The sequence below is a fragment of the Lagopus muta genome, chromosome 12 (genome assembly GCF_023343835.1).
Source record: "Lagopus muta isolate bLagMut1 chromosome 12, bLagMut1 primary, whole genome shotgun sequence".
Lineage (NCBI taxonomy): Eukaryota > Metazoa > Chordata > Aves > Galliformes > Phasianidae > Lagopus > Lagopus muta.
The window spans coordinates 2,075,345-2,195,314 of NC_064444.1; the positions used below are offsets into that span (position 1 = coordinate 2,075,345).

At 50.3% G+C, this 119,970-nt stretch overlaps 4 protein-coding genes, 1 long non-coding RNA gene and 1 other non-coding gene across 10 annotated transcripts; 4 read left to right on the forward strand and 2 right to left on the reverse strand.

Moving 5' to 3' along the window:
- Positions 1-11,747: 11,747 nt before the first annotated feature.
- On the reverse strand, positions 11,748-15,399 carry LOC125699496 (uncharacterized). The gene is made up of 3 exons (XR_007379584.1): positions 15,311-15,399; positions 15,122-15,229; positions 11,748-14,806 (listed from the first exon to the last, which is right to left on the reverse strand). It is a non-coding gene; the product is annotated as an uncharacterized LOC125699496 (long non-coding RNA).
- ZCCHC14 (zinc finger CCHC-type containing 14) lies at positions 14,928-60,482 on the forward strand. Its single transcript, XM_048959058.1, has 13 exons — positions 14,928-15,640; positions 26,687-26,810; positions 43,554-43,627; positions 46,407-46,478; positions 46,660-46,769; positions 47,698-47,792; positions 47,894-47,948; positions 48,973-49,243; positions 50,574-50,665; positions 51,989-52,116; positions 52,463-52,603; positions 52,690-54,165; positions 55,236-60,482. The coding sequence occupies exons 1-13, from the start codon at positions 15,077-15,079 to the stop codon at positions 55,289-55,291; spliced, it is 3,258 nt and encodes a 1,085-aa protein (XP_048815015.1). The 5' UTR covers positions 14,928-15,076; the 3' UTR covers positions 55,292-60,482.
- On the reverse strand, positions 59,237-67,983 carry MAP1LC3B (microtubule associated protein 1 light chain 3 beta). Its single transcript, XM_048959069.1, has 4 exons — positions 67,850-67,983; positions 65,935-65,990; positions 63,327-63,433; positions 59,237-60,990 (listed from the first exon to the last, which is right to left on the reverse strand). The coding sequence occupies exons 1-4, from the start codon at positions 67,887-67,889 to the stop codon at positions 60,816-60,818; spliced, it is 378 nt and encodes a 125-aa protein (XP_048815026.1). The 5' UTR covers positions 67,890-67,983; the 3' UTR covers positions 59,237-60,815.
- Positions 67,984-75,058: 7,075 nt separating this feature from the next.
- TRNAM-CAU (transfer RNA methionine (anticodon CAU)) lies at positions 75,059-75,131 on the forward strand. The gene has a single exon. It is a non-coding gene; the product is annotated as a tRNA-Met (tRNA).
- Positions 75,132-75,479: 348 nt separating this feature from the next.
- Positions 75,480-97,362, forward strand: FBXO31 (F-box protein 31). Of its 2 annotated transcripts, XM_048958567.1 has the most exons (10): positions 75,480-75,876; positions 81,009-81,080; positions 83,094-83,180; positions 86,143-86,219; positions 87,470-87,637; positions 88,168-88,242; positions 89,821-89,930; positions 90,600-90,753; positions 91,337-91,701; positions 92,853-97,362. In XM_048958567.1, the coding sequence occupies exons 1-10, from the start codon at positions 75,489-75,491 to the stop codon at positions 93,073-93,075; spliced, it is 1,719 nt and encodes a 572-aa protein (XP_048814524.1). In that variant the 5' UTR covers positions 75,480-75,488; the 3' UTR covers positions 93,076-97,362. The 2 variants fall into 2 exon arrangements, with proteins under 2 accessions (XP_048814524.1, XP_048814525.1); XM_048958568.1 differs by lacking the exon at positions 83,094-83,180.
- Positions 97,363-100,304: 2,942 nt separating this feature from the next.
- KIAA0513 (KIAA0513 ortholog) lies at positions 100,305-114,352 on the forward strand. Of its 4 annotated transcripts, none has more exons than XM_048958864.1 (13): positions 100,305-100,404; positions 108,180-108,638; positions 108,903-109,002; positions 109,175-109,248; positions 109,335-109,405; positions 109,872-110,079; positions 110,475-110,515; positions 110,675-110,753; positions 110,973-111,050; positions 111,470-111,499; positions 113,023-113,103; positions 113,365-113,459; positions 113,573-114,352. In XM_048958864.1, exons 2-13 carry the CDS (start codon positions 108,313-108,315, stop codon positions 113,620-113,622), a joined length of 1,233 nt encoding a protein of 410 aa, XP_048814821.1. In that variant the 5' UTR covers positions 100,305-100,404; positions 108,180-108,312; the 3' UTR covers positions 113,623-114,352. The 4 variants fall into 4 exon arrangements, with proteins under 4 accessions (XP_048814821.1, XP_048814819.1, XP_048814822.1 ...); XM_048958862.1 differs by lacking the exon at positions 100,305-100,404 and adding an exon at positions 105,519-105,651; XM_048958863.1 differs by lacking the exon at positions 100,305-100,404 and adding an exon at positions 106,119-106,269.
- Positions 114,353-119,970: the final 5,618 nt, after the last annotated feature.

Below are 119,970 nucleotides of genomic sequence, written 5' to 3' on the forward strand. Positions count from 1 at the left end.
CCTTCCAACCATGGGATTTCAGTCCTGACATCTCAGCTGCGTCCCCCCGAGTCCCTCCTGCCTCCATGCCCACCCAATGCGAGCTATGGGGCTGTGCTCCCCACTCTCCTTCTCTCTCGATGCATTTTCTGGTGTACAAAACCACCCTCATCTGGAGGAAGTCTTCCTCCTCGCAGGAGCTGGAGGGAAGAGGAGCAACCACAGTGGGTGGGAACTCTCCCACTTCAGCTTTTTTTCAGTGGAAAATGTGTTTTCAAACCACTCTGAGTCCTTAATGTGATAACTGCACTCTATGCTTTCTTCTCCCCCAAAATTCCACGCTTCAGGTACTGCAGATTTTGGCAGCTGCCAACTCCCCCCTCTTTTTTTTCATGAAAGAGAAAGCCTGTGAGTGGAAACCTCCAAACTTGCCAAGGAAAACACTACCAATAAAGTGTTTAAATACAAGATCGGCTTCTAGGGTACTGCAGGCCTATCAGAATGGTTCCTGGTTTTTATCCAGGTTGGATATTAGGAATGATTTCTTCTCCCAAGAGCAGTCAGGCACTCAAAGTGCACAGGGAGGTGGTGAAGATGCTCCAGAACCATGAAGATGTGGCACTGAGGGACCTAATGGGCACGGTGGGATGGGTTGGGGTTGGATTTGATGGCCTTCGAGGTCTTTTCCTACCTTAGTGATTCTGTGATTCTAAAACCAGCCTTCATTTAGGAACTGCACATCTGTGTCTGAAGCGTGGGCAGTTTCTATGCTAAAAATACAGCCAGGTATTGCATCTTTTTCTGTCCATGAGTGGGTTCTGGTTTTGCAGTGTGCCTGTTGTGCGTCCCACTGCCCTATGGCAGGAGGGGGAGTTTGCTGGGGAGGAGTGTGGTTGTTATCAAAGAATTTGTGATGAGCTTCGGGATGCTCAAGTAATGGCCAATGGCACGTTGGCAGTCTGGTTGGGTGATTGGGAATGCTGGGGCCATCATGGTGGGGAGGCCAAGTGCAACACAGCCACTCTGCTGCCTCCAACTCTTCCTACACCCCGGATAAATCTGTTTTTCCCAGACTTTACCCAAAGGCCAGGGTTTAGAATCGTCAAACTGTAGCATCATAGAATCACCAAGGTTGGAAAATACCTCTATGATCATCCTGCAGTGCCATTCCATGGTTCTGGATCCATCGCTTCCATGGGCAGCCTGTGCCAATGCATCCCCATTCCATCATCCACAGTTTTCCAGCCCTGGGAACTCCTTTCCAGACCAGTTAGGATCTCTTGGTTGGTGCTGAGTGGAAATTCAAGAGGCCAGGCTGCAGAAGGAATCCTCCAGCACCTCTGCTGAACTTTGCAGACATTTCCCCGAAGGGCACAGACAGCATGAAGTAGAACTGCCAAGCTTTTTTAAATAACCGAGTGCATTTGTGCACGAGGAGAAGTGATTCGATGTTTGGAATAAAAGAAGAAAGTTGGGAAAAAAAAAATACAAGGAAAAGCAAATCAGCTTGTGGTAGTGGTAAGAACCCATCAGATCAAGGAACGGAGCGTAGAGGAGGGAGAAGAGAAAATGGGCCTTGAGAAGGATCAAAAATGCAGAGAATGAAATCAGCAGCTGCAGCTGCTGCGGACAAGATGCTGGTGGGAAGGTGGAGCTCTGGGTGGAGCTCAGGACCAGCTCTGTCCTGCAATGAAGGAAAAGCATTTTGGCTTATAAATCAAATACAGAACATCAGCGAGACTCAGCCTTCTCAGGAATGCCATCTCAGCAGGTCTGTGCTTTCATGGAGTGGTAGAATCATGATGGTTGGAAAAAAACACTCAGATCATTGAGTCCAACCCCAACCCATCACTGCCATCCTCACTGAGGATGCATCCAGCCATGGAGCTGAGCTGAGCTGCTCAAAGGGAAAGAAAACTCATAGGGGCCGAGCTGGGAGCACGGCAGCCTGATAGCACGTAGGGGAGGAACAAAATGGTTCACATCCACTGGAAATCAATTCAATTTCAAAAATGAGTTGGGAAATGGAAGGTTGTGAAGATCTCTGAGGATATCTCCATGCCTTGCCATCCTGTGAGCTGGGAGAGATGCTCCATGCCAGACCCAGAAGCAGCACCCAAAGGTGGCTTCAACTCATTGGTAACACAGGAAAAAACAAAATGATGTGGAGTGTTTCTGGGTGAATATCCCAGCAGATAAAACATGAGATCTCCCTGCTGCTGCAGGGCCTCAGCACCACCTGCTTCTTTCAGCAGTCACATCTATGATATGTAATAAAGTCCCTGTGACCACCAGGGGCCGAGCGATGCACACCGGGGGTCTTAAGCTGCCAGCATTAAAATGCCCTCAGGATTTCTGGAAAAACAAAAAGAAAGAAAGGAATTTCCTAATGATAAAATATTGCCTCCAACGTGAGGGAATTCCCTGCTATACCTCGCCCCGACAGGTGAAGATGGATTTCTCCCTGAATGAGGCATGAGCAATCATGGCTTGATTACATTTGTTACGTGCAAATGAAGTAAAGCTTCAAAGCAGTTTTATATACATATACATAGATATATATAGTTGGCACTTTAAAAGGTCCTGTTTCACAAAGCAGAAAATAATTACAAGTGAAATCAATCTGGGGAAAGAATTTAGATGAAAAGTGTGCTGGAAAGGGAGAGGCCTTTAAGAATGTTTAACCCCCAAAGCAGTAATGCAGGCAGAAACCTTTGTTAGGAAACACAGCATGGCTTGGAAAGGAGCTGCCAAGACCAAGACATAAAATATAAACAGAGAAAAAGAAGGAAAGGGAAACTGTTAGTAATTAATAGACCTCAGATGCAGCGGGAAATTAAAGGCAGAAGGAAAATTTCCAAGATTTTCAAGAATCTCACATCAACGTTGGGCCAATACTACAGAAATGGGGGATTTATCAGCGACGCTGAAATGCTCAGTGCAAGTTTCCTCCTGGTGTCTGGTTGAGAACAGACAAAGTGCTGACGAATCGCTTTCCAAGGGCACAGAGGAGGCACGATGAGATCTGTGGACCTGTGGGTCTGAATAACCTGTGTGAGTTGTGTGGGAGGTGGGCAAGGAGAGCCGTCTAGAGAACGAATGGGGATTTTGTTCCAAGCAGGTCTTGGAACAGTCACCAAAAGCAGCAGAGTGTTGGGAGGAGGTCAGCACTGCGCCCACCAAGGATGGTGTCACAATGGGCACCAAAGATCCCCAGGCTTTTATCGTGGCAGGGATCCCTGACAAGTGATGGGAGCCAGCACCCAACCTGACGGGTCAAGAATGAACGGAGGGCAATGCAATGAAAGGTGAGCAGCAGCTCAGGGCGAAACAAGGGTGGTAAAGTCACTGAGGAGTCTCAGGTTTGTCAGGGGGAGACTGTGTTACTGGTGCAATACTTTCAGCTTGGCGGTCACACGGATGGCTCCTTGCCGACACCGAGCAGTGCCCTCGTGCCCCCAGTTCCATTGGCTTGGAATACACAGCCTTGGATACCTGCTTGATTTTCGTTTTTGCTTCCTGCTCGTTTCCTCCTCCTGTTAATTGAACTCCAGGAGTAAACCCTCACTTGGTGTTGTCCCCAAGTTTTCTCCTGTCTGCTTGGTCTCTAGCTAAATTACCCCCGAACCAATTAAAGACCAGAAAGATGTTGCAGCAAGCAGGACTGCTGCTAATCTTCCGGTACATTGCAGCTGATGAAAGTGATTGAAACGGTTGGAAATTACATTACTTGAAGGAGGTCAGCCTTCGAGTTGTAAGTAGCATTTTTCTTTTTTAGTATGTGGCTGCTTCAGTGCTAATAATCTCTCGCAGGTCAACAAAAGTCAAGACCTGGGTGAACCAGAAAGAGAAACTCCTGAGTGTCCTTGGGTTTAATACCGGTTCGCAAAGAGCTTAGGAGAAAATGACGGAAGGTTTTGCGTCCTGCAATAACTGTGCTGACTGTCTCACAGGGGAAATTGGTTTGCAGAGAGAGGAAGGACAGAGATGGCTAATGGGCATGTTACAGGCATGTGGGCAATAAATTACCTTGATTGTCTTCTTTGTGCTGGCCACGGCCTAAGTGCATTTACTGGTCACCGAATGTATCGCATTAACCTGCTGCATACAGTATATGGCTGTTTATCCTGCCAATTACTGCAAATCTAATCAGCTTTAGCCGGGTAAAAATAGAGCCAGTTTCCGTGTGGAAATCAAGAGGCACAAAAACAGCAGCAAAGAAGCTGATCCTGATCAATGAGCACATGTGAGGAGAGAAGCTGAGTGCCGGCAGCACGGAGCGCGGCGTGATGCCTTCTCCCTGGGTGTCAGATGCGTTCTTCCCAGGGCTGATATCCTCCTGCATCACCCACAGAAGGAACTGGGGAGTGAAGGGAAATGTGGCCACAGCTTCTCCTCATGCTGGTGCTTTGCTTGCAGGAGCAGATCCCTGATTTGAGTGCAACGCCGTGGTGAAGGATGGAGATGGCTCTTGCCATCTCGGATGGCAAGTGGATGGCACTGCAATCTTGGAAGCTGAAAATAAACCCAACGGTAGACACTGTGGTTTGTCTTTAAACCTCAAAGTCTCACTTGCTCTTTTGTTTTACCAGATCACTATAAATGCGTGTGAGCTGCTCGCTCACCATCAAACCCAGCCCTTTGCCTTGCCCTTCTCATCCCAGAGGGCAAACCTCTGCCATCGGTGTCACAGCAGCAGCATCTACCCAAAGGGACTCAGCATCCCAGCCACTCACATCCCTCCCTATTTTCACAGATTGCAAGAGACCGAGGAGGCTCACTGGGGCCAGCCCCCAGCTCCATACAGCATCACCCCAAATTCAAACCCCTGTTTTAGATTTCCATCCCAGTATTCCACCTGGTGTCCACCTTGGCACAGTGCAAAACCCAGGCTGACCAAAACCCAGGCTGACCAATTTTGTGTAGCTGAAAGCTCCTTGTAAACACAACCAAAGCAGCCAGCCTTAACCCAACGAAGCCCAGCCGTTTGTTTCAAACCTTTGAATTCTCTGTCTGAGAGCAAGGAGTGGGAACGCTGCTGATAATTATGGGACATCTGTCACCCGTGTGTTCCTGCTGGTTTTGTCAGGAAATGCAGCTGACATAATGTGATGAGAAGAAACCTGCTTTGGGAAGCCATTCAGAATGCTGGTTTCCATCTCCATCACCACCCTGTGCCCTGGCTGCTCTGTGGAAAGGCGGGGGAACCTGAATCTGATGGGAAAACCATACCCACCAGTCCTGAGATGGGCTTTGACCAGCATGAGATATTAAAAAAATACACAATTTGGGGAATTTCTGCAGTTGTTTGGGGACTGTTTGCTAGAAAGAATGGACACAAAAAGTTGTTGTTGTTGTTGTTTTTAATTTCTATTTCAATTCTGGCAGCTCTCATAAACTCCATGACGTTTTGCTCTCCATCACCTGCGCTGCCCCTTCAGCATCTATCAGCACACGGATTGCCTGATTTTGGGGCAGGTTCTCCTCCCTTGCCACTTGCCATCCTCAGCAAAGCCCAGCATGAACCAAACCGTGGACACCTAGCAACCAACTCAGCTCTGAGGTAGTTTGGCACCAGATTAGACAGATGGGATTATGTTTTCAGTTTAATGGAGATGCTGATGTACTTATTTCTATGTGAATAATGAATGTTTGGAAACACTTTGAGCGCTGCAAATTGTAAGGACAGTGTATTTTACTGTGCTCAGAAAGCCAGTGGCAGTAGTTTCCCAGAATTGTTTGGACTGTAGCAATAGAGATTTATAATTCATAACAAAGAAGAAATGTCTTTCACTGAAGCAAGAAGACACAGCAATGTAAAAGAGTTGACATTACTTTTACTCTATTCTTATGAAATACAGTCATGCAACAGTGAGGATCATTTTTTTTCTGAGCAGACAAACAGCGACATTGGGATTTAGCCCATATTTGTGTAGGTTTTCAAAAAAGATTTCTTTTTCAAGTCCCTTTTTTTAGGGCATTTAAGCACTTTGCAATCTGGAGTAGCATATCTAGAGTGCCTGAACTCACAGAACTCCTTTGCTGCCCAAAAGCTGGAGTGGAAAGCTATCCTACGCGCTTGGTGCAAAACAATGAACCTCCAGGAAACTCAAAACTGGATTCATGGGGTTTCGAGATCTGCTTAAGGAACCAGTGAGCAGCACTCAGGAGTGGTTAACAAGCAGTATTACACCTACTAACATGGGATAATCCAGGAATGAAAGGGTGAGGGATAAAGGGACGCTGCCCTAGGATGGTGAGACACACAGAAATGAAGGCTCGAGAACCTGAAAGCACCAGATTAGCCCATCCATCACTGTCATGGTGCAAAGGAGGCAGCAGGGTTGGAGCAGAAAAGGATGTTTCAGTTTTCACTGTGATGGAACCTTGGTCCTGCCAACACAGCGTCCCATCACTACTGGCACTGGAAAATCCTCTGGCATGGGGGAAAACATGGCTTTGCTCATTGCAGACACCAGGGGAGGTGGGGAGCTCCCTGAAAGCTGTGGAGCTGAGGATTCACAGAATTACATCACCAAATAAATATCAGCTTCAGTTTCTTTCTTATCTCCAGTGTCCCAACCAGGCACCTTCCACAGTGAGCTGAGCAGCACATTGAGGACTGGATTTTGAAAGTAAAAGTGTAGTGGCAATGCTAAGTCACAGCTTGAAGCAGTGATTGAGCACCTGGTGGGAAGGCAGGGCCAGCCCAGGGGAGCTCAGGTGTGTGCAATGAACCTGAGTGATGGAAGGGCTGGAGCCAGGATCCAACCCATCCCAGCCCTCATTTAAGGGCTGGCAGTGGAGGTGAGGGCAACTTGTTGGAGATCCCTGTGAACCTGAGGCCTTCTGAAGGTAAGTGATTTCTTTCCTTTATTTCTGTGCCCATAGCTCTTGCATTCTCAGCAGCTGCAGCCTGGATCTTTGCTACTCTGCTGCGACTGCTGTGTTTCTGTAGCACTACAGAAGGGCTGAAGTCTAACTCTGGAGAGAAAGCCTCCAGGTTTTTCTTTAAGGTCAGCTGCAGGCACTCAGTTGATTACCAGTGCTACTGAGCCTTCAGTTTGAATCTTCAGCTCTGGGTTTACTGCCCCATCGTTCCACCCCTCGCACTGAACACAGTGGAGCATCGTCTGCTCCCCCTGCTGTGCTAACAGGACTCATCCCTACATCCATGCATGAATCTCCCATGCTGCAATAACATCCAAGGAGGGTAGCAGTGGGACGTGTCCCAAACAACAGGAAAAATCACACCTGGGAATAACTGGAACCATCTGGAATGATGGGTTTGCACTGGGATCTCACTCTTGCTGTGCCTGTGATGGGTCCCAGTGTCCCAAAAAGCCTTCTGCAAAGCAGATCAGGCAGCTGTGCATTGCCCAGGTTTACTTCTACCTTAAGTATTTCCTATGTTTGCTTTCCTGACCAAGCCCCAGATTTGCATTGCTATGCAGCATGTGCTCCCCTTCCACTGCTGTGGGGATTTTCCTTTCCTGCCCCAAAATGCTGCACTGAGCCGTGCACCCTACGCTCTTCCCTAAATACCCCTGGTTTATATTTACTCCACAAAATGCTTTGGGAAGGAAGATGTCCCTACAGCATAAGATGACACTATCCTAGTGTGCTTATTTCCACGAGTGGCCATTCCTATGAATTGCAGCCCAGCAATTTGCTATTCCAGTCCCATGAAATAGGAGAATTGCAGGGGTGTGGAAGGGGCCCTCGGCACAGCAGGAAGAGAGCAGTGAGAGCTCCCCATGGGCCCCAGCCAAATGGTTCTCATCCTTGTAATGCTGTGACCAGAATGATGGCCTCAGTGAAATGCAGCCTTTGGCCAAGTGTGCTTTTATTGCAGGATTGCTGTCCCAGACTGTCTCAGTTGCTCTTCTGTGACCTATTGCATCATGTGTCAAACAGACATGATTCTTGGCACGGGATGCACCAGGAGGACCAGATCAGCCTGCTCCTGGAGCTCAGCCTTATGGTCAGTGCTAATAATTTAGCAACATCTTTGTTGAGAGGAGAAGACCGTGTTCTCTCAGTTATTTGGGAGTCACTCGACCCAAACATAACCACTGATAGCCATTCAACAGTTCTCCTGGAGCATCACCTACTAAGACTGCACCCATCTATTTTTTTCCACTTTTTGTGCTTAATGCTATATTTTTCTTAATGATTATTTTCCCTTGATGTTCAAACAGCGCTCAGAATCCTAGACAGGGTGGGAAGCCCATGCCTGCTTGAGTTGCTTCAAAGCACATCTTTACATGGGATGCATGAGAGACCCCTGGTACTTGCCAGCAGCTGGGCTGGGCTGGAATCCTCCTTTCCTGGAGATCAATGATCCAAATCACAGCTGCCACATCAGCCTTTCCCCACCTGCGTTTCACTGCAGCCATCAGGTCGGTGTGGTTGGGCAGCCTGAGAACTGGGTCCCAATAAGGATATGGATTTGGCCTGTCCCAAAATGTACAGGATAGAGTCACATTTCCCATAATTTCTGGGGTCTGCAGCAACAGTAGGTTCCTGGCACCCTCTAATGGAAAAGACAAGTCACTGACTTGCTGTTCTGCCAGCCTGCCTTTCTATTTTGAATTTAATATCCCAGTAATCGCTCCCAGCTGGGCAAGATACAGCTCACACCAGTGCAGACCCACAGCATGAGCTGAGCAAATGTCAGGGCTGTGCAGGGAAGGAGTGACAGCCCTGAGCCCGGAATTGCTGCTTTACTTATGGAAATGAGAGGCAAGAGCTAATCAGCTCTGACATTTGTGCCTTGGTTGTGAATTTAAGACGTGCTGCTGGGCTAGCAGTGTTGTATGGCCTGTCCTTCCCTTGGTGGCATTTTTGGGGGTTATTTTTCCAAGCTTGGCAGCTGAATCTTTGCCAATGGGCTCTGGAGCTGAACAGAATTACTGCTTGGATCATATGTTGCTTATTTTATTTATTTATCTTTTAAAGCTTTGTGACACAGTCCCACGTGCAGCCCTATGGCAGAAGTCTTGCTGGCCATTTAGAGGCATGGAAAAAGCCACATAGATGGTATTCCTGCATCCTCTGTAGAAGAACTTTGGGGTTTTGGGATCAGGATTATGCCTTCAGAATGCAAGTTGGGCCCTGTAGGGGTGGCAGTTCCTGGGGCTCTGTCCCACACGCTGCCCTGACACAGACACTGCCTTGCTAGGAGAGGGTGCAGGCTGTAGGTGGGAGCTGAGTGCCAGTCCCAAAGCTCTGGGTTTGCTGCTGTATGTGAGCTGAGCAAAGGTGTTGTTTCCCTTTGGCAAAAAGCTCCAGGAAAACAACGACAGCAGAAGAAAACAGCAAAGTGCCCTGAGTTTGGCCAACGTGCCATTGCTGAGAGAGCAAAACTGGGGCTGCCGAGTGACCAGAAACCCATGGAGGACTGCTGTCCCTTGGGATTGCTGAGCACAGGGGATGCATTTTGTTGGGAAGTTTAAGGTAGAGCTCTGGAAGCGAAGGCTGCTGCCGGAATTGGGCAGCTTGCTTCTAAAATCCCGTTAAAATTCTTTTACTTTTAGACTCAGGGTTTCCACAGCAACAAGGCACACAGCTCTCTGCGGAGTTTGGGGCTATAAATAAACCCTGGATCTATAGTTGTGATATTAGCTATGAGGGCTTTGAGGAATCGCATGCGGTGACGAAGTGAAAGGCTCAGTGCTGAAAGGAAATGTGTTTAATGAGGAAATGATGGTTCCCAGCTTGGTTTGGATTGTGGCTTTGCTTTGTTCGAAGCCACCAAGCACAGCACCTGGTAAGGACCTGCCTTATCAGGCTGGCACTGATGTCTGTAGGATGGTTGGAAATGGTGCCCCACAGTCTCTGCTTGACACAGCTGTGCCTTTCAATGGATTGCTGACAAACCAGAGGTAGCCTTCAGCTGCTGTTTCACAGCCCCAATCCTTCTGGGGAAGCAGTGAAGCAGCCAAGGCTGGGGCAGACCCTCACAACCCCGTTCTCATAGCACACTGCTGCCATATGGTGACTCCATGGCTCTGCCGTGTGTGCCATCCCTTATTTAGGGAAGGACTTTACATGTGCTAGCTTGGAGCACGGCTCTCAATCCTAATTGCTTCCTTGGAATGGGATTGAAGGAATTCAAAGGGCAGGAATTTGGTGTGCAGGACCTAAAGGAGGGCTGCCCTCACCTCTCCACATCATCTCATAAACAGAGCTGCAGTCCCTGAAGGAAGGGTAAATAGGAGCTGTGTCAGGAGCAGGGAGGAAATTAAATAGCTATCACATGGCATACAAACAAGCTTGTCAGGGAGAGGGAATTGTAGGCTTGGAGCTCGCAGAACAGATTTGTATACAGTAGTGAGGAGGAGGAGATGAGGAAGGAGAAGAAAGGAAACACAAATCAAAGAGTTATTTGGAGTTTCCTCTGTTGCAGACAGAAGGTCCGTGTTATTCAAACAGATGTACTGCGTGTCACCAGTTTTCTTCTGTTTGTTATTTTAAGGATGGTCTTAAGAAAATAAATTCCTCTGGAAGGCTCTTTTATACCCATTTTAGGCAGTCTGTGGAGAGAAGCCCAAGGAGTGGGGCTGGGGAGATTCCTCCATGCTGAGCAGTGATGGAACCCACTGGCAGCAACCACTGCTGCTGCTCCCCTGGCAGAGATACGGGAAGATGAGGTCTGTTGGTACAGAGGTGGGCTTTGGTAAAACCCATGTAATGCTGACATGGGGCTGCTGATCTGTCAGCCTCTCCTCTGTGCCTGGGAAGATCATGGAGCAGATCTCCCACGTGGAAGAGAGGGGGGGTGATATGGGATAACCAAGCCAATGTCATTCTGCAATGGCTTGACTGCATCAGTGGACAAGGAGGAGCCACCAATGATGACTATCTGGACTTCAATGGGGCCTTTGACACAATCCCCTGCAACATCCTTCTCTCCAAATGGGAAAGATATGGATCTGATGAGTAGAATTGTTTGGTGGATGAGGAAATGGTTGTGAGACTGTGCCCAACGAGTGGGGGTCAAGTAGGTTGGGGCTCTGGGCATCTGATAGAGCTGTAGGTGTCCTTGTTCAGTGCTGGGGAGTTGGATCAGGTGGCCTTTAAAGGTTCCTTCCAAGGCACAAGCTGTGGGTCAGCTGGTGCTTCTCTTTTCCTGCTGTTAACTGACCATCATACAGTGTAGAAGTAGCCCTTCTAATGTAAGACACAGACGAGTTGGAACCAATAAGTAACAGTGAAAAACAAGAGGCATTTGCAGGGGAAGCAGGCATCATGCCCATTCTCTGAGGGCTCTGTCCTGCTCCCTCTGAAATCAAAAGGAGTTTTGGAGTTGGCTGCAGTGGGAACAAGATCAGTCCTTAAGGCACTAATTAGTACAGCTGGCTGAATAATGCATAATGAGTAGTTCATTCAGCTAATTTCATCTCCTTTTTTCTATTTTTTTTTTTTCCTATTCATGAATTGCCTGTGAAGCAACCTCAGTTTTCTCATTCTGGTTGTGGTTCAGAAGTTATTTGTGGGCTTCTTCAGGGAATAACCCCCAGTGTGCCATTGCAGCAGGCATCTCTGTGTCAGGATTTGGTGTCTGCACAGAGGTGTTGGAAGCGCAGGGCAGGTAGCAGGGAGGGCACGTGGCCTTATCTCTCACCGAGCTGATAGTTGTGGAGCTAGCAAGTGTAGCATGGGTTCTAAACATGGCAAAGAAAAACTGATTTATTTTATAAGTATTTGTGCTTGTTTCTTTCCTCTTTGTGCTTTCTCGTTGAACAAATCGAGCTGGTAAGTGCAATTCCAACCCGAAGCCAAGAGGGGAGGGATGTGATATGAAAACACCCCAAGGAATGTCACTGGAATATTCAAGTAAACACTTCCAGACTTTATTTTCCAGATGTGGCCGCAGCAAAGACCAAATTAATGCTGTAGAAGGGCTGATTCCAACATCAGATGTGGGACACCAACTGCAGCCTGGGAGCTGCGCACCCATCCTGGGCTGTTGGGAGGGCACCCATGGGGGGTTGGATCCATGCAAGGAGCTGTGCCAGCTCTGGGACAAGGAAATGGAATTGCCCAAATGAGACTTTCCTGGATTGGGGGAGGAGAGGAATGTAGCAGGAGTCAAAGGGGAATAGCAGGGCTGCGATTGAGGTGGTGGGAAGGGGGAGGCAGGGAAAACCAAGGATGTTTGTTTTGCAGCGGTTTCAGGGATGAATGCAAGGAGGAAGGAAGCCGGGGGCAGCGTTTTGGCAGCCTGGGGCTGTGGGTTTTCGTGCTGAGACAAAACCCTGTGGGGAACCAGGCGAAGCCAGAAAGCTGTGAGCATCTCCCGGGGCCGAGCAACCGCAACCCAAGGGGCAGCTTTACTTGGGGGGTGTGCAGCCCTATCGGTGATGCCTCCAGCAGGAAAAACACCCCGACAAACCCCAATGCCGGGTTGTGTGTGCCCGGCAGAGGGCAGTGCCACCCACCCGGCACATCGCTGCCATCTGCAGCCACCTCCGAGCCCCATCCCAGCCGCACACGCTCCTTTTATGAGGTGAAAGATAAGAGATGCTGCCGGCCGGACATCTGGCTTTTTTTCATTACTTTTTCCTCACGTGATGTTTTTCTGTGCTCTTCAAAGCCGGGGTTTGTTTGTTTGTTTTTCAAAAGCAAGAGTTCCAATCCCAGCATCTGTGAGAAACCTTAAAGGAAATAACGTGTGTGCACAGAAGTACTTGAGTGCTCATGCCGTGGCAATATTTATCCTTCCCCTCTGTATAACCACACCGATGGCACGCAAGCCTGTTGCTTGCTTGTGTGTCCTGCCAGCAAAGATTGCTTTGGGATCAGAAATCTGCAGCCCTGTGGGGTTGGGGAATGCGAGAAGTGGGCAATGGGCTGTTCAGGAGTGAGCAGTTTTGGGAAGGGGGAGTGAGGTTTTGGAAAGGGGCAGCACTGAACCGTGCTTAGGATGCCCAGAAATGCTAAACTGGTAAGTAATTCTGCCTGTTTAATGACAAATGTTGAAGAGCTTCTGAAAGCAAGCAGAGAACTATGGAGAGCTCTGGGAAGAACCCCTGTGAGGAGACCTGCAGGCTGGGAGCTCTGGGCTGAGGGTAGAGCTGGACAATTCAACAGCCAGCAACTTACATGGAGGTCTCCCTCTCATTTCAACAGAGATTCCCATCTTCTTTTCACCCTGTGGATGGATTATAATCTGAAATATCTCCCCTTCTGTAGGGCTACCCAATTCACACAGACCAATTTTCATATGCTTTTGGACATCCTAGCAACGTTGCATTGAGTCCAATGCACACAAAGATGAAATTATAGTGGTGGATGTGGCTGAGGTTGCTTTGTTGTGCTGCTGAAGGAAGAAGAAGCACTTCAGCTGTGCTCCTTGTGATGCAGCATCAAGGCAATGTGAGAACAGCCCAAACCTTTCAGCTGATGGGTGAGAACTGAAGTGGATGTGTCCAGCATTGGAAAAAAATGGGTCAGCACATTCAGTAACAGCTTCTCCATGTGCTGAAAGTATGAAAAGAGGAAAATAACTGCACTCTCAGTTAGTATTTACCAATTATTCCAGCAAGGAATGTTCCTCAGCTGTTTGTCTCAAGTGTGCAGAAGGGGAATTTATACAGAGAGACGATGGAGGGAACGGGGTGGTTTTGGTGTCCAAAAAGCTGCTCTTCTTCAGGCATGTGGCTGCACCCCAGCACGACCTTCACTCCTGGAGCAAGGAGTAACATGAGCTGCCATAAAGCTGATATATTTTGCTGAGGGTGGTTCCTTGCTTTGGTTTGCAAGGGCTTCACGCAGAGCTATTTTTGATCAAAGGCTCCCAGTTCACGCACTGGGCTTCAGGTTAGAGATTGCCTTGCTCAGCACGGTGCTTTCAGCATGGATTAACGCTGAGTAAAAAACACCAACATGGGCAATGAAGCCCCCAGAACTCGGTGTCTTCCTGCAGGCTGCTTGGCCCCCAACTCAACGCAATGTAAGCCTCTCCTAAGGGGCTGAGAGAGCTTCCTCTGCATCTCCCCTCCTCCCAGGGACAATACTGGGCACGGCAGGAAAAGGAAGTCCATCTGGTTTCCATTGCACGACGGATTGCTTGCAAGCAAAGCATGCTGAGGGGCTTCGGGCTTTTCAAGGACCCTCTCGCAGCAGGAGCCCTGCAGAAGCAGAGCTGTGCAGCTGCACAATGTGGGACATCGTGCATCCCCAGCTCCTGTCGGATGCTCGCTCTTGCGTTTGAACGGGACCTCAAGGAACGTAGTTAGATAGGCTGCGATATTCCAGAGGGAAACGAAAAAAAGGGATAAACGAGCAATGTTTGGAATTTTTGACCATCTGAAGTCACCTGCCAAAGCAACTCCGGTTGCAGACAACCCCGTTGCCGCCACCACGGCCCCTCAGGGCACACAGAAACCCATCCCCAACCTGCCCGCCCGCCCGCGGCCCCACACAAAAGCCGCCCGCTCCCGCCCCTCCCCTATTCAATCAGCGGAAGGGGGCGGAGCTAAGCGGGCGCTTAACGGTAGCGATTGACAGAGGGAGGGAGGCGGGTGTAGCTCGCTAGCAGCCAATCTCCAGCCGCGAGTAGCCGGCCGGGCCAATGGGGAGGGCGGTGGGCGGGGCTTCGCCGCGGGGTCAGGCCGGGAGTGGAGGCGCTCGGTCGCTCCTTCTTTTCTCTCTCTCCCCCTCCCCGCTCCGCGCCGGCTGGGACGCCTCACTGCGGGATCCCTCCGCCGCGGGCCGTCCGCCTCCGCGCCGCCTTCAGCGAGGGATTCTTTCCCTCGGTCGCGTACGTCGGAACCGCTCCGGAGGAAGGCCCGGCTCTCCGGGACGGAGGATGGAAAGGCTGAAAGAAAGAACCGACCCGTGAGGGAGCGCCCGGGCCTGCTCGGGGCCTGCCGGGCGGGGACCCCGCGGCCAGGCCGCGCCTCAGCGCTCGGGCCTGCGCCCCCGGCGGCCGCCCTCGGGGGGCCTCGGCCGGGCCCTGCCCGCCGCGGGGGGCCGCTCCGTAACGCCGGTTCCCCTCGGCCCCCGGGGGAGCGGCCGGCAGCGCGGAGGGGGCGGTGCGAGGGGTCCGCGGGCGCGTTCCCTGAGGGCCGGGGGTCGGCGGAGCACCATGGTGGAGAAGCGCTGCCCGCGGTTGCAGCGGGACGGGGTGTACCGGTGGTTTTCGGAGCTGCCCTCGCCTCAGAGAGTGGAGTTTTTGTGCGGCCTGCTGGATCTGTGCATCCCGCTGGAGCTGCGTTTCCTGGGAGCCTGTTTGGAAGATCTGGCTCGGAAGGATTATCATTCGTTGAGAGATTCCGAGATCAAAGCCAACAACCCCGCCGATCTGGGCAGCCTCACCAACCTGACGGACGAAGTGGTACGCAGCAAACTGCTGGTTTCTCTCGCCTTGCTGGGTTCTGCCCACCGCGAGGCCGCCGGGGTCCTTTTCCGGACCCTCACCCACATCGATTCTGTCATCAACAACTACGGGCTGCAGCTCAACGAGGGCCGCACCGGGGATGAATTCCTGTTGCTTTTCACCATGGCGTCCAACCACCCCGCTTTCAGCTTCCACCAGAAGCAGGTGTTGAGGCAGGAGCTCACCCAGATCCAGAACATCATGGCCAGCACCAGCAAGAATCCCAGCAGCTCTGCCCTCAACTCCATGGCGACCTATCCGGGCTGCCATAAGGTGGGTCACTGCGGGGCACCGTGCTTGGACTTTCAACCTAGGATCATAGAATGGCTTAGGTTGGGAGGGAGCTTAAAGATCATTGAGCTCCAACCTCCTGCGGTGGGTTGGCTGCCACCCATCAGATCAGGCTGTCCAGGTCCACGTCCGTCCTGTCCTTGGGCACCTCCAGGGATGAGGCACCCCCAGCTTGTCTGGACAGCCTGGTTGAGTTCCTCACCGCCCTCTGAGTAACCTGTATTTCCCCCTTTTTAGTTCAAAGCTATTCACGCTTGTTTTATCACTATTAGACCGTGCAAAAAGTTGCTCCCCCATAAGCTTCCTGCCAGTACCTCTCTTCGTTCAACCCCTTCTTTCTCTTACTGCAGGTTTTCTAGAAGTAAATGGCAGCCTGAGGGCTTGACGGGTCATTCCCCTGGTTGATGCTGGGGGTGAAAGGAGGGGGTGTGAGGAGTTCTTGTCTCACTCCATGAGAAGGAGTTCACAAGCTGATTAAGAGGCATCACTGTGAACTTCAGCTGGTTGTTCCTGGGGGTGCTTCTGCTTCCCTGCATCTGCCTGGTGCACAGAAGCCCTGTGATTTGGTAGGGGAGCATGTGTGATATCTTTAGATGTGGGGACAAACATCTGTCTGAAAGTGTTTTCCTGGAAGAGACATTGGAAGGGAAGATCAGCTTGGGGAGTAGCTGCTCAGTGGCAAAGGCATTGTGGTGAGTTTGGGTTTGGGGCAGGCAGACGTTTGGAGTTGCTGATGTTAAAGAAATGTGTTTGTGCATCAACCCTGAACCACCTGGGCGTCGATCCTGGTGTCAGAGGTTCACCATCGTTAACTTGCTATGCGGCTTGGCAGCAATTAAGCTAAGCAGCGTCGTTTGAAAGCGTGCTGTTGGTAATGAGATCTAACGGTGAGCAGCAAAGCGCTCCCGGCTGCCTTCAGCTCGGGAGTCAGGCTGCCCCACTGACTGCCTGTAACCTGCTTGGAAGTTCAACCCCAGGAGCAGGGAAGTGGGTGTGTGAGCAGTTAACAGCCTGCAGCTCCCGAGGCTGCACTGACTCAGCCAGCAAATAACCACCTTACCTTTCTGCTGGGAGAGACGGTGTATACCTGAGGGCTACAGAAATCTCTGCATTGGAATAGTATCCAGAATAAAGCTGTTGCTGAGGGCTCAGCACGGATTCCATTGAAGTTAAGCACTGAATCTCAATCTGAGACAGAAGTGTGTGCTTACTCTTCTGCTCAGTTCTAATTTTGTGTTGGTTTGGGACACTGCTGCTTTTTTTGTTTTCTTTTTCAACTTCTGTTGAGAGTTCTGAAACTGATTTCTCTTTATCTTCCCTTTCTGTGTCTAAGCAGTGCTTATCCTTAATGTTTTATTTGCAGGGGAAGGAGCAGAGTAAGGCATTGCCTCCATTAACTTTGAACCTGTATGTGAATAAAACAGACGTGGAAAGAGTATTTCATATAGGAGGTGTAACAGCAACCAGGATGAGCTTCCTGACAGACACTGAGCTGCTCACACCTTCCCTTATTCAAAAGATGTGTGGACCCTGAGATTGAAAGATTGCAGTGAGTTTTGCCCAGAAGATGAGCAAAAAAGGATGTAATTACGTAGGCAGGGGTGTTTTTCTTGGGCTGTGCTTTCAAAGCTTCAGGAATAGTGCATATTTTATGTAGGGGAGAAGCTCTGCTGCTACTGAAGTTGATTTAAGATGGACGGAGGATCCATCCCGTTCTTCCTGCCAGCACTGAGGTGCTGCCACTTCTGCAGGCTCTGAAATGTGTGTTTTGCTTGACCAGATTTCCTTTTTTAAGATCCTTGAGCTCTTTGGATGTTGATAGCTCGGTCATTTTGCTACTTTTAGAGTGAGTAGTTGGCTTGGAACAGCAGTTGGATGAAGTAAGTGGAAAAAAAATGCCTTTCTTCATTCAGCCCCGTTTAAATATGCACAAATAAATTCCAGCACTGTGGACTTGAATCTTGTGATGTTACCAGGCTGTGTTGTGACAATGCTTGTGTTGTAACATCACCTAGGAAAAAAGAAAAACAGCAAGAGAAAGTGAGCCTGGCTGCTGCTCCTCATCCTCTTCAGACCTGGAGGAGAATTCCTTCTCCAGAGCCAGCACTTCTCATCACTGCTGCTTTACTGCAGCCCGAGTGACACTAAGCTGGTGCTTGGAGACACTGCTGTGTGATCAGCTTTCCCTGTGCAGTGAGAGATCTGTTCAGATCCCTGCTGATCTGCACGCCGCTTTTTCAGGGGGACGTGAGAAGGTGAGGCTGTTGGGCAGCACTTTTTGCAGCCAGTTCTGTTAAAATATGGCCCAGCTTGGTACTAACTGCAACCATTTCTCCAAAGGCTTGGAGCTTGCAATCCATCTCCCATCTCTTTCAACTCTCACAATGAAATAGCTCCAAAATGGTTGCATGCGATACGGTCAAAAATCTGTTCTGTGTGAACAGATGATACAAAGTTACAGTAGAAATCGTGATTCTTGGAGCTGCTTTGGGGTGGGCAATCCCACATAAGCCTGGCTAGCCATGCAAGTCACTGCTTTTGTAGTTTGCTACAGTTGCTGGCTGCAAGGAGGCACCGAACTGCTGCTGCTAACTTCTTGCTTCAAAAGTTGTGCTTCAGGATTACTGGTTTATATCCATCTTAACAAGATGCAGAGAATCACAGAATTGTAGGGGTTGGAAGAGACCTCCAGAGATCATCGAGTCCAACCCCGAGAATCATAGACCCATAGAATGGCCTGGCTTGAAAAGGACCTCAAAGATCATCCAGTTTCAGCCTCCCTGCCACAGGCAGGATCTCCAACCACCTAACCAGGCTGCCCAGAGCCACATCCAGCCTGAGAAGGTGGCTGTGGCTGGCTCTAAGTAGGTCAGTGATTATCAGATACGTTGTTTCTGCTTGATAGTACAAAGTGAACGTTGAGTTTTCGTGCCCAGAGTAGGGAAGACCGTCCTCTTCTGTGGAGCAGGCTGTAGTTTTAGTCTGTAAGTAATTTCTGCTGTCCTGTCCTGCTTTCTCTGTTGCTTCGGAGCAGCGTTAATGCTTGCAGGACTAGAAGTGTGGGTTCTACAAACTTCTTGTTTGTAGGTGTGCAATCAAAGGTTGGGTGGCTCCTAGAAGTTGGAACAGCATAAATTGTCTTCAGCTGAAGCCCAGGCATCTACTTAGAGCCTCGCCTTCTAAAACTTCTGTTCCTACAGGGCTTGTATTTTTAGATGGAAGTGATGCACCAGAGTTTTCTGTCTTTTTCTGTACCTTGGGATGCCTTTATTCTGCTGTCTTTTTTCACCTTTGCCATGAAGGAAGCAGGATGGTACCTGGAGGCTCGTTGCTGTGCTGAGAGCTGAGGCTGTGGCTGTGGCTCTCCTCATAGCACAGCAGATAGAAGCATCAAGACACAGCAAAACCATGGCTGAATGTGTCACCCCCAGGGAAAGAAGCATCTCAAAGCTGTCTCCAGGTGCCATGCAGATGTCTAACCTGTGTAACTTGCATCAGTGAGCATCACTTTTTACTGCAGGTGAAAATGGAGTGCTTTTCATTCATTCTTGGTTGTTTTAGGGGGGCTTTGGGAATGCTGTCCTTACAGAACCCCTTATACTTATGTCTTGTACTTAATGAGTACAGGGGCTTACTCAGACACCAGCACTGCTCTAGGTGTAATGTCAGTCTCTGCACAGACTAATGTTTTCTATGAAGTCTTGTATCATCAGCACTGAGGATGTAACTCCTAGAACAAGAAGGGAAGTTGCCTGTGCTTCTGCCACCTTGTATTTCTGAAAGTTGCTGAATTAACTCACCAGGACCTTGCTGTGAATCAAGGGAAGTAAGTTGATGCTTTGGCTGCTTAGCACCTACTCTGCCTGCTGGCTGTGATGAGAGCTCTCCAGGGCAGCAATCTGGCTGGAGCTTCAGCTGCAGAAGCAGGGTCAGAAATAGGTGTGAGCACTGTTTGTTTGCAGCTGAATGGAAATAAGTTGGTGACAGTGCAGTTCTGTGGCTGTTCCAAGTTGATAGCTTGTGAATGGGGAAAGAGCTGCTGCCCAGTCAGCTTCCAAATAGAGCACTAATGTCTATTTCTAGTTTATAGCATAAGGTGCTATTTTTCAGCTGTGCTAATTCCATGGGCTTATCTAAAACTTAGAAATGACTGAAGGCTACTGGACTTGTGTAGAGCTGATATCCTGAGGGGTCTCCTTCAGAGCCTTCTGTGTTAGTTTCTGCAGCATTTGCTGCAGGTGGCTCAAAGTGCATACCCTGTCTTCAGCAATGCTCATGTTTTATATTCCAGCTGTGGAATGATGAGCTGGAGAAGTCACCTGCTTGGTAGGTTGAAACAGAGCCCCAGGGTAAGCAACCTAGCTGTGATCTGTCAAGTGTTGCTGTGGCTTTTGCTAGCTTTGTAGGAATAGAACAGAAAATTGTGTGGGGAAAATTAAGTTTTGACTTCCCATACAGCGTAATAAAAGGTATTTTATAGCTTCAGTAGTTTGTTAATAGCAATTGCTGGCTGGAATCAGGTGCTTATTCATGGATATCAGTAGATCAGTAATTGCTATCTCAGGAATGATCTCATTTCCAAAACCACACCATGCTGAGCAGTGGGGCAGAGCTTTGGCTCCCAGCTGGGGCTGTGTGCCAGTCCTCAGGTGTGCATTGATTCCTCTGGGTGCCTGAGGCAGTGTGGCTTGCACACACCTGCTGGAGTTCTGGTTAAAAAGTGTTGAGCTTCCAATTCTGGTGAATTTCTTGCCAGCACTCTTGTTTGGAAACTTTTGTCCAGCTGTAATAAAGTGGTTCAGTGTTGAACCCGTGATGTTCTCAGAAATGAGCCTGAAATACAAAGGAATCCTTGGAAGGCAGTGGGTTTGTGCAGTAACAGGGTTCATCACCACCAAATTCACCTCTGCCTATTGGATGCTGCTACACAATGAACTTGAGCTTAAGAACTGAAATCAGGAGGCTGCACCTCCAAACAGGGGGGGGAGAGCAGCCAAAAAGACATGTGTTGAACTTGTTTGTTCCATGAGCTGTCTTCCCTTTGTTTTTGTGCAGGCTGATTGAAGCTTCATTTTAGGGACACGTTCCACTTTATTTACTCTTTTATCTGATGATGATTGATTAAGCATAAGGTATTGAAGACCTCATCTCTTTTGGAGTGGAATGCCTATCATGAGGTGCTGTGCATCGTGATCTGTACCAGGTTTGTGTGCAGAGCCCACTTGAAGAGCAGAGCCAGCAGTAGGTAACCACACCTAACAGGATTCCAGTGTCTGACTTCAAAGGTACTGAACAGCATCCTTGTTTGGAAGCATTTAGCCGTTTGATTTGGTGTTGGTGTGTTTGAATTGCTAAAACTGAGATCCTGTCATTCTTCTGTGATTAGGTGTAGGCACTGCTTGCTGGCAGGCTGGAGCACTGATTTCCTCTTTGGTCTTCTCTTAAATAAGCAGTGGTACAGAAGAGCCATTAGGGAAATGCTTAGGGTCTCATGGCTTGAATTACAGCAGCAGGCTTCAGAACTGGGTCCGTCCATTCTTTTACCTCCCAAACACATACATGTGGTTTCTTATGCCTACAGTGGCAATGTAAATACTGTAGCTCTAAAGTCAGTGTAGTGTTGGCATTTTAAAGACAGATGCTATTAAGGACAGAAGGCTTCTGGAGCAGAGTGGGTCATGGCTGTGCTTTGAATGCTTGAGAAGCTGAAGGTCCTCTTCCCTTCTGATGTCTGTGTGGTTGGGAGCATTCCAAAGCACAAACAGGGACACAGACCTCAGAGCTGGGATGGAGAGCAGGAATGATCCCAAGAGCTGGTTATAAGGAGTTGTGTTTTGGTGATGAGGGCTCTTTTTTTTTTTGGGGGGGGGGGCTTGTTTGGGTTATAGGATAAGGGCACATCTTTGCACTGAATGGTCACCAGGTCTGGCAGTTGGCATTCATACCCAGCACAAAGCAGTGAAAGCCCTCTTACTGAGCAGTTGCTGTATATTCCTAGTATTAATGAGGTATCTGCAGTTCTTTAAAAGATTTTTAGTGGAACTCAGTAAGATCCAGATTTCTTTGGTCTGTCCCAGTGAATTTGTGGTGGAGCCTTGTAGCAAGTGGGTGATTATCCTGAAGTATTTAAGTACTGCATGCCTCATTTCATCCCAGTAATGGCCTCACAGGACAAAAGCAACCGATTATCTATTATCCTGCTTTACTGTGAATTGCTTTCTCACCATCTTCTGCAAGAGTTGCTGTTGAAAAACACGGACACATCCCACTTGTCTGGTGCTGCTTTTTTGATGGGCATCAAGTGTTGGAATTACGAGTTTCTGGCACGTGGCACCTTCAGCTGTGGTTAGGTCCAACAAAGCCTCCAGGTGCGTGTAAGTGTGGAGCAGTGGCTATGGGAGAAGTTGGATGTGTCTGTGGGTGTTCCTTTTTTTGTGGGGGGGAAGATCAGTAAAACCCTTAATCTGCCAAAGGAGTGATGTTAGGCATTGGGAGTTAGAGGGATTTGCATCTGTAAGTGAAAGCAGGCTGGTTCTGAGGCTGTGGTTCTGGTGGTGGCTTGCTGCTGCCCCATCTTGCTCCTTCTGGGTTTCCAGCCCTACGAGCTTTTGGGCTTTCCTTGCTGTTCTTTCTGGCTCACACTTAACCTACTGAGCAGTGTTGTGCATCAGCAGGCTGACACTGGAGTGTTAGCAATGCATTTCTGCTAAAAGATTTGGGAACCTGAGCTAGCTATCTGTTGGCAAATAGCAGCTTATCTGCCTAAGCATGCAGGGGCTGTATCAGTGCCATCAAGCTGCAGCACTTCTGCAAACAGGATTGCACCATGTTAAAGACCTTGGTGTTAACCTCAAAATAAGCTGCTGTTAATGCTCACTAATATGAAACTGGCAGGAGCGAATGGAGTTGACTGGTTTTTTTTCCCCTAGACTTCAGTGTTTTGATTCCTGAGTGCTCTGTTATGTGTTATCTGCATTGGCCTTAAGACAGGTCAGCTTAAAACTGTGGAAAACCTTTTGGAAGGGGGACTTCTGAAAGCAAGTAACAGCAGAAGTGCTTCTGTTGGGCTTTCCTGCAATATCAGCTCCTTTCAGCTGCAGCCATGGTGTCTCACTTAGCTGACTCCATTCTTAGATTGTGCTCACTTTTTTCCTGTGTAATTCATGCCTTAATAGGGATAGAAAACAATATTTTATCCCTCTTGATATGTATTTTCTTGAGCAGGTTCTTCCCTTAGATCTTACATCATTGTTTCCTTAAATTATAGGTCGTGCTACATTTTAGGTAGCAAGCATGTTGATTTGTTAGCATTGGCTCCATTTCAAGCTAAATCAGCAAATACTTTGTTATTAAGCCATATATTTTCCCTGTTCTGTTTAGTTATTCTTAAGGGAATGCATGATTGTTGTTTTCACTTATAAAAGGAAAATAACAATTCTTACCACATTGTTTGACCTCTATCAGTCCTGTTATTTTTCTGAAGGGGCTTTCCTGCATGAAATTGATGCTGTCCCTGTGGAGTGCAGCAAACACTTCCTGCATCTGGCACCATGGATTTGCCACCTTTTGCTCTGCCTTCAGCTGTCCTGCCTGGTGGCAGAGCTGTGTTGGGCAGCAGCTGTTGGGGTGCACTGCTCCTGGTGAGTTTGTGGTGTGCTCTGTGATGGATGAAGTCCAGAAAGCACTGCAAAATCCTAAACGAAGTAAAATAAAATCTGTGCCTGTTGGTACAGCTGATACTGAGAAGGAAATAATTGTGTTCTGCTGAACAAAAAGATGCTTGCTGGCAGTTAAAGAGGGAAAGATGTGATGGCTGACGTTCTGGCAGTGGCTGCATGGTTCACCTTGGTGCATTTGACGCCTGCAGTCAGCAGCAGGGCTTTTTCTCAGCCAGCTGCAGGGCTGGGGGCTGCAGGCTGGTGTCACCCAGGGATCCCTTGGGAAGGATGGAGTGGCTTTGCTACCATGGAGAACAGGCATAGGAGGATTCAAGCAGAATCTCAACCTGCCACTAGTTATGGTGAACGTTTTGCTCTTGATTGTGGCAACTGCTTTAATTTGAAGGTTCAGGAGGCAAGCCTGCTTTTCATTTGGAAAACCCAAAGTGTAGCTGTGAGCCAGCTGCTTCGGTATGGAGGGGAGCAGGCATGAATTTAAAGGAAAAACAATTTGACCATCTCTTCTGCACCCATGTGAGTGTGCATCTTCTGGTGTCACACTGCCAGTATCTGAATGCAGCTCTGGGCGGTGCATCACAGGGCTCTCCTGCTCTCCGGCCCTCAACGGAATGCTGTGCCAAGGATGGAGCGAGGCACAACAAAGAATCTTGTAGTGCTCTATCTCTCTAGGGTTGCTGTTGTATTAGTTAGTTTCCATGAACTCTTTCTGCTGGTGATCTCAAAAATAACGTTACTTGGAAATCCAGCCCCTCAGTCTCATTCTGTGCCCTCTTAGGCCTTGAACGATCTGTGATTTTCTTTCTGCGTGCGTAAAGCACACATAAAATGACACTTCTGCAGCTTGTTGTGGTACATAGCCTGACTATTCCTGTTGTCTTTGTAAGGTTATCACCTTTGCTGCAGACTCTTACAGCTTTAGAGAGCCAACCTTTGCCAGTTGTTCCTGCAGTTTGCTTCAGCCAAGTCCTCGCTGAGCGGCTACAGTTCATCTCTTCCCAGCGCTTCTCCCTGCCCTCCAAGGACAGTATCCTCTGCAGCTCAGAGCTGATGGATTATTGCTCTGGTTTTTGCTCAGCCTCAAATAATTTTGGGAAAAATGCTGCTACATCTTTGGAAATAAAACCCATCCGTGAAATAGTTTCCCTTTTTCTACTTTTTGGAACCACATCCAAGCCTTTGCGATATCGGTATGTTCAAATGAGTGGAAAAACTGATCTGAAGTTTGGGACAAAAGTTTTGAGCAGGCAGAGATTCAGTGGTTTTACACCAATCAGCTCACTAATGAAGAGCCCCATTTGGAACTCTTCAGGGCTCTGTGGTTGTTCTGGGCCCATCTGAAGCTGCTTTGCTTTGAAGTGTGGCTGAATCGGGTTGTGTGTGAGCTCAGGCAGTCAGGACTAAGGGCTAGGTTATTCTTTACTGAGCCTATAAAAAGGAAATCTTTATGGAAAGGGCTGGAGGTTATTTATAAACAAAATGCAGATTTTAAATTGCACGTCACGCTTATAGTAGGAATGCTGGACAGAAGGGAGGACGAGATAGGAGCAAACACATTGTGGTGCAGGCTGCTTGCTTGGGGATTTTTTTGAATCCGTGTGACTGTGCTCTTATTCACTTTCAAGTATGATTTTTATTTGCTGATCTCAGTCTTTGGAACCTGGCTGTTTTGGGTAAGGTGGTTTTGCCCTGAATGTAATGCTGTAGCTGACTGTTATTTAGCTGCCCTTGGGAGTCCTTCCCCTGGCATCAGGCTGCTGGGGCTGCTCAGCCCAGAGCGGCGAGAGCTTAATGAGCTCCAGGAGAGGCACAGCGCGAGGGAAGCTCACTGGGGAAGGCTGCCATTGGCAGGGGGATCTGAATCATCTCCTCCTTCCTTCAGGCTTCATTTAATGGCTCGTATTGACAGCACGGAGCTTGATGCTACGTTTTTCTTATTGGTGAAAAGCTGTGCTGGGGAGGTAGGGAAGTAAACTTTTCAATCTGGAGGCAGAGCGCTGGTCTTGGGAGGAAGGCAGGGACTTGCAATCCTGCTTTCTTGTGACATTCCTCTGCCTTTCTCAGTTGGTTTCTTCGCACATGTAAGTTTTTCTGTGTCTGCAGCCATAGCAAATCTTCTGCTTGTGTTACTGCCTTAAAATGTGTGTAAGTGTCAGTAGTAGATGGGATCTGCAAGAGCTAACTGTGCAGCCAGGGAGGTGCTGGCTTTGACTTGTGTTGTCTGGATCTCAGTGCAGGTTGTCCCAGCTTGTGGGGCTCTGATGCAAGCGGGGTGTGAGGGAGCCTTGCTGCAGGGAGCTGCTCTGTGCTACTGGTTATCCTGAGCAGAGGGAAGCTAATGTTGAGAGGAGCATCTTCTGCTTTGATTCATCAAAGCCTAAAATTGATGCTCAGTTCTAATTCCAGCTCTGCAGGATTTCATGTGAACTCGAGATGTGGAATTGAAATGGAAGCAGTGCATTATTAGGAGTGCTTTTGTTAGCCTTCACTACCTCTTCAAAACACATTTTCCTCTTTGAGATACTTACATCTTTGTGTTCAGTGCTGCTAATGTGACTGTTCATCCACTTCTGCTTCTCATTACCTACAGAACAAGAGAGTAATTGCCTTGCTTGGGAGGCAGGCGTTGACTGTGTTGCCCCAAGTAATAGATTGTGTTGCTGCATACTTGTGAGTGGTCCTGTGGGCAGCAACTGAAGTGGGCAGTGTTTGGTTCTGCTTTTGCTAATAACTTATGTTTGCTTCTGTAATGTGAAGTGATGGTGGAAATTGGTTTCTTATGCTAAATGTAGTAGAGGAGGCACACGTGAAGCCACGCAGTCGGTTCTGATGGTGATGCAGCCTTTTGCTTAGGTGTTCTCAGCGTGTTGTTTTTCACTGAATTGGGCTTCCAAACAGCAGAGACAAGGATTAGTTTTTCCCTAATGTGGATTCTGTTCCTTGTAGTCCATGTGGAAGTACTTGGAAATGCCTTCAAGTCTGCCTCTGCATAGGTAGGTGAAGTAGCATGAAGTGACTGATGCTTTCCAGGAGCCCTTTCTCTCTGTGTTCTCTCACTGAAAAGTGAAGGGCTGCAGTGTGGAGAGCTTAATATCTCTACAATTGACTGCTGTGTGACTATTCTTTAAAAAAGAATTATATCTAAGTAGCTTTGTAGATTATCTTGGCTAATCTAGATTTATGAATAGCTGCTGACTACAACAACTTCCCTGGGCTGTTGCTTGTGGAATATTGATGGCATTGCTGCTGGGTTTTGGAAGCATCCACCTCCTACCTGCCTTCGAAGCTGGAGCAAGGTGTGGTGTTTGAGCACCCGAGTTTATTACATCCATTTTTGTGTTTTTCTTTCCAGGTCACTGCAAGGTCCGAGACCCCCATAAACAGTGTCAGTAACAGTTTGGAAAATGTCCTACATACATCAACACATTCCATTGAGGAGTCATTACCCAAGAGGCCTTCAGGGAAACACTCCAAAGGTGTGTCCTTTTACTGCATGCCTACTTCCAGTGGGGGAAAGAACACTTGTATCTCTGTGGCAATTGGCATTGTTTTCATCCATTGGAAACTGGAGTTGTGCTGCTTCAGTTCAGGGTTGGGATGAGCACAGGACGTCGTAGAGGTTATTGGTTGTAATGCTTCTTTTAGGAGTATTATTTTATCAGTGAGATGTGGTCAGCAAGAGATGACCAGAGATGATGAGTGTGATCAGCATGGTTATTCTGCTGGGAAGTGAGAATGTTTCCTAGGGATTGAAAGACAGAGCTCTCACCAAATGTTCTAGTGAGTGAATCTGATACTCTGCCTCTCATTCTCGTAATAGAGATGATGTAGATTCATCGTATCTATGGTCAGAATCATCATAGAGATTCATATCATTTGAGATTCATATCTTGAATGAAGTGTATGGTGATGAGTGTTACTTCACTGAGGAGAACACATCTGTAAGAGCAGCTGGGCTGCTGCTTGCTTCCACTTTCATTTCCCAGGAATGCTTGAGCAGGTGGAAGAAGAGGGGAGCAGAGGAGAAGGAGCTGCAACTTTGTTAGCACTTGAACACCTTAGCTGCAACCTCAAAACACCAAATGTTGCTACAAAACAAGTGTTACTGTGTGCTGACCTGGCTGAAAACTGGGCTTGATGAATTGCAGTTAGTGTTTTCAGTTTGCGCTCAGGGCTGTGATTACAAGCATTAAAACATCTAGGTTAAAGTGTGACTGAGGGTATTCTTGTTTAATGCACACAAAAGGCACTGTTAAGTGAGGAAGATCTTTGAACCACGAGCTGCTGTTCACGTAGAACAGCTTTTGTGAACTCTTTATGGGGCTCCTAACTATACTTCAGTACAACATAAGTTGAGATCAAGGGTTTCCAAGCAAGTCTTCCACTTTGCATGGAGGGAAGGGATCTGATGCAGCCTGGAAGTAGTTAATCATCCCCAGGATGGTCCCCAGGATCCACTGGCCCTCCTTTTCTGTGACATACCCAACTATAATCCCAATAGCTGTAAGTAGCAATCATTTTGTACAGCAGAATCGTGCTGTAAGGAGCTGTTTCTCCAGCTGTAAAAGCTATCAGGGTAGGAAGAAAAATGCAGCACTAAGCAGAAGCGTGGCTGGGTTTGTGGCTTTCACCTGATATAAATAGGCCAGGGTTCAATGCTGCTTTCAGTTGTTCCTGGTGATTGCTGCTCCAGTGCCATATATGCCAAGATTAGTCATGGTACACTGTGTAAATTGTCTTCCTCTGATCTGTTCTTCTTTATAGGGTACCTGCTTAGTTTTCAGAGACCATAACTTTTTAATTTAGAGCTTTCCTTACAAATACAATACAAAAGTAAAAATCCTTTACTAACTGATTCTCTGCTTTCTGGTTCACCAGCAGCAAAAATTACATGGAGTTCTCCTTTCCCTGTGATACCCTGTATGGTAGGGAGTTCTTCCTTCTAAGGTTGGAGTACAATTGGTTATTGGCCAGCCTCAGACCAATACCACACTGCATATTTCTGTCTCTCTTAGCAAACACTCCTCTCAGTTCAGGAAGATCTGGTAATTTTTTAATGTAGAGTGCAGGAAATTCAGTTTCAGGAGCAGAGGATGGATGAGTTGCTTGACCCATTGCGTAATTCTAGTCTGACACAAGACTTGCTAGAGACAATCAGCACATCTTGAGAGGACAACTTCTTGTTTGTGGTCAGAAGTATTGAGCTGCTCCAGTCTGCGTGTTTCTCTTGGCAAAAGACTGGAGCTGGAAGGGCCTCAGTTCAAAAAGACTAGCTGAAATGGAGGAAAAATGAGAGGACTCAGTGAAGATGTGGGATCCATTGTGTTTAGTTGGATTAGAGGCAGTGTGTCTCAATCTGATGAGAGTTTTACTTCTGACTTGTAGAAATGTCAGGAGGAGTGCATGATGTGTGGTGGAACAGTGGCTGGATTTGTAGTGGGCTGGGCTGTGAGAGCCCTTTGTGGCTGTATTTCCCCTGATCCACAGTTTGGAACCGCCTGTTATCTTCACATATTTCATGTTTTGGTATGAGAGAGAGCTGAAAAGAGTAGACTTGGTATTCCAGTGAGCTGTTGTAGGCCTGTGTACAAGCTTAGGAAAAATGCAGATGGCCTTTGGCATGCAGATCTGGTAGCAAGTCCAATAGCTGTGACATGCAGAAGTAAAATCGTGCTTTTCTTACCCTTGCTTTGTCAGTTATTTCACATCTGTTTTCACAGACGTGGAGGTTGTCTTAAATGGAGGTAAACTTTGGGAAGTGGATCCTGCCCTCTCAGGGGCTTGCAGGGAGGCTGACTCACAGGCTTCAAGGTGTTGACAGATCTCAGTGATGAAGGAGAAGGGAGACAAATAGGCCAGATTCTTGTGTTCTGTGTAACTGAAATTTCAGCAGAGATGTGCTGCTAGATCTTGGTTTCTTTTCTGCTGTTTCTAGAGTGCAGTATGGTTTTTAATGTGCCTTTAGCACCGATCCAAACAAAGCAATCCAATTCAAATGCAAGTTGAGCTTTTTTCAGCTTACTAGCTGAGCATTGCAGTGCTGTCCTTCCTCCTTGTGTTGCTCTGGGCTTTTTTCTACTAGAAAAAGAATTGAAGCACTGCAAATGTAATTGCAGTAGGTGTCGATGTCTGGTTGATTCCAGTTTTGAAGGTGCAATTTTGTGCCTGGAATGGCATGCCTGGTAGGGAAATACTTCCAGCAGCAGCGTGGGGATGGTTCCTGCTACAGGCAGGTCTGTGTTTGTGAGCACAGTGCCTGTGCAGGAAGCAATGTCACTTGGAGGAGCTCTGATGAAGGTACCAAAACTCGATTTAAGAAGCTCACTGGTTAAATACAGTATATTAACCAGCAGCTGTTGTTTGGAGCCAATCCTGCTGTGGTAGCTTAGGGAATTTCAGTCCTTATGCCAAAGTCCTGTTTGACCTATGGGAAGTCCCATTCACAAAGCTAATTAGTAACAAGCTGACGGAGCTTGAGTTGCTCTGACTTTCTGTGGCCATTCCCACAAGAGAGCAGTTACTGTAATCAAATCTGAATGGAAAATTCAACTCGGGGCGGGGGGAAAAAAAGCCAAAGCAACCAACAGACACAAGATAGTGATTTCCTGTGCACCAGAGATGTTATTAATTACTTACTGTAACGTTCCAAGGAGGATGATTTGGCCATTGTATGGATAGCACTGTAGGCAAGCAATACTTGGTGCATGTGACATTTCAGCCATGTATTAAACGTGGTCAGTGACCACAGCATATTTTCCAAAAGCACAGTGGAATAAAGTACATTATGCCAGATGCTGAAGTGCAGAACAAAAGAATCTTTATAATAAGGCAGCGGAGACTGCAAACCATTGCAGTATGATGACTGCTATCTAGGGATGCAGTTTCTCCTAACGCTGGGTGAAATTCTGTTTGGTCACAGCCTGTTCTAAATTTTCTGCAGTGAAAGTTCAGTGTTGGTGTCTGTAAGATGCTCGTTGCTATTGTGAGGCTTTGCAGGTGGCAGTTAGCAGTGTTTTCTTCCACAAAGCAGTCTGGAAGATGGTCCAACTTCCTGCAAAGTGACAAAAATTCCCCTAGCCTTGCTTCCTGTGTACTTAAATCATCTTTCCTTTCTGCTATTGCTGCACAAAACCTCAGAGCTGCCTCCAAGCCAGGCTGTTTTCAGATGAAGCAACTGTTGAAATGTGATCCTCATGCAGGGAAGCTGAATCAAAATTCCTGCAACACATGCATCTAATGATAGGCACAAACTGTCTTCTGTGGACAGAGGAACAGAGCTTTTAGATGTCAGATGAGTACAGTAGGCCTCGTTCTACCATCTGGACTCCATTTAGTAGTTCTGCTGAGCACTGTAAAAAACAACTTGTGGCTTAATTGAAGTTACACTCTCAGTCCCCATCAGGGATCCTGTGGATCCTCAGCGTGACCCAGGCTGGAATAATCACAGAGCAGCACATGACTGTAAGGACAAAAGGAGCCACAGTCTGTGGGCGTGAGGGAAAGCTTGAGGGAAGGCTTATCTCAGTAATGTATTGATTTAATTTTGGGCAAGCTCTAGGATGTGAAGGACACCCTTGTTGACTGTAGGCCCGCCAACCTCAGGTAAGGTTCAGGTTGCAGGGAGGTAAAGCTGAAAGTTGGCAGAGGTGCGTGGTGCAAGCAACCCTCAACTTCTAACCTCTGATTTGCCTCCCAATGAGCTTTCCTCAGACTCACCCTTGAGATCCTTCATGCCCAGGTCCAGACTTCACAGCACCCTGTTCTGCAGCTGGGTTGTTCTATTTTTGGGTGAATGCATCACCTCCCACAATATTGGGTCAACCACTGTTCGGGTAGGGCTTAAAGAAACATTTAGGCTATGGTAATCCTATAGTAAAAAAATCTCCCTGTACCAACTGTATGGGATTTTTCAGCTGTTTGTGTATGTCTCTGCTCTAGGATCTCTGAAGCAGAACAAACTCTATTTCTAAAGCACAGCAGTGTTGTTGAAGTGTTAAATTTAAAGTGTTCAATCACACAAGGCGTTGCATACCCGACTTACTGTCTCTAATACACAAGTTTGTGAGCATCAGCTATTTGGAGTTAATTCCAGCAATCAAATCTGAGGATTAGTGTACTAAAAAAAATAAAATAAAAAAGCAAGATGTTTTGATGTTGCATATTTTCCTCATTGCCTGAAGATGACTGCATCTTAAGAAGGTCTTGAAGCCTGGGTGCTGCATAAATCAGGGAGCCTGCGCTTCTGCTGCTGGCGTTCAGTTAAGGTTAGAGGTCTGGCTTTGGAATAAAGCAAACACTGATGTTTGAATTTTGAATAGCAGTACTCTAGGTTATGCTGGTTGTATTCTGCCTCGTGTGGGCAGGCACACAGAGCCACGCTGTGTCCTCAAAGCAGGGGCTGAGTTGCAGAGCTCCCTCCATGGCAGCTCCTGGGGACGGCCTGCTGTGCTTCCTGGGTGCATCAGCACAGAGCACCCCTGTGGCACTGGTCTGCTTTGAAAATGAGGAGGCAGGTGGAGGGGAAGGACAAGAAGATCTCACAAAGCAGTTTACCTTGCCAGCAACCTTCTCTGCTTCCCTGCTATTACCACAAATATTTCTCTGCTCTGCTTCCCTTCTTTCTAATACGAAAGTGACCTTATTTTGTAAATGACAACACTTGATTTCCGTGGAAGCGACGATGATTTCTCACGCTCAGTGCTTGGCTTGAAGGGAACAGATGGGCTACAGAAAAGAAACAGCAAATGGAATAATACTTAAACTGGTGAGAGACCTTTTGCAAATAGTAGCTCATTATTCTGACTGAAGGGCATCCATGTGCAGTGAGGGGGAGGAAATTAGCAGTATTTTTTTATTTTTTTTTTTTAAAGAGTGTTCTGCACTTTGCCTACCAGCTGATGCCAGCCCTGATTCATAGGTCAGAAGGCAGTGGGGGGCTCTCAGACTGGAGATAGGCTGGTGGTTTGGGGCTTTGGGGAATCCTGTGCAAGAGCTGTGAGTCCTTGTGCTGCAGATAGGGCTTCGCTGGTGATTTGCCTTGGTCTTGTTGTACCTACCTATCAAGCTGGGGTGAACCTTGTTTCACATCAGGGCTGGCTTAGTGCTTAGTGCTTACAGCTCTCTGGGAGGTGCTGCTTGGCTTTGTCACAATGTTCAGGGTTTTCCTGATCCAAAAAGTTCTCTGGGATGTGTTTTACCGGCAGAAACAAGTTCTCCCCTTTGTTTTACTTGAGTACTTCAAGATTCCTTTCTTAAATGTGCCTCCAACTCTTATCTTCCTTTGCTGATAACCAAATGAGAAAACTGTGACGTTAACATTTGGGTGGTTGTCCATAGAAACAGAGCTGAGAATAATCAAAGGGAAATCAAGTGGGGCTGTCTAAAGAAAGCCGAGCTCTTCAGTTTAATGCAGTCACAATTCTTAAAGCTCATCTGTTGAAAAGTGCCAGGACAGAGCCAGATGTTGAGGCCTGGGTTAAGAGATTTGGCAGCTGAATGGGTGAGAGCAGCATCTAGAGACATTTGGGGGTGGATGCTGAGAGAATAACATCTTGTGTAGGGATTGTAGGTGGTGGAAACTGGGGCAACTTCCAGGAGCCCCAGCATCCTGCGCCTGTGTCCTGCACTTCCCTTGGACACCAAGCAGTGCTGGCACTGCAAGCTGCGTTCCTGCAATGGGAGGAGCTGTGGCTCCCATCCCTATGATGTGTCTGTTTCTGTGCCATGTGAGGAGTGAAGGAGACAAATGGTCAGCATTGGCATTGTTGGGATGCTTTGTCAGGCTTCGCTTCTGATTTCATCTTTCTTGTTGCATGCAGGGAAATCACAGGCTGTAATTACTCCAAACAGTGATTTTTGCTTAAAGTCAGTGTGCTTTCTCAGATATGAGGGAACACAGAGCTAAAAGGTCGATGCTTCATTTTCTTCCTGATTTATTCTTTTATCTCCCTGGAAGAAAAGCAGTGGACTTGGTGCGTTTCTTCAGTGCCTGGAGTGGATGCATTTCATCAGCGGATGGTGCAGATGCTGTTTTTAACAGTAACTCAGAGGGGGTAACCCTGCTAAAATTACATCATTAATATACACAGCTGAAAGGAAGTGGCACAACAGTGCCTTGGAAAGCTCTCTATTGTGTTTTCCACTCCTGTGGATGAATTATTCAATGGGCATCATTCAAGCAGAGATGCAGTTGGGCTGCCGTGCTTGCAAAGCGAGCAGAGTTCTTCTTATAAACAGTCTATGGAAGAGTAGCAAGTAAATTACCTGCAAAAACATGGGTATGATGCAGGTATGAATGGCTTGGGTTGCTGCAAGTTTGTGCTGCTTCCTTTTTCTGCTATGAAATAATTGAGGAGCTTGGTAAATAACCTGCTGTCGCAAAGGACGACAAGCAGCTGTACAGAAGGAGACAAAACCCACTGTGCTGCACATGGGAGAATGCAGTGACCAGTGTGGAGAATCAGAGCTTCAAGATGTTGAGGTTTTAGTGGTTGAGAGCTTTGGGTTTTCTTGTTCTTTCAGTTCCTGTGTGTTCTCCCTGGCTTGGCAAACGCTAATGAAATCTGCTTTGGTCTTCTCTTCCCTTTTGTGTTTGCTTCATAGATGTGTTACAGAAACAATTGTGTAATAGTTGTATGGTATCTCAAAATAAGCTTAAGCCCTGAATGAGAACTTTATTCTGTTTCTTTGAATTCCTGGTCAAATCTTGTCCGGGCTCCAAAGCAAAGGAACAATGTTTCATACAGAAGCGTGGAAGGGAAGCAGAATATTAAAGCCTAAGAGCAGAGACCTGAAAACGTACAAGGATGTAATTGCCAACAAAAGGAGCCCCTCACAAAGGTGGCTGTGCAGGGGAGAGTTTGTTTCTCACTGAGCTGAGCACTTGAATGCATTTGTGGCTCTTGGCAAGACTGTTTGTACTGAAGGCTTTGCCTATTCCAGATTAGTCCCTGGGTCTGATGTTTGTACATAGCATGCTTGTGGTATTTCTTTTGCCATTAAGCTTTCATACTATAATTCATTGGAAAAAATTGAAGCTGATACCAAATGCTGCTCGCGCTTTTTTCTCATTGCAGCCTTAGTCAGGAGCTTCAGATGCTGATACTGCCTTCAGAAATGCAGAAAAGAGCACGTGCTGATGAGCCTGAGCACTGAGCCATGCAGTGTGGAACAGCTGTTTCACATAAGATATGCTGCATCTATTTGCCTGGGTTTGAAATGCACATTTATGCAGTGCGCACGCAGCCCAAATCTCTGGGCAGAGTTGGAGCAGCAGCCATCTGATCTTGGTGCTGTTTTATCACCACGCTGCCCTTCAAGGCAGAGCAGCTGGGATCTCACTGACTGCCCTCCATCTATGTTGGATATATGGTTACATGCTGCAGCCCACGAAAGCTGTGTTCAGCTGTTGTGCAGGGAGGAACAAAACCATTTATATATACCGCGTAATTTTCTTCAATAACGGTTTATTCCCATTCTCCCCGTCCCCAAAAAAAGATTTGTCATTAGCTCAGTTGCACTCAGCTGGCATCTTGGGTTGGTTCAGTGGCTGAGCTATGGGCCCACTCCATATGTCTATCTGTATTTTAGGGCATTGCTCCACACTTGAAAGCAAATGCCAGCTCTGAGAGCCGTCAGCTTTTAACTGTCGGCTACCTGAAAGTGCCGTGCTTCTCCCCATCTGCTTTCCTTTCTCTCCCTAAGCTGGGTCTGTATCTGTTCCATGCAGGCACAGGGACTTTGCAGGCTTTGGCTGTGTTGGTGCTGTTTCCCCGGTGATGTCTGGGATCTGCTGAAGCATGGATTTTGGTACTTGGGTACAAAGCTGTGCAGGGAAAGGGGTCTGCATTACCAAAGATGTTTTGCACGGGGGAAAAAAAGGACTTTGCACCCTCAGTTTGATGGGTGAATATAACATTCAGATTCAAAATGCTACCTGAAGAAAATCCTTTCTAGGGGAGACCAAACCAGCACCATGACTGTCTAGGATGGATGAAACTCCTCCTAAAAACTACAAAACAAAGCCAAGATTTTGTTTAAAAGCCATCTATTGGGAACAGTAAGGAAAATAATCACTCAGTCAGATAAAACTAGACTAAATATACAAGTGCAGATTATTTATCCAGTAAGTAAAAATATTTAGATACCAAGCTGAACGTGTCTTTTGATTACAGAGATATTTTTACTAGGGTGGATGACATAATTAGATCTGGACAGCTTGTTTATTTTAATTGCTTATGGTAGGATGTATGCTAGTGGTTACCGAAGCTGCCTTCAGTGTTTGTGCTTATGGTCATTTTTGCAGATGTTCTTCTCAGAATGAGCTGCACGTTCCTCTGTCTGCTCCCAGTAAATCACAGAAGGAAGACGAGTCAGGGGGCCAGGCTTTAAGCAACTGAAGTGCAAAGCTGCATCAATCGGGAGACGCAGCTTCGCTTTTGGAGCTGCTCATTAAAACTGAGTTATGGTGTATGTTTTACCTGTTGCAAAATTGCCCTTAATTAACATTGCTTTTACAGCCTACCTTGGCATTGCATCGTAGCTCTCTTCCTGCCCTGAGCATCATGATGTATAATTCAACAGCAGATCCCTGGTAAGTGTGTGCTTCAAGGAACAGCTCCTGCTTGGTGCTGTGCGTTGGTGTTCAGGCTTAGCACGACAGCAGAGCTGTTACACAAGTATGTCCAGCACAGCAGCCCTTCCTGAGTCATTCTATAGAAGCTTTATCTGGCATTAGAAAAGAAGAAAGGCCACTTGTAAGGCAGTGGTGCCTGTTCAGTGCTGTGGAAGGCAGTTCAGCGGCGTGAAGGCGAAAGTGAGTACATCTGGCTTGAAGTACTTGGTAAGAAAAGCCTTCAGATTGGTGTTTGAGGCTGTATCTTGCTTGTGAAAGCAGCTGGCTGATTCTTCTGGGCTTTGTGTCTTCCTGTCCAGATGGAAGTCCTCTTCAGGCTGTGGTGCAGACAGCGTTTTGTTTTGTTTAGCCCTTTGAACGCAGTGAAGTTACGAAAGTGTTCTGTAGGTTGATAGGCTTTTGTGGTTGGCTGAAGTGCTGACGGTGCCGTTCAGCACTACCCAAAACAATGCAAAATTGAGCTAAAATTCTACAAGCTAAGATGCACAGACTTATTTTTCTCTCTCCCTTTTTTGGAGGACATAAGGTCGCTTAGTTGGTAAGTTGGATAAGCCCAGCTGAGGAAATAGCAGGCAGATGAAAACTACTGGTCAGGGGTGAGCTATGCAGTCCCAGTGCAGTGCGTTTCCACGGTGCTGCCAAGTGTAAGCTCATGTTCTTGATTTCTAAAAAGGCTGTGTGATTATTTCCTGTGGAACACTGCAGCTCCCAGTCATCAGCCTGCAAAGTAACTCCTCGCCTAAACTCAGTGCGTTGCTTTTGATTTCAGATGTTCTCTGTGCTGGAAGATCCCTTGTTTCTTACAGTTCTAAGGGTACTTCTTCTGCTGGGCTTCCCTGTGTGTCGAGGGTGCTGCTGACAAAGTTTGTTAGGCTCAATTCCAATCTTTTCCTGCCTATTTTGGTATGGTTCCGAGTTTCCTTTGCAGCGGGGACCGTGATCAGAGCAAAGTCTGCCCAGTGCTGAGGACTCTCTTTGGAGCCCTTAAACTCAGGTCGTCCCAACCAGGCTTGTTCCTGCTGCTCTGGGGGGAGTGGGGTCCTTATATCTGCTTGTCCTGATAAGAAATGAGCACAGGTTCACAAGACATCATCAGATAAAGTGAGCTAGGGATGTCTGTTGCCACTTCATGCTCATCAGCTTACTGTGAGGTGGCTTAGATAAAATGCTCTTGATGAAACTGTTTATTCTAAATCCCACTTGAAGGAAGTATTGTATTTATCTGCTCAAGTAGTTCTCCCAGTTAACGATAACCAGGAAAAGCCTTCAAATAGAGTTCTCAGGTAAATGTGTCACTCTCAAGAGGGTTTCAGCAGTGTTTGTGTTGCTGTGGTGGTTGCTAAGTGTCAGTGATGCTGTAAATGTGCAAATCTTCTGCTGGAACAGTGTGATTTCCTGCACAGCTCAGAGTGATTTACACATACCTGACACAGGGAGAACACAGAAAGATCTTACTGCATTTGGTACCAGCTACAACTCTGTGCTTCTGGGGGGGGAATACAGAAATTCTATGGAACTCAGTTTATACATTTCTTGGCAAAAAGCAGCTTTATATTTGCACAAAGGCTTTGGGATCACTGAAGCGATTATCTCTTGACACATTTACTTAGTCTGTAACCACTGGACTATGCAAGAACAGGTTGACCTCTCCCTAAATCGCCCTCTGATGTGTTCAGAGGATGAGATGCCCTGTTTCCCTCCCTGCTTACACAATAACGACAGGTCCATCATACATGACAAACCAATGTAGTTAACTGCAGCTGCTGCATCCCCTTCCAGATTTGATTTATTTTTTTTTTTTTCCCTAGAAATAATAAAACAAGCAACTAGAAGGAGTAAAACAAGACCATTCTTCAGAAAGAAGCCCTCATTTCCTTATCCATCCTCCCTCTCTTCTAAAGAATCCTCACCCCAGCTCTCATTCCTCTCGAATGGAGCAGTTTTCCCCTCTGGAACAGCTATAAATAGATGAGTTTGTAGCTGTGTGTGTGCTTGTCACTTAGGCTAAACTCAACTCTGACACTTCTTAATTGCTTAATGCATTTGCACGTTGCATGTGACGTTTGCTACACAGCAGGCCTCTGTGTGTGCAGAAAGCAGAGCGTCTGTAAGGACAAGCACTCCTAGAGCATCTCTAGTTATTGTTTATACTCTGCCCTGTCAATATTTGGACGTGCCTTGGATACCTTACAAGGGTTAGTTAATGTGTCATGAATGACTCCACGGTGTGCTGTTTTGCTGGCTGTTGGGCAGAGGGAAATGCAAGCAGAATGCTTTCTGGGTTGTCCTGTTAGTGCCTGCTGGTTCGGCGCCTGCTGGGCCCGGGCTGCAAGTTCAGCTCAGGTTTGTGGGTGTGAGGCCTCAGGGATGCCAGCTTGTTCTTGGCCTTCATGGCAAAGCTGTCACAAGTATTGTGGTGCTGCGACTTGCTGGAAGGAGCTGTAGGAAACACATGAGTCTGATCCTGCCTGAGGTCCTCAGGTGTACTGATGTGAAGCTCTCAGCATCCTGAAGGATGCTGATCAATACCAGAGATACTGAGCTCTGTTCCCACTGCTTCCAGGTGAATGGGCAACCATTTCTCATTGTGCTGTGAGAATCTGGTGCTTCACTCTGCAGGTTCCCTCCGGGCCTCCAGCATTGCATTTAATGAATAAGTGCTGAGAGGTGGGAGGCTGGTGAGATGGAATGAGAGAGGTGGTCAGGAAACACATTCTTGTATGCTTGTGGCAGAAGAGGATATATTGCTTATGAGAGGGAGAATGCATCTTGCTTCCTTCATTCTCCATCACAGCTTAGATGAAAAGCTTTGCAAAAGATGAGATATGCCAAAGCACAACGCTGACAGAACTCCCTCAAAGTTTCTCAGCTCAATTGAGCAGTTGCTATTTGTCACCTTGTAATTTCCTGTGCTTTGCTGCTGTAATTGTTTTGAAACTACCAGATAAATTGTTTTTCTCCTGTGATTTTTTTTTTCCTCTTTGCCTGTGTTTCAGTGTAAATCCAGATGGGTTTGGGTTGGGTGGGGAAGCTTTGTGGTTCAGGTTTCGTGGAGTCACTCGAGATTACCTTATGTCTAATGGACAGCAGTAATTGAGTAACTCTGGCTTTTGAGACATTGCTTTCCTTTAGAAAAACAAGAGATGGAATGAGAGCGCTGCGTTTTTGGTTACTGCTTCTGTCCAAACAAGGATGTGGAAGTATTTCACCAGTTGCTTTTTGATGGATGTCTTCAGCAAAAATCCAATTGCTGTTTGTTTGCTTCTTTCCGTAGATCTTCATTAATAAGTCTGTAGAAGTAGAAGCATCCGCTGGGGCTCTGCACTTGCCCACCTATAGAACACAACATAGTTTTTTGTAGGCTTTTTTTTTTCCCCCTTGTTTAAATTGTAGCCCTTCTCCTTTCTGTCAGGAGCTGCCTGGATTCAGCCCAATCTCTTGACAGTCACATTCTTACCACCTGAATTCCAAAGAAAATACTGATCTTCACACCCACAAGAGCTGAACCACGCTCAGTGGTCTAAGAGAAGGAAAACAGCTGCTCACATATGGAGCAGCCCTTTCAGACGTCGTGGTAGGCTTGCTGGAAGTTGCAATGCCTTCCACTTGAACCCAGTTATGCAGCTCTGTGTTGTGCTGCTGCCCTGCAGCGCCTGTGCTGTCATCCCTTGGTACAAAACAACCTGCAGACCTGTGCATGTTTCTTTCTGGCGAGGGAAGCTGCTGGAGGGAGCAATCTGTGAAACCAGAGGGAAACCAGTGGCAGAAATGATGTTGACACACAGTGTTGAAGGATGGAGGTGTTTGGTTCAGTTCAGTGCAGTTGGTGTTAGCGCTGAAGTCCTGGGTAGCATTAAAAGTAAATCAACACCTGGTTCTCCTGATTGTGTTTTTCTTCTGGTTCTTTGGAGAGGAACACAACTTCTTAATGCAGGCTGAGACATTCATCCCTTTAGTCCTCCTGCCAGTTCACAGTAGCTCTCTCCAGAAGTTGAAGAGGAGTTACAGATCAACCACCTGCAGGGCCGTATGAAGGTGCCTTCTGAAATGAATCTCTTCCTCTGTTGCCCACATAGCTGCGTGCTGCACCCTGCCCTTGACCCACGAGGAGCGGCTGGCTCATCCTGAGGCATGAATCACTTGGTGTGGCTGCGGATGTCAGGGAGGAGAAGGTCCAAGATCCCTTGGTGCAGAGGCTGGTGGGGGACCTGTCACAAAGGCCAGAGGGTTTCACAGCTTGTCTGGAGCAGGAAGGAGCTGTCTGGCTTTCTACCTTTGCAGGAACGATGAACCAATCAGATGACAAATGAACTGAACAGCAGCCCAATGGGTAAAGATTTTGGGCTAGAACAGAGGTAATAAAGGGCTTCAACTTGCTGAATCTGTCTCACCTGGAGCATTTGAAATAGAAGGAAAAAGGCACCATGCAGGAAGGAGGGAAGATGGCTTTGAAACCATGCCGTTAGAGAAGCTTCCACTAAGATCCAATTGAGCCTAGTTTGTAGAGTGGTCTCTAATCAAACTCCATTTGTCTCTTTTCTTACATCAGCCTTCTATACAGATGCACATATACCTACACTAAGAGCCTGAGAACTGGTGGAGTATGGAGACCCAAAGCTGCAAGTTGTCCTGGAACATAATGGGAAGGAAAGGAGGAGACTGTATGGGCAGAGAAAGCCTCCAGCTAGCAGATCTGGGCTCATTGAGCAAAGCTGGTGGGGGAGGAGGACAGTGTACTTACCTTGGAGGCTGCTTTGGGATGTAAAGCAAAACATGCCAAAATGCTGAGTTCCAGGATTCCAGTGTGCTGCTGCTGTGACCTGCTCTGTTAGCCCTGATGCTCAGTGTCATACAGCATTGAGCAAATGCGCAGGATTCTGGAAACATCGCTGTTAATGTGAGATAGTGGCAGAGAGGGCTTTGTCTTAGAGGGTGTATTGGGGTAGAAACTGGAGGATGGAGATGGAACTTCTCCTTGTGTCTTGTGTTTCAAGTTCTGTGACTGCTGTACAAAGCCTCATGACCTGAGAAGCTGCTGCCTGATCTTACTGCCTGCTAAAGCTACACTGGCAGGACATCTTGGAATGTGATCCCTATTGTATTGTAACAAACAGTAAAGGATGTGGATTTCATCATGTAGCAACATTCGCTTTGACCTCTGTCTGACAGTGCCTCAAATGTGAGCTTCCATACTTGATGCAGACACACAGAGTCAATAACTGCATGAAGACTTCAAGACTTCAGCAAGTAAAGTAAAGCAAACATTTCCCCCAGTAAACATCTTGGAAAGCTTGATTGCAGAAGTGGGGTCACTTTATGTATCATTAGGAATTATCTGGATAATTGTGGAGCTGTATGATGTTTCTAGGGCCAATGGAGTTCATTTGTGCTGTAGAGCAGACTTGATCTTAAAAGATTCGGAGCAGGGTCGCTGTGGTCAGTGCAGAGCTGTATAGCTAATGCTTCACTTGCCTCATGGCAATCATTTTCCAGAGGATAAACCCCTTGCAGCAGGTTATATTAACCAGGTCTAGATCTTTAGCCTGGAAAGGTCATGTAACTGTCAGCACAGCAACATCCCTGTGTAACTGTAAGTTGGTTATTAACCCAGAAATAGTGGTACAGCAGAAATAACATTTTGATATTCATAGGTGAGTCCTGTGTTGCTTAAACAGCAGTGTTGCTGCAGTTGGCCCTGGTCTGCACAAGTTCCATGTTTGCTCCTCGCTGAGCTGTGTGTCACAGCATGATACCCTGCACTGCATCCATCCCAACAGTCCTTTCCAATTCTAATCCTCAAGTGTGTATTGCAGTCAGCATTTGCTGCATTTCAACTGTGAGCACGATTAAGGGTGTCCTGAAATTCTCTTAAGTAAGTGTACTGAGGTACATTTATTTTCTGAAATGGTCAGGAAAGCTTCTGAACCATCTGCATGCTTCAGTCTCCATGCTGTTGGGCAGCTTGCTGAGATCTGGCATGCAGACAGGCTCTTCCTATGGTGCTCAGCATGCAGCATGGTGGCACCAAGGTCATTGCAGAACATTTCAGAAGAGTGCTCTGAAGGCTTGAAATGGAGCAAGTCTCTGCTCCAAGGATAAGAGATAGGAAGCAGAAAGTTGGGAATTGACGTTATTGATGAGCCTAGGCATTTGGGTTATTGTAACTGGGGGCTGCGTGAAGAATGAAGGGTTGAGGATCATAAAGGGAATGTTAATTCTGTATTTTAATGGCTAGCACAAATATCTACTGCTCTATTTAAAACTCAATAGTTCTAAAAATGCTGGCTGCAAACAAATACAACTGCAAGAAGAGTTTTGTAAAACAGCCAAATCCGAGGCTGTAGTGGTTTTAAATGACAGGGCACAGCAACAAAAACATTAAAATGGAAAAGATAACGGCTTCAAGTCATGGTGGTTTTGTGAGGGAGAGATCAAGCTCCATCCTGGTGATAGGATGCTTTGGCTGTGGGGAATGGGAGCTGTGGGGCTGATGGAGCAGGTTGTGTGATGGAGTGTTACAGGACTTGTGCCCCTGTTCTGCTGAGCAGCTTGTGATAGCAGCAATGAGAAGGATGTATGTGATGAATGCATCAAGGTGGTGTAACGTACAAATAGTGTTGAACATGTGTAAAAACATTGAGAATCATCACAGAGTCATTAAGGTTGGAAAAGACCACTGTCATAGGTTCCAACTGTCAGCCCATTGTGCCCACAAAGTGCAGCTCCCCAGACTCCAAACATCAGGGCTCTGGGTTTTGCTTGTTTGAGCTGCTCTGTGAGCATCCCTCCAAGAACCTGTCGTGTGCTGCTCAAATTCCAGTGGCTTTCTTTTGGTATAATTGCCTTTCAGTTTATAAGCCAGTGCAAACTGGCGTTTTATAGACAAAATTCTGCGTATCCCCATGGGTGCAGTCAAGAGGTGGGAGAAACTGCAGGAGAAATGAGAAGTCAATCAACAGTCATGGTGAAGTTTGGTATGGTGGGGTTTCTGATCTCTGTGGGAAATGAGGGTGGGATTCGGGCTGCCTGATGTGTCAGATTGTGTCCTTGAAGGCTGCAGATCACCTGCAGAGATGGAGGCAGCGATCTGCTCTTAGCCCTTTCCCTGTGAGATACCCATAGGAGGAAAGGACACATAAGGATCATCGAGCCCAGCATCTTGGGTTTGCTTACAGCTTACCTAAATAGCAATCATTGAAGCCGATGTTTCCCATCAGCCTGCAGCCAAGGAGTGGTGATGTGAAGACAAAGCACCAGACCCTTCTCAGAAGCACACCCCAAAGAGGTGGAGGTTTTTGCAGGCCGTAGACTTGGCATGCCTGTGTAATGTTCTTATTATGCCAGTGGGTGCCACGATAAGGCCAGGAAGAAACACAGAACTTTGCATTTAGCTTCTGGTCCAGGGATGGTTGGGATGAAGCCTTTCCATTCTGGACAACTACAAGGATCCCCTCCCCACCCACCAAGCGTGGCAGGGTGCTCCTGTGGCTGATGGCTGTCGGGCACACACTGAGCAAAGGAGTAATCCCTTTTGCATGCACTTAGGAACATCCTCCTCATTCCTCTTATCTCTGCTTTCTCACAGTGAGCGTTGAAAAAGTGGAACTAAAGGGACTGGCACACAAGAAGAACGAAAGAAACGTTGAATATTCCTTTGAGGTAAGTAGTGGTGCTGGGCTGGCTTTTTCCTTTGAAAGAAGAGAGGATAATACTTGAGAAGGAGTCAAAGAAACGTGCTGGCATTGTTAGGTCCCAGGAATTGGTCTCTGGGAGCTCCCTGGGGATAGATGTTAGTTGTCTTTTAAAACAATGGTTTGTAAATAGGCCTAAATTGCTGTTGATTAATGTATGTAGGTGATGCAGAGATTGTCTGCTAAGTGGGATGCAGGCAAAAAGATGACATTCCAGCACAGCCAGAAGTGGCAAAGTGGGTGTTTATGGGGAAAAGAATCATGCCACAGTTACAGGAAATTGTGTCTGTGGATGGAGTGCAGAAGTGGACGAATGTGAATTTGGACTCTTAGGGCAGTGCTGTATATGGGAAAAGATCAGAATGGTCATTTCTCGTTTTGTTTGTGGTCCTTGATGTCTGTATTCAGCAGTGAGGGAGTGTGAGACTGTGGCATATGGTTCTGGCTTTGCTGGTTTTAAAAGGGAGCTGAAGAGTACAGAAAATAGCTGTGGAAATTACTCAAGGCTTGAGGAAAATGCCATGCAGTGGGAGACTTAAAGTGCTCTGCTGCAAGATGACTCCAGCATCCTCGGAAAGTGTTCTCCAAGGGAAGAAAATATTTGTTGGTGAAGGAGTCGCTAGTATGGCAGGAAAAAAAAAGGCCTAACAGGAACTGTTGACTGCAAATTGAAGCCAGACAGAGTGGAAATGAGAGCAGTTCCCTGGCAGGAGGGTGGTTAGCCACAGGCTGCTGGGGGGGCTGCCCCAATTGGATGCCCAGTTTGGAGGCTGGGTGCTCACTGTGCTGCCGACGTGGGATTTTGTTCAGCCTGAGCAGCAGGGGTGGATGCTGGAGCTGGTGAGAGGAATGACAGAGTGCCTTTCTCCCATCCAGTTCAAGGGGTGTATTCCAACCCTCAGAATGCAGAGCCCAGAAAACGTCTTTGGTTTGCTTAATGAGGCAGCGGAGCCAAAGAGTTGGTGAGAAAAGGAAACCCTGAAGGAGAACAGACAGGAGAATTTCAATTATCTACCACTTATACTAAAGAGGAAAAGGTTTTCTTTGTAACTGCCACCAACAGTGAGCACCAACATCTTGTGATGTAGGCAGCATTAACCTCTGCGTGTCATCCAGGCTGGATGTGGCTCTGGGCAGCCCAGGCTGGTGACCCTGCACACAGCAACGTGTGCTCACAATGATTATTGGGATCCTTTTCAACCCAGGCTATCCTGTGATTCTACATCTTGGTTCTAAATATCATCAATATGAGAAAAGTTATGGACGTTCCCTTAAATCCTAATGAGCCATGCCATCGTCTGGACTCCAGTTTACTTACGAGCCTCTCGTGAGGCATCTTTTCCTAGTATAAATTCTTCCATAAATACAACAAGATTTCTTTTATCGGTGAAAACATTTCACTTCACAGCTTATAACTAAAAGAGCAGCCCCTCGTTGGGCTGAGCTCATAAATTGCTGCTTGCTTGGTTAGAAACCTCATGGCTAAGTGTTTAGTTTGGCAGCTTGGAAAGAGCAGATCAATAGATAGAACAGTTTTCAGCGTGGCATTGCTGTTATCCCCCAGATTTATGGTTCGTGTTATTGTTTTATAAGCATTGAGGATGATGACATGTTAGCAAAGCATGTGCCATAACAGATATCAGGTCACTGCAAATCTAGAAAGAAAGAGAAGGCTGAAACTTCTCCCGAGTCCCCAAAAGGTGACAATTTATTACGAAATCTAAAAAGGGAAGGAAGAAAGAAAGGGTTCTGTAAGACCAAAAACCTCTGTAAGTTTTCTTTCTTCTTTTCTTTTTTTTCCCCTCCTTACTTGTCTGTGTAACAGCTCTGCTGAGAGGAAATTCCTCCATTATGTCATCTGTTTTGAAATCCTCTCCCCTCACTTTGGCTGCCTTGGGATGGCTGGAAAAAACTGTGTGTATGTTTTCAGTTGTCATTGAGACTGGTGTCATGTGAGAGGATGGCTTCCTGGTTGGAAACCCCACAAACCCAACTTCTTCCCTGCTGAAGGTTCCCCCAGTGCCAGGCACGTTGAGTAGAAGGGAGCTGCCATTTGCTAACACTGCTAGCCAACATTTGAGCCTCTCTGAGCCAAAACCCCCCAACTTTTGGCTCGCTTTAACTGATCATCCACCAACCCATAAATACCTCTGGATGTGAAGATGTGAAGACTTAATGCAGAAGGCGTACAGGAAGAGATAGTGAGCTGTTCCCTTTTCTAGGGCATAGACAAGATGCTGGGCTCTAGTGGGGATAGCAGCAACCTCAACTATACATCTAGTGCGGCAGTTTTGGGGTTTGGGGCAGTTGGAGTGGTTCACTGCCATCTCTGCATGGCATGTGGAGCTGATTAATCATAAACAGGCACTCATGGGCTGTGATGAGTTGTCGGTATTGTGCATGAGATTCCACAAACCAGCTGTTTTCTTTAACAATAACGAGAAGAAGAAGTTTCCATTCGTTAGCAGGCTGTCTCTCTGTCTGCAGCGTGCCGTGGCTGTGTAAACCATGAAGTGCTGTTTTAAGAATGCAGAGTCCTTGTTAAGTACAATAACAGCCAGAGCTGGGCTGCAGGGAGGACTGGCTAAGAGTTACTTGGGCTCAGAAAGTTTTTCCTTCTTGATGTCATGCATTGCAGTGTTTCTTGCAATCCATGGGAGTCATTTGATACCTGCGAGTGAGTTTTTGATACCAGACTTAAACCCCTGGCTGCTCCTTACTGAACTGGGTGCCTTTTATTTCTGCAGGTTCTGTGGTCTGATTCTTCAGTGACGTTGGTAACTAAATCTTCCGTGGAAGTGACTGAATTTATTTCAAAGGTAAAGGCATCCTTTGAAAAGGGTGAGATGTGTTGTCCATTCATGTAATATCATTCAGTGACCTTTCTGAGATGAGAGACTGAGCTCCTTCAAATGTTCAACCTGTAGTTCACCGTGCCTTGAATTACGTATGAGTAACGAGTCTGTTTTCCAATTCCTGTTTGTCATCCTCCCCCTCCAGCTGTCTCAGCTGTATCCAGAAGAAAACTTGGAGAAATTCATTCCTTGCCTAGCTGGTCCAGATTCATTTTACCTAGAACGGAACCACATGGACCTGGAATCGGACCTTAGGTATGCTGCTTTGCTTTGCTTTGATCCTTAACTGCTAAACTCTATTTCCCCAAAGTCAAGACTGAAATCCACCACTGACAGAGCCACGGTGGATATTTTTCCATAGCCAGAGCCAGCAGGTGCATGCCTAGATTATTTTTCATGGCAGACAGCGTTAACATTTGGAGCAGTGCTCTCTGTGCTTCGGGAATCACAGCGTACCGACAGGAATTCGGTAGGGTAAGAGAGAAAGCATGCTGCTGCTGCTGCTGCTGCTGTTTAGCTAGCAACAGTCTCCACAAATGTAGGTTAATAGAGCAGCAGTCTGCGTTCACACAGCAACGGCTGTATCTCTGGGAGAGGAAAATAGCTGTTCCTCTGTGTGCTGCGTATCTGACAAATGCAGAATCAAACTGGGGGTTTTCAGGGCAGAAAAGACATCCTGTGTGTAGCTGCTCTCATCTGTTACTCACAGACTTGAGAAGTGACCGTTACAAAGATATGGTCAAAACGATCTCTGTTCTGATGACTTTTTGTACATCTTCAAATCTACAGCAGATTTGGTTAGACAAAACACAGCCAAGCTTCTGTGACCATGAGGAGTCTGGTGCTGCTGGCTGAAGGCACTGCAGTCACTGAGTTTTAGGAGACTGCTTTATTTTCTCCCCAGAAGTTGGATGTGGTCCTGAGTTCTCCTTGACTGAAACATTAAACAGTGAAAAAAAGCCCACAAGGCAGTTACATGAGGTTAAGAAGTTTTAAGGATAAGTGTAAATCTGTTTCACTTCTTTGACTGAGAATTTCAGGGTGTTGTTAACTTGAAAGGGTTTTTATGTTTCTTAGCATCGCTTTCAAGATGTCATGTAGGGTTTACCATGGCAATGGGACACACAGCTGCAACTTAGTGACAATCAAATGGAGCTTCTGTTTGTTTCTGTTCCACCTGCAGGTATTTGGCACCATTGCCATCCCATGTGGTGAAAAACGACCACGTTAGAAAGTTCTTCAGCACTTCATCCCCTTCACAGCAACTTCAGAGTTCAAGTAAGTTTCAGTGAAGTTATAAATTACTTAATTAATTTGTAACCAATATGCATTTTTTTTTTAACCCAATGCTATTTCTAACTTCCATTCCTTGTTTTCAGATCCTGGCAACCCCTCCCTTTATAAAGTAGGAACTACGCTGGGCACATCTGGAAGGTGAAGTGTTTATTTTGTTTACATCTGTTCTGGTTGTAAAACCCCATTCTGTAGGCAGCTGCCTGTCTTCCCTAGGAGATTGATTTGAATCTGTACCATTGTAAGGAAGAGAAAAATGCCAGGAGTTCTATCTTTAGTGTGTGGTCTGCCCAGAACAGACAGTGCCAGTAAGGTACTGGCATTTCCAGTGCTGTCGTCTGTTCATTTCTGAAGTGCTTCTAGAAGACACGTCTCTGCAGTGTGCTTAAATGTTTCCTTGTACTGCAGTTTTCCTTCCAGTGGGAGGAAGGAAAAAAGTGACCTCTTCTCAGTCAGCCTTGGAAAAAGAAGGGAGGAGATATCTTGCCTTTTGTTAGGGTTTAAACTCAGAGCCCTAACCTTTCTCTTAAGAGGCAGTTTTCATTTTGTGTGCAGCACTCTTCAAGGAGCCAACGTTGTGGGTTATGTTACCACTTCCACCTGTACAAAAACCATCCGTTCCACAAATTACACTGGGGCAATTTTTAATAATGCAAATTAAAAAGGCTATTTTCACTTAGCCTTTTTTTTTTTTAATATGTTTTGTCACAGAGAGGTTGTAGAACATATGTATATTTTCTATGATTATGGAAGGAAATCAGGGGGAAGTTCTTTGCTATGAGAGTGGTGAGGTGCTGGAACAGCTGCCCAGAGAGGCTGTGATGCCCCGTCCATCCCTGGAGGTGTTCAAAGCCAGGTTGGATGGGGCCCTGGGCAGCCTGGGCTGCTGTTAAATGTGGAGGTTGGTGGCCCTGCCTGAGGCAGGGGGTTGGAGCTTCGTGATCCTTGAGGTCCCTTCCAACCCAAGCCATGGTATGATTCTATTCTATGATTCTATGAAATCCCTTCTTAAGTTACAGTTCATTTGCCCTGATACAGCACGGATACAGACGTGTGAGTTGGGTCAAACAGTGCAGGTTCCCCCAGCAACTGACATCACTGCAGTGGCAGAACTCAACGTGACGTAGATGCAGTGTGCTAACTCGGCCCTTGTTCTGTTTTGCAGGCCTGTATGTGGAGTGGCAGGCATTCAGTCTTCTCAGAACCACGTCCAGCACTCAGCTGCTGCTCCCGTAGCGCTGCCCCACTGCTCCCATGCAGGAGGCACCGGTTCATCCCTGGCTTACCGCAGCCAGATGGATGCTGCATCGCCCATGTTGATGTCTTCCAGCCCACAGACCCCTCAGACACAGGAGCAAAATGGGATCTTAGACTGGCTCAGGAAACTGCGGTTGCACAAATACTATCCTGTCTTCAAGCAACTCACCATGGAGAAGGTAGGGCAGCGTGCTGAGTTGGGAACGGAGTCTGCAGAGGGAGGAGCTGCACACATCTGCGTTTAGAATTGTGGCAGTCGCTGGTTCAGCAGTCACATTTTGATGAAATCCCCCTTCTTAGAATTGCAGAATGGTTTGGGTTGGAAGGGACCTTTGAGATCCTTTGGTTCCAACCCCCCTGCTGCAGGCAGGGACACCGCCTGCTAGGCCAGGCTGCTCACAGCCCCATCCAGCCTTGTTATTTTCAATGGCCTTGCACCCAGGCCAGGGCTACGAGGCAGCTGCTGCTTCAGATTCCTTCCTGAATTCTTAGAGATCCGATTGCATGCTGACTTTGAGAGCTGTGCTCTGGCCCCCTGGTCGTCCCTTTCATGTTCAGTAACTCACATCTGTGGGTATATTTATATATATATATTTGTTTCTGCTTTGTGGCTGATTTTTCCCCCCAAAACATTTGGTTATCCCTTTTTGTCAGAATAGATTCACAGAGACTTTTTCCAATCAGTGTGCAGACAAACAGTACTGACGCGTGCTGCGTTTTCACTGAATAGATGTCAGCACTTCTACAGCACTTCTCCAGCTCCGTCTGTAGAGCTGCTAAATGAAATCCACGTCCTGTTGCTGTGTTTTGGCTTTGAACGCCCTCCGGTGGACAAAGGGCTTCGGTTGAGTCAGCTCTAAAGCAGGAGAGTTTTGTGATGGTTGCACATGGGGCACGTGTTTAACTGTTAGCAGCCTGCTGGGTTGATGTTCTTTGGCAGGAGAGGAAAATAGAGTGGATCTTTCCTTTAACAAAGAAACAAAACTCTGCATATTCTGATGTGTTGGTATTTTCCTGTTTTCAAAATAGGCATGTGGACCTATGCATGCTTTATTTAAACTATACTATTGAGTTTATATTCTGTGTATTTCACTGTACAGTTTAATGGCAGAGTGTGCTTTCAAGCCAGCTGCTGGGAAGACTGCTTGTTGATTTCTGCATTAAATGACATAACAGGAAAACTGAAGTTGTTTTCTTTACAAGAACCCGATCCTGAAACTCACAGCACAGAGTTCTATTTTCATAACTACAGAGATCACTTTGTCTTTATTGAGAATAGTTAATCTGAGCACGCACCAGTTAAATTTAATCTACAGCAGTCCTTTCATTCAAGGCCCCCACGCTTCTGATTGACACCACAGATTCTATAATAAGACCAGCTCTGAATTTCTTTGAATTAACATATGTTAAAAACGACTTTAAAGTTACCTTTGAGAATGCATCTTGACTGAAAATGTAAATGAGAGCATTGAAGGCTGTAAAACCCCCCCTGTGTTTTCTCTTTACAAGTTCCTGAGTCTAACGGAGGAAGATCTGAATAAGTTTGAATCCCTCACCATGGGAGCAAAGAAGAAACTCAAGACCCAACTGGAGCTGGAGAAGTAAGTGGAGAGGAAGGCTTTTGTTAAGGTTCTAAGGGACTTAATGCAAGTTCACAGCATCATAAAATGGCCTGGGTTGAAAAGGACCACAGCGACCATCTCATTTCAACCCCTGCTGTGTGCAGGGTCACCAACCTGCAGACCAGGCTGCCCAGAGCCACATCCAGCCTGGCCTTGTTTGTTCTCTCACACAGTAAGCCTACCAGATTCCCACCTGTAGATAAGGATAACACTTACCTCTCACTCTCCAGCACTATCAGTTGCTTGGGAAAGCTTCTGAAGATGCAGAGCATTCTGTGCATACTGCTTTACTGCTGCCAGCTCAGGGTTGTATGAGGATAACCAAGGGCCTGTGAGCAACCCAGTTGCAGCATGAATGCACCATGACAGCTCTTCTGAGGAGGGAACGCTTCTGGAGTAAATTGCAAAAGACACATACTGATGCATGGGACGTTTTTTAACTGGTATAACAGATTCAGCAAAGCAGCAGTACAAAGTACGCTTCATATTTAGGCGAGTTCTGTTTGAACTGTGCCTTAACAACCTTAGCATCATTTCAGTGGAAGGTGGAGGATTGTGCATAGCCTCAGCTGGACTCAGCATTACTGAACAAGCAGGCACCCTCTCACCTGCAGGGATATCATAGAGTCGTAGAGCAGTGGTATTTCTGTTCTGCTTCTTTCCCTTCCCTTCTGTTTCTCTGCCTGATTGCTTTCTCTGCCATATCTTGCTGTCTGAGTAATGAACCAGTCTTTATGCCCATGAAACTTGCTCTTGTTTTGTCAGATTAAGTAATTTGTGTGTAAATAATTCCTCGTGCTGCAGCCATGATGGTACACACAAAGGCTGTGTGTGGGAGGGAGGCACCTCTAATGGGCTGCTGATATTAGAGAGGAAAACAGACAAGCTTGCTGGGTACATAAACCTTCCTTCAATACTTCTTGGGTTTCTGACATCGTGAAGTGTCCTCATTTAGTTTTTGGACTTACCACCTTAGATTTCATTTGGCTTTGCTTTGATGTTGGTGTGCATGGCTGTGTCTGGGCTGTGCCTACAGAGTGTGTGATAGAATGTAGTCACCATTTGATCGTGTTTTTTCCTCAAATAAATGCAATCGTGATGGCAGCAAGGACGAAGTAAGTGCTGGTAAGAAGCTGAGTTCAGGGCTGAAGTCATTGCCAAGTGTTTCCCTTTGCAAAAGACTAACTTTCTCAGATTATTTAGTGAGCTTTGTCTGCTTCAGTTTCATTCAGAAATGGATTTATCTGTTGATGTGCTTTAGCCAGTTTTTGTGTCTTCACATGTTTCTCCATCATCCCATAGAGAAAAATCAGAAAAACGGTGCCTCAACCCCACAACAGCTTCTTCAGTTACCAGCAGTGGTGTGGCAAGGGTTCCCCCCACTACACATGTGGGGCCTCTCCAGAGTATTCGTGGCAACCACGCTGCAGGTAAGAAAGAGGAGCAGAGGACGGAGCTGTGCTCTCAGGTCTGAACACGTCCATTCTTTCACTGCTTTTCCCCCAATCTGTCGTGAACTTCATCTTCCAAAATGCCATCAGCTTAACAGGAAGCAATCAGTCTGATTCCTGTGTATGTGGAGTGTAGTAGAAAGTGGTTGCCTCTCTGTCTTCAGTGGCTAGCTGCACTAGTCAGTAGCCACTGTGCCTCCAGAGTGCTGCTGCTTAGTCAGTGCCTGTCTCTGTAAAGCTCTGTATTGCGTTGCTGTAAGTCAGCTGGTTTTGGCAGCTGTAAGAACTGGTGTCAATGAGGTGCTACCATTGTTGTCCTCTGCAGAGCTGCGGGTGGACGTAGATCAGCCAGCCCACCCTCTGCCCCGGGAGGGCAGCTCCTCCGAGTACTCCAGCTCTTCTTCCAGCCCCATGGGGATCCAGACGAGGGAGGAGAGCTCAGACAGCGCCGAGGAGAATGAGAGACGTAAGCAGACGCAGCCAGGGAGGGGACTGGTGTGGAGCTGCTCTGTCTTGTGAAGCTGCTGTGCTTATGGATATTTCTGTCCCTAGGTTTGGAGATTCACTTGGACGGTTCTGAAAAGGAGAAGCCGGTGATGTTACTGAACCATTTCACTTCGAGCTCTGCCAGACCCACTGCTCAGGTCCTACCAGTGCAAAATGATGCAGGCTCCAATCCGTCCGGCCACCATACTTTGCCAATGCAAATGATGTCAGCGGCCTCTACTCATATCACCCCCATTCGGATGCTAAATTCAGTGCATAAATCAGAGCGTGGCAACGCAGACATGAAGCTACTTTCGTCGTCTATGCATTCACTTTTATCTTTAGAAGAAAGAAATAAAGTCTCTCCTGGACCTCGAGGCAGCATAAAAATGGAAAAGAGTTTTGGGAATGCAGTAGTGGATGTCATGTCTGCACCTTCTCCCCATCAGCCCTTGCAAGTGCTTTCGGGGGCTGCCGAGAACAGCTCGCCCACATCTACTATTAACTTTGGGCCTCGAACCAAAGTCGTCCACGCTTCAACTCTGGACAGAGTGATGAAAACAGCTCAGCAGCCAGGACTGATAGTAGAGACGAGTACTGCTGCCACTGTCACATCCAGCACGGTCTTCCACGTGGCTCGCCCGCCCATCAAGCTCCTGGTATCATCCTCTGTTCCTACTGATCCTGCCATTGCTGGGCAGACTTCCTGCTCCAGTAATATGCAAATAACGGTATCCCCTGCAATAATAAACCCCCGGACTGCTCTGTATACAGCCAACACCAAAGTTGCCTTTTCTGCAATGAGCAGCGTGCCCGTGGCACCCATGCAAGGCAGCTTCTGCGCAAACAGCAACGCGGCCTCATCCAGCAGCCACCCTTCCACATCCTTTGCAACCATGGCCAACCTGCCCAGCTGCCCCGCGCCCAGCTCTAGCCCCACGCTCTCATCCGTCGCCGAGAACAACTTCTACAGCAACAGCAGCAGCAGCAGCAGCAGTAGCAGCAGCAGCAGCAGCAGCGGGTCTGCGGGGAGCATCCCCGTGCCCAACCAGAACCACCATCACCACCACCACCAGCAGCAGCAGCCGCAGCCGCCCGGCTGCATGGTGTGCAGCTCCTGCGGGTGCAGTGGGAACTGCGGCTCCAGCGGGATGACCGTCAGCTACGCCAACTATTTCCAGCACCCGTTTTCAGGACCTTCCATGTTTACTTTCCCATTTCTGCCCTTCAACCCCCTGTGCAGCAACGGCTACATCAACACGCAGCAGTACAACAGCAGCACCACCTTCCCCGTGGTGCACACCGCCTACAACAGCGGCATCGCTCCGGACTCCGTGATGACGGGGCAGTCGACGTTTGCGGTACCGCCGATGCAGAACTTTATGGCAGGGACAGCAGGGGTTTATCAGGCACAGGGAATGATGGGAAACGGCAACGGTTCGAGTCACAAAAAAAATGGGAATCTCTCCTGTTACAACTGTGGGGCCAGTGGGCACAGAGCTCAGGACTGCAAACAGCCTCCGATGGATTTCAATCGACAAGGTAACGGTGGGCGCGGGGCCCGGCTCAGCACAGAGCGCTGGGCTGGGCTAAGAGGGGTCCCACAAAGAGGGAAGGTGTTGGTTTGGAGCTCTGTGTGACGTGGTGAAACACACGGGTGGGGAGGGAGGTTCTGTTGGCAGATTGCAGCAGGAACGTGGCTGCTTGTCCCTGTAATCCTGGCTGTAGATTCAGGTACCCCTGGAAGTCGGGGTTCTAAACGTATCTGCTGCCTCCTTCCCTTCTTCCCAAAGCAGGTACATAAATGGAGGATTACTGTTCAAATCCTCTTGAAGGTCCCACTTTGGAATTTGCTGCTTTGCTCCTTCTGTAGGACACACTGCTTACATGGTACAGCTCTGGGAGAGGCCTTAAATCCTTAATTCTGGGCAGGAATGTCACTTTACCAAGAACAATCTGCAGCCCCATTTTTCTTTGTTTTTTTTGATCACCTTGTTGTTTTGGAATCATCTGCACGTGACGCAAGCTTAAAAATTTCATAGGGACATATGACTGGAGCAAGCAGCATTGAAGTGCTGTGTTTTACATCCTGTCTTGCCTATAGCATGTGCCTGCAGTTGTTTTCATACAGTGCAGATGAGACCTCAGATATTTACAAATTAACAAGTGCCTGATTTTGAGGCAGCAATTTTCAGCAGCGCTAACATGTAAATTGAGTGGGGTTCTTGCATCTCCTCTTCTGGTAATGGCTGGTGGGACAGAAGTGGCACTGGCTCCAGCAGCGCTCATTCAGAAGTGCGTTCTGCTCCTTCCAAGGCTGAATTTCATTAACCAGATATCCACTGAAACTCTCCCAGTCTAATCTTTGCCAGCCCTAAAGCTACATCTGAGGCAGCGAGTCTGGCTGTGTGAAGCCGTGCTTTGGTTTGGGCTTCTGTCAGCCGTAGGCACGTGCTTGTTAGGCTTTTCTGCAGCTGGAGTGCAGTGCTGTGGGCTGTGTCAGGCTGCAGTGTGTGTTAGATGGCCCAGGAGATGTGGTTTGGGAAAGTTCTGAGGTGTGAGCACTGTGAAAAGCTTTGTGTTGTCTAATTCTTCTGTTGCCTTTCCCCCAGGTACTTTCAGGCTGAAATACGCTCCTCCCTCCGAAAGCCTTGACTCCACAGACTGATCTTTTACCTGGCAAGAAAAATACCGTAAGCCATGGAGACAGAAGGAGACTGAACTACAAAACTGAGACGTCCAGTTGCTGTTAAGCTTAATGTATTTTTTAATCCAAAGGTGCTTTACTTTATTAGACTAGGTAGGAAATCTAGCTTAGGGGTGCATCGAACCCATTTTTGATTGCCAAATTCGAGCTTGGATCTCGCTGTTGGAACTTCTGACCCCGTGTCATAGGACGATGCGTACTGGATGGATGGTGGAGCTGGCCAGCTGCGTTTTCTGTTGCAAGTACAACTCCCTGCGTGCTGTTTTTGCTGGAGAGTGTTGCCATGCGTGGACTTTTGAAGGTAAAGGTCTGACTCCAGGGCAGCTACGCGGTGAGGTGGAAGCTGGAGGCGGAGGTGGGAGCGGCCGTTTGCCAGAAGGACTTTGGCACCCCTGGGCTAGGTAAAATGTCTACTTTTTTTCAAAAGTGATCAGGCACTAATCTCTGGGATTTTTAAGGATTGCACTACAGAAGAATGTAAAACTCTTTGAGCTTTCTGCACTTCTAGCAGACGGTGTCACTCTGAGACCAGTGCAAGAGGCAAAGAAGTTCCGACCTTTACCGATTGGCACCAGCAGGCTACGAGACTTAACGACACAATAACGATCTTCAGTCAGTCTCTCCTTTCCCTTCCAAAAGAACACATGCAGCAGTTTGGGTTCCTTCTGGAAACAAACTTGTGCTTCGTCGTCTTACCTGTCAGCGCTGGGTTCCCAGCGGTGGAATTTCATTCGTTTCCAAGGGTCCAAGTCCCAGAGACTGCAGAGTCATAAAGGCTTCGAGGACACGTTCCTGTAGTACACGAAACAACCTTTACGTCCTGTTACTGTACATAGGTCTCTTTCAAAGAAACCTTATTATTCTGCTTTTGTAAATGAATTTTAAACCATCCTAAAGAAGAACTCTGGCGGCAGAGTTTGTAAGCTTTTGCTTTACTTTATATTGAAAAGAAACAAACGAACCCAACCACCCAACCCTGTGACTCCTACCCCATGGCTTTTGCTACGGGATTCAGAAGTGGTAGAAGTCAAAACGTGTAAGAGGTAGTAAAACTTCATTATTCTCAAGACTTGGAAGGATTTACTGTCAGCCTCCTTCGTTGCAATAGATTGTAGATGACTAGCTTTGGTGTTCACTACTTAGCGTACATAATTTGTGGGTGATAAATCTAAATTAGGGCTTGAGAGGAAGCCGAACAAATCCTGAACTGCTCATTTGAAACAGTTTGGTCCCGTCTCACTGAAGGGAGCTGCAAACCTCGTGGCTCACCCCAGCAATTCGGCGCTGTTCAGTGCCTGATGCGTCTGTCAGAGAGATGTTTGCACACCGTCATGTGGAAGATCTTAGAGCCTTGTTTACACTTGGAGGCATTTCTCACACCCAGGACGTGTTGTAGCGGCGCAGCCCACTTTGGCTGGGGTCACAATCAACGTTGGGTTGCAGAAGAAAAGAAAAGGCGATGTCTTCTTCCTATGCAATGACAACTCATGGGAGGGGTTGCTCTCCGCCCGGCTCTCGCCGCTGAAACGCTCCTGCTGGCTCTGCCTGCATTCTGAGCTCACCTGCGTTCAGTTAACAACCTTCAGACCTACAACACTAAAAAAAGTGATGAAAACTGACAATGCAATTTACTTTGCCTTAATGAGCTTGAGACAGCGGTAGGGGCGATCTGCCGCACCGCGTTACGCCGAAGGGAACGGTTTTCTTTTGCTGACGATGTTTACTATTCACAGCTTTGGGGGTCTCTCCTGGAACATGTGCTGAAAGCCAAACCTTCACCTATTTTTCACTTTGTTTTTTTTTTTAAACAGTATTTTAAACCGGAATGGTGTTTAAATAAACTGTCTCCACACCCATACAAGTGTTCAACACCTTCTCAAAACAGCAAAAATCGACAGGAGAAGCGTATCTGTTTTCTGTACTGGTTGTGTTTTGTTTCAACGCCCAAGGCTGGGAATGTAGTCTTGTCTGATCTCATCGCCGACTCGAAACCATAACAGAAGGACTGTAGGACTGAACTCCTGTCCAGCAAACTGTTTCATTCCTACCTTCAGAGCTTTCGTTGGGGTTGTTTCCTTTGTGTGAAGTTAAGTTTCTTCGAGTGGCTTCCGTGTACTTTTAGGTAACGTTTTGAAATGGTGAAGTCTGATCTTAAAGTTCAAATTCAGAAGTCTCGAGTACCTTAAAGCAACGTGAGCATGACAGAGAAGCGTCAGATGGAGCGGCACCAATGATAGAGCCTTCCCTACACCAGAGCCAGCTGTGGCTGCAGATCTGCTCGTCAGCGCTGCCCGCTTTGGACCAAGAGCAGCCAAAGCTGGTAAGTCTGAGCAGAGCACTTCAGTTCCCTCAAACAACCCTTCGTCTGCTTTTCAAAGGCCCAAACCCATCTCCCCACCCCCTGAGAAGTAAGGCAGCTCATTTTAGAATAGTAGTTCCAGCTTCGCTGGCTGAAAGAAACCCGTTCTTCAAACCTATTTTTGTACATGGAGGGATTTCAAAGGACGCTATTTATTCCTATCTTTGTCCTGAAAGGATGACAACAGTTAGTTCTCAACATGGATTTCACAGCAGAATAGAAATGAGTTGGATGTGTGAGGCAGAGGGGAGCCCCAAGCCGAGCCCTGTGGGGTGCAGGGAGGCTGGATGTGTGGTGGGGAATGCATTTCTAGGAGTGTTTTCCTTTTGATGGGAATACCAGAAGCAGGGTGGGATTTCCAGCCAGCTCCTCAGCCTGCAGGCTCTGAGGTAAGCACGAACAGATGCCCTGCTTGGTGCTGAGCAGTAGGAGAGCGAGCAAGGAAGGCTCATTGCAGCAAGCAAGGTATGGATCACAGGTTTCCTTCATCTTTTTCCTTCGAACGACGTCACGCTTTACTTCTTGTGAAGCCTTTTCAGTAGCCTGCACACCATGGTCCTTAAATGTTAGCACAGTAAGCAACAGACCTCCAGAAATGATGGTCTAACCCTAGGCTCTCACCATTACCCCGCATTGGGTTTAACGCTGCTCCTGGCAGGCAGGCTTTGAGGGGAATGGACCCAGAGCTGCTCGGTGCTGTATTCGGCATAGCAGCCCTCCTCCCCACAATGTGCCATCAGCCAAAAGCCCTGCGTGTGGGCTAGCTGTCCGTCTGTGGCGTCATCCCATCCAGGAAGGTTTGCTGGAGGTCAGGGATGCACAGAGCTGTGGATTTGGAGCAGTGTGGAATGCCTGTGTGCAGGCACATCTGGGCTGAAACCGACCTAACGGCGCCAGCAAAAGAGTCTGGGAACCCTGAGCACCCCCACCAACCTCCATCAGTTGTCAGAACCCCTTGGAAGTACCTGGATGCTCTCAAACAAACGAGGGACGTGGTGGTACTGATGCAGAAAGCGAATCCTGCGTGTTTTCAAGTGCAGATTAACAGCTTCTCTTGGACATAACTTTCCATGAGGAATGAAGGAAACTCCTGCTCCCATTTGAGCCATTTCTTTTACTTCGGTCAATTCTAGTATTACAAATTGTGCATGTAACTTTATAAATATTTTAAATAGTTTTGTAAATATTTAATATTCAGCTAATTTGATTTTGAACTGTAAATGTCAAGTATTCTGGTATTGGGATTTTTATGTTTTATTATACTTTGTTAAAAAGTAAAAAAAAAAAAATTGTACATTTTTAGAATGTTTTTATCTGAGTAAATTTAATGTATGGAAAATAAAGAGTTAAACAGAATCCCTCCTTTTTTTTTTTTGGTTTTTTTTTTTGGTTTTTTTTTTGCTCTTTCAAGGTCTGGTTGTATCCCTGCTATTCATTTGGCTGTCCCCCCGTCCTCCCCAATGCAGGTTGTGAATCACATTGCATTGGCCTTTCCCTGCAGGCAGACACAGGAGGAAGCTGCCCACAAATAACCACAGGAGCCGTCGTTCAGTCGGGATGAAATCCACCCCTACCAGCACTGTATTAACTTTAAAAAAGCAACATTTGTACAGGAGTTATCAGTCGATCGCGTTGTAATTACAGGTCTGGTTTGTCAGTCGTGAGTTCAACAACTCCTCACACAAACGGAACTAAACGGAGAACGAAGCCGCATCGAAAAGTTTACGCCGGAGTAAAAACACAACATTAAAAAATCATGAAGCCTTGTGAACGAGATGCATGCAAAGAGGTGCAGGGAGGTACAAACTGTACACCTTACTGAGCTAGAGTGCCAAGACGCAGTAGTATTGCTTCTTCTCCCCCCATTATAGTAAGTTAGCTTCCAGTAACAGATGGAGTTAGGTCACAGACACGTAATATACAAGAGGAATCTCATCCTGCTACACTTCACTTGACAACGAGTCTAGAGGAAAAACACGGGGCTCAGCAGAAGCCTTCCCTGCTCGGGCCAGCAGTCACAGCAAGCTCCAGCTCCGTGCAGGAGGCTTCAACGATGGAAAAACACTTTGTTCATCACCTCCCACAGCAGCTCCTGGACACGAGGAGCTGTTAGGAAGCGGTTCTGCCTGACCCCGCCAGTGGTAACATGCAAACCAAACGACACAGTGGGGTCTCAATGCCAGCAGCATGTCTGAGCCCGATGCTCAGGACGGAGGTGCATTAACAAAGCTGTTCCTGCTCCTGTCACTGGGCTTACACACACCTCCAGCTTTCCTCCAGCCAACCCTGCTGGCAGTGATGGCCTTCACCTCCTCTCAGGCCAGGGCTGCAGCTCGGAGGGAGGATCTTTTTGGAAGCAAGCCCCTATAAACAACAGTGTTTCACTGAATACGCAGGCATTGTAAATTCACGACAGACTGGAGTTTATTTCAGTGTTACCTGTCCAGGTGCTTACAGTTAATGCTTCCTAAAACTATAATAAAGCTGTGGTGTTTGGTATGAGTTATTTCAGAAAATGGCACTGTCCCTACGTCAGCAGTGCCAAAAGAAGAGGAGATGAAGAGCTGCAGTTGCACTCCCCCAGCTCACCCCAAACGCTCACCTTGACGGCTGCAGCACCGACACAGATCTCAGCGAGCTGCAGAAGGCAAAGCTCTGCTTTGGAACATTAAAACACATTTGCTCTCAATTAGAAGCCCTCCCATTAAAAAAAAAAAAAGAAAAAGAAAAAGAAAGGCTTTGAGGAATCAGAGGGAGATTCTCCAGAAAACTGTCACAGAAACACTTTAGCTCCTCACTGGTGCCTGTTTGCTCGTTAAAGTCAATCGAGTGTCCCTTTATTTGCAATCATCACATGCACAATTGGGTTCCATTCGTCAAGTCCAGACATGTAAATGTGCCTGTGTGGGATATTACAGCAGGTTTCAAAGCTGGAGGCGCTCGTCTGTACTGTTTAATAGTCACAAACAAGGCAAGGTAAGATAAAACACCTGCTAAAGCAAGACTATGCTAAGGTACTGAGAGCGTAGGTGACATCCGTTTCTTTCCCTGGGGTGCGTGTGGGGAAGAGTGGGGGTGATGGCCAAGGGTAAACCGAAATCCTAGGCTAGAAGCCACCTGCGTGTCCTAGATGGAAGATTGCACTCCGAAAGTCTCCTGAGAGGCATACACCATGTACAGGAAGCCGTCCTCGTCCTTCTCGCTCTCGTACACCTCGGAGATGGGTGTGGAGACGCTCACCATGCTGTGGCCGTTCACCAGGAGGAAGAAGGCCTGGTTGGAGTTCAGCTGCAGGCGTCGCCTGTGAGAAGTCAGGAAGCAGGGGAGGAGGTTCACAGGGATGGCAATGCAAACAAAGGCTTTGGGATGGGGGTAAAACAAAGCCCTCCACCAGTGACAGTGCTGGGACGTCTGCACCCGGAGCGGCCCTGCCTTACAGAAGGCATTTGGTTCTCGCCCTATAGCTGCATGAAATTCATCATCTGCCAATGCTCTCAGACACATCCGCTGGCAGGAACCCCCGTTTCACAGGAACAGCACAGGCTGCACTCCCAAAGAGCGTTAAACTGAAGTGAACAGGATGAGATGTTCCCTATGTCATGGTTCTATGGACACCCTGCCAGGATGACGCCGGGGCAGCAGATCATCCCATACAACCTGCAAACAATGAAGACCCACAGAACCTCTGGCTTGCTGCTGAGCTCCACAGCACCTCACTGGAAAGGTAAACCTGGGGAAGAAGGACTGGCACAGCTTCCACCTGAGGGCTCCGTGCCTATTAAACTCACTTTGACACCAGCACTGTCACAGCCCGTGTTGAACCTCTCATCTCTCCTCCCATGAGAAGCACCACGGGAAGACAGAGAGCAACAGGATTTCCAGACTGCGTAGCACAACGAACACCTCCCCTGGGTGTGTTCCCTGCATCACATTTTTGTCTGAGCCAGGAAAATACATATTGCTGCTCAACTCCCTCCTGAAAGCAGGTCTGCAGAGAAGAGCTAACTAACCAAGTGGGCAAGGAGGAACACAGATAAGAGGAGGTGCAAACGAGGAGAGAAGAACAACGGATTAGAAAGGATTCCCTGCCACTTCTGCTCTCTGCTGAGCTGGAAACAAGCATTTCCTCAGCCTCAGCCACAGCCTGGGAAGGGCCCTCCTACAGTGAGCACTAACGGCTCCACGGTGAGCCAGCAGGGAAGGCAGCAGCCCTGTGAGGCTGGGCAGGAGCAGCCTGCACTGCACACCGGTCCTGCTGTGCACAAGAGGAGCTGGCTGAGGACCAAGCCCAGCCAGTACTAAATCATCTATTAAACAAAAGAGATGGGGAAAATCCTGCATCTTGCAGTTAAACTTCTTGCCTGAGGCCTTCATTAGAAATTCTAGCTCACCTGGGGAATCAGGTTCTCACTTCCAGAAACCTTACCTCACCTCCTTAGCCATGCCAGAGCTGGGACTTGCTCAAGGCTTTTATCAAAGCCTCCGGGGCACGGAGTTGTTTGGACACGTGGGACAATTCCCAGCTTTTACAGCTCGTGTCCTCCAAGAACCAGCTCCCTGTTACACCACGACTGCAGCAGAACTGCTGGGTCACAGCCTGAACCTTGGCTGAGCACCAGGTGAGGAGGTGTAGCTAACCCAGGGGGCTCAGCTGCAAGCCATGCAACTGAGTGGCCAGAAGGGGATCCAGCCCTCCTCACCCTCATTTAAGGGCTAGCAGCCGAGGAAGCAGCATTTCTCTGCACAGAGACTGCACTCTTCTTGAGCTGCCATTGGAAGGGGTGAGTCAATTTTCCTTTTTTTTAACCTGCTGTTGTTCTGTACTGCCTGTGTCCCATTAGAGGGCACTGTCACAGCCTTCTGCTGCCATACAGTGACCAACAAAAAACAAATTCTGGTTTGCTGGTAGCCTCCAAGTTCACTGCTGAGAGCTCTTACTAATCAAATATTCCTACTTGACGTTGTGCCAAGAGAGCTGCGCTTTGAGCAGAAGCTCTGACTGCAGTTTAAAGCCACACAATTCCCATTTCATGGTTATTGCCAAGGTTATTGCCCCTTGGCCTTTTCTAATAAGCAAAGCTCAAGCACCAACAAGGAGCAACACTCAAACCACAGCCTGTGCAGACAGCTGTGTCAAGGCAGCACTCATCTGAACGTATGTTTTTTAGGCCTCAGTGCTGTCAGTGAGGGTAACCTCATTTCATGATCAAAGGATGCCAGTGTCAACCCCAAGCAGCAGCTTGGAGCTCTGACTAGGAGCTCCAGCTCCCCCTCCAGCAATGGGAGGAGGCAGGCACTGCACAGAGGGACTCCCAGGCAGAACACTGAGAAGGCATCCCAAAATAGCCAGGCAGGAAGCACTGGGGCCCTGGGCCAGAAGCACCCATGTCAGACAGGGATTCTCAGCCTGACTCCGTTCTTGGCACCTGGGAAATGGTCATTTCTCTCAAAAGCAAACTGAGAGCTCGGCCCTTAGCAAAGGTCCTTTCCAGCAGAGCCAAAGGAAAAGTGCCTGCTTGTGACTCCATCCTAGTGATGATAGAAGCACTTGTTGGATGCCTTTTCCATCTAAGGGGTTCCCAGAGCTGTGCACTGGGTGGGCTGTACCCAGGGCTGTGTGGAATCACAGCATACTACCTGATGATTTTGATGAGCTCGCTCATGTTGACGTGATCTGGCACCAGGAATTTGGTCTTATCCAAAACAGGAAGCTGCTTCTCCCCCTTGTACCTTTCAATGATCACCTAGAGAGAAACAAAAGAAAGCAGCAGAAGATGTGAAAGGCAGAAACCTAGAGCCCTCACCCCCTCCATTTTAAACACAGCAAAGTAGGAGGATTCACCCTAAGCTCCATTTCACTTCATTTGTAAGGTGGAAGTCTGGTTTGTAAATGTCACATCTGCATTATGATCACTGTCACCTGCCTCTTCTGTTTGCAAGAGTCCCTGTAAGATGGGGGAACAAACAGGTTTAGCAGCACACACTTGCAACTTAAAATGGTTTTCACTGGGCTCCTTTCATCTAGCTCTGAACCACCCAGCAACAAGGAAACCAGGGAAAGGTACAGCAGGCTTCTCTCTAACACACTGCATTTGGCTGCTATGGAAGTCTGCAGCCTCACACAGCTCTCACCACAGTTTCTCCAGCTTCTCCTGACTATCGGGCTGTCTCTAAACTACAGCTCTGGATTAGCATGCTGCTCTGCTCTCCTGCCGTGGTTTCTCTCATGCATAAGAAAAGGTGACTTCTGAAGGATCTAAAGCCTTGAAGCAGAGAATTTCCTCCTTAATCTCAAGAGGGCATGCCTAGGAACCAGTAATTCCATCAAGGTTGTTATGTAGTAAAGACTTAACTCGGGAGGAAACTGTAGGTTTGCCAATTTAAGCAGCACTCTGCCCAGCAACTGCATGTAGTTCCTGCTTTGAAGGAATGATCTCAGAATTTGTGTACCAGTTTCCACAGCCACACAGGCTTTGTTGTTTTTAAAACCAACGGTAGCTACGTGACACCACTGACTTGGAAGGGACTTGGATCGTGTCCATGCTCACGGGGCCTGGCTGTGTCGATATTCAGAAGCTGCACAGGTGAAGGGATATGAAGCCAATTTAATTACATCAGAGAGAAACTTTCTTACATCAGTAAATAAATCAATACACGCTGGGTAAATTCTGTGGAGGGGGGGGGGAAAAATGCACTGTTTTTAGTGAGGCAGACTGTAAGCAATGGATAATTTTGCCAACAGCAAAATGGAGGATGGCAACCATACAGGAGCGATGCACCATCAGCATGACATCGCCATCTCAACTCATCCTGAACTGCTAATGATGATAATGAGGCAATGACTCAAGCTAGAACGTGGTCTGGCAAGCAGAGCAAGCCCCCAGGGAGCCCGTGCATGCCTGTGCTGTCATTGCCAGTCTGTATCACTGCATCTCCAACGAGTTGCTCAGGTACCTCTGAATTCTCCCCAGTAATATCTCCACGGCCAACTTAAAATGAGAGCTTTGCTGTAAATCAGTGGTTTTCAATCTGTGGTCGCAGAGCTCGGGGACTACTGCTAAGTGATCTGTGAAAGGTGGATGAAAAAGCAATCTTCTGTGAGGGGAAAAGATTTGGGCCTTCTGGGAAAAGTGCAGATTCCAGATAAGTCCAAAAATTGCAGCTATAAAGTATGACTTGTTCCCACGCCAAGCAGCATGCTAAAGCAGCAGCTTCAAGAAGAGGTAGCTTGATGCTAAAGTGAAGCTGGAAGCCTTTCAGTTTATTTCACATGGAGACAGCAACTGTTTCTGCTCAAAAGCTTGCACCACAACTGCTGCTTGCAGGCAGTCTGTTCTCTCTGAGAGCAAATTCTTCTGTGGCCATCAGCACTCATCGCTGAGAACCAAAGTTATGGCATCTGATTAACTTCTCATCTCTGCAAAACTTCCCACTTCCACTCATCCATGTCTATGAACGCCTGAAGGGAGGAGGCAGAGGATGCAGTCAGCTCTTTTCAGTGGTTTCCAGTGCTGGGATGAGGGGCAGTGGGCACAAATCAGAGCACAGGAGGTTCCCTCTGAACACCAGCAGCACTGTGCCGTGCAGGTGACTGAGCACAGGCACACACTGCAATCTGCATCACACTGCAAAACCCCACAGGAATCTTCTATAGCCACCTGGATATGGTGTGGGCACGCTGCTCTGCGTGTCCCTGCTGGAGCAAGGCATTTGGAGCTGACTTGATAAAGGCAAGTGGAAAAACCTGGCTGATCTCCTCTTTGAAGTGACCCAATGCTAGATGGAAGGATTTGACACCAAGCAGCATTCCTGGAGATCTCAGAGCCACAAGCCATTTCTCTGCAGACAAGGGTTTTCTGTCTTTCTCAGCACAGATTTGTGATGAAAGCCACATCTGTCTCCAAACTACTGTGCTTTCTCCTTGATTAGCCTCTGCGGATTCTTCTTTCAGGGAAGAAAAGTCAGTCCATTTTGAGATGAGAAGAGCTGAACGCTCTGGGGACTCTCAAAGCTCAGCCTGGGTGCGGCTCTCAAACTGCAACAGACAGCACAGGAAGCTCTGCTTCCCCTGCCCCCAGCCAGCACCTTGCTGTGGCAGCTGCCTGCAAAATGCAGAATGCTTCTGCAATCCAGGCTTAGTGACCCTGAATGGCCAAAGTGTAATTTGGGCACACGAGGACAGCTCTCTTACAGGCTTTTAATAACAAACATAAGCAGAAATTGGGGTGATAGGAATAAGACTCACCGGTATTTTAGTTGGATGCTGATCTCGGATCAGTCGTACATCTTCAACTCTTTGCTCTGCAAGAGATTAAAAGAACTGCTGTTCAGACATCTGCCTTCAACGCTGGGGTAACTTCATTTCCCCCGTGCTGAAGGGAGGACCTTCAGGTTGGTGAAAGCCACAGAAGTACATTCAGGCAAAGCTGTTTTTAACTGAAAAGCAAGAAGTCTCCTCTGACAGGTGGTACTTGGCTCTTTAGCCCCAGGTGACAACTACTGCACACACACACACACTGGCTGGGGCTCCTAGGAAATGTAAAGGGAGATGAACCCCACAGCCACCTCATCTTCTGCCCACTGCAACAGACATCTCAAAAACGCATAGCACCAAGTTACAACGCCCAAGCTACAAACCAAGGCTGAACACCCTGTGTTATTTCTGCGAGATCCCTGAAAAGGAAGTTGCCAACAATTAAAATGTGAGCCCTAAGCTCAGCTGAGGCCCAGCAGCATCAGCTTACACTGTACATTCTTGTATTACCCAGTTACAGTTTTCTATTTTGATTCTGCTGCACGCATTGTTGCGGAAGCAGTTGGGAGATTGTGGTACTTAGATATTTCACTGCTATCTGTGCCAGTTTTTAGGATAAAGTTCACCTCTCCTCAGACATAAATATTAATAGTACAGATGTTATGAGCCAGGCTAAAGTGCAACCTAGAGCCAAAGTAAACAGCCATGGCTGCTTTTAGATGTACTTGCATCTGCTCCTATCCTGCCTACTGGCAGGCTCAGTGGACTCAATTTTAACCTCTATGGCTCTTCTCAGTGTGCTGGGGCTTTCCAGGCCATCCTCGTCTCGTAAACACTTCTGAGGGTGAAGACTGAGTGTTGCATCACAGCCTGACCACAGCTTCAGCAGGCACTGAGCTGGGGAGAGGTGCTGCTGGTGGCAGAAGAGCTTAGATCAGCACTGTCGGCTCCTTGCTGGCATGCTAATGCACAACACGCATTACCTGTCCATCACTGAGCAACATCACTCAGCTCTCCATTAACCCACATTAAGCCCACGTGCAATCAAACACATCCGTGTGCCTTTTGTGAGCCCAACCAGGAAATGCAGCTCACGTGAATCACGGCTTTAAGCTGGATGTGAATCAAGCAGAGAACTAAGGCAGCTAATATGCAAAGCCTTCAGCAGGCTGCTGGGCTGGGAACCTGCAAGGCCTAAGCCGCATTCTCTTAAGTTGTTTACAACTTAAGAGGTGCTGGAACAGCTGCCCAGAGAGGCTGTGATGCCCCGTCCATCCCTGGAGGTGTTCAAGGCCAGGTTGGATGGGGCCCTGGGCTGCTGTTAATTGGGGAGGCTGGCAGCCCTGCATGCAGGGGGGGTTGGAGATTCGTGATCCTTGAGGTCCCTTCCAACCCTGGCCATTCCGTGATTCTCCACAGAGCAGCACGAATACTCCAAAAGCAGCGACGGTACCGAATTAAAACGCTCCTTTAAGGTTTCAACCACCAGCAACGCCAGGCGCACAGGGGGCGGGTTGGCTCAGTTCCCCAAGCGGGGCGGGTCGGACGGCGGCACCGCCATTCAGCACAGCCCCCCGCCGTGTGGGAAACACAAACCTGCTCGGCGCCGGGCGCGGCTCAGCACCGCTCTCTGACGGCACCGGTGGCAGCGGCAGCTGCTTGGCTGCCATCCTGGCCGAGCTGAATTCCTGCTGACAGGCGGCGCGTTCGGAAGGGCCTTGAGAGAAGGGCCCAACAGGGCGGGCAGAGCCCCGTCTCCCCCCGCAGCCGCCGGCGTCGGGGCGGCCTCAGTGCTCGGCAAGGCCCGACGTCCTTCCATCCCCCCCACACCACACACCTAGCCGCGGCGCCGAGGCCCGGCAGCCGCCGCGTTCCCCCCCGCCCCACACACACACGCGAAGCTCACCGAAGGTGCGGCGCTGCTTGAAGCTCTTTTCCGAGGGCATGGCGGCGGCTCGGCCTCAGGCCCGGCGGACGCTGTGCGCGGCGCTGCGCCCAACCCCGAGTGGCGGCGTCCGCCCCCCCGCGGCCACCCCCAGCCGCGGCGCCATCAGCTGACGCGCGCGTCACGGCGGGGCGGGCGCTGCGCCGCCGCCATCTTGAGTGTGGCGCAGCTGTGGTGTTTCTCCGTGAGGCGGAGCCGTGACCGCTGCGGAGTGCCCCGCTATGGTTCTCCACACAGCCCTGATTCCCACTCTATTTCTTCCTGGAGCACTGCTGTTGTTGTTCCAGAGTGCCCCGCCGTGGTTCTCCTCAGGGACGCAGCCTTTGCTATCTCGGAGCGCTCCGCCATGTTCCTCCTCAGGGTCCGGCTCCCAGCGCTGGGGGAGCTGCAGCTCCCACCACTCAAAACAAAAAACAAAAAACAAAAACAAACAAACAAACAAAAAAAAAACGCAAAGCAGAGGGATATAGAATCAGAGAATGGCCAGGGTTGGAAGGGACCTCAAGGATCACGAAGCTCCAACCCCCCCTGCATGCAGGGCCACCAACCTCCCCATTTCACAGCAGCCCAGGCTGCCCAGGGCCCCATCCAACCTGGCCTTGAACACCTCCAGGGATGGACGGGGCATCACAGCCTCTCTGGGCAGCTGTTCCAGCACCTCACCACTCTCATAGCAAACAATTTCCCCCTGCTGTCCAAACTAAACCTTCCCTCTCTCAACTTCACACCATTTCCCCTTGTCTTGCTGTTATCTACCCTTTCAAAGAGTTGGAACACGCAGACATTCAGTGCTTTGCTCTCTCCCCATCCTCAGCGTCTTTCTGTCACCCCACCACCACCTCCCTTGCCGCTGGGCTCTGCGCACAGTTACAGGCGTAGTGCTTTGCTAAACAGGGTTTGGAAGGCATTGCAAAGTCGGTGTAAAAACCCCAGAGCAAAATTTTCGAGGCAGGTGTTTCACTTCGCTTGGCTTTCAGTCCCGCTGCCCCGTCACGTGCTGTTTGTCAGGCATCGATTCGATTGCAAACAGTGCTCGTCTCCAGCCAAGTTTACTCACATCCATCCTGCAGACATTCTGTCTCGATTAGAAATGCCCAACTGTTCCCTCCCTCAGCAGCTTTCTGACACAAGCTGTTGGCTGTAGACTTTCAGCTGCCTCCCTTTTCCCCTTCCCTCACATATGTTCGAGGCGCCGTGTTTCAAAATACAGGAGTGATTTTGCAGCAATAGGACTGCGTGGTCTCGCTGCACGACCCAGCTTGTGCTGCTGAAGGGTGTTGCAGCCAGCAGTGTCCTTATCAAACCAGCCTACAGGGAGGAGAACCGTTTTCCCACCTGCTTAGAGCTGGTCAGGCTTTCTACAGCTGCCAAGCTGTGACAATACACTGAAGTTACAGTGGCGTGCTCTCAGTCTGGAATGAGGGTTCATTACCTAATGTTATGATTCAGGGTCAAGCGTTTCCGGTGTCAAGCTAATTATAGGATGGGATCATTAAGGACGTGACTAATTAGGGGGGAAAAAAACAGCCCTGAGGTGTGTGAGTGCTCACACTGGTGTCCAGAGACAGCAGGTGATGGGTGATCATCAAGAATCTGATGCAGCTAAGGCTAACCATCCCAAGCTTCTCTTTCAACTTGATTTTATTCTTCCTTACCGCCTTTAAAAAAAGCCATTCTCTTGCTGAGGACATGCTGCCATGCTCTGGGCTGTCCCGTCTCACAGGATGCTGCACTCTGTGACTGCAGATAGGCAGACAAGCACTGATGAGACCACTTGTTTTTGCTGAGTGCCCAGGTGAGTTTGAACAATACTGAGCACTACGCGTCGTGCAGTTTTCCTGCATGCTACCAACTGTTAGTAGGGCTGCAGCTCAGTCTGAAAACATCCATATGGTGCTTAGGGAGAGCCACAATCAGAGTATCTGCTGACAGGCTGGGCTATCACATGTTCAGCTCATGAATAATCTGCAGAGACTGTGAGAAGGAAAACTTAGATCCGCGCTGTGACTCGCTTGACCTTTCCCTCTTCATCTCAGCCTGTGTCTGCATTTCAACAGCACAGACAGTTGGCAAGTGTGGATTTGAGGAAGGTGTTAGGCGCAGTTGGAATGACAGCATGGACGTGGCCTTTGGGACCAGTGCTGCCGAAGCACAGTTTTACAATGAGAAAATGTTGCTTTTGAGCTGCGGTTGCCTCAGATATGGTGACTGCACTGGAACAGAGCCCTTGGAAAATGTCGCTCACAGTGTTTTCATGATGGTCTTAGAACATTTTACAAAGCACTTAGTCCGAAGAGAAGATGTAACTAAAAGCAGGCATTATTTAGTCTTCACATATGCACAAGGTTGCTGCAGAGTGGAAGGGCATTAGGTGTTCTCTGCATGCAGTGAGTCTCGGACATGAAGTAATGAGCTTATGGCTTGGAAAAGGTGATACAAGTGGTGCAGGGGGTTAGGGGTGAGGATAGTGGAGCATCAGGACGAATTGCCTAGGAAAGCAGTGGGATGGTCAGCATCAGACATTCGAAAAGAAAAAAGGAATTAGTAAAACGTGTATTGAAGAGCTTAGGGAGAATCGATCTCATCTTGGGGAGAGGGAGGGAGTAAATGGTCTCTTACAGTACCTGTCAGTGCTGTTTCCTCATGAAGACAGAGATGTGATTTGCCTGCTTACAAAGCAGGTCAGAACATAAGGTGGGATGAACCCTAGCTCTGATCCTCCTATCTGTGCCCTATCCAGCAGCCTACACTACATTTTCAGTCTGAATTAAAGATATCAGCGTTTCCCAACTGTTATCTCCTCCAGCAGGCTGTTGGCTTTTTCTCTTTGCTTATTTGTTTGTTTTGTTTTTCTTCTTCTTCTTTTTTTCCCCTGTTGCTACAAACCCTGTAAGAGCTGTGAGTCGCTCTCTGAACCCCAGCTGATACTTACAGCGCTTCCCTGGGGGAAAAGCTCCCACATCCCCTTCACCCCAGAGAAAATGGAGTTTCCATTTTAGCTGCTTCGCAACAAAGTGAATTGGGAATTGACAATCAGAATTGGGAAACGTCCCCTTGTTTGCCCAGTAAATCTGTACTGAAAAGGTTTTTGGCAGTGCGTGGATGAAGCTATTTCCCTGCAGTGCTTTACCCTTCTGGAAGGCAGCACTTGAATGTCCAGGGCTATTAGCTCAGCAGCTGTCAAAAGTATTAAATTCACCAAGCATATGGATACAAAGAAGTCATATAATAAAAGGAAGGATGCCATGATCAGAGTAACCTGAATTCTCACCATTTCCCTGGGTTATTTTCTCATTAACTGTGTTTATTGATCTAGCTCAGCTAAAGATTAGTGTGGGACTTTGTTTAATGCAGTGTGCAACCATTACTGAGCTACCATGGGAGGCTGTCAGACAGACCTGGATTGTAGTGAATTGTTTGCAGCGACTTAAAACAACTCTTCTGAGAAGTCTGAATCTTAATTTTTTCCTAAGATGGTGCCCATTCTATGAAGAAAACCCTAACCTTCAAGTTTCTCTATGAAAGTCCCCTTCTAATTTAGAACTCAAGCAGGAAGCGATGAGAATGACAAAATCTGTCTCCTGTGTGGGGCTGTAAGCGTGTAATTTAGAAATGTGAAATGAAGAAACCACTCACAGGCCATTTTTCGGTGTGGTTTTTCTTTGAGGTCTAAAAGCAGATGTGCCTATTCCTCAGTGGGAGCACTGACGTTGGTTCTGTCTTCTATCTGGCCACATATTTCACAAGGCTTTGGGAATACAGCACTTCTGAGATTCTGAACCAGATGCTTTTCTTCTCGAAGGTAAATCCAAACAAAGATACAGACATATGGATTGCCATTACAGAAACATTCGCTTGGAATACTGGGCTGAAAACTCATGGCATTTCCCATGTAAGCACTGCCCAAGACATCACTGCTGTATGCCATAACCCTGACATCAGTTGCTGCTACTGCTGCTGCTGCTCCAGCAAGTATTTCTTGGCTTCAGGATCAACTGTTCAACGGGAGCTGTTGACTTCACAGGGGAACACAGTAAATCAGTTGGTGGAAGCAACAGTAACTTCTGTTTATGCACTGCCTTTCACTCGAAGGTATCCATAACCTGACCAGCAGCAATGGCAGCGTGAGGGCAGGAAGAATAGCTGGGGAACTGCAGAACGATGGAGCATGCAGCAAAACCTTCCACTGTTGTTTAGTACACCTAGGATTAAAGGATCTCCACATGTTTTCAATTAACTGAGTGCTACATCGCCCATGGCTTCAGCAACCATCCTCCTTGTTTACATCGTGGGAAACTGAAGCATGCAGAGGTTGAGCTGCCAGCGATTGCCCAATCATTGCTCAGCAGCTGACCCAGTAATAGCATCTTGAACACCTGACTGCCCGTCCTGTGACCTGTCCTTAAGATAATGCTTCTGAGAATGGAGCTGCCAGAGGTGCTGGGCACACTGACATCGTTCAGGCTGGACGGTGGCCAAAGCAGAGAGAACAACTGCTCCTTGTAAAAGTGCCATAGTGTTTTTGGTGTCCCCAGGCACCCGTGGCCACAGCTGGGCTTCAGATCGAATAATACTTCATTACAAGGACAGCTTGCTGAAGAAATACCATGCCTTCTTTCATTAAGAGAGGGCACAGCTCTCGGCTCCAAAGCAGAAGGATGCAAAACAGTTCCTGAGTCACTGCCATCAGCATTTTCTGCTGTGCATGGGGCTTCCCAGATGAGCCCTGTGCCTGTCCGTGGTTCAGCTTATCCTGCAGCTTCTGGTGAGATCAAAGCCCAGACAGAAAGGGAGAAGACGGAGAATTCTAAAAGTGGGACAAGAAAAACTATTTTCCAGCTTAAAACACCAAGAAAATAATGTCTGGGATGAAAACAATATTTACATCACAAAAAAACGAAGCAACATTCTTTGGTCTTTCCATTGAGATATTCCCTCTTCCAAGTGTCCTGCCTCCAAGGATGCTTGTTGCAAAGCAGAAATCCCACTGCAGGCTTATGGCAAATAAACGAGCTGCAATTATTCTGTGTTGCAAACAGGACTTGTTCATCTGTCTCGGCCTGTCTTGCCACAGTTTTCTGTCCTCCTTGCCAAATGGAAAAGAAATAATTCTCTCCTAGCCGATCAGGTTGTAATTGGCTGGGTATGCCATCAGCTGGCACATCCTGCTCGGAGGCTGGGAAGGCACAAACGCTTTGGGATTACAGAAAATGAGGACGCTGAGTCTGGGACCAATCCAGAGCCCTTCAGAGCGAGCGTGAAGGCTCTAATTGACTGCAGAGAGCTGCATCAGCTCCTTAATTGCTGGAGAGAAACAGAACAATGAGTTTTCGCTCTCAGTACATCCTGCTGGGGAGCCCGGTGCTGAGGTCTGCGAGCTGCCTGCCTGAAGCAGCAGCGCTGGAAAGCTCTGGGCTCTTAATCTGGACTTGTTTACAAAGAAGGGTGCTCAGACATTGGGTTGTGCCAGCGGATGTGTGATGATGATAATTCACTTATGCTGCGTTTCCTGTGGGAACAAATAAAGCTGGTGGATTCAGATAATGGTGGCAGAGAAGCACCAGAGATAAATACTGAAGTTTTATGTTTTGTTTGGCTAGAACCACTCTGCAGCATCTCTCTGCCTTGAAGACCTCTCCTTCTCCCTCCAAATCTAGAGGGAATGGGTGAGGGCAATGGAGTGCCGTGGGAGCTAGCATGGATTTGCCATGGGAAAGAGGTCAGCAGGCCAGTGGGAAAGCATCTATGAGGGATGGAGGAGAAGGCACCCATGGAGATGTGCATAAGGGTGTACAGTGTAGTGTGGGGAAGGGAGGGGAGGCAATGAGGCATGGAGGGAACATTTGAATGAAGAGGAGAGAGAATACATCCCGAATAAAAATAGAAAATCCAAAAGAGGAAAAGAAGCAGGGAGGAAAGCTGCTTCTGCTGCAGGCTGCTGGGTTTCTGCTTCAGGCAATGTCATCAGGGACATCTTTTGTTTTGTTTGCACCTAAATGCTTGCCATCAGGACTTCTGCTGTCCTCGCCATGAATCCCTCAGTTCCCTAGCAAACAGACAGGGCCTCCTGGAGCCCCGTCCGGAAAGTTTGAGTAAGGGGGAAAATCCATGTGATTCCATACAGGTGGAAAACAGCTCCAGACGTGTTTCCAAACAGTCTGTTCTTTGAGGTGACTCATTGTCCACGTGCCTCATTGCAGACTCGTGGTGCAGCTTTTCTTCATCCGACCAGAGCTGTGGGCACCAAACTTGTTCATCACCGAAGCCCCAAAGGCACATTTTTAAAGATGACAGCCTCATTCTGCACGTGAGCTGCACTGGAGGAAGGAATGCAGCGGTTCAGGCTGTGTGCATTTACTCATCCCTGTGCTGTAGCAATTGGTTCACACGTAGCCTTGCAGCCTGCACTTGTCATCTGTCATCTGATGGATGCACCCAAATGCATCGTTCTTGGAAATCAGGGTATTGTCCCAGAGACAAGGTTTGCCTGCTGGATTCCTTAGCAGAACCCTCAGGCTGTCCAAAGCAATCACATATCTCACCTCATCTGTTCACAGCACCTCGTGTCCAATGTTCCTCCTCCTTTTGTGCCAGCGGTCACACCGTGGGCAGACAGCCACCCTGCAGCAATGCTCGTGGGCAGAGTTTGGAGACTTTTGGAGTCAGTTCAAAGTCTGCTTTCCCGTCTCTGTTCAGTTGAAGTACCTGCAGTCAGGCTGCCATGGTGACAGCTGCTCTGAGCCTCTCGCAGGGGTGAGGCCCTGCTATTAGGATTCAGGGCAGTGCTTCTGCTGGCATTGCAGAGACCTCTTCTGCCAAATGCTTCATTGAATGCGGAGCTCACTTTATTATAGAAATCCCAGCTGAACAGAGACTCTTCAGAACGGAGAGGCAAGCAAGGTTTGCTTTAATTTTTGTTATTATCTGGAAACAGCTTAAGTTCCTCACAGGCCTGTTGGTGCAGCCCTCGCAGCCATTCCTGCTCACATGAGGATGTTCAGGCACACCCAGGGGTTCGGGATGCAGATGTCGTGCAGAACAGCACGGCAAAGCAGAACCATTTACAAAAATGCCCAGCTTCCCCCTGCAGGAAAGGAACGGCTCTGAGGAGCGAACGGTCTCGGGAAGGAGCAGTAGAAGAGACCTGCGCAGAGAGTCAGTTTTCGAGGAGCCTCGTTAGCGCAGTAGGTAGCGCGTCAGTCTCATAATCTGAAGGTCGTGAGTTCGATCCTCACACGGGGCAAGCTGGGTTTCCTCCTTTTTTTTTTTCCCTTTGTGAGGGAATATTTACTTTCTCGCCGCAGCAGAACGGGACGACGGGGCTCCGTGACAACACCGTCGGTGCCGCGAGGTGGTGGTGCCCAGGAGGGCACCGCGCGGGGCCGGGCGGCTCGTTCCTCCCGCGCGCAAGGGGGCGGGCGAGCCCTCCCCGGCGGCCACAGCTCCCCGAGGGCCTAACGGCGGCGGCACGTCCGTTACACGGCGAGGGGGCGTGGCCAAGCGGAGAGGGCGGCTCCGATTGGCCGCGTCTGGCAGTGGGCGGGTCCTGCGGCGCCGCGCCGCGTCGCGCCACGCCCCACGTCGCAGACAGGCGGCGGCCATGGCGGTGTGTGCCCGGCTGTGCGGGGTCGGCCCGGCGCGGGGCTGCCGCCGGCGCGGGGCGGCACGGGAACAGCGGCGGGGAGGCGGAGGGGACAGCGAGCCCGACACCGACACGGACCCCGAGGAGGCTGGAGGCGGCGGAGGCGCTTCCGCTGAGGACGACGAATTGACGGAGCGCATCGAGTGCGCCAGGCCCGCGCCGCACCCCGCCGAGGTGGGTCCGAACGGGCGGGCACCGATGTCCCTCCTGGAGCTGCCTCCCGAGCTGCTGGTGCAGATCTTCGGCTCGCTGCCCGGCACCGACCTGCCCAGCCTGGCCCGGGTCTGCACCACCTTCCGTCGCATCCTCCGCACCGACACCATCTGGAGGCGGCGCTGCCGGGAAGGTACCGCCTGCTGGGGGGGGGGGTTATGGGGAGCATTGGGGTGGCTGGGGAGGAGATGGGGCCGGTGGGTGCAGGGCCTGGGAACATCCTGGGAGAAGGGGGTTCCTTGGGAAGGCGTGCAGAGGGGAATTTCGGGCGGTGGGAAGGGGTGATGGTCAGTCGGTGCACAGTCAGTGTGCTGGGGGAGGAAGGAGCCCTTGGGTGTCCGTCTGGGAGCACTGGGGGTCTGGAGGTGATGCGAGCACCGTGTTGGCATGTGCATTGCAGCAGTGCAAGCAATGGGCCGTGCTCTGCACTGCCTCGGGCTGTGTTGCTGCGGCCCAGTGCTGCAGTTTCACTCCTCACCTTTACCTGGTATCAGCGTGTCTGTCTGTCTGTCCCCTGTTTGTTAACGCAGCGGCTGTTTCACCCTCCTCGCGTGGTCCTGCTGTCCTCATCTGTGATGCTCTCCTGCCAGGTGCTTCCAGCTCATGAAGTCCTTTGTGTTCACTGTTGTTTTTCTGGTTTTGGTAGCAGGGATAAGAACTGTAGGTGTGTCAGAAAGGCTGTCTGCTATAGGCAGCAGGATGCGTTAAACCTTACAGGAATGAGTTCATGCTTTATCAGCACTACCCAAGAACCCTTGGACAGTACAAAGGCTGTACTTGTAAAATATACACCAAAGCATTCTTATTTCTGTGCTCAGCAGGGAGTGATCCCAATAACTTCAACACTTTCTTGATGACAGCTTAATCAAATAACATCCATTCTTTCCTTATACTCCTTGCTAGCTATGAGGTGAGAGGTGCTTCAGACCGAATTTCTGTTCTTTCCCACACTGTGTTTCTTCTGATGTATCAGCTCCAGCTGTGGCCAGAGCGTGTATTGGTGGGCGGCAGGTTTGATGGAGGTAATTCTTGTACCAAAGGCATGACGTGCAAGCTGTGAGGCCCAAATAAGCACCAGGTTCCTGGCTGAAAGCTGGACATTTATGAGGCTTCCCGCAGCCTTTTAATCAGTCACAATCTGAGCTGCTCTCAGTTTGGACTTTCACCTGCACAGTTCTGCACATAAGCATGAAGTGATTGCCATCGTGGTGGTTCTGCAGCATTGAATGTATGCCTTTGTGTCCTGCTGTGAAAACGGCAGGTGCCAGGAATAGGGTGAGAATAGGTGTGCCCCTCCAACCATACCCCTTATATTGGCCTGTTCAGTCTGAAGCTTACTGATGATGCCCCGGAGCTGTACTCTGAAGGAATTAGTGGTCAGCTTTGTCTCTGTGACTGTCTGTGTGTAAAACTATTTGAGATGAAAAAGAAAGACAATCCTGAAATGAAATGCAATGGTTAATCACTGAGAGAGTTGTTGCAGTGCTTTGTGTGAACCAGTTTGTACCTTCAGCATGGGCAGCAGCAGTGCTGGGGGTGGGAAACACCTGGCTTTGCCCATTCAGAACTGGTGTTTTCCTCTTGTACTGCTGTGAGCAGACTCACTTTTAGAATAGTCTTGAAAACACTGTTGTGAATGGTCCAAACATCCAGAGGCCTTGTCCTGAAAGGGCAGGGGTGGCTTCTCCTGGTTGTCCATGGGGAGACCGCAGGGATTAAGCAGAAGCTGTTGTGTAACCCTGCTGCTGTGGCTGTTAGGGCTGTTGTCCTTTTATCATTGCAACTGTTTGGGGTAAACAATGTCTTTGAATTGCTTCTTTGGCAAGAAGAGGATTGCAGTTGCTTTCGTGTTGTCTATAAATAGGAGATTGCTGATCTCTGCAGTGGGAGCTGAATTAAAGCACCATTGCTCATGGCTTGACCTACCTTCATTAGCACCTTGTAGGCCACAACTTTTACCTTAAAGCAGCATAGGAGCAGCAAAATGCTTAGAAACAGAGCAGGGGTTCAGAACAACCTCTTCCAGAACGTGCCTGAAAAGGCTTTGGGTTGTAACAGCAATCTTCATTAGTTTTGGACCTGCAGAAGTGTCATTCAAGGTGTTAAGGATGCTTAGCTTGAGCAAGGCTTGGAGAGTTGCTGGGGAGAAGCATGGGAGCCTGCTGTGTGTGCTCAGTGAGGGCTGCTGGGTGGAATTCAGCTCTTCCAGGGCTCCCACAGTGGGAACTATTTCCTATAGTGCATCGCCTTAGGAAATGACAATGTGGTTTTCATATGTCACAAGGCCCCGAATTGCATGGTGTGTACCATACTAGCACTTTAGTGAGCTGTGGTGTGCTTTTCCATCTCTCACCTTGTTCTTGGTCCAGGTGCTGTCTGGAAGCCAATAGCTTGCTGTTCCTCGCTGCTGGTGGCAGGTGCACAGCACTGGCCATTCTTCAGAGGTTCTCCCTCAGGTTTGTTTGTAGCTTGCAGGTCTGAAGCCGCTCATTTTCTTGCTTTGGGGTTTCCACAAATGCCTTCACTCATTGCAGATCACAGCTCCTCCTTACGGTCACTACAAGCCTTCCATTGGGAGAAGCGTTTGGAAGCCTTTGGAAGCAAGAAGCCAATTCCAAATTTGTCCTTCAGAAGTGCTGACCTGAGAATCTCCCATGTTTGTGGTGTCTGAAATAATCCAATAAGTTTCTATGCCTTCTGTTCTGTGCATGGCATTGCAAACACAGCTTTGTTCAGGACTAATGAGAAGACATGATTGGCCAAGGCACTGTTGAACCATAGCAGTGGTAAGGGTGTCAAGCTGTACCAGGCATCCTAATTCCCTCTGAGCTTCAGGTGTCCACATGCAGTGCTTGGAGCTGCTGAGAGAGGCACAGGGGGAAGCAGTGGTGTCATCTGTGATTGTGTTATCTGAAATACAGTGGAAGCACTCCCTGCTTCCAGAAGATGATGGCACAGCTGCCAGGAGGGCTCTCTTTGCCCTGGGCAGAGCAGGGAATAGATTGCACCTAGAAAGGTATTAGTGGGATTCATTAGACCTCTCCAAGCCTTTCTGATTCCAATGCATGTGGCCATGGAAACAGCACCGTGTCACCGTGTTTGGCACAGCAAGCACTCATTATAAACCTAATAAAACAGATTTTGCAGCTGGTCAAGGAAGAGCTTCAAAACCAATTTCCATCCTTACTTTTGAAGCAGGATTCTTTCTGACCGTGTGCATTTCTGTGGCTGTTAACTCCTTAGGGTGCTTGACTCAGTGAGCTGCAGCACTGAGGTAAGGCCATTTTAAGGGCACCTACCTGCAGAGAAGTGGGGTTTGCAGCTTCTGTAGTGTTTCTGCTTTCGTAGAATTTCCCTGCAGGTTGTCAAGGGCACTTGCATGGAACTGAGATAGAGCTCTGACCTCAAACCTCATGCCACCACGCTCTGTTGTTCAGGGTATGTGCAGGCAGTTACCAGTTCTGGGGCTGCCCTTGGAGTGGCTTATGGGTGCAGGAGACAAAATGGGGAGAAATGAGGGCTTCTGCAGGAAGGCTCTATGTGGGCATTGCTGTTGGCAGTGTGGAGAGGTGCTGTTTGGGCAGGATCCTCTGTGTGTCTCCTCCCTTTCTGATGCAGTATGAATATCTTCCATGAGGCTGAACGTAACCTAGCTGCAATGCCTGCTGCACAGAGCCTGCGTCCTGCTGACACTGTGGCCAGGTGGAAGGGCTGTTTACAAACAGCAAGCTCTAACCACCCTGCTTCCCTCAGCTTACAAAGGTCTGTGACTTTCACATACCGTTCCCTCTGCCCCTTTGATGCAGTTATTAGGCACTCATACCCACTTTGCACACACGTGGGCAGCAGCTGAGAGCCTCCCTGAGCCTGGCAGGGGGGGGACAACCATGGGATGGCTGCAGGGCACTCGGTGTGCAGCCTCCAGCTCAGCTCTGCTTTCACAGACCTGCAGGAGGGCTGTGCAGGGTTGGTTGGCTGCAGCCCAGCACTGAGCGGCTTGTTGGTGCTGGCCTGGGTGTGCTTTCCTGCAAGCACACTCTGTCTGCTGCTCTCTGTCTGCCTAATTGTGCTTCCTCATCCTGCCTGGTGTTTGATGCATTGAGCTTCCTGTGACTTCTGCCGTGGAAGTCAGCAGGAGCTTTGCCACGGGCTCCTGCCTCTTTTAATGAAGGGCAAAATGCCTTTGTGCCTCCTGCCCACTCTTACCTCGATTGAACTCGCTGTTCACCCAAAGCAATGTAATGCAGAGTGTGTGTTCCCCACAGGCGGGCTGACAGTGAGCTGTGTGCTTGTTTTATCATCACGCACGTGTGCCACAAGTGCTGTATTTATAGCCTGAATGATGGTGGATTCATTCAGGGACGCTTCTGCTTTTCTCCTGTATGAAAAATGGATCCTCAGTTTGCAGCAGTGCTTGGCAGCCCTGGTGTTTGGCACTGCTGGGGGAAGCTGTGTTTGATCTGCAGTAGAGGTCTTTGATGTTGAGGAGGATGGCTTTGCACGCTGAGATCTAACAGGAGTGCTGCAGCAGCGTGTTTGTTGCTGCTGATGGGTTTTTTGGGTTCTCCCTCCTCTCATTTCCTCCCTCTGCCTTCCTAAGGATTCCTTGCAGTGAGATATCAGTCCTTGCTTCTATTTCTTAGAATTTCTTAGAAGTTTTGGTGTTGACTTCCAGCAAAAACAAAACGAGATGATCTCATTTTGTGCTTCAAAGCAGCCTTTAAGGTCTGTGGCTTGCTTTGTTTTCAGGGCGCTCTGTGAGCAATCAAAGGCATTTGGGCAGCCCCATCTCCTCCGATCCCCTTTCATGTGTAGCCATATTTGTACACGCTGATGTCTGTTTTATGGCTCCATTTCATTCTTTTTGAAGTCCGTGACCTTTTCTTGGGATCCTAATAAGCAGCTTTCTCTGCTGGGCGGCTCAGTGGGAGTAAATAATTACTACTCACTGATGATTTGATCTAAATGGGCACGCATTCGGAGCTGTAATGAGTTCGTCTCTCACATTTCACACCCCTTGCAGTGTAGATGTCAGCCTCTGTCACTCTGCTGTGCTGTGTGTTTGTTGCAGGCATCCCTTGGGAAGTGCTGGATCCCCAAACTGCGATGCCATTACCTCCAGTTTTTCATTTTCTCTGCAGAAACAGCAACGAGATTCTCGGATTGATGGCCCAGCTTGCAAGAGTGCACCTCCCATCTCCTTGTCAATCCTGCATAGCAAAGGCCTGGATGCCAGAGCTGACGCTGTTATCTGTGTCGTTGCAGAGTACGGCGTGTGTGAAAACCTGCGCAAGTTGGAGATCACAGGCGTGTCCTGCAGGGATGTCTATGCCAAACGTAAGTGATGAAGCTGCTACAGAGCTGGATGTCTTTGCTCAGTACCAGCTTGGAAAGCGTGTGCGTGTTGAATATTTATTAGGCTTTGACAGTGGGAGTTATTCAGACTCGCTTTCTAATGGCAAAGGCGTCTGTGAAGCTGACACGTTTGGGATTGTATTTAATGCTAGGCAGATAGCGAGAGCTGGGACATCTGTCCTCCAATCCTCTGGTGGGAAAAGGCACAGAATTTAAGTTTCTTGTGGAGCATAATGAAGGTTTTTCGTCGTTTCCCGTTTCTTTTACCTTGTTCAGATCTTGCTGAGGAATTAACTGATATTTTTCTCTATTTAAAGGCTGCCAGTACCCCAGTGTGACTTAAGTTAAGGCTGGTCCCAGTGAAAGGATGCCATTCTATGCTGACAGTGGGAAAGAGCTGTTGGTGGAGTCCTTTAGGCTGCTCTTGGAGGAGGACATGGCAGGGCTGGTCTCTGCTCAGGTGCCTCTGTGTTTTAGGGATGGCTGTGGCAGTGGCACCTCAGATTCAGCGTGCACCTACCTTGCAGAAGGCACATCTGCTATCTCATGGTATGGGGGGCATCTGAGAGAGAAAAGCAGGACAGGCTGTGGCCCAGATGGAGGCAGGGATCCATTGAGGCTGTCTCCCTGTCCCCACATCTTGCCCTTTGCAGTCAGAAGCTGCAGGGTTGCTTCTGTCAGCCTCCAGGAGATCCTGTATCAGCACTATCAGGCTGTGTTACCTTGGTTCCACCGCCACATATTTCATAAGGGTTTGTAGTCCTCAGTATAAAGAACAAGATTTAACCTGTGGTTTCTGGCTGTTCACATAAGACCCTGTGTTACATAGCAAAAGCAGTAACTGTCCCAAGTTGCAATCATCTGTAAAGTCCCTATGGGCTTTGCAGAGCCAAAAACCATCTCAACTTCTACACTTGCTTTGTTTGCTGAGCCTTGAAGCAGTGACTGCCTCAAGCACTGGTTTTCATGCTGGAGGGGAACAATTTCTGGGTTTTAATCTTCTCTATTAGACTTGCTGAGCATCCTCAGGTAAAATTACTTCATCACCCACTGCCTCTGTTGGTGCACACGAGATGAAAGTGCTCAGCTGGTCTGGATGGGAGGGCTGGGTGATGCTGAGCCAGCTCTTGTAGATGTGGTCAGCACTGGAGGCCCCTTTGTCATTCTGCAGATCTCCAGAGTCTGATAAGACTCATAGGACAGCTCTGTTGAGGGCCAGCAGCTATTTTGCCAGTCTTCCCTTCCACTGCTGTAGTTTCTGCATCCACAGCATCACAGGATATACGAGGATTACCTCTGCAGTAGTCTGTACTGCGTTCCTGGGGAAGGACTGTGCATTATCCCTTATCCATTCAGCAATCCTAATCAGTATGGTTGCTAACCAGGGTGAGCCAAGCACTGGTCAGTGTACTTGGCAGCCTTCTCTGGCTTCAGAAGGTCTGCTGTCCTAGCTCTCCTGCTCAGATTTAACCAACAGTTAGTGAGTTTGGAACAGTTTCCTGGTGGTGAACCCCCCCTGCCATTTTCTCTGCTGTCCCATAAACCTCCTTAATCGCAGAAGAGTTAATTTGGAGCTACTGGGGGATGTCACCTAAGCTTTTCTGTGCACTAAATGTGCTTTTGCAGGAAACAGGGTGGGAAACTGGCAATTGGGATCCGGTGTTAGGGAGCAGCACTGACCCAAGAGCTGGGCTGCCCTCTGTGCAGTTACTTGTCAGACAGCGATGCTCACTGCTGTCCCCCCCACAGAGCTTTGGGGGGGGACCCCTTTTACTTCCCAGGCTGTCATTTGTAAACGTTACCTTGGGTAATGCTGAGCATACCAAACTCTGTGTCAGTAACCCTGCTAACTGGCTGTGCCTGAGGGAGCAAATTGGAAACCACTGATTGATGCACCGCAGCCGGAAGCGAAAGGAGAAGGGAGCTGATCCAGGTTCATCAGAAGGTGACGGTGGAGCTGAGTTCTCTGGCACTTACCCTGCTGTGTCTGTTCAGGTATAAACCCACGGGTGAAGTCGGGGCGTTTTATGAAAATCCTTCCCGACTACGAGCACATGGAGTACAGAGATGTTTACACCTGCCGTACGTACCCTGCTGGTTGATGCTTCCTGCTCTGAGCACACACGAGATGCTGCATGGAGTGTGACGTTGCTTTGAGCAGATTGTTTTGGGGTGGATCTTGGGATAGATAGCGTGCAGGGTTTCATGAGCAGTTCAGAGAATTGCTAGAATGGCCTGGGTTGCAAAGGAGCACAATGCTCATGTGGTTCCAACCCCCTGCTGTGTGCAGGTCACCAACCAGCAGCCCAGGCTGCCCAGAGCCACATCCAGCCTGGCCTTGAATGCCTGCAGGGATGGGGCATCCACAGCCTCCTTGGGCAACCTGTGCCAGTGCTTGTGGAGCAGCCTGACCCTTCAGTTTGCTGCTCAGTCTTCTGCAGGTGTTGAGGGGAGTGCTGATCACATTTAAGCCAACGGGGGAAGCCTGTACTGCTTGGGCTCTGGAAGGAGTATTGAGCTATCTTTCATGCTTCTTAGGGGAAGGGGAATAAGGTCACTTTGCAAAGTCAGGTTACTAATTCACAAGTGCTTGGGAATGGAGTTCTTCCACACGTGCTAATGGGAGGAGTGAATGCTGCACACTCACCTGTGCTGAAGAAGAGAGCTGAGCATGGGCCATTCAGAGAAGATGTACAGCAGGCCATGCTGACATTGTCTTTAATACAGGTCACAGGAGGGAAGCAGTGACAGCTCTGCTGCAGGAATCAGTACAAAGTTTTAGCTTTCATAGGTTGCTGCCTGGGTGCTTGCCCTGAACAAGCTGGTTGTGGTGGCTCTGAAATGGCATTCTGTGCTGTTCCCTCATCTGCAGCCCCAAACATCTGAAGTCTCAAGCTGCTTTTCTGTAGAGGCATGGCGTGTCACTTGGAGAACAGCCAGCGTGGTTTACAATGTCATTGCCTGTTTCCCCTTCCCCCCCCCCCAAGCTGTTAAGCCTTCCTTAGCAGGGTCAATTGTGGCCGCAATACAGCATGAGCCAGCTCAGCTCAGATTGCTTTCTCCAGGTTTTCAGCACTCCTTGGTGATGCTTTGCTCACTCCACTCTGAGCAGTTACCACTGGCTGAGAGCTGCTTACATGCTTCCAGCTCAGTTTGGTTGCAGACATCTCGCTTTGATCCCTCGTTGGGTTTTTGCATTTATTTCTGCCTTGTCCTCAAAGCAGACGCAGGCAGTGTGATGGGATTTAGCTAAAGCAGAGGTGTATGAAAGCATCTGCCATGCTCCTGATTTAATAACCCGTTCTGGGGTTGTGAGTGCCTTCCCACACCGATGGTGGTTGTTGGCCAGCTCTGCTGTGTCTGCTTGGATCGCTGTGCGTTTGCTCTGTGTCACTCCTTGTCCTCTGGTGAAGAGCACAGGCATCAGACCTTGCCCAGGCAGCTCCTGTGATGGGAGCTGAGGCATTCACTGCTCACCCCAGCCTTTCCCAAACTGCTTTTCCATCTGAAGGGCTTGCAGGGCTGTGTGTGGCAGTGTGGGTAATAGACTGGGTGGGAGCGCTGCTGAAGCTTCCCAGGGGTGTATTTCTTGTTCTACTTGGAGCACGTGGGCTCAGAAGTTTGGATAGGCAACAGACTTCTTCAGGACTGAGAAGAATTGGAGGTCTGGTGCGTAGCAGAGGAAAGCAAGCCTTGGAGAGCAGCCCAAGTGCTGCTGTGTTCTGAGGAGGGAAGCAGCTGCTGCATCCATCCGTCTCCTGCCATGGGGAAGCCAGGGCTGGAACTCAGCAGTGGGTTTAGCTGCAATCCTGAGACTTTGTAGAAGGGAAAAACAATCTCCCTCAGGCCTGAAAAAGGGAGTTAGGGTTTTGCTTTGAGTCTTGTTGGGGCCAGCTGGCTCAGCTCAGGATAACCCTCCCTGCTGTTCTCATCCACCGTGGAAGTGCTCTGCTTTGCTGTAATAAAAACACCCCTACAGTCTTCCCTGTTCCAGGTACTTAAAGGAACAAAGCTGCACTGAAACTCAGTTCTTCCTGTATGAATTGACATGAAATAAAAACCATTATTCATTCATGCTGGTTTTGTAAGTTGTGGCTTTCCGAGTTGGCCAGGAGCATCCCTGTGAGACAGAGGTCTTGGAAGTAACCTTAGAAGTAACCTGTTGTTCCCACACAAGGTGCTAGACTGCGTGTGCCACCTGCACATGGAGGTTATTGGTTGTGTCTGAAAACTATATGGGCAAAAAGCAGGGCTGGGAGAGGAGGCAAGGAGCATCTCCGAGCTTCCCTTAAGGTGGTTCTGTGCAGGCATCATCCCCACTTCAAAGAAGTTTTCCTGTTTCCCCATTAATTTTGGCGTGATTGAAAGTGAACCCAACTCAGAGATGAGGAGCAGAAGCCTCCTGTGCTGCAGCAGGCTGTGAGAGGGGCTGGGCAGCAGCTTCTGGGCACTGCTGACATATAGCAGCTTGCTTTGAGTTCTGCAGCTCCCGAGCTGGCATGGCGTGTGCGCTTTGCCCCGCTGTTTATTGGCTGTTTTGAAGAAGGATGCTTAACTCTGGAGGCAAGTTTGTCCCTGCAAGGAGGGGAAATACTCAGAATACTCACATTTCCCTATTCTCTACTGCCTCTGTGTCTTTATTTTCTGTTGCTTTGCAGCGTGAGGCATCAGGTGCATTTTTGGTAGCTGGAGGTGGCGGATACTTGATTTGTATTTAGCTCTGGACATGTCGTGTGATTTGCAGAGGTCTCCCACTGAGGTATCTGCTCGTGTAAGGTCCTGGGAACAAACTCCTGTCCTTGCAGTTGCAGCAAGGCTTCAGAGGACAGGAAATCCTCGTGAACTCATGGGAGGCCTCAGTTCACAACTGCCTCGCTGTGGTTGGGTGCAACCAGCATTCACTTCCTCACCGTGCTGTTGTGGGTGGCATTGGTGTGCAGTTTGGTGATAAGTCTCTTTTTCCCTTTCTTTCTTTCCCCCCCCCCCCCCAAATTCGAATCCCTGAGCTCATTAATGCTCACATCAGTCTCTCACTGTTCCCCAGTGCTGCACCGGTACCGACACATCCTGGGCTTGTGGCAGCCGGACATTGGGCCCTATGGGGGACTGCTGAACGTGGTGGTGAGTACCTCCTCCTGGGGCTGTGGTGGAGGGCTGAACCTTTTGAATGCCCCTTCACCATCTGCGTGCTGTTGAGAGCTCCAAACAGCAGCACTCGAGCACATGGTTGGTGCCCACGTTGCTCCTTGGATCTTTGCACCATCACCTCCTTTTCCAGACAGTCCTTTTGTTTTTCAGCTTCAGGAACACACAGGAAGATGTGAGGAATGTTTTAGGGCAAGGCTTCATTTAGAGTCTAATGCTGCTATTCTGGTGGCTGGCACAGAGCTTTGATACCACAGAGACTTCAGTGCTGGCTCCTTACTTCATGTTTAACTTTTGCCTGCATCTGAACGTTTTGCAAAAGGTTTTGGCCTTGTGTTTTTGCACCTCACCTTTCTGTACTTTGCCATCCTTTACTGATGCAAGGCTCGTGGAGCCTCCCAGCTCTGCTGGGGAGAGCAGTTAATGAACAACCTCGATACTGTATTACTGAGAATGGGCAAGAAAATTGCCAGAAGCCCTTACTCTTTGCACCAGGGTGCTGTAGGTGGTGGCAGACTGACCCATAACAAATAACCAGGGCCACTGCTGCTCTGTCCTTAGGATTTTGCAATGCTCTGTTTCATAAACTGATAGAAGAGTACCTCCAAGTGCTTGCATGATGTCGTGACCTTACAAAAACAGGTGTTCCCTTGTGGCACTGCTCTGCTCTCCTCTCAAATCTCTGCTCAGAAAATATCCTTTCTCTAGAATTGTGGGGCTGGAAGGGAAGGATTCTGTTAGACCTGCAGGAGGAGAGCTGGCGCTTGTGCTTCTCTGCTGAGAGGATTGTTGCTTCCTGTGCTGCCCGTGAATAATAGAGCCAAATAATTCCTCATCCAAGAGGAGCAGATAATCATGAGAAGCAGAACTCTGAGAATCTGCCAGCAGGAGCTCTCAAACTAATTAGAGCTTGACTTGCTGTGTGGTCTCTCCCTCCGGATGCTGTGCACCGAGCATCCGTCACAAAGTCCTTTGCAACAATAAAAGCCTGATGATTTTTCCATTGGTGCAGAAAAACCTCATAAAGAAACCCTCTCCCTCTTCACCAGGGGTGTGCTGTGAGTGCATATGGTCTGGTTTAATTGCTGGAAAGCAGTTTGGAAATGCAGCAAGCTGTTCTGCAGCTCTTGCCCTGTTGTAGGATGGGCGCCAGAGCCGTTTGCTGTGAACTCCAAAGGACGTGAGCAAGGCTGATGCTGTGTGTGTTGTTTCCCATCCCTCTGCAGGTGGATGGCCTGTTCATCATTGGATGGATGTACCTGCCACCTCACGACCCTCACGTCGATGACCCGATGAGATTCAAACCTCTCTTCAGGATCCATCTGATGGAGAGGAAATCTGCAACGGTTGAGTGCATGTATGGCCATAAGGGACCTCATAATGGCCACATCCAGGTGAGCTCCTCCAGCATTTGCAGCACCACCAGTCCTAGGGGCAGGGTGTGCGTGCATGTCTGCACCTTGGCTGTAGAAGCAGACTGAACAAAAAGACAGGATATGGCCCTGGGATGTAACACCAATGTGTTCAGGTTGAAATAAAGGGCACACAAAGTGGCCTTGTTCAGCTGCTGGGTGCATCCACGCAGGCCTGCTTGGTTTTCCAGTGCTAAATGAGACTGTAGGAAGGCGACTTAGCATCATGCATTCAGCTGAAGGCTTTGTAAAGCTTCTTGAGAGGCTGCTTCCTTGTCCTTAAAATGAAAAACAACTCAGAGAAGCAACATGAGATCCTTCATTTGAATGCATCGGGTTTGTTAGGGCTGTTAGTTCTCTATCCTGTAGCTGGTGCATTGAGATTTCTCCCATGCCTGATTCAGTAACGTTTGTAGTGCAAAGCATTTACTCTAAGCAGTCATAGTTAAGTCATCCCAGGCAGCTCTCATCAGCTCTGCAACCTGTTCATTTCTCCTCTGTGCTAACTACAGATTGTGAAGAAGGACGAGTTCTCCACCAAATGCAACCAGACAGATCACCACCGCATGTCAGGGGGAAGGCAGGAGGTAAGAGTGCTGCACCACGTTTAAGCTGTGTGTGTCCCTTCTCTGTAGATAAAGCACTGCTCTCTCATCTAAGCCTGTCACTAATACTGAGATCCATGTATCTGAACGTACTTGAAAGCACGAGCTGGTAGCCTGAGGCTGATTTTGCTCTCATCTTTTCTCGAGTGTGTGGAATTGATTCTCATTTGAATCAAAGCTTGAAGTGGGCACACATAAAGACCTGCAGGATCTTGGGGAGCTCCTGCATGCACTGAGGTTTGATGTAAGGATTCAGCGGATGGGATCAGCTCAGCATCATGCTTACAGTGCTCCTGGGTGGACACCTGGCCCTCCCTCCGTGTGCAGCCGTGTGAGAGCAGGCTGTTCTGTCCATCCAGCTGAACAAGGCAGAGGTTTAGAGTTAGGATTTCCCAGCAAGGTGCTGTTTTCCCCCCTACTGTTGGATCCTGAGCACCTGTGCTGTGGTGCTGCTCCTGTTTGTTAGCAGGGCTGTCTGAAGAAAGGCAGCAGTATGCACTGCTACGCTCTCCAGTCATTGATCTTTGCAGTACTGCTGTCTGTATAATGAAGATCTCTCCTAATGTTGAGCACCAGCTGCATTTGAATATGGGCTTGTCAGCAGGGCACCTTTCTACTGCTTGTCTTCTTTGTTGAGGGATTAAAGCTCCATTTATTTGTTTACCCCGTGACTGTGTAAGGCATACCCAGCAAGGCAGATCCCTACCTCAGCCTGCTCCAAGCTGTAGATGTAACTGTCAGGATGGAAGCCTTCAGCTCGTAGCTGCTCCAGGCATTGCAGCCAGGAGCCCAGCTCGCTCAGCATGACAGACCTGATCCTCTTCTTGCTTCTGACGTGTGCTTTAAGATGTCTGCCTGCTAATGGGAAACAGCTGGGTGAGAGGTTTCATTAAGTGTTTTCTGCTTCTGCAGCAGATGAGAAATGCTTTAATACTTTCAAAGCACCGTGTTAAGGATGCGTGGCATTATGGTAATTGGGGGATCTGGCTTTAGAAGATAAAGCAGGTTGGGAATGTTGCTGGGTAGGCTGCTATCTCAGTGTAAGCTGTTGGCACGCTAACTCATGTGAGGGTATTAACTTGTCAGAGCTGCTGTGGAGGGACTTCAAGAGATTTTTAGATGCATCACTGTTATACGAGCAGGATTTAACCCCCTAAATCTGCAGTGCTTTTCAGAAGCTTCCCCTTTTGTGTTTAGGGTAGGGCACAGGAGCGGGCTGTTAGGGGTGCACAGATGGGTTCCTGAAGGATAAATCAGGACACAGCAGCAGATCAGCTGATTTGCACTAACAGGTCACACTTGTGCTTTTGTTCTGAGGAGTCACATTGGTTCACATAGGATTTATGTGAAGGGATGCCTATCTTTATGGTGCAGAGCCTTGCTAGTAGTGCAGTCACCATGACGACTGTTAAACGATTCTCCATGCCTACTCTGCAGCAGTGTTTGCTTTTCCCAGCCCCCCCCCATACACAGCTGTCAGTGTGTGTCCTCTCTGTGCTCGGATGGGGAACTGTACCCATGTGGCACAGTTGCAAATGAAACACCTCTGTCTTCCTACAGGAATTCCGGACATGGCTGCGGGAAGAGTGGGGTCGCACACTGGAGGACATCTTCCATGAGCACATGCAAGAGCTCATCTTGATGAAGTTCATCTACACCAGCCAATATGAGTAAGGGCACCAGCTCTTTTTTAGGTATTAAGGCTGCTGCAACTACCAGACCACATTAGATCATTTCTTCTGCAAATGGGATGCTTGCGATGACCTCTCACAGCCAGAGGAACGTCATTTTGTTGAGGTTCTGCAGGCTCTGCCCAAAGATATGGGGCAGCATGGGAGGTTTATTATTACTGCTTCCATTGCTAAAATAGCTAGGCATGGTATTTGAGCCATCTGACTGTTCATTTTGAAGACGGTGAGTATCTGTGATCCTGAGGGGCTCTGCTTGGTAGCCTTGTTACTAAACAATATGCTTTGTGGTGCACTAGGCAGAAGTGACACAGTCCTTTCCTTGACTATCACTCCAAAGTTCTAATAGCAGACACTGAGATACACTTTGCTCCTTAGGTCCTCCAGCACTGCCAGGGAGGGTTTCTGAGGCCTTCTGTGGCCTTGCAACAGGAGCATCCTGGTGTGCCAGCAGGGACTGGTAGAGAGAAGAGGAGGGAGGTGTGTTTGCACATGCCTGAGACGAAATCTGGAGCTCGTTGTAACACTGAGAGCACACATCCTGCCTCTGACGTGATGACAACCCAGAGCTGTCTCAAGGAGCTGACTGCAAACACGTTCTTCATGTCTGGGAGTCCTCTCTTAGCCTCTCTGTCCTTTGCTTTTGCACAGCAACTGCTTGACATACCGACGCATCTACCTCCCTCCGAGCAGCCCTGAGGACCTCATCAAGCCAGGTCTCTTTAAGGGGACGTATGGGAGCCATGGGCTGGAGATTGTCATGTTGAGCTTTCATGGGAGGAAAGCCAAGGGGACTAAAATCACTGTGAGTGTGCTTTCCCTTCTCTCGTCTGTTTGTTAAATTAATCTTCCATTGATGCCATGGATCCACAGGAGAAAGGAAAAGGTAGTCAGGTGCTGTGACCCCAAAGCTTTATTCCTTGTGGGTGTTGATGCCATTAGTGGGTCTGAACGTGTGCCAGCATAGCTAAAACTTGCTCTGCAAAGCTTTCCATGGTGCTACCTGGCTCTCCCTCCCTTTTCTGTCTCTATGAGCTACTTTCTGTGAGCAGCTGGTAGCAGATGATTGGAGATCAGTCGTGCATCAGGGGAGCAGGTACCAAATAAGCAGCAGCTCTTTGCTGGTGCCAAGCTGGTGAGCTCCTTCCTCTCTGCAGGGAGTGATGCTGACACAATGTTGATGTGCTGATGCTTTCTTTCATCCTTGCAAGCACAGCCTAGCTCGTAGCATTCGGTCTAACACTCTTGCTTGTGGGAGGCACAGAGAATTCGATGAGCAAAGCCTGATGTTTTTTGTTACCGACTTGACGGGTGCAGAATAGGGTGAACTCTGTAGAAGCAGCCGCAGCGCCCTGCCCTGCAGCCGCTTTGTTTCTCCCCATCTCCAGGGAGATCCCAACATCCCAGCTGGGCAGCAGACTGTGGAGATAGACCTGGCTCACCCCCTGCAGCTGCCTGACATCGAGAACCTTCGTGATTTCAGTGAGCTCTCTCGCATTGTCCTGGAGGTGCAGGAGCAGGTGCGGCGGGAGGAGCAGGAGGAGGAGCAGCGCAGAGAGGACGAGGATCGCTTCCAGCAGGCTGCCACCTCACCTGCTGCACAGCCCCAAGGAGGAGAAGGTGCTGAAGGGGAAGAGACTGCTTCTGGGGCGGAACGGGCAGCCCAGGACAAGGCTCCAGCATCCCAGCCCTTCGTGCTGCCCATGGGGGTGATATCGAGGAACGAGGACTATCCCCGGACCTGCCGCGTTTGGTAATGGGGACGAGTTGCTTTGTGGCCTGCTTGTGCCGTTTGCTTCTTGAAACTGAAGTGATCTTTGAAGCACGTGCTCTATTTGTTTGCCCTTTACCTGCCCTTTACACGGATCTCCCAGCCCCTTGTGCTCAGGCTTTCTTTCTCTGCTGCCCTATTCTTATTCTCTTTTGATCCTTTTCCTTCTTAACCACGCTGCCTTCTGCAATCCTGCTTCCTTTGTAGATTTTGTTTTTATCCTGTTACTCCTAGAGTTAGCACCTTTCTGTGTTTTACCTTTTTATCCCCTCCAGGAGCTGCTCAGCTCCTATATTTGGTAGATCTGAGCTGCTTCCTGTTCCTGTGTGTCATTTGTGTTCCTTGGCTGTGGGAACACAGTGCTCCCTCCCACCTCTCCCTGGCATCTGCTGCCTTGGCACCAAATCTGCAAGGTGCTGAGCACCGTAAGCAGGAGGTGCAGGTACACAGAGAGCCTCGTGGAGCGGGGCCTGGGCTCAGTGAAGCAGCATGCTAAATGAGGTGTGGAAACAGAGCCCAGAAGCTGAGGCTTAGGCAGGTGACCTTCAGCCAAACATCTGTGCTCATGGAAAAGCTTACCAATAGCTGGTTAATCCCAGAAGGCCCCTGCTGTCACACGCAAGCTGTGTTTGAATCAAACCCTGCTCCACCTGCTGCTTGCTTGGAGGTTAAACTGACCTTTACTCCTCCCCAGCTCCTGTTAAGATTTTCCTTTCTTGCCTTTCCCCTGGGTTTGTCACAAGGTTTCCCTCTCTGGTCGCCCTCTCCCCATGTGTTTTCTTTCCTTTGAGGGCTGTCTGCACCTGGGTCGCTCTCTGAGTTGCAGAAGTGAATAAATCTCAGTTGAATCACTGGGTTGAGCTGCAGAAGAACTCATTCTCGCTTTGCAGGTGTTAATTAGAAGCCAGAAGCTTCCAGGAGAGGTCAGATAAATACACATAGCAATGAATAGTTTTCTGTTTTTGAAACGATATCAGCAGTGTTTTGTGATGTGAGCTGAATTGGTTCCTCCCTGCTCTGTAGCACTAGGCAGCGTTGTTTGGCACTGGATTGATTGCATTCTTGTTATCACTGTTCAATATTGGGCAATTTTGGCCGTTCCCAATCCTTCCTTTGCTCTTCTCTCCCTGCAGTTTCTATGGGACGGGGCTCATCGCTGGCCATGGCTTCACCAGCCCCGAGCGAACGCCCGGTGTTTTTGTTCTCTTTGACGACGATCGCTTTGGATTCATCTGGTTGGAGCTCAAGTCCTTCAGTCTCTACAGTCGGATCAAAGTCTCCTTCCAGAACGCCGAAGCGCCTTCCCGGGAGGCTTTTGATGAAATGCTGAAGAACATTCAGTCGTTGGCCACTTGATGGGTGATTTGGGATGGACAGGGCTAGGGGCTGCAAAGGCTGTTGCGCTCCCCAACCAGAGATATGCTGGGGATTCCTTGCTCTTCGTACCTCTGAAGGAAAGCATGCACTTTTAATAAAGCCTTTTTATCCCCCCCCCATGTACACACCCCTGGTAAAATACCCACGAGTGCCCTCTCCTCCCTGCTGCCCCTCACTGCTCCCCTAGCAGTCCTTGGTACCTGGTCTGTAGCATAGCTTTGAACAGCTGAAGGGATCCTGCAGAGGAGGACACGGAGCTTTCTTATTGCAAAAAAAAGAAAAAAAGGAATGTACTGGAACAAAAATAACTGAAGCTCAGAGTTGGATCACAGAACATCTAATTAACTGGATGGACACGAACCCTCTGCAGTGGCCATTAGGAGTTTCCCCATGGAGCAAGTCTCTCCTTCAGGGAGGGGAGTCATTTAAGCCTTTGCTGTGCTCTGGGCCTATCTGTCCTCTTGGGAGAACTGCTTTACCCTCCTGCAAACTGCTCAATCCCCTGCTGCAGACTGCCTGGCTGCTTAATGTTAATTGCATCGGCGCCGAGCAAGCACGTCCTCCTCTCCAGAAACCTTTCTCTGGGTGCTGCATCATCAGGAGGGGCTGGTGTGTCATGTACCTGCATCTCTGGCTGAGTATAATTAGATCGGGTCGTTTCCTTGTGAGAAATCCCCTGCTGGGCAGCAAGGGGAGGGCTCCCCTGTGAATGGCTTCTGAAGGTCGATGGCTCTGCTGTCCCTGGGGCTCAGGGCTGCTTCTCTCAGCGCAGGGGTTCTTGTTTCTCACAGGAGCTGGGTTGCAGAACTGCAAGTGGACGTGAATAGCAGAAGCTGGTGCATTCAGAACTGCTTTTGTGTCTGAAAGCTGGGCCTGAAATCTGATTGGGGGGGGGGGGTGGAAACAAGGGTGAAATAAGCCCCCATGCAGCCTTTTGAGTCCTGTCTGTGCTAGTGTCACAGCTGCCTTTGGTACTGCTGTGACCTCAGTTATCAGGTTGTCCTGTGCAGGCTGAAGGAGCAGTGAGGAGTTCTGGTGTCTCTGTGGCTCACTTTATGGTTGGTGCTGACAGGTTGGTGCTGCTGCTCTGCTCACGAGACCCTTCTGTTCCCTTTCTAGCCACACGTGTTTCATCCCAGATGATTGCTGCTAGCACAGAAATCTCCTGGGCTCAATTTCTTTCCATGATGCCTTTGTGGGCTGCTGTTAGGAGAGCCAGGTTCCCCATAGGCCCTAATTCTGCTCAGCAATGCACCGTAGAAAAATCCTGCCCAGCTAATCTACAAATTGTGAGTTGTGCTACAAACCATCCCAGAGCATTTCGTTATTAATCCTCTCTCTGTAGGAGGAGATAATTGGGATCTTTGTGTGAAGAAGAGAGCAGTTGGTGAGGAAGGCTTTGGTTGTAAGTAAAACGCGTCCTTTGTTGCAGTTCCTCCCCAGGGTTGAGGTCGGTTTGTCTAACAAAACTCGGCGGGTTTTGGTCTGTAAATGTGTCTGTGCATGTGTTGTGCAGGAAGGATTTGAGCCCTCTCTTAGGGAGCACTTGGAGCAGCTTTTCATCCTCCCTGTCAGAAGGGCTTTTTGCCATTTCTGGCTCTGGAGTTTTCCCTCAGGCTGTGTGAGAACTGAGTCTCCAGCAGAGATTTAGAGCAGGAGGTCACATCCATCACAGGATTAACTCCTGTCTCTTTGGGTAGAGTTTCACAACCCTCTGGGAACATGAAGGTGATTTGGGGCACTTCTTTCTTTGTTTCCCTGCTGCCTCATCCGTAGTGGAAAAGCTGGCTGCGTGTTAAGAGGAGAGGATCTGAAATGCAGTTACCATCCTGGTGAATAAGCTGGAACAGGAGTTTCTGAGCAGCTTGGTGGAGGTGTGGGCAGAAGGAAGGGCTGGCTGTGGTCTCACCCCTGTGCTGTGCAGGGCTGGGAGAGAGGCAGGGAGGCAGTGCTGAGATGGAGGGCTGAGAGAAATCCCCCTTGGGCAGCTGGTTTAAAATGACTTGTCCCTAAAACCACCTCTGCTTCAATCAGCACTGCATCCGCGGTTCTGATTTCTGCGTTCCTCCTTCCCACAGCATCCCTGCTCACCTGGCAAAGAAAAGACATGAGACAACCCTGCAGTTCTGCATAGCTGCCTTAACAGCTTTTGCTTTTCTAAGATGGAAAATGAGCCTTGTTGTGCTGTGAGCTTGGCCTGGGACCTGGAGCGCTGTCTCGTGAGTACAGACACTGACTTCAGCAGGTCTGCTCCTGTAACCTGCTGCGTTGGCTCCTCTGAATATGTAAAGGCAGCATAAATACGATTCACTGCTGTGTCATAGAGTGCTTTTAGAAGGTGTAACCTGCAGCTCGACTTCTCCTTGCTGCCAGAGCCTGCCTTGGGCAGCAGGTGGCAGGAGAGCTTTGCTCGGTCCAGGTTTTGCTGCTTGCACAAGGGCGCTCAGGATGGCTGTTGCTCGTCGCCTTTGAAGGTGAGAGCTGCGTGCTGGGAGGTGCTGCAGGAGCCTTCCACGTGTCAGCTCTGCCTCTGTGGGTTTGTGGTGTACCTGCCTGGCCTCAAAGTGTCAGTGTGCCAGTCCTGATGAAAGGCAAAGCTGCTGTGGCTTTGTTCTGTCTAGAGCAGAGGCAGTGAAAACAGCGAGTTCTGTATCCATGCTCCTCCTTTCCCTTCTCTGTTCATCTTCTGATCCTCGAGGCCTGGCAGGCTGTTGGGATGTGGCAACGTTTGGCAGGGTGGTCACAAACTGCTGCTGCTGTGCCCTGGTTCTGTTCACTCTGTGCAAGAAGATCTTAGGGAGGGCTGCCTTTGCATCTTGGCTCCAGATGCTGAGAAGCATGGAAAACAAGCTGCCCGGATAGGAATCCTCCTGGTGGCAACGTTCTGCAGCAAACACAGTGCTTGCAATTAGATTGCAGAGCAGCATTGCCCCAGTAGCCACGGCGTCTAATTAACTCTAATTTAGGAACTTGAAGCAAATGACTTACGTGCTCAGACCGCGTTGTGCTCCTGGGTTGTGCTGCGTGTTGTCAAAACACAGCTTTGGCCAGCTGGAAAACACAGGCATCAGAGATCCTCCTCCAGCCTGTTTGTTTGTGTTGGGCCCGATACCACAGCTATAAATGCACTGTGACAGCACTGTGGTCGTGCTATTTCAGTCCATGCTGCCTCGTCAGGTGTTTGTTTTGTGGCAGGAGGAGCAAAAAGGATGGAAGCGATTGTAACTTGGGCTGCCAGCTCTCCTCCATGGTGACACTGAGCCGTGCAGTGGGATGGATGGCAAATAAACAGGGAAGTTGCACTGGGGAAAGGGCACATCCACGTGCAAGCTTGCTTGGAGGTGTAAACAGCAGGAAAAGGCTGCAGCTGGCTCAGTGTTTGCTTTTGAAAGATGGCTTCGTATTGCTTTATATTAATTAAAAAAACTAGTGAAACTTAATGGGAGTGTTGGGTGTCGTGTGGAAATGGGGTGTGTTATCTCAGCTAGCTAGTTTAGGGAATGATGATACATTAACTCTGTCTCGTAGCTGGGTGCTCGTGTGGCTGAGAAGCTGTTGTGCTCAGCTGCCAAAGGACTGCAGGGCAGGCAGGCAGTGTTGCAGTTGGGCAGTGACACTTTGGAGATGTGGCAGATAGCACGTGAGTGCTGCTGAATTTGTGCTGAATTAACACGTATGATCACAGCCTTTCGTTTGGATTGCAGTCTTCTGGATGTTCACAGAAAAAGCACTCGGATCAGCTGAGCTCGTTAGCTTAATTAAAGCAATCTGCCCTTTCTTTCGTTGCCCAGTGTTCCTACTTCCCCCAAGCAGGAGTGCCCTGTGTGTTCTGCACTCACCACTTCATTCAGCAGGCTCTCAGCATCAAAACCTCTCTCTGAAGTCGTTCGTAGTGAAGGTGAAGCAGCAGAACCCAGCTCTGTGCAGAGGGGCAAGGTGAGCTTTTCTTCCACGGTGCCACTGCACATCCAGCACCTCTTGTCGTGCCACGTGAACGTGAGAACTGAGCTTTGAATCACTCAGCTGCTCTGCCTGCATCCCCAGCTGCGGGTTGGGGTTCTGCTGTCCTTTGCTTGGTGGGTTGGAGAGGAACGAGGCGTGCAGAATCCAGGTGTGACTTTGTGACGCTTTGCCTCCTCCATCCCGGCGACGCAAAAGCTGAGCAGAATCCACGCGGTTCTTTTGCACCTGGTTGTTGTCACCCAAGGAGCCTTTTCCAATTTCAAATAATAATAATAAAAAAAAAAGGAGGTTTTGTGAACTTATTTCTGTCTGCTGCTTCTGTTTTGTTCCAGAGAAAAGCCTCAGATGGGGCCCCCTTTCTGCTGCGCAGCGCCCTGCTGTGTGTTTGCTGAGCAGCGTGCACCTCGTGCTGCAGGATCCAGCTCCTTGCAGCCTGTTTTCTGTTCTTCCCCCCCTCCACCTGCCACACACAGCTCCTGCTTTACCCAGATTTGGCTAAGTAGTAAGTCAGTCCAGTTTGGACTTTGGGTCTGTAGGGCTGTGCAGCTGAACGGAGGAGCCCCAGCTCGCTGTCAGTGACCCAAGTGCTGCTGGCAGCTGCTTTTTGGAGTGGATGTTGTGCTTCCAGCTCCACGACTCCGTTCTGCCAGGAAACTTTCTTGGCAGATGTTCCTTAACGCGAGTCTTGGAAGCGGAGCACTGAACTGTCAGCTCTCAAAGTTCACACATGAGCTTTTAATCTGGAGCTGGCTCTGCCTCCTGAGCGCCACCGGTTCGGTCCAGGCTGGGCTGTGTTGTTAGGGGTCCCCGAGTGCAATCAGCTGTGAGTGTGACCTCTTCTGATGCCATCTGTTAATGTTCCAAAGGCTCAGCTGCCCCCTCCTTTATGTGTTCTGCATATGGTCCCGCAGTCCTTCAAGCCCTCAGCAGAGAAAAGCAGTAGAACACTCTCAAGTAAGCACCCAGTAACTCCTAGCACACGTTTGGCCTTTGAGGATCACAAACGTGATTTCTGAAGTGGGAGATTTCTGAACAGCAGCCACGTGCAGCTCCCAAATGCTGACTTCAATCCTTCCAAAGCAACTCACACAGGGGATTGCTTGGGGCCGGGCAGCTCAGCACCTCGTGGGGAAGAACAGAGCAGCTTCCACCCAGCTGGGGCAGGCAGGGCCAGCCCTGCTCCAGTTCTCCAGCCCCTGGGGGAGCCAGCAATGGGCTGACAGTCACTGGAGTGGGTGCTGTCACAGCTGGTCTTTGTCCTTCTCCTCTTGGGGCTGTTTGCCTTTGTGACAATGCTCCTTCTTCCTCTTTGGCTTGATTGAAAAAGCCATTAAGGCTTTATTACCTTAATGAGGACTCAGATTGTTGGTTCCAGAAAGGCGGCTCTCCCTTTTTTAATGCTGCAACCACAGGCCTGAAAAATCAGTTCTCTGACTGCACCCGACTGCAGGTGGCAGCTGGAGCCAGGACAGCATGGATGTGACACAAAGGACGTGCTGGGTCTCACCGTTCCTCTTCCATGCAATGCTTCTGACCTGTTTTCTTCTGGCTGCTGGGAGATGTGTGCTGCCATGGGGGCTGGGGAAAAAGGAAGGACTGTGCCCGTGTTGCTCCTCATCCCAGTGGCTGCTGTGTCCAGGTTCCCCATGTTTGGAGCCACCTAAATGGGGAATTACTCATCTTTCCTCTCCTCTGCATCGCTCCGTGCCGCTGGGAGGACGATGAGTAATTCACTGCGTGTTTGTTCACCCAGCTTCCCAGCAGGGCTTGGCTTTTTTTTCTCCCCCTCATCCTTAATGCAAAAGGTTAATTAGTAGCAAGCTCTACACGGCTAATTAAAGACATGTGCGATCTCTCTTCGGCTCTTTGCAGTTGTCAGCCTTTTGCTCTCACACAGCCGTCCCCGCTGACACATTCGTGCGTTAATTAACTTTCTGTGCGTGACCCGGAATGGAGCCGGGAGCGCGGCTGGAGGCCGCAGCGCAACCCCGACCTGGGGGGGGGGGAGCGGTGGAGCGGGGCTGAACTGCGGCGCGTCCGCAAGGGGGCGCCATAAGACTGCGAACCGCCGCCCGCCCCAAGGGCCGCAGCCTCCGGGATTCGAGCCGCCAGCGATCGGCATCGCAGCACACAAACATCCCGGGTCCGGGCATCCCATAACCGTGTGCTCTTGGGATCTTGCCACCCCCGGGACCTGAATGTTCCAATCCTGAGGCCTTGCACGCCATGGGAAACAGGCGTCTGTTTGCATCTCGCCACCCTGACGTATGTCTACGGCACTGAGGGCATCTGGGGCATCCCCAGGATGAGCTGAACCCTCTGGGCCACCCCTGCTATCCGTTCACTTCTGCACCCTGAGATGTGAGGGTGGGGGCACCTGGGAAGCCCAGCGTGCAGGTTTGCAAACTACCACACCTGGACGACGCTGCTTGGGGCGATGGAGAGCGGCTCTGTGCTAAAGATGACACTTCTGAGAGGAGAAACAAAACACTGACAGCGGAGGTCGAGGAGGTGCTGGGTTTACTGCCATCAGCTGCTCTGAATTATTCAATAAGCATCTCGTTTGCCAGCCTGATGCAGTTCCTTCTCTGCAGCCCCAGTGTGGAGGGGAGATGCCTGATGCTCCGTGTGCTCTGTGCCATCATCCCTTCCCCACCAGCAATCTCAGTCTGTCACTCCTGTACCTGGGGATAACACCTCCACACTGCAAACATTTCTTGTCGCCTCTGAGCCAAGCAGGCTGCAAGCTGCTCTAAATTTATATCTGGAGTCACTCTCCTCCTTCTCTCCCTTCGTGTCTCACCTCTCTTTGCAGTGCTGTGCTCTGGAGTTGGCTTCTCCCTGTTTTCTCACCTCCTCATCCCTCACCTTCAGGGAGAGGAATCATTCCCCGCAGCTGCCTCTGCTTGCTGCCCCGACCCCACGTCTCTCCATCCCATCCCATTACCCAAACCCTGCCCCTTTCGCAGTAACCCCATTACCTGCCCATGTTCACCCACCCACCCCTGCTCTTATCCCATGGGGGTGAGGGGTGACAGCCCACACAGCTCTGCTGTCACCACAACAGCGCTGCTGCTGCCCTGCTCGCATTGCTGCTAATTAAAAACAAACAAGGAGGAGCTGGATGGCAAACATGCTCCTGACCTTGGGGCAGCTGGAGGCAATCAGGAAGCCCCATCCTCTCTATGTCAGCACATGATGGGGATAAGTGGGTGGCTGTAGGCAGCCTGTGTGGAGTTGAGTGGTGTTGTGCAGCGTGGTTCCCCTCTCCCTCTTTGTTCTTCTTCAATTGCACAGCCTGCAGGGTGCAGCCCATGCCTTGGGGGAGGATGTTCTGCAGACCAGGTAAGCTGCAGCGCTGGATTGCTCCATCATGGCTCTGCCAGCAGAATCCATAGGCTTAAAGGAGAAGAGGAATGGTGCTTCCCGAAATAAGAGTGGGCAATGCGTTGCTGCGGTGCTCCCACACCACCACTGCTTGGGCTGGGAGAGGTGGCAGCACAGTCTGAGGGATCAGCTGTGTCAGCTGGCACTGAGCTGAGCTCACTCATCCTGCTATTTTCAACACAATGTGCTATTTTCAAACAGACCCCAGAAGCCTGATGGTGCCCCTGGGATGCCAGCATCATCAGTTCTGGCTGCTCCCCAGCACTGTCACAGCCCCAGGTTGGTGCCCACAGACAACACCTGAGGGCAGGTGTTTCTCTTTACAAGGGTGGATGGTTATGGGACAAGGGGGAATGGTTTTAAATTGAGACAGGGGAGGTTTAGGTTGGATATAGGAGGAAGTTTTTCACACACAGGGTGGTGAGGCACTGGCACAGGTTGCCCAAGGAGGCTGTGGATGCCCCATCCCTGCAGGCATTCAAGGCCAGGCTGGATGTGGCTCTGGGCAGCCTGGGCTGCTGGTTGGTGACCTGCACACAGCAGAGGGTTGGAGCTGGATGAGCATTGTGGTGCTTTACAACCCAGGCCATGCTGTGGTTCTATGATTTTGTGCCCTCTGCACCTTTCTGCACTGCTCGGGGCTGCTGGTGGTGGAGATGCATGCAAGGCGCAGCTCTGCCAGCAAATATGGCATCTGTTGGTGGTGGGGAAGCTGCAAGCAGCACGTTCCCACCGCCACGAGGGCCTTTGCTTCCACCCAGAGCACAGCGTGAGTTGGACAGAGGGAGGGACAGCACTGCAGGGCTGTGGCAGGATCTAAAATAGAAACCTTCACGTGAGCACAAGGGAACAGTGCTCCCCCCGAGGCCGGAGCCTTGAGGCGCTGATAAGCAGTTGTTTGCCTGAGCTCTGCAGCAGGCGGATTTTATCTCTTCCTTGTTCCAGCCCTGCGCTTGGCTGCGATCCGACCTCAGGGTTTTGTTCTGTTTCTCTGCTCCTGCGGCAGCTGCAGAGCTCACAAACGTTCAGGGCTGTTCCAGTGCAGCTGGAAGGGTCCCAGAGGGCAAAACCCCACCTCAGGTTGGGATTCCCTGCCCCAAATCCTGCTGCCACCCCGCTGCAGGCTCACATTGCAGGATGCAGATGTCGGGCTGCTTCCAGCTGTTTTACAACAGGGTGACAACAGCTGTGAGCTCTGCTCAGTTGCAGCACCAGCACGGCACTGTGATATTATTCTTGCCTTCATATAAAGCCCTGCAAATCCCTCCTTCGCTGTCGACAGAAGCAGAACGTTCCATTCTCCTGGCTCTGTGGATGGGAAAGTGCTGCTGAGCTGCTGGGTGATGAAGGTTATTAAATGTCAGGGAGAAATAAAGCTGCTCTTTTGTTTAATATTGTTTTTCCTCCCCTGAGCTGGAAGGGGGTGTGCGCTCCGTGCTGTGGCGAAAGGAGAGGATGGAGCAGAGGGCAGAGGGAGGGATGGAGGGCAGAGCCATGGGGGGCAGCAGGGCTGGGTTGTAGGTGAGGAAATGGGCACTGGAGGATGTCACCTCCCCGATGGCACAGGGGTGGCACGTGGCATTTGGTGGCACGAGGTGTTAATAGCACTGTGATGGCACAGGGGTGGCACCCCGGCTCTGCATCCCCACCTGGGTGGGGAAATGGGTTCTGGAGTTACTTGGTGGCACAGGGGTGGCACGTGGTGTTGGCACCCCTTTGGTGACACAAGGATGGCATTTAGCACTTGGGGGCATGATGTGGAGCTCGGGATCTGCATCTCCTTGGTGGCACAAGGGTGGCACAAGGGTGGCTCTGTCCTGGAGCTCCCAGCAGCACCCTGCAGCAGGGCTGGCACCTGTGGAGATGGAAAAGAGCTGCTGGCGGCTGCGTCACCACCTGCCCTGTTTGCCTTCTTTCATTCCTTTCTTCAATCCCTCGCTGCAGCATTGCACGCTGGCAGAACCAGCCCTGGGGAGGGAGGCTCTGCACGCCTTGGGACACAGGGGATGCTGCTCTGTGCCTGCAGGAAGGAGCAGCTCAGGGATGTGCTTCCAGGGAAAGAGCAAATCCTTGCATGGGGCGCTGGGGGCAGCGCTGGCAGGGCTTTTTTCTTCTTTTTGGGTGTGGAGCTGGTGAGTTTGGGAGCTTTGAATTCAAAGCCTTAAGGGATGCAGCTCCCTGCTGACGGAGCTATTTCCTGTTTTGCTTTATTTTATGTTGGGTTTCCAACACTGGAGCTCCATCTGCACCTTGTGCTGACATTGGGCCTCTCCCTATTCCTCAGGGCTGAGAAATGTGTGTGCATTTCATAGACACAGCGCACAGGGCATCTCACAGCTGTGGGCATTCATTGCAGAGCTGGGCTTTGTAGGACACATAGCTATGACTTGCTCCACCACCAGCACCTCCCCAATGACACGCAGTGCCCATGGCACGTCCCAGCACTGGGTTTGCACAGCAGAGGTGTATCTTGCTGCTGGGATCCTCCCTGCTGCCGTCACATAGCAGGGTGCTGAACGCAGACCTTTGTGCTCTGTGTTTGCTCTTTGTCCATCCCAGCAGGACGGACCCAACTGGCGGCACTGTGCACAATTGCAATGCAACCGTGCAAATGCAGCGCGTGCACGGGCCTCCTGCTTTTGTGCACTGTGCTTGCAAGCAGCCAGGCATGATGCAGAATGCAAGCACAGGGCAGCTCAGCCATCTGCAGCCCTGCACGAAGGCAATATAAGCAGCTGCTCTTCCTCCCATGCATAAATTGCAATGCTGCACCACCGTGCTGCACCCGGCTGCAGGTTGAGCTTCCCAGAAACAAGGAACCAAGAGGATTTTCCCAACTGCTGTGCCAATATAAGGGTGTTGGGCATGGGAGGGTGCAGCTTAGTGCCACTGAATAGATTGGATTAGGAGGGATTTGCAGAGGGGCCCGTCTGGAAGAACGGCTTATGGAGGTGGTTGGAGTGTCACAACGATGCGCGGTGTCGCAACGCGGTGCTGCGGTTGTGTTGGGGAGGAGGGCTCTGCTGGGAGGTACTGATGGCCCTGGGGACAGAAGGGACAGGGGCAGCTCTGTGCTGTGCTCTGGGCTGGGAGAAAGCCAGGGAAGATGCTGCTGGGTGCAACCTACAAACCTGACGCCTTCCTCACCTTGCAAATCTGAGCTGAACCCCTCAGGCTGTGCGTTTTCAGAGGGTGAGCGCCATGCAGCTGCATTGAGCTGGGGGGTATTGGAAATGCAGTATAATGTGTGGTGCAGTGCTATCCTGCACTGTATGCTTTTTGCAGGATTTGGTTCCTAGCTGGGTGCAAACACAATGGCTCCATACAGGTTGCTTGCATGCAGGGCCAGCTTTGGGGCATCCTTGGCAGCGCAGGTGCTGTTGGAGCTGGCACATCATCATGTTCCTCCTATGCTCGCTCTGTCCCAGTCTCTGCAGCAGGATTTTGCATCACATCCTCCTGCCCCTGAGACCTTGCCTGCCTTCCGGAGCTGTCACCACCTTCCCCTGCACAATGCACAGCCCTGCTGCCCTGCATGGTGTTTAGGTTGTGGGCATGGAGCAAAAATTGCCTGATAGCCTCTTCCATGAAAGAGGCACTCCTGAGCTGGGAGGAAAATAGGGCATTTCTGGTGGGTGACAGCCACAGCCACCCCCAGGTCCCTCATCCCCAAAACATGGGGGTGGAGCAGTTGACTGCCCCCAAACCTGAGGGCAGAGCAGTGCTGCAGGCACATAGGATCCCTACAAGCACCCCAGGGTCTGTAGGTGCCCATGGGATCCCTACAAGCACCCCAAGGTGTGTGGGTGCCCATGGGATCCCTGCAAGCACCCCAAGGTGTGTGGGTGCCCATGGGATCCCTGCAAGCACCCCAAGGTGTGTGGGTGCCCATAGGATCCCTACAAGCACCCCAAGGTGTGTGGGTGCCCATGGGATCCCTGCAAGCACCCCAAGGTGTGTGGGTGCCCATGGGATCCCTACAAGCACCCCAAGGTGTGTGGGTGCCCATGGGATCCCTGCAAGCACCCCATGGAAACCAGTGCAGTAGGAGCAGGCGAGTGGAAGGCAGTAAAGCCCTCCTGATGCTGTTATATAAAGAATTCAGGATCTGGGCTGTGTTTTTACATGTCACTTGCAATTCCTGACGTCTGAGTTAATTACAATAATCATCCTCAGCAGACCATCAATTAGTGATGCTCTCGGCTTCCCACTGAGCCTGGATTTTGTCACAGCCACAGCATTTCCCCTATAGGTGGGGGACAGCTGTAGTCCCCCCAAGCATGGGGCCAGGCAGGCTTGGAGCTGCATCCCACTGATGGCCAACATCCTTGCTCCCCTCTGGGGCAGGAGGGATCAATGCCCAACCCCCCAGGAGGGGGTTCTGCTCCCCATAGCATGCAGTGGGTTTGCAGTGCCCATGGGATGCTCTGCCACAGGAGTGGGGGCTCTGCTTTGGGCTTGGGTGGGGTGATGCAGAAGTGGGGGGGGGGGGGAGAGGGAAGGGGTGGTTAAATGGGACCTTGGGTGTTGTGCAGGCACATAGGGCTTCAAAACCTCCCCATATCCCCCCCGGGTATGTGATGTCCCATTGGGGTGATCCCTCTGTGGGGATGCTGATGGATGTGATGATGCTCCTCCACGTTGCTGATGGAGCCCCGTGCCTGTCCCCATCCCCATATCTCACTGTGCTCCCCCCTTCTTCTATCTGGGTTTTTTTTCTCTTTCCCATTCTCACTGCTGTTTCGTTCCCGGAGCAACCGCAGGTAACGCAATCAGGGCTCCCAAAATAAACCAAAGGCGGCGGGGGAAAAAAAAAAAGCTGGGAAAACCCTTTCGGATGAGGAGGGGTTTTGCATCGTACCTCAGCCGGGCTGTGCGAGGAGGGGAGGGGGGGGGGTGATTGGGAGGGGGGCAGGGAGGGGGTGCAGGCTGCGATCGTGAGCGGGGGGGAGCCGCCAAGCGTGGCGAAATCGCACAAAGGCTTTTTTTCCTTCCTCTTCCTCCCAGCGCCGCAGCTGCTGTGCGCCGTGTGCGTGCCTGCGTGGGCAGCTGGGAGGGGGGGGGGGGGGGACGGGACGTGAGCTCCGGAGGGAGGGATCGCGTTGCTGTCGTCCCCGTGCTGTCATCCATCCATCCATCCCTCCATCCATTCATCCCCATTGCCACGAGCCCCGAGCGAAGCGACGTGGCGGCCGCTGGGTGCAGGTAAAGAGCTGGGGGTGTAAAGGTGTGTGTGTGGGGGGGGAACGTGGTGGGACCCCCAAGTGAGGGCAGGCCTTTGGTAGGGGCTTCATCCATCCTCTTTGATGGCTGCGTGCTCCGTCGCTGCTCTCCTTCAGCTCTGTAGGGTGGGCTCCTCCATTGGCACGACGCATGGGGCTCCTTCTAAAGGCTGCCGTGCGGGGCTGAGGGATAAAGGTGGGGGGATAAAGGTGGGGGGACGGCCAAGTTAAGAGCTGGGCTGCAGCCTCTCCAGCCCTCGTGCTCTGTGGTGGATCCAACTGTCATGCACTGAGTGCGGGAGGTCTCAGCCCCGCACTGACCATGGCAGCGTTTCACATCGCAGCACCTGGGGGGAGGAATAACGAGCCAAACGGCCACAGCTTGCTTTTGTTACGCTGTGAAGGTTGGGAGATCCCAGCACAGGGGCCAGGAATGGGGCATGCGGAGTCAGCAAGGACACGGCTGGGTTAAACCCGGATAGAATGGAGCGTGTCTCCGCTACCGGCGCAGGGACAAGGACGTTGGGAGCAGCTCTTGTCGTTCCCAGCTCTGTGTAAGGCAGGAGGTTGGCGTGTGCTGAAAGACGCTCCAGGAGGGGAGGTAGGGGTGGGACGCTCAGATTGGTGGGGTTGCTGTGTTGGATGGAGGTGAGCGTCCTGCTGTTTGCTCGGAGCTGCAGGGGCGGGGGGGGGAGTGAATGGGGACAGGACCGACCAGTTCCCACGGAGCAAACAGGCCGTTCCCTGCAGTGCACGCAGCAACCCTTTGGCAGGAGCACAGCTTTGTGCCCGCTGTGCTTTTGTGCACCTTTGAGACGCCCCGTGCAGAGCAATGCAAGCTGAGAGCCGGGAGCTGAGAGCAGAACGGACGGCTGCAGCGTGGAGCAATGCCAGGGCTGAGCAATGCACGGCCAGAAGGTTTCATTCTGCCTTTCCCTTTCCCAGAGCAGCAGGGAGATGGGCTGGGTCTCCTTGGGGGCTGTTGAGCCTCTGGGTGCTCAGAGGGCAGAGAGCACAGCAATGCAGCCTTGCAGCCCTGAGCACGTGGGGATTGCTATGGTCCTGTGGCACAGCGTGCAGTGATGGGGGGGCATGGCCAGGGGTGGGCAACAGCTCAGAACAGCTCACAGGGGGTTGGGGCTGCCTGGGGAGGGGGGGGGAGCACAGCCAGAACAGCACAGGTGAGAGGTCCTGAGCTTTGCACCTTGTTACAGCTGAGATTAAGCTGAGGGCAGCACTGAGGTGGTTAAAGCCAGGGTTACGATGCTGGGGGGCTCTCTTTCCTCCATTCCTTTTCCTGTTCCCATTTCCAGAAGCTGTAACCCCCGCTGGGCATTGCAGTGCTTCCTCTCCTCTCAGGAAAGCTCCTCCTTTTCCTTCCCCTCCAGAAAGCTCTCAGAGCTGAGCAGGCCATGCGACCTCCCCCACATCCAGATATCCTATTTGCCTGCTGGAAGAAGAGCAGTTCTTAGAGCTGACTCTCTGTGCACGGCTCCAGCCAAGTCCTGGTTTGCAGTGTTCCCTGGCTGTCACCCCCAGCACTGATTTGTTGTTCAGCTGCCCATAGGGAATATAGAAGCTCTGGGCGATGCATGCTCAAGGGGATGCCCATGGCTGGCATGAGCAATCTGTGCAGCATCTAAAGCAGCTTTTGTGGCCTCTGCTCTATGACAATGCTTAACCATGAGCTGGTGAGCAGGAGGTTAAACCCTTTTTGGCCACCTAAGGGCAGAACGCATCTCCTCACGTTGCCTGCAGCCTTGGCCTGGGTTCTGCTGATTCCCACTGCAAGTTTTGAGGTCTTGCACCCCGAAGTCGTTCTCTTGGGGTATCACTGTGTGTGCATGGGTGATGACTGGATGGATGCTGGCACCCAGCCGGATCGCTGTGTTGTAGGGCAGGGCATATGGGACAGGGCTTCGGGTCACCCCTTTGCCTGGTGGTGCAGAGAAAGAGCAAGGCATGGCTGCAGGAGGAGCCCATGCTGCACAGCACTGCTGGCTGCATGTCCGTGGTGTGCATCCTGGCTTGCATCCAGTTCTGGCATAGCCTGGGGTGCTTGGGGACAACTGGGTTGGGATGGATGGGAGCCAGCTGGGAGCGTTCACTGGTCCCTCTGCACTGCAGCCTCTGGATGCTGAGCTGCCTGATGATCCTGGTGGCTGCAGCAGTGTCCTTGGGGCTCTTCTCAGGACTTGGGTTCAAGTGCACGCACGGGGATTTGGTGCTGGTGCCAGGGAAGGGGATGCTTCACCAGAGATGAGACTTGGGGACGGTCGCACGCAGCCCGGTGTCACCCATCAGGCTGGGGGATGGCAGATCCCAAGTGTGGCTCACGGAGCTCATCTGGGCTAAGTGATGAGAAACCCTCTTGAAGGACACAGAAAGCATGCCAGCTCTGTGTGGCTGTGATGTATCCGATGGGGAGCAGCCTCGTGTGCCTACCCTGTGCAACTGCTGCTGGGTGCCATGTGGGTGCTGATGTCACCCTGTCCTTCCCCTGCCTTTCAGATGCCCCATGACAGCCTGTCCCCCAGCGCACGGCCCCACCTGCCATAGCCATCCCCTCCTCCCTGGTTCCTGATGGTGCAGTGAGGGCCGGGCAGACGAGCACCCACCAGAGCACCGCACCTCCTGCAGAGCCATGGAGGCCCCCCCAGATGTGCCCGTTGGGAACCTCATCGACTTCAGCACCGAAGCAGCCACCCGTGCCCCCTCAGAGCCCTCTCCTCTGGCCATCCCCAGTGACAACGGGCACCTGGAGGAGGTGACAGCAGAGGAGAGCGATGCCACCGAGTCGGCAGACAGCGAGAACGACATGGGTGAATCCCCCACGCATTGGGGCCACCGCCGCTCCTCCTCAGGTGAATCCTTCTCCTCCAACCACAGCACTGGGTCGGCCAGGGATGAGGCAGCGTCCGAGCGCCGGGACTTCGTGCGGCACTACGTGGAGAAGATCTTCAGCGGGGGGTGAGCAGCCTCAGAGTGATGGATGGCATCGGGGCTCAGTGCCTATCTTGGCAGCTCAGCTCCCGCTCCAGCTGCTGCCTCTTCTCCCTTTTCCCTCCCCCTTTCTGAGCAGTGGGAGATGGAGGATCCAAAAGGCATCCGAAAAGATGCGCCCGCATCATCCTCACGCGTCCTCTCTGCATCCACCCCGCACCGCTCCACCCAGGATCCATAGGGGAAGCCTCAGCTCTAACGGTGTTTTATTTCCCAATTCCTCCATTGCAGAGAGGATCTGGAGCAGGAGGAGAAGGCGAGGTTTGGGGAGCTGTGCAGCGGTGAGGACGGGAAGGGCAGGGAGTGGTTCGCCAGATACGTGAGCGCACAGGTGAGTGCCAGTGCTGGGGATGGAGGGTTTGGGATGGCAGATTGGGCAGCGCTCCAGAGCAGTGCTGTAGAACAGCGGGACGTGTGGGAAGGAAGCACAGAGGGCATCTCGGTGCAGTTATGCACCCGATGGCTGTGATGCTATAACACAAGCCCTGGGTTTGTGCCTGCAGCGCTGCAACTCCAAGTGCGTGTCAGAGCAGACCTTCTACCGCCTGATGCAGTCCTTTGCCCTGGTGCTGTTTGAGTAAGTGCTGGAGGGTTTGGTTTGTTGCAGCCACGAGCACAAAGCTGCTCTGTTGGGGTCCTTACTGAGCCCCCCCCCCCCATCAGGTGTCACCAGATGGATGACTTCAGCCCCGCCAAGAACCTCATGACCATGTGTTTCACATACTACTACATCGGTAAGGGGCACCTGCACCCTGTGCTGGGGGTGAGCTGCTCTGTGTGAAGCTGTTGTGCATGGAGAGGGTGATGGGAAGGCTCTGAGCTTGGTGTTGTCCGTGCTGACTGTATGGGGAGGCTGATGGGTGGGTTCCTGAGCTGGCTTTAACTTGGCTGATTCTGACACCAACCAGAAAAGAGCCTCCCTGGGCCCAGAGCCACGCAAACCTTGCTGGGTTGGGTTGCCCTTGCTTCTTGCTGGGGGTATGTGGTGATCTCCAGATGTTCCCCAGCCCTGGGGACATCAATAACACTTCATTCCCTGTTGGGTAGAGGTCACACCCCCATGGCAAGCTGGATCTCCTGTCCGAAACCTACAAGGATTGGCATGAGGAGGGTTTCTCTCTGGTTTCTTGTCTTTGTAACACTGCTCAGAGCTGATCCCTGGAGCCAAGGGGGAATGAGCTCTTGGGGTGTCACCCACAGGGAAGACCCACGCGCTGCCCCTGGAGGCCAAGGAGAAGCCCACAGGCAGCATTGACTCCTACCTGAAGTCGGCCAACAGCTGGTTGGCAGAGAAGAAGGACATTGCAGAGCGGCTGCTGAAAAACACATCAGCCAAGACAGAGAATGTCAAAGGCTTCTTTGGGGGCCTGGAAACCAAGCTGAAGGGTCCTGTGGCCAAAAAGAGCGAGTGGGTACCTCTGTGTTGGGTGGGCAGGGTGGGCTGATGGCGCCAGGAGCCAACTGGGCTTGGGGATATGGGAAAGAGGTAGGGTGATAATGGCCATGGGAAGACAGCTCCTGGCCGGTCCCTGTGCTTTGTGCTTTGGGCATCTCATGACATGGGAGTCCTGTGTTCCTTGGGGTGGTGATGCCTGGTTCCAGGAGATGCTGCCACTGCTCTGTGGTCTTCCGGATCCAGCCCGTGGGATGGGCACCAACATCTCCTGTCTGCCTTTCTGGCTCTGGGGAGGGTGGCACAGAAGCAATGTTTCACATGAGATTTCCCTTGCCAAGGGGTCTGGGTGGTGTTGTTCTGGTTGTCACTGCGCTTCTTGGGAGCTAACACCGATTTCTGTGCCACAGCGAAGGTGAGGACAAACCAAAGGAGAAGCTGAAGAAGACGGGTGAGTGGAGCCAGCATTGCTGATTCAGGCATGGCAAATGCATCTGCAGGGAGGGAGCGTGGAAGTGCTGGAGCTGTGGGGATGGGGGGAGCACAGGGAGGGCTGGTGCCGTGTCTTCCTGAGCTCCCTGTGCCCAAATGTCACCGTGTGTCCCCACAGTTTCCATGCAGAGCCCAGAGGAGGAGAAGAAAGGAGAGAAGATCTACTTGTACATGCACCTCAAGCAGCAGCCTATTTGGTAACGCCGGGCAAGGTGGCTTCTGCTGGGGTTTGCCACTTGCCTACACACTGTCTGAGGCTGGGGGTGGGCAGCATAGGATCCCCCTGGTGGGGGGGGGAGCACGAAGCCCTCACTTACCCCAATTGGACCCATTGAGTCACCTCCCAGCCTGTGGGATGCAGGTGTGGGGGGCACAAAGAGGGAGGATCACCTCTGACCCCCATCCCTGCCCCATAGGCACAACCTCCGCTTCTGGAACGCCGCCTTCTTCGATGCCGTGCACTGCGAGCGCAGGAAGCGCTCCCCCACCACCAGGTAGGATCCTCCTCCCCTTCAATTCGGGGAGCAGAAAGGTTTCCCTGCTCATTTCGCATCGTCATCGACACTCGTGGGCAGCCAGGCCACTGGAACTGCGTTTGCTTTGACTAAGCCCCCAAATTAGCAGCAGCAAATGTCTCGCAAGGACGTGCGCCGCCGGCAGCTGCTCTCTGCTCCGGGTGCCGTTCCCAATTACTCTGATGGCTGAGTCCGACTAACGAACGCTCCCGGCATCTCAGGGGGAGGGGCGATGGGAGGGGGGAGGAGGTGGTGTCACTAAATTCCTCTTTTTCTCTCTCTTTTCCCTCTCTCTGCCTCTCTGCCTCCTCCTGTCCGTCCTTCTCCCCCTCTCCCTCCATCCACCTCTCTTGCATGATCTGTCCCGTGCCACTTTTGTCGGTCTGCTGCCGCTCCAGAGGGAACGTTGGGGAGGAAGAGGAGAAGAGGTGTGTGTCTGTCTGCATCCCTCCTTCACATCACCTGCCAGGGGTCCCTTCAGCCCCAAACGCTGCCTGGGGGGCCTCACGTGTGCATTTCAAAACCGGGGAGCAGCAGATGCATGAGATTTGTGCATCACGCAGAGCTGCAAATGAATGGGTTTCTCTGCCATTAATGCTGCTTTGCTGAAAGAACCCCCGCCTGCAGCATGGTGCAGTGGGAATGGGATACCTGGCTGCTGGGGGATGGAGCTGCGTCCTGGGCAGGTTTTGGGGCATGAAGTGGGGCTGTCTGTGCAGAAAGCATCACTCTCTCCCATCCTTCCTGCTTGCTGTCGTTGCTGGAAAGGGCATTTGCGGTTGGAAGATCTGCTCCTTGATTTTTTTTGCCATCCCTATATACAAATCAAGCTGCAAACTGGGGCTGTGTTATAATTGCAAGTGAATCCTCCCAGCTTGAGGGAGCCCCAGGTGGGTCAGTGGTGCTGGGATCTGGGCATGCTCCAAACTGCAGGAGCATGGCACGTCTGACTGGTGAGCAAACCCCTCGAGGTGAGAGCTCTTCGAGTCTTGGCCATAAATCGTTCTCATGGGTAAGGATAACTTTGTTTTGCTCGGATGGAGCATCAGCCTGCAGCAGGAGGAAAGGAAGGAGGGAACCCTGCATCTGCCCCTGCTGAGCCCAAGGGTCTGGGCAGAGCTCAGTGATCCCACGCTGAACATGCAGCCAAAAGCACAGCAGATTGGTCTTGAGTGCTTTGAAGAGTGGGCTCCTTCCCATGGAGCTCTCATCCTTTTCATGTTTCAGCTCTCTGCATCTGAGTTAAGCTCCCTGATCTCTGCCCAGCACCGCGTCCTGCTCGCCGTGCACCCCCACTCTTCTCCTCTTCCTTCTCCTCCATATGGATGTATCTCTTCTTCCTCTCCCTTTCTCCTCGCCTTTCCTCTCACCCTTGGCTGTGACCTCTCAGAAGGGAACTGGCTTCATCCTGGAGCTGCACTTTCCCTGGTGTGCATGCACTGAGCTCCACCCCAGCACCGTGCACCACTGCACAGTGACACTGCAGTCCTGCCCAGCGTGACTTTATTCCCAAAGTCCCATGAGTGGGACCTGTGTCACCACCTAGAGCTAGTTGCAGAGCTCTCAAGCCTGAAGCCCCATCCTGTGAAGGCTGTGCATTGATCACATTGCTGGGGAATGGGGTAAGGGGAGCTGGGGCATCCTTGAGTGCAGTGCTGGGGATGTGGTTTGGGGCTGGGGAGGCGAATGAGAGCCCTCATGCATGGCTGGGGGCTCCAGGATCTGCAGGCCGCTGTGCAGCAGGCAGGGAAGTGCCTGAAGGTGAGGATGGGCACAGCCCTATTGGGATGGGCATCCCCAAGAGCTGCAGGCTTCTTCCCCCTCGCCATAAGGAGGGCTCCGAAGGTCAGGTGTGAAATCAAAGCTGTTTTTTGGTGGTAGAAGACTTTTTCCCAGGATGTTTCTTGCTGGGGGGGTGATTGGTGATGCCAGGTGGGTTCATGCTTTGCAGGGAGAAGTGGTGCCACATGACACAGGAGGAGCGGGACGACAGCCTGCGCTTCAATGAGAACATCACCTTCGGGCAGCTGGGGTGAGCAGGGCGTGCAGGAACCCCATGTGCCACACTTGGGATGTCCCCTGTGCTGGGGAAATGGGCAAAGCATCCCCAGTGCTTCTCCCTGGGACTTGCTTCTGGCCTTTCGCTGGCAAATCCCAGCCTGCAGCATCCCAGTGTGGGGCCCACATTTGAGCATCGCCTGCCACAGAGGGCAGCGGCGAGGAAGAGGAGGGTGGGGAGGAGGAAGGGCCGTGTGGCCCTGCCCTCATCAAGAGCCCCTCTGTCCTTCCTCAGCACCTTCATCCACAACATGCTGGCGTTCGGCCTCACCAAGAAGCTCTGCAGCGACTTCCTCAAGAAGCAGGCGACCATCGGCAATCTGGATGAAGGTGGGGCTGGGCAGGGGGATGTGATGCACAGCACCCCCCACTGGGATGTGATGATCCCTCCACTGGGATGCTGTGGCACCGACCCAAGCATCGCTCTCCCTCTCCCCTTGTAGAGCAATACAAGCTGCTCAGCGACCACATTGAGCAGATGGCCAGCGAGTAGCGGCATGGCGAGATGGCAACCAGAGTAGGTGGGGAGGGCAACCTGCCCCCAGAACAAAGCTGGGCTGCTCGAAACCACCCAAACACACACGTGTGGAGCTGCCATACACCCGCATGACCATCCGCCAGACTTCAGAGCTGCGCCGTGGGCAGCCTGTAGAAATAGGAGCCAACAGCCCCAATCCCTTGCCGGAGCCTCCTGTGTGTATTTCCAGAGCAGACAGACCCCAGCAATGTGTTTTGTCACTTAAACAAACAAACAAAACAAAAAAGGCAAGAAAGAAGCAAGCTGAGAAATAGGAGTGGTTGCTGCTCCCACTCTGCCTGCATCAGTGCAGCCCCAGCTATGCAGCCGAGCAGGTTCTGATGCGGGTCCCGATGCGCTCCTTGGCACGGCGGCTGCAGGACGTTGGGACACGGCTGTCCCCAAAGTGGAGTTTTCCATGGGAACGTGTTCCTCGTGCAGCTTTCCCCGTGTATCCCATAAGAGAAATAGCAGAGCAGGGCCCCGAGGCAGGGCCCCCCTCCCAGCCCTGCTGCCAGACGGCTGTTTGCTTGAGGGAGGCCGCTGCCGGTTTGCACTTTGTGTGTGATTGATGGAGAGGAGCTCTCTCCTCATTCCTGCTGCATTTATCTCCTATCCCCCACCTCCCCTTCCCCTGAACCTAAAGAATATATTATCTGCATGTGTATTTTTCTAAAAAATAAATAAACAAAACACTCTCCCTTTGATTCCCCCTTCTTCCCCGTGTCCGTTGCGCTCTGGTTCATCCATCTCGGGATCTGAGATGTTTCAGGGCTGGATGCTTATGTCCCCATGTCCATGTGGTCTCTTTGTGGCCATGCTGTGTCCCTGCCCTGCAGCACTCCCTGGAGGGCATGCAGTCCATTCATGGGGGGCTCCTTCAGGCCCAATTCCTGCAGAAATGGGGTACAGGAATGGATGAATTCCATCCCTGGGTCACCACCTGTGCTGAGGTGTCTTATCTGGGCTTCTCCTTGGGAAAACATGGGTGTGGGCTGATTAGCTCCAGAAAAGCAGAGGGAATGGCATGACCTGTGACAGCTGCTCCTGCTCTGTGATAAACCCCCTGATGTTGAGAAGTGTGGGGCTGGGGCAGTGCAGGTGCCCCACGGCACCTCCAGGCTGCTGTGTGCATAATGGGGTGGAGACCTACATGGGATGGAGACCTATAGGGCCGTTCATCAGCGTGGCAAAGGGCAGCTGCTGGGGTTGGTTGCTGGGTAGGAGGGGCAATGCCTTAAACTGGAGTGTGAGCAGCTGTGATGGAAGTGTGTGCAGGTAAGGGTAAGGTTGGGGTGCTCTGAGCATGGTGAACAGCCCTCTCTCCACCTTCCTTCCTCCAGGGATAAGAGAGCTTCTGCTTCCCAGGCCCTGAGGATTTTACTGTATATCAGAGCTGCTCAAAGCTCTCCCTGTTGTCACAGCATCTGGGAGCAAGATCTGCTTTTAAAGAAGGGAGTTAGTGATGGAGGTACGGTTACCACTGACCCTAAGCCCTCCTTTGCTCCTCTGTCGCCACCTTTTCAGATGTTCATCAGCCACAATTTGTCGGTGAGAGGGAGGGGAGCCCGTGCAGTCAGTGGGTGGCTGTGACTGCTGGAGGACCAACTTTTGTGGTGTGGGGCAGGAGATGCTGTGAGCTGGGCGTAGGGCCACACACCGAAACGCAAGGGCTGCACGTCCTCTGGGGGGATGCTGGGCTCCCTTTGGGGATGCTGGTGGGTACCGCAATAGCTCTAAAGGGGCAGCACCCCAGTGTTGCACCCGGAGGGAGGCAGATCGGACCCGTGAGCGATAGAACTCGGTTTCGCGGCCCCACCGTGTGTCTGCAGAGCGAAATGCAGCTCTGGCTGCTGCTGCCCGCTGTCGTGCACGGGGAAATCCAGGCAGAGGCGCTCCCGTTTGTTTCTCCGTTGGGACAGCGTGCACGGGTCGGGCTGCTGCAGAGCTGGAGCTGCGGTGTGTCCGAGCCTCCGTGCATACAGGACCATATAGGAACGTGCATACAACGCCTGTATAGGAAAATGACCTCTTTTAAGATGTATATATTGTATATTATTTTTTTCCTTTCAGGAGCACAAATGTCCCCAGTCTGCCTTGCAGGGCTACTGCAGGGAATCATCACTCCTGCTTTGGGATGGCTGGCAGATGAGCTGGAGCCACTCTGCTTGCACAGACAGAGCCCTGGCCAGTGAGAGAACACATCTGTCCTTCATGACCACATCTCAGATGTGACTCACATCCTTTTGCTTTGCTCTCCCAACCCAAGCTGCTGTGTTCAGGCAAGGTCGCTGCCGGGGATGCTTTCCAGCTCACTTTCAGCAGGGTTTCACCATGCCCATCACTTCTGGCTCCCCGGAGGCTGATGGCTTCAGCTGTGAGCAGAGCAGGACGTGCTCTGCGGGGGGCTGGATCAGCTGGAAAATCCCTGTCTGCTCCTGCCAGGGCTGCATGCTGCTCTCCCCAGCAGACAGTGCTGGAGTTGGCTGTGCACAGTGCTCAGCACACAGTGCTCACACACATCAGAGGATGTGGGGATGCGCTCGGGTGAACTGGTGGCTTTGTTCCTGTGGTCAGACATAGCAGTGCTTCTACTGCACGGTGCCACCAGGATTGGGAGCCCGTGGGGTTGCTCTTGCCCTTCTAGCAGCACACAGCCTCCCCAGGGAGAGGGGTGGGACGTAGGATCTCGTGCTGCATCTGCACCAGGGCATCTTCTCCATCCTCTGCCCCGAAAATGCCAACAAAACGATTCCTCTTCGTTCCCCAGGGACTGGGTGTAAGTGAGGGCTGTGGCATGGAGCAGAAGAGGGCTGCTGGTGGGACAGGCAGCCAGCAATCACTGCTTCACTGAAGAAAGGGCAAGGGGAGATGGTTTGCACGTGGCTGTTAGCACCCATCCCCTCCTGTGCCCACGGGGGGCTACCAGTCTTGGCGGAGGGGATGCTCCAGGGGCTCTGCACTCAAGGGTGTTCAGCTGTAAGCAGGGGGTCGAATTGCCTGGGGTGGCACTGTGGCTCTTTGTGGTGTTTTCTCCTTGTTTTCCTCCTCGCTGTCTGCTGGCAGCGATAGCAGCAAAAACACCCCGAGTGATGCCTGCGTGGTGCGGCTGCGCAGGGCAGCGATGTGACGCACGGAGCAGAGGAGCAGGAGGTGACAGCTTCCCTGCAGGCACCTGCAAATGTCCTCATCCCAGCACATCCCTACTTCTGCTCCCATCAGGGGTGCCAGGTCCCAACCCTGGGGAGTTGTGAGGGGTGGTCTGGCAGTGATGGATGGCAGAGGGGTGCAGGAGGCTTGGCCCCCACCTCCCAGCGTTCTGCTCGCTCTAGGTGTGTTCACCCCCCCACTTCACCTCCTGGCTCCGACTCTCACTTCAATCAAAAGCATCCTGCATTTCCCCCCTCCCCTCCATGTGCATTTTCAGCCTGTGCTAAAACAGCCCTGTTTTTCTGGCTGGTTAGTCGTGCTCACCCAGGTGGAAAGCTCGCTCATGCAGCAGGAGCAAAGCATTTAACAGAGCTCAGTGCGTTCCTTCCTGCCCTTCTCTTGCAGCTGCAAGGGAAAACCAGAAGCTCTCGACCTCCGCTGCTCCGAAGCTCTCATTTCCCAGCGGGGCACAAAACCCTCTGCTCAGAGCACAGAACCACGTGTCCTCGTGCTGCAGAAGTTGGGGACAGCCTGTCCCAGCCTGGTGACACCCACTGCCTGCAGGGACAGCCTGTGCCAGCGAGAACACAAAGCGCTTTGCGCAGAGCGGCTGCAAAACGTCCGTCCCCCCCCCCAACCCCCATTCCCCATGCACACACACACATCGAATGCATCCTGAGGTTTGTGGAACTGGAGTCAACGTGCCTCTTTCTTCTCTTAATTGCTGTAATTTGTCCAGCTCTCATACAGCCAGGCTCGGCTCCGGGCTCTCTCTAGGTGGATGCATTTTGGTTGCTGTGTGGATGGAGTGATGCAGCAGATGTGCTGTGCCCTCTGTGTGCATCCTGCACGTGGGTTGTTCTGCTCCTGGCATCATTCCCGTGCCCCCAGTGGGGGGCTCCTCATTGGGAACAGGACTATGTGGGATCAGAGTCTGGAAACCACAGCCTGGGAAACGAGTGCAGAGAAGAGAAGGGGGAGGTGTTGATGCTAGGCTGTTCTGGCGGTGGGCAGAGGGCTGTGCTGGTGCTAATTAATGGGAGGTTGGGGGTGGCTGGGGCTGCTGCCTCCACCCTGCCCTGGGTGCCATGGGGAGGCGCTCGTGGGCTGGTAGGCGCTTGGATGAGGCTTTGCCTGGCTCCTGGGATGTGACAGGGCTGAGGTGTCCCCCTGCCACGAGCGCTGCCCCGTCCCAATTGGATCCCACGAGGTGTCCCATGGCCAGGCTCTGCCTGCAGCCACCCAAAGCTCCGTGCACGGAGCCCCTCGGTGACAACACTGCAGCGTCCCCAGGGCCCCAGCGATGCATGTGCTGTGTCCCCACCGTCCCCATACCCATCAGGGTGGCGTTGTTTTGCTCCGCGAAGGCGGATGGGAGCCGCCGCCATCCGAGCACTGAACATTTTTAATCTCCTGCTCCCGCTCCATGCAATTAACTTGATTCCCTCCCCTCGTTTCCTGCAGAGGTTTAATTAAAATGCATTGTTTGCCTCGCCAATTATTTGCTCTGTCCCCCGGATAACCTCTGTGCAGTTGCTGGCTTGGTGGGTCTTTTTTTTTTCCTTCTTATTGCTGGCAAGCTTGCTCCCTGCCCCACGGCTCCTGCAGCATTTACCTGCCCATCCCTGGCGCTGGGGGGGTGAGCAAGGCGTGCCCTGAGCAGCTGAAACAACAAGCCCTTGTTGACTTTGCTTTGAGTTCCCTGCACTCGGCAGCTGCTGCTCCAGCAGGTGATAATTGAAACCGGGAGCGACCTGCATGGCAGCGGGGCTGGGGGTTGTGCTTGGATGTCAGCTCCTGGTGGCGGAGTGGAGAATCGGTGGGGCTGTGCTTGGGGGTATGAGGCTGTGGGGATACGCGGATCCGAGGCTATGGGGACACGGAGCCATGGGGCTGCAGGGACGTGGGGTTATAGGGCCATGGGGACACGAGGCTATGGGGCTACGTGGATGGGGAGGATGCAGGGGTGTGGGGACATGAAGCCGTCAGGATATGGGTAAATGGAGCCATGGGGATACAGGGCCATGGGGACACAGAACCGTGGCGATGTGGGGACGCTGAGTGGAGCAGCACCCATTGGCTCTGCACCGAAGAGCAGGATTCACGTGGCTGCAGCCCTTGGGGTGCTGCAAGGTCATTCATCAAAGATGCTTTCCTTGAGCCCTGCATTTCAGGGAAGGGGTGCTCAGCTTCCTAAATATAGTTGAACTGAAATGCCACGCCGCTTGAAGCAGGGCCAAGGCAGCTGCTCGTGGGTTGGCAGTGTCCCCACGGCGCGGTGTGCAGGTGGCTCCATGGGGACCGTGGCACTGAGCAGTCCCCATAGCTGGATGCAGTCAGGGAGGGGTGAGCCTGGTGGTAGGAGGGCTTGGAGAGGTGCCTGTGCTTAAAGGAGGGAGGGAAATTGGAGGTAGAGCAGGAAATTGGGTGTCTGTCTCTCTGTCTGCGTTCAAAAGAGGTTCTCCAGGTGCAAAGCTGGATGAAAGCTTAGGGGTCACAAAGTGGGATGGCCAACCTGAGTCAGTGCAGTGAGGGACCTCCTGGCTCTACACTGTACCCTAAGCACCCTCGGGCCCCACTGGGATCCCACTCTGCATTTGCCCTCTGATTTGGAGCCTTTTGGGATTCGTCCTTTTGTTCTCCCCACAACAACCTTCTTGGTTCTTTATCCCAAACATCCTGCAGAGCAGCATTGCTGTTGCCTGCCCATAGTGCAGGGATGGGGATGAGCTGCCCCAGGGCTCTGCGGGCTTTAAAGGGGCATTCTTTGTGTGCAAATCCAGATATCCTGAGTTTTGGGGCATGGAGGAGCTGAGCTCTGAGGCAGGAGATGTGATGCTGGCCTTGAATTTGGACTGAGCACATGGATGCTCCCCATATTCCTGTGTGCTCTGCAGTAGGACAAAGGATGTGACTTTGAGAACCCCCTCGGTTTGGGGTCTTTTAGGTTGAAGTCTGCGCTCCCAGCTGTTAGAGCCTCATAATTGGAAGCTTTCTGTTGCTTGCTCCTCTCATGCAAAGCAAAGCTCGGAAGCAGCAGGCAGTGATTGAGCCGAGGGCTGCGCCACCAAAGTGAAAATTTGAGTGGAAATGTAATTTTTCTCCCACAAAGCTGGTAAAGGGGATCCTGGGGACACAACCACGAAGAAACCGTGCCCCAGCAGTGCAGGGACA

Bases quoted from the DNA above. Each gene is read 5' to 3' on its own strand.
- KIAA0513 (XM_048958864.1), top strand. From the start codon at position 108,313: ATGGAGGCCCCCCCAGATGTGCCCGTTGGGAACCTCATCGACTTCAGC. The intron at 111,051-111,469 runs GTAGGATCCTCC...CTGCCGCTCCAG, and splicing joins AAGCGCTCCCCCACCACCAG to AGGGAACGTTGGGGAGGAAG. The intron at 113,460-113,572 runs GTGGGGCTGGGC...CTCCCCTTGTAG, and splicing joins CATCGGCAATCTGGATGAAG to AGCAATACAAGCTGCTCAGC.
- FBXO31 (XM_048958567.1), top strand. From the start codon at position 75,489: ATGGCGGTGTGTGCCCGGCTGTGCGGGGTCGGCCCGGCGCGGGGCTGC. The intron at 86,220-87,469 runs GTGAGTACCTCC...ATCCCTCTGCAG, and splicing joins GGGGACTGCTGAACGTGGTG to GTGGATGGCCTGTTCATCAT. The intron at 91,702-92,852 runs GTAATGGGGACG...CTCTCCCTGCAG, and splicing joins CCCCGGACCTGCCGCGTTTG to TTTCTATGGGACGGGGCTCA.
- MAP1LC3B (XM_048959069.1), bottom strand. From the start codon at position 67,889: ATGCCCTCGGAAAAGAGCTTCAAGCAGCGCCGCACCTTCG. The intron at 65,991-67,849 runs GTGAGCTTCGCG...AATCTCTTGCAG, and splicing joins CAAGCAGCGCCGCACCTTCG to AGCAAAGAGTTGAAGATGTA. The intron at 63,434-65,934 runs GTGAGTCTTATT...GTTTCTCTCTAG, and splicing joins AGCATCCAACTAAAATACCG to GTGATCATTGAAAGGTACAA.
- ZCCHC14 (XM_048959058.1), top strand. From the start codon at position 15,077: ATGGTGGAGAAGCGCTGCCCGCGGTTGCAGCGGGACGGGGTGTACCGG. The intron at 49,244-50,573 runs GTAGGGCAGCGT...TCTCTTTACAAG, and splicing joins AGCAACTCACCATGGAGAAG to TTCCTGAGTCTAACGGAGGA. The intron at 50,666-51,988 runs GTAAGTGGAGAG...ATCATCCCATAG, and splicing joins ACCCAACTGGAGCTGGAGAA to AGAAAAATCAGAAAAACGGT.